At 41.5% G+C, this 144,179-nt stretch overlaps 3 protein-coding genes across 3 annotated transcripts; 2 read left to right on the top strand and 1 right to left on the bottom strand.

The window, feature by feature from the left end:
• The first annotated feature begins 38,335 nt into the window (after window positions 1-38,335).
• On the top strand, window positions 38,336-45,251 carry PSMC1 (proteasome 26S subunit, ATPase 1). Its single transcript, XM_081999825.1, has 8 exons — window positions 38,336-38,410; window positions 38,919-39,104; window positions 39,306-39,434; window positions 40,267-40,363; window positions 40,538-40,727; window positions 42,080-42,231; window positions 44,040-44,194; window positions 45,015-45,251. Exons 1-8 carry the CDS (start codon window positions 38,351-38,353, stop codon window positions 45,147-45,149), a joined length of 1,104 nt encoding a protein of 367 aa, XP_081855951.1. The 5' UTR covers window positions 38,336-38,350; the 3' UTR covers window positions 45,150-45,251.
• Window positions 45,252-48,800: 3,549 nt separating this feature from the next.
• Window positions 48,801-86,297, bottom strand: NRDE2 (NRDE-2, necessary for RNA interference, domain containing; the record flags this gene model as incomplete). The annotated part of the gene is made up of 14 exons (XM_082000996.1): window positions 86,207-86,297; window positions 78,796-78,904; window positions 75,228-75,452; window positions 72,950-73,099; window positions 69,196-69,658; window positions 68,649-69,051; window positions 64,871-65,004; window positions 62,715-62,835; window positions 60,557-60,735; window positions 59,479-59,865; window positions 57,540-58,462; window positions 55,160-55,298; window positions 49,571-49,642; window positions 48,801-48,926 (listed from the first exon to the last, which is right to left on the bottom strand). The coding sequence occupies exons 1-14, from the start codon at window positions 86,283-86,285 to the stop codon at window positions 48,801-48,803; spliced, it is 3,510 nt and encodes a 1,169-aa protein (XP_081857122.1). The 5' UTR covers window positions 86,286-86,297.
• Window positions 86,298-123,266: 36,969 nt separating this feature from the next.
• Window positions 123,267-127,433, top strand: CALM1 (calmodulin 1; the record flags this gene model as incomplete). The annotated part of the gene is made up of 4 exons (XM_081999853.1): window positions 123,267-123,336; window positions 125,420-125,526; window positions 127,041-127,176; window positions 127,405-127,433. The coding sequence occupies 4 exons, from the start codon at window positions 123,267-123,269 to the stop codon at window positions 127,431-127,433; spliced, it is 342 nt and encodes a 113-aa protein (XP_081855979.1).
• Between the last annotated feature and the right edge of the window lie 16,746 nt (window positions 127,434-144,179).

Below are 144,179 nucleotides of genomic sequence, written 5' to 3'. Positions count from 1 at the left end.
GCCAGTGATACTAAATTAGGAGGATCTGTGGACTCCTTCAATGGTGCAGAGGTCTTGCATAGAGATCTGGATAGACTAGAGCACCAGACAATCACAAACTGTATGAAATTTAACAAGAGCAAGTGCACCTGGGATGGGATGAGAGGCTGGAGAGCAGCCCCACAGAAAGAGATCTGAGGGTTTGGGTTGATGGCAAGTTGAATATGAGTCAACAGTGTGTCCTGGCAGCCAAAGGAGCCAACTGTGTCCTGGGGTGCATCAAGCACAGCATAGCTAGCCCATCAAGGGAGGTGATTGTCCCACTCTGCACATCACTGGTGCAGTGCCACCTTGAGTACTGTGTGCAGTTTTGGGTGCCTCAATATAATAAGGATATCAAACTATTAGAGTGTGTCCAGAGGAGGGTGACCAAGATGGTGAAAGGTCTTGAGGGCAAGATTTTTGAGGAGTGGCTGAGGTCACTTGGTTTGTTCAGCTTGGAGAAAAGAAGGCTGAGGGGTGCCCTCATTGCAGACTACCCCTTCCTAAAGGGGGGCAGCGGAAGGAGAGGTGCTGATCTCCTCTCTCTGGTGACCAGTGATAGGACACAAGGAAATGGAATGAAGCTACATCAGGGGAAGTTCAGATTGGACATGAGGAAAAGGTTCTTCACTGAGAGGGTGGTCGGTCACTGGAACATGCTCCCCAGGGAAATGGTGATGACACCAAGCCTGTCAGAGTTCAAGAAGTGTCTGGACAACATTCTTAGTCATATGGTTTAGTTTTAGGTAGTCCTGTGAGGAGCAGGGAGTTGGACTCGATGATCTTTATGGGTCCCTTGCAACTTGAGATATTCTATGATTTTCCTTGTATGTAAAGGGACCTGTCTCCTGCTCCAGAGCAAGGCCTCTACCCTCCTGACTCCTGCCAGGCAGCTGTCCTCCTGCTCCCTTTTACTATATTTTCCTTATGATCTGTACTTTAGGTTTGGAAAGAGAGAAGAATTTTGGAAGAAAACAGTAAAGGTGAACCATGATGTGGAGAACAATGTTACAGTGACTGCTGCCCACCTCTGTCCTATAGGCTGAGAAATTCTGAGTTGTTCAGACGAACATCCCAGCCTTTAGGGGATATTGAAAGCTGTCCCCAGTCTCATTTCATGAGCTAGTGTTTGGTTTGTGAATACCTCCAAGAGGTAGAAAGGCCTCCTCCAGCTCTGACAGAGAAGGCAAACCTGTTCCTCTGCTCCATGGTTTCAGGAGGCATCCTTGCTCACTCTGCTGCATCTAGACCCTGCTGCACAAACACCCTGTCCCAGCAGCAGACAACCCATGGAGGAGGTAGAGCAAGAAGTATTTTGGCCAGGGTCTTGCAACAGGTGAACTGCAGCGAGCGGCACCTGGTTCTGCTGGTTCATGGACCACTGTCCTGTCTGCTCTGCCACTGCCAGAAACCTTCCAGCTGTCTTGGGCACTTTGTGACTCAAAAGACATAAATGGGAAAGATTTTCAGAGAGCCCTGGGGCAATTTGTCCAACTGCAGATGATGCTTACAATGATTTCCTTTTGAGCCTACTAAGTGAACTATTCACCCTGCTAGGTGTGAATAAACAGGATGGGTGGTTTTTACACTAGGAAGTATTTTGATTTGAGTTGAGAAGTTGTTAATTTAAGAAAGGCAAGTGGGCAGGTCCAGAGGCAGAAAATCACTTTAGTTGTTTGTTGGATAGTTATCCAATAAAATTATTTTTCCCTGTGGTAACGTTAATATCCTTGAGCTAGGACTTTAAAAAAACAAATTACACTGCTACCCTTGGGATAACTAGTGAAAGAACCAAATTTAAGAAAGAGCACACCCTTCCCTTGCAGCCCAATTATACCAGCCCATCCTGGGAGGGGGCCAGAAAACAGATTTTCACTTTTTGCTAGCAATAATCAGGCTTCTATGAGAGCTACGTGCCTAGATGTAGCTGTGATTGAATCGGATTTTGAATAAAACACTATAAAACATTGTAGAACAGAAAAAAATATTTTTCCCTCCCAAACTGAAGGTGTTAGGAAATAAATTTCTCAAAATCAGGGTTACTTTCTGCTCTATTTCATCATCCTGCACAAATTTAATATTAATTACGCTTGAAATAGTAAACAGTTTTAAAGCATCTTCTTCCTATGTTTTTTAAATACAATGATGAAATAAAAAAAAAGTGCAAGAAAGAAGTCAGGGTGTGACAAGCAAGTCTTTTGGCACTAAGCAGGCAATTGGGGGCCCAATCCTGTAAAACATTTATGCAGAGATTTATATAACACAGCAGCTATTTACGTCAGTAGTCACTTGTGCCATAAAATTTATGCAACTCTTAGGACCCAGATCCTGCTATTCAGTCATCCTATTGATTTTTTGTCTTCTGTGACATTGGCTCTTGAGGCTGAAATGGTGCGTGTTGCCCTGTGAGCAGGGGACAGCCTCATGCCTGGATTCTCGAAGGTATTTGGGCAGGCACAGATGCGAATAGCAGCTTGCAAATTCCCCTCAGCATCCACAGCCCTAACACCTATTTGTCAGCCTTGTCTCAAAAGTTAGATTCAGTGGGGTCAGGAAGCTGCACAGGAGCAGCCCCAAGTTCAGATCATGGCCCCACATGGCTGGAGTGCCAGCGTAGCCATCACAGCGCTGGTGAGGAGAGCAGGAATCATCAGAAACAGCAAGCAATACCTCAGGAGTGTTTAGCAGTTTTGGTGCTGATGTTCCCACATGCTTTATAGCTTGTGTTAAGTACACTCTCATAGAATGTAGGAAAACTTCATAGAGATTGTCCTAAGCATTGCCCAAAAAGGATAGCACTACCTTTTCCCAAATGTGTGGTGTTTTGACATTTTAATGCTCTTAGCTTGTTGGATGAAGGTTGTGCAAGCAGTGTGGGTCAGAGAGCACTGAGTGTACCACCAGTTTGTAGGCTTGAAGAGGCTGGATGCCACAACTTGGTTGTTGTCCACATGCCCATCGGCTGGGTGTTTACTGGATCTGTTTTATATGTTCTCAAGAGCTGGTTAGTAACAGAACATTCATTTTGAGAATCTAAATTTTTTATATAGTTATCTAAAACGAACATTAACTAGGCTTTGTGAATCTACTCTGAAGTCCCTCATTTGATTTTGCAGTTCTTTTTAATGGTTCTAAGGGTTTCTAAGGATAACTTTAAAAAATACACTAATTTTGGAAATTCTCAGTTACTCATTGTATCTGACATTGTTTGTAACTACTAAAACAACTTCATTGCTCACACACAATGTGTCATAAATCTTGTCTGCTGTTCATGCATTTTGCAGTCTAGTGAAATGATTCTGCCTCTCAATAACACTGTTTGGAGAGCAGACTGCTTAATAATAATCAGGATAATTAGAAATCAATCCCAGGATCTCCCACAACCTACTCGCTGGTTTTGGGTCTCTGAGGCTGTAAGGAAAGCACCATGCATGCTCCTCCTTGTGGCTCCCAGCCATGCTGCTTGATTACAAGATGCCTCACACTCAGTCTTAATTCATAATCTTGAGACCATGGACGAAGAAAATGACACACACACCTCTGCCTCTGCTCCGTTCTCGTTGGCATCAAGTGCTATCAGTGGCACTAGAAAGAGTGCACAGCCTTCGTGATATTACCAATAAACACTGGCAGGCCCTTTCTCATCAGGAATCAGCTAGTTTAGACATTATCTTGTTGTATCGCATAAAATGGCTAAGACTGGCTGAGACACTTGCACTGTCAATATAGAAAACTAAACCTCCCAATATCAGCAGCTACAAGTTGTCAGCTGAAAGATGAATCACCCCCTGTAAAATCTGTCCCAGTCTCTCAGGATTTGGGGCTTGTCAGCCTGCCGATTTTCAAACTGGTGATGAGGTGCTCAGGTGCCTTGGCAGTGGGCAACCTGCCATACAAGCAACTGAAGCAGCTAAATGAATGGTGAGTCAAAGATTCTCAATAAAAATGAAACATAATGGCTTAAATCAAATTTAACATCCAAATGCTTCCTGCAAACTGGAGCAATTGAAGCATGACACAGAAACAGGAATGACTTTGTCGGATATGGGAAATATCAGGTTCTGAAACAACACAGACTGGATTGTAGGAAGCTAATTGGCCGATGCAGGTAAAAGCTTGGCAAGAAGCAAGTCTTCCTCTTCTGAGTAAAGCCTCCAAAACCTCTTGTTTTGGGCAGGCAATTTGTTCTATAGCAACTTAAAAAAGGGGAGGTCTTGTCCTTAGATAAATACACAAAAATGCCCTAGACTGGTGACAGCAGTGACCCCATTCCCTTCAGTGAGGTTCTTTGACCAGTACCTCTAACAGCTGCAGGTCCATTACTTCGCCATATGTGCACCTGCACTTTCCTGCTCAGGCCCTCTCCTGCAGCAGCCCTTCTGCTGCTCTGGTGGCACTCTGCAGGGCACAGCTTCCTCAGTGGCAGACAGCAAAACTTGGGTTTTCTTTGCCTCTTACTCTTTTCCTTTCTGCCCTGAGAGGTGGAAGAGTGACAGCAGCAGCAGCATGGTGGCCTCTTCTGCTGAGACATGAGCAGGGTCACCTGCACTGAAAGGCACAGTGCACAGAAGGAAAAATGCATCACTCTTACAGGTTCTTCCAGTACAGCCAGTTCCTCGGAGCAGCCTATGTGTGCCACAGGCTCTGCGTCATGAGCAAGTGTACAGTGAGAACAAAAGCAAGGATGATGGTCCAAAAAGTACAGGAACTGCTGTGTTGTATGAGATGGGGCACAGAGGTGGTCTGGGACATGGGGGCAGATTTTGTACAGTGAAGAAATGTGCAGGGAGGGAGGCAGCAGGAGCAGGAGCTGAACTGCATGTCAGATGGTGTGGCACTGGTGAAGGGTGTGAGAGCAGCAGCTCCTCATTCAGGCGAGTGGCCACGGTGCAGCAGCTGTGTTCTGTTTGGGCAGAAAACTTACTTGATGCAAAAAGCAAGTGTACTGGGCTTGTGAGAAATGGGACAACAAGGCTTGCTGGCAGCATCTATGGTAGGAGAAGAGAGACTTTGAGAGAGCTCATTATACGCAGGTAGCTTTGATCAGGATGATGTGGTTTGGGGGATGAGACTCTAGCTAGTGTTTAAATATAGAATAATTACAGAACATCCCAGTGATATAATGGCTGTTGCATTGATCCAAACCACTGGGCCTGCTTGAGCCATTATTTCCTACAATACCAATAATACTGCATGTTATTTAAACAGAAATGTTTGATTTTTTCTAAAAAATACACAAATGAGTCACCTGTTGGGTCCCATTTTATAAACCTTAGAATCCTCTTCTCAGGGTCTATATTTGGGCATATTTGTGACTAAGTCAAGGTTTTATTGTGACTGACAGAGTTAATATTCAATTGTAAAAACAAGTGTTGCCCAACAAGATGTCTCTAATCAAGCCGATATCCTTGGAATTGACATCTTTCTTGTGTAGCCAAAACATATTTATCCCATTAACTCTCTTTATATCTCTATCTTCCACATGTAACACGGGGGAACCAGAGAGGTGTGTGGCCAGCAGCAGTGGGTGGCTGTCTTTTCATAAGCACACACTCTGCCTGTGGTTGGTTGGTTGGTTACCTGTGCAGGAAAGGAAAACAACCATATTTGCTTTCCAGTCACTTGTTGCCCTTTGTGATGGTTTGCTGTAACTGAGAGATTCTTGACCCTCCACCATCAAAGCAACATTCAGAAAAAAAATTCCTGCCATCTGTTCAAGAGTGAGCCATATACAGTAAAAGATTTCAAAGAAACTCAGAAATGATAACACTAAATACCAGAATATATCACAGCATTTCAATAACTTAAGATCACAGCTAGTATTTCCCTTCGGCAATTTAAAGCTGCCATGGTTTGTTTGAAAAACAAGAATAATATAATAATTTAATTCCCAATTAGTCACCAGAGAAGATGATCATGATTAATTATAGCTTTGCTGAATGACAATGGCCTTTACACCTCCCTTGAAGTACACTGACTCTTTTTGAGTCTATAGCTTGCTATGAGCTGTGAATAGACTTCTAATGAGGCTTGCTGTGCTTGAGGTATAAAAGCAGATGAGTGTTTTATCTTCCCACTCTACAATGAATAAATCAGTGTACATGTTTTGGCTGTGTGGCTTTTTCAGGGTTGTCTTTTGCAAGTTATTTGAGTTCTTTCCTCAGTGAGGCTGCAACAGTATATTACGTTTTTTGTGGTTATCTGAGTTCATAATAGCTCTCCTATTGTAACATGTTAGCTGTCGAATACCCTTGCAGCTGGAAGAGACTGTAGGAAGTATTCTTGTAATCATACCCACTACCACGGTCTGCAATCATTAACAGCAGATAAATTTATCACACAATAATACTTCAGCCCTGGACTGACCAACATATACATGCAACTGCATTTTTATTAAATTAGCCAAAGCACAGAATAAGGAGTTTACACCAGTTTCATGACTTCATGGAGATGAAAATACAAGGTTGGCAAGCCTGTCAGTGCAAATCTATTTTGTGAATATACTTTGAAGGAACTTCAGCTACTTAAGTAAATTCTTACCAGATCAGTGATTTGCTTCATGCTTGATTCTGTATTATGAGACAATATATCCAGCTCTGAAGATCCTCAAACCATATTCAGTTAAAGTGCAAGTTGGCTCAGGACACAGCTTGACAAGACCACTCAGACCAGAATAGCAGCTTGCTGCCAGAGGAAGGGCGAGGTCTTGTCCACACTCCAAGCACTGGGGAAAAGAAAGGTCTATTCACCAGAGCAGCAGAAATCCGAGCTGGCCCTCACCAGAAGGTCCTGTGGGACCCAGAGCCTTGGTGAGAGAGGTGCAGGGAAGGTATGAAACCACACCCTTAGATCTATCTTCTGATCCCAGCTCAGTTTCAGAGATTCATTCAGAGATGAATCTTAATTCTTTAGATGCTTTAGATGGTCATTTCTAGATGTGCAGATGACAGACTGCCTGTTTCACTCTCATTTTCCCTTGGACCTTGTAAAAATTGGACCTCGGCACTCAAGCTGCTCTGCATTTTGCATTTAGTGGCCTTTAGTTGGGAACTGCCAGCACACCTGCCCACACAAATACACCAGGTGCACCTGAGGCTTGGGAAATGAGAAGGCTGGGTTCCAGACTGAGATGTGAAATCTGTGTTTTGGAGCACAACCCTACTGCTTTTCTGTATGTGGTTAGTACTTCATGCATTATGGTGCATCAGATATGGAATTATAAAGCCTGGACTTTGTCTGGATGATGTTGGTTCAGAGCAGTGGTTTGGAAAGTTAACTTAAGCTCTCTGTAATTCAATTTCCCCACCTGCAGAATGGTTTGCAGTAGCTTACTTCTGTAGGATGCACTGAGACCTACAGAAGAAGAGCACTGGTAATAAACAGCATTTATGCACTGCAGTTGTGCATTAAGCACTTTTGATTTATCTTTATGTACCTGAAAGTAATTATAAATTGTCTTCCAAAATGAGTATAATAATTAAGACAGTATATTAACTTCTACTCCATTCCACTGTGTTATTGTGCTTCTGTCTGATGATTTGAAGACTCCGAGACTCTTAAGACTAGTAAATACAAAAGCTGAAGAGAGTAGGAAATGCAGTCTCATCTGGGAGAAACCCTGGTAATACAGCCTACATGATTCAACAGAAGAGTGCATTTCACTCAGGAATTAATGGGCTTAGTTGTTGAAGCATTGGAGCCACAAACTTTTCTGATAGTAGCTGTTACTTTCACAGAATCACAGAATCACCGAATCACTAGGTTGGAAAGGACCTTCAAGATCAGCAAGTCCAACCATTAATCCAGCGCCATCATGTCCCCTAAACCATGTCCTGAAGCGCCACATCCACACGTTTTTTGAACATTTCCAGAGATGGCGACTCCACCACCTCCCTGGGCAGCATGTTCCAATGCCTGACCACTCTCTCAGTGAAGAAATTTTTCCTAATATCCAATCTAAACCTCCCCTGGCGCAACTTGAGGCTATTTCCTCTTGTCCTATCACTAGTTACTTGGGAGAAGAGGCCAACACCCTCGTCGCCACAACCCCCTTTCAGGTAGTTGTAGAGAGCGATAAGGTCTCCTCTCAGCCTCCTCTTCTCCAGACTAAACAAGCCCAGTTCCCTCAGCCGCTCCTCATAAGACTTGTGCTCCAGACCCCTCACCAGCTTCGTTGCCCTTCTCTGGACATGCTCCAGCACCTCAACATCCTTCTTGTAGTGAGGGGCCCAAAACTGAACACAGTATTCAAGGTGCGGCCTCACCAGTGCCGAGTACAGGGGCACAATCACTTCCCTACTCCTGCTGGACACACTATTCGTGATACAGGCCAGGACGCTGTTGGCCTTCTTGGCCACCTGGGCACACTGCCGGCTCATATTCAGCCGGCTGTCAACCAGCACCCCCAGGTCCCTTTCCGCCGGGCTGCTCTCCAGCCACTCCTCCCCAAGCCTGTAGCGTTGCATGGGGTTGTTGTGGCCAAAGTGCAGGACCCTGCACTTGGCCTTATTAAACCTCATACAGTTGGCCTCTGCCCATTGATCCAGCCTGTCCAGATCCCTCTGCAGAGCCCTCCTACCCTCCAGCAGATCAACACTCCCACCCAACTTGGTGTCATCTGCAAACTTACTGAGGGAGCACTCAATTCCCTCATCCAGATCATCAATAAAGATATTGAACAAGACCGGCCCCAGAACCGAGCCCTGGGGAACACCGCTTGTGACCGGCCACCAGCCGGATTTAATGCCATTCACCACAACTCTCTGGGCTTGGCCATCCAGCCAGTTCCTCACCCAGCGAAGAGTAAACCTGTCTAAGCCACGAGCCGCCGGTTTCTCCACGAGAATGCTGTGGGAGACGCTGTCAAAGGCTTTACTAAAGTCCAGGTAGACAACGTCCACAGTCTTTCCCTCATCCACTAGGCGGGTCACCTGGTCATAGAAGGAGATCAGGTTGGTCAAGCAGGACCTGCCTTTCATGAACCCATGCTGGCTGGGCCTGATCCCTTGGTTGTCCTGCACATGCACTCTCAAGACCAACGGCTCCATAATCTTCCCCGGTACAGAGGTCAGGCTGACAGGCCTGTAGTTCCCAGGATCCTCCTTCCGGCCTTTCTTGTAGACGGGCGTCACACTGGCAAGCCTCCAGTCTTCTGGGACCTCCCCTGTTAACCAGGACTGCTGATAAATGATGGAGAGTGGCTTGGCAAGCTCCTCCGCCAGCTCTCTCAGTACTCTCGGGTGGATCCCATCAGGCCCCATAGACTTGTGGGTGTCCAGGTGGTTTAGCATGTCCTTGACTGCTTCCTCCTGGATTATGAGGAGTACATTGTGCTCTCCACCCCCATCTTCCAGCTCAGGGGGCTGAATACCCTGTGGATACCTGGACTGTTGTTAATTTTGAAAGTACCTGGACAAAACTAAAAGGCCTCCAGAAGGGGCTGTTCAGAACTGCAGGGGCAGCACACTGACCTGTTGAGTATAACCAAACAGAAGCCAGAGCACTTCACTCCCAACCAGCTATTCCCAAATGCATCCCACTGCTTTGGCAGCACTTTGCCAGGGCTTCTCTCTTTATGAAGTGGAGGCACTGATCCATCAAATGAGGGGAGATAAGTCATAGAATCATAGAATCATAGAATAGTTTGGGTTGGAAGGGGCCTTCAAAGGTCATCTAGTCCAACCCCCCTGCAGTGAGCAGGGACATCTTCAACTACAGCAGATTGCTCAGAGCCCCATCCAACCTGACCTTGAATGTTTCCAGGGATGGGGCATCTACCACCTCTCTGGGAAACCTGTGCAGTGTTTCACCACCCTCATTGTCAAAAATCTCTTTCTCATATCTAGTCAAAATCTACCCTCTTCTACTTTAAAACACGGCCCCTTGTCCTATTGCAACAGGCCCTGTTAAAAAGTCTGTCCCCATCTTTCTTTGAAGCCCCTGTTAAATACTGGCAGGCTGCAATAAGGTCTCCCTGGAGCTTTCTCTTCTCCAGGCTGAACAACCCCAATCTCCCAGCCTGTCCTCACAGGAGAGGTGTTCCACCCCTCTGATCATTTTTGTGGCCCTTCTCTGGACCCGCTCCAACAGGTCCATGTCTTTTCTCTGTGAAGGCTCCAGAGGTGGAGGCAGTACTGCAGGTCGGGTCTCACTAGAGCAGGGTAGAGGGGCAGGATCACCTCCCTCAACCTGCTGGCCATGCTGCTTTGGATACAGGCCAGGATACAGTTGGCCTTCTGGGCTATGAACACACATTGCCGGCTCATGACCAACTTTTCATACATGACTAAAGTCAGATCAATGAAGCCAAGACCTGCAAAAGGCTCACAGTGGAGTCCAAATGACAAGACTTTTTTTTTCCTAAATTTGCAGCTGCCATATGATTCTGATGAGAGATTTACAAAATGAGAATCTCAGCAAGCTGTGGGAGCATGTGGTGTCCTTGCAGGATCTGGCTCAGGATAGAGTATGTTAAATGAGTATTTTCTGCATCTGGTTGTGATCTTCAAGGCACAGGAACATTGCATGGGAGCAACAAGCTCCCAGACAAAGCACACTGTGATCCTTGGAGCTGACAGAATTTCACAGGAAAGGTCAAGCTGAGATCCATAGGGATGAAATCACTGACTGGCCCACGTCTTGATACAGATTAAATGTTTGAATAGGTCTTCATGCCATTGGGTCATCTGCTTTTATACCCATGGTAAGTCATACCACTAATAAATGAGATGCAGGAAAACAAAGTACCATTTACTTTTTTGATAGAACATTTACCTGTGGTCTGAAGAACTGGAGACATCAAATACAAGCTGATTTCATAATGCTATACTGATACAGTACTTCCTGGCAAGGTCGAGTAAAGAGTTCCCTGAGAAAAAAAAAAAGTTAAAACTTTCTATTACTGACAGAAAAAAACAACAGCCCACAAATCAAAAAACATTTTTCTTTTTATTTCTGTCCTCTTTGATCCAAAGGAGAGGGTTTCAGGATTGGGTAGGAGGTCTGGTAGTCCATTCCCAGGTTTGCTCCCATGACATGAGCATCACAGTTGCTCCTTCACAGCTCAGCCAGTGCAGAGCAGGCAGATTAGCAGGGAGCATGCTGGGGTACAACCACACAGCCACGTGGCTCTCCACCACAGCTGCCCAGCCTGCAGGAAATGCAAGGTCGTTCAAATCCTGCTGTGGAGGAACGAGCTCCTCAATGCTTCCACGTTGTAAACTCACATGGCATCTTGCTTTGCAGTAACTTGTCCATACTGTAGAAAATGAATTTGTGGATTTTAATTTGATTATAGCATTTTAGTCTACTAGCTGCAAGGTACTGAATAAGTTCCAAGGATTATAATTATTAATAAACCAGTGAGTTAATTTGGTGACAACCTTTTTGAGTCTTCTACAGGTTGCCACAGTCAGATGTAGGTTTTGAATGGCATTTGGTACATTTTGGCACAAATGAGTTTTCACATGCTTTGCCAGTCCTCAGCAGATCTCCTGTATCCTGAGGTCTGCATCAATGGTTCCCATGGTACACCTCACTTGGATAAAATGGTGCTGTGGAAGGTAAAGCATGTTTTAATGTCTCTCCCTTCTTTCTTTGAACAGAAGCTAGCAAAGAAACAAATATTTTTCTGGAAAAAAAGGTGTTAAGATTGTCAGTCTTAGAGTAGAAGTGAGCCACTACAGCACTACTGGGCTCCAGTAGCTCCCACTGAATTGTACAGGAGAGAAAGCATGCAGCCCTGCAAGGCTGCAGTGGGAGGCAGCAATACCAGCTAGCATGTACCTTCAGGTCAGCATGGATTTCAGCCCAATTATCTGCAACAGGATTTAAGCATGCATTCTTGCTATACTGATCTGGGGCCAAGACCCTCAGAAACATGAATCAGGTGAAAATGCTGCTGCTGACTCTACCAGCACCCACTAACTCCTGCAGAGAGTATCAGTGTGATACTTGTAAGATAAGCAGCTTTGCTGGTGGTACATCACATCTCTCCTGTGTGGCGTGTGCTGTAAGGGGCTGATACACAATTTTCATACAGCTGAGTTCTTCCAGGTCCTTCTCTGACACAGCAATGCATCATTCATTTGCTGAAACTCATGCTGAGTCCTGGTGACCTCCTAGCCTGTAAGCATGAGCTTAAATGCTCTGTTGAACTGGGACTAAAATGATGTCGTTTAGATACAAAATGCTTTCTTTTCCTGCTGGTTGTTGCAATGATTGAGCCTCAAGTGATAGATGCAACACAGTGATGTGGAGCCAATCTATAATAATCAGACCTTGTGGGAATTCTGTTCTGTAATACTAATCGACGGTTTGCCACCCTGATAAATGGAGAAATTGAAAATGTGATTTGTAATTCAGAAAATAATGGCATTAATTAAATAATCATGAAAACCCAAAGATTCTTTGAGTAATAAGGAACTGAACAGAGATTCACAGTTATAGCAGGAGAGAGGGGAAAAAGCTGACTGGGAGTCACATTATCATCTATTTTTCCAAAATGTACTTGAACGGTACAGTGAAAAAATACACTGAGGAAAGAGTGATTGCAGTGAGCCATGGTATAAAGCCAAATGGTAGCTATGTTATTTCCTCTGAAAATGGTCTGAATCATGTGGTTTGATTCCAGCTGCCCAACTCTGGAAGATGACCAGAGGCTAATATCTATTTTGCATTTAGCTTGGGATGTTTCCTGCCCTGTACCGACAATCACTACTGATCTGCCCATGTACATGGCATTAAAAGCATGGTCACAGTTGCTAATTGGGCTATGAATGGGACTTTGATCTAGGGGAGTAGCAGCATATCCATAATCTGCAGAGCACAAACACTAGGATCTTGGGTAACTTTTATGAGAGGCTGTTTTTAGCTGTTCTTACCCTGCCTTGTCCTCTATGAGTACAGATTTGTTTATGCTTTTGGGGGTAGGCAGAAAAAGAGCATGTCTGTTTGACACCCAAGGCAAACCAGGGTTAACAGCATGTGTGCAAAGTGCTGCAGCCACTGCCATATTGGAGAAAGGGTAGCTGGGAGGTCCCATTGCTCCCAGGTCCACTCTGTCCCAAGCCCAATCAGGTATGCTCCAAAAACACCTGCAGACAAACCAGCTGGAGCAGCATTTAAATGCCGCATGGCATAAGCCAGGTGCTCAGCCAAAATGCAGCTGCTTATGGAGCCACTCGGAGGACATAATGATGGAAATGACTTCAGGCACCTCCAGGTCTGGGCAGCAACTGTGTTGAGAGTTTAATATCTGAGACTTTCTGTATTGTCATGCTATGGCCATTTGGATGGCTTTGGGCACATGAATCCTTTGTGGCTCTAAGTGTTACTCATGCTAGCAAGTCTTGCCCCGTGGAGAAGGGCTGAGAGAAAAATTGGTACCAGAGGGTCAGTATTAGCTAGATACCCTTCAGTGGGGAAAAGTATGAGTCAAACCTTACTCTACTGTGCAGTCCTGTGTGGGACCAGAGAGTGAGACCCTGACCATGTGTTAAGGGGGAGGAGGAACGTTTCTCCTTGCTTCCAGTTTTCCACTGTGCATTAGTCCAATGTAGACTGTGTATCGGAATGGAAAAGGAAAATTCATACTTAACCCTCTGACCAGAGAATTCAAACAATTTATTAACCTGTTCATTTTAAAAATTCTGAAATTTTAAAAGAGAAGCTGTTTTGCTGGGAAGGTTACTTTTACCATGCCCTCATGATAAAGGTTCTGTAATGGCATCACATTGGAAGCAAAGAGAAATCACAAAGGAGAGAAGAGAGGGCCAGGGACGCGTGTGCCTGTTGGGCCATGCTAGGGGGAAGCCAGTCACTCCACCTTTGCTCAGCTCTCCCTGTGGATTTATGTAAATGTCAATCCCATGCTCACTTCTGCAATGCACAAAATCAACCACAGTTCTGTGATTAGGCTCACAGCATCTATAGCCTTGTTCTCCTTCCCATGAAGCTCCTACCATGTAAAACGTGTCTCTCCTCCCACTGCTGTAAGACTATTTTATTTCAGCAAAAGTCAGACATTCAGCTGCATTAAACATAATGGCATCAGACTGACATGAAAGCTCTTTTTAGTTATCTAAGTGCTTTTGCCTTTCAGCACAGAAATCCTCTCTCTAAAAGCCGCCATTGCCTACATTGTGCCAATGGATGGCACCATTAGCTACCAATTGCAATGTAGCTACACTTTGGGGGGGTGGGGGGGTGCGCCCTGCTGATACTTTGTGGGATTCTTGTCTGCACCCCAGCTCCAGAGCTCTGCACCAGTATCTAAAATTTCCTCCAATGTTTAAGAAGGACATCTACAAACTTGGTAAAATTACACAAAACAGAATGCCTTTCTAGCATCAGTCACCTATTCAAGCTGTTTATTCCTGTAAAAACAAAGCAATAAAAATTGACACCATAGCATGTTGTGAGAATGAACACATGTTGCAGTGCGGCTGGCGACGTGGGTGCAGGATGTTCACAGTGTGGCTGTCCCAGTTTTGTGAGACTGTTCAGCCCTTCCTAGATGTTTCAAATCCAAATGCTCTCTCCAGCTGGCATCACGAGCAGTAATGGCACATACGCCGGCTAGGATGTACTTGTCCTAACTTCTCAGAGTGATTTCTAGAGGTATGAAAAAGACATGAGGTGGTTCACTGCAGTTAACCCCAAAGCGCTCTCACGACAGGCAGATGCACCAAGACCTTGTACTACAAAATCCTGGAAGCTACGCTCCTGTGGCATGCCTCACCCCACACTGAAGGCTTGGAGGTTGCTTCTACATGAATGAGTTATTCCTTCAGCTTGCAGCTCTAGCTCAGAGTTTGCACCCTGGTGCTAGGACAGTAGCAGCAGCTGCTGCAAAGACAGGGGTCAACAAAATATAGAAGCCCTTGTATTACCACAGTTGTGTTTTTCATCCTAATGAGGAGACAACCAGCTGCTGCAGGGAGACGGGTGGCTGCCCTGACCCCAGCTGTGGGAAAAAGCCTGTTATCTGAGAAGCTCAGGCTGATGCCTGTGGGGCTAACGTATAAAGCAGAAATGCAGCCAAAAGGTTGGGAGTGTGAGCACTGCCCTTGTTGTGCTTCACCATTGTCTTATAGTTTCCACTGGGTGGGCATTTGTACAGATACTTCTGCTCGTGACAGGCTCTCTGCCCTCTGCTCATGTGCTTTCTAGCACAGCCCCTGCCAAAAGACCAGCATTAGCTGCCTGTGCGCTGGGTGCCCCTGTGGTTTGCTTACAGTGTTGGGGAACATGGGGGCTGATGCTCCTCTGCCCATCATTTTGTCTTTCCGCAGAGCAGTTCCCTCCTGACAGACTTCAGATTCACTCCGTGCCATGACTTACACATGCTTCATGCACTCTAGATGAATCAATAGGAATAATGTATTGTTAAGTGTGACAAAGGGCCTCGGAGTATCTTTGACATTCGCTTTAATTTGAATTTTCACTGTTTTGAAAAAGAACCAGTGTAGTTCCCATTTGACCTCTTGGGCAAATTTAGAGCAGAGCATAACATGTGGCCACTTGTGCTGGGAGCTTAGGTTTAGTAGAATATCATAAATTGGCAGGGCACTAATTAGCAACATAACCCTGTTCTGTCATTTGTGGACGTGGTTTCTGGCTGTGGCTTTGTGTGAGAAACCAAACTAAATGCAAGTAAACAATCTGGAATTTACAATGAGAAGTGCTTGGGTAAGAAGCTGTTAGACAGCCTCTAGCCAGAGCACAAAGATGACACCAGGCACAGTAACAAAACCACCCATGCAATTTACAGGGAGAAAACGGTCACTGAAATTCCTTGTCTACAAATGACAAAAGGAAGAATCTGTAGATTTTAATCTGTAGATTAAAACCCAAACTAAAGGGTAGATGAGCTGCCATCAGTTTCTAGATCAGACTGGCATGTTCACCCAATAAATCCCCACTGCTGCAGGGACCTCAGGCTGTGGTGACCCTTTCCATATCTCCTGTACTTTTTTGCCATGGCATGTTACAGTCTTGTGGACTTTTGGTAGCGTGTACAAAAGAGGTTACACTTATGACAGGATATAGGGAAATATTTGCAGCCCAGAGCTATGGCACGGAGGGGATGCTCTGGAGAATGCAGTGGATTAAACACCTATTGTGTGGCTGCCTGGGATCGTAGGGACTGGGTTTCATGACCCAAGCAGCTCCTTCCAGATTTTTGAACTTGTTGGAATATGTTATGTGTGTAGTAGCTCTTTGATTCTGATGCACAAGGTAAAGTTTTTCTTGACTCCAGAATTAAATTTCCTGAGGACAAAGGCAGCCGAGCCCTGGCCATGACTCAGGACAGAAGGGCGCTGTGGCTGCCAGCCCAGGCGACAGGAACGCAGCTCTGCTCTGAGCAGACTCTGGTGAGTTAAGGGAGCACACGCCAGCAGGGAAAAGGATTTGATTACTTCAGGCCATTCTCCTCCCCCTCATAAGCCTGCATGGTATGGGCTGGTATTTTTTCCCATCGTTTCTCCTGTGTTAGTACAAGCATTTTGTAGGAAACCAAACCATCGAGCACATTCTGCAGACACACCCCTTTGTCTCCTGTCCCACAAGTTGCCTTCTGCACCTCAGAAACAGCCTGCAAACCAGAGACCTGTTGAGGCAGGGTTTGGTCATTCCTGGGCATCCCTTCACTAAACAGGTGCTACTTGAACATGGATCCCTCACAGTCTTCCTAAAACAAAGTTGCTAATGGAACAAAAAGGCTTCTTCATTGAATAGTGCTATGATTTTTGTGGCTAGGAATTAGCTTTTCTTCCTCATGGAGCACAGAAGAATACATACGAGGGTCTTTGTGGTAGCAGTACATGCTCATTTCGGCATTTTCCTGTATACAAACCAGTCTCTATATTACAATGCACTAAAAGCTAAGAAAAACACACTCATAGAAAATGCCTTAATGAAGCTATGCCAGATCATGTCAGGCCTAAAGTCTAGCCATGCTTCCAACAGCAGTCAGTAGCAGCAGAAGTCCAGGGAACTTCATGCAACAGTACCTCCATACAGCCTTTCAGCCTGTTTGGAGATTTCCCCCACAGATTGTAAGGGAACAGAAACCACAGAGATACCCCACATCCCTATAATTTGGAAAAGGAGCAAAGAAAAGGAGTCCAACAGTGTAACTTAGAGGGACGGCGAGCAGTGGAAAGGAGAGTGTTAAATGATACCTGCTGGCTTGCAGATAGACATCAGTCCTGCAAATCTTCACATAGTTCCCAAACATAGTGTCATCCTCCAGTCAAGAGAAACATCAGTATTGATGCTAAATGAATCCAGTCTCCAAGCTAACTTGGTGTTTTCCTTCTCTGAAGAGGCTGCTAGTGAAGGTACTCACTGTGCTGGTGCTTGCCAAGAAGCACCAGGGTGGTTGCAGTGAAAGCAGGGCTGTGTGCCAGAAAGGAGTATCCAGCACCTCATAAAACGGGGTCACCAGTGTTTGCATGCACCTGCACTCCCAGCTGCAGAGAAGTGTGTAGGCAATCCAGGCAAGTAAATTAATGAGCTTTGCTTAACAAACTGCCCCAAGTGAATTCCTAAGCAATTTACAAGTTAGGTGTATAGCAGTAAGGATGTAAAAAGTCAGGCTAGCTCTTTATAAGCGATAAAATAGCAGGGAGTTTGTAACAAAGAGGAAATATGACTTGGTAATTAGATAGATAGAAAATTAATAACTGAGCTAAAGGCAGAGTTCAAACAATGAACTGAAATATGCTTTCAAGAGGATTTTTCTATTAAGGCTAATTGCAACAATGGCTGTTCAATAACACAATCCTCAAGCAGCATGAAATGCCTCTGGTTCCATGCACCTAAGCCAAACTAAACGAATTTACAGGCCTGTAACAGACTTCCACTTTTTTAGTCAGGAAATTTCCAATATTTATATTAGTGCTGCTTCTGGACTCCCACCTGAGCTCTTGGCCCCAGCCACTGCTTACTGCAGGCAGACTCTTACAATCAGACCTGCTGTAAATTTACTTTCAGCCAGTTGAATTAGCCTAATGACCAAAACCAGTTCTGGTCCTGAATGTTGCATTCATGCTCAGACAGTGGTGGTTTATTTTCAATTACCTGTGTAGACAAAGGACTTGAGAGCTTCTCCACACTGCCAGGGATAACATGGAGGTGTCCAAAAAGGCAAAAAGCTGCTCAAAAGTTTCAAACAGGTATTGTGTTTAAATACAAAAAAGATGTTAATCTGAAGCTTTCCCTGGGCTCACAGTGAATTTTTACAATAATCAGTTGCAACAAACCACATGGAAGGAAAGTCTCATCTCTTCTTTTTCTCAACAGTGCACTCATTGAAAAGTAAATCAATGAGCTGGTGCCTTGGCGTTGCAAATGGCCCAACTCCATATATGTCTATTATTGGAAAGCCATGACATGTGGACAATGGAAAGGAGAAGGAAAAAAGAAGGTCTCCTGCTCCTTCTGACCACTTAGGCCACTTAGGTTTTTGTGTGAGCCAGCAGCAAGTGCAGGAGCTCTCCAGTAGCCCCAAGTCTCTGGGAAACCTGTCTAGGCTGGCTCCAGAGGACGTGTAGTATTTTCAAGATATCTCACCCCAGAACTGAAACTCTTGGGCTTGTTTTACTCCCTTGCATCTCTTTTAGCATGGGAGGAATAGAATTGTTTACAAACTCAAGACATTATAATGCGAGTTAAAGGTTAAGGGTTCCCCCAGCAATTTTTGCCTCCTCCAAGGAGTCTGACGGCACAGCCAGAGATGTCATATTCCTGCTAGTTTTGTTTTAATTAAGCACATGTCAGACCTCTGCTTGCCCAAAACTCCTTTTTTTAATTTGTGGTGTATGCAAACAGCGACTTTCCAATGTTCCTACCACAAGCTAATGATGAAAAAGAAATGATGGTCCCATTTTTTTTCCTGTTCACTGTTACACATCTCCTCCAGACTCTCACATTCCTCTTCTGAAAATACCTTCTCTGGCTATAGGTGACAGGAATCAGCTGAAATCCCTTCATACTTCAGGCAACAGCCAGGCAGCACGCCCCTGTAAAAGCTCTGCTCCCTTGCCTCTCCTTTCATCGCTTCAGCTATTGTTGCCCTCTGTCTAGCCACTCAGTTCTTACTGTTTTATCGTTGCCTTGCAAGGTCTCCACTTTGCTCCTGGAGTGATCAGCCATAATCATGGTTACTGACAGCACTGTTGATTTTATTGGTGTATTGAGGATATTGAATACTTTCCTTGCAACTCCCAGCCCCTGCATTACTGTGATCCAGGAGCATCTCAGCTTTCTTTTTATAAAAGAAAGTGCTCTCTCATGGTCACAAAGAAAAGCTTGAACACAAGGTTCTGGTGCATTCTGTAAAGTCATAAAGCCAAGTGCAGAGGAACCATTACAATGTATTTTTAAAAATCATGGAAAAATTAATGATTCTCATTTCAGTGTTTATAGCATGGCTTTGGGATTTGGGGTTGGCAGTGCTGTGAATGTTACACACAAGCACCGCAGCCAGCAGTTGTTAGCATGGGGTTGGATTGTCCGCAAGCTCCACAGAAAAATTATCAGAAAGAGACATGAGAAACTACTCTTAGAAGAGCCCCTTACAAGGGATTTAGAAACCCTGAGTGGGAGAGTATTTGGGCCCTGCAAACCATCAGGAAGGGAAGACACCCAGTGCTATGAACGTGGAGAGTGTAAAGTGCTGGCTGCCACCCCACGGGCTGCACTGCCTTCAGCCAGAACCTTTGCCTGCTTGGCATGGACATTTGTGACTTCTGGACACTGCAATTCAAACCTGTATGCTGCCCAGAACATCCCATGCATCAGCTGCCCGCTGCTCATCCAGTACCTGCATGAGCTGCCCTGCTCCACACTCAGATGAAAGACCTCACCTAGCAGTGATCCAGCTCTGCTACTTTCCCTGCCATGTCTGGATCACTCATCAAACCTGGTTCCCATTCCACATGGTGTGAGTAGTCTATAGAACAAACTGATGGGAATATCAGACATTGACCTATTCAGAGGAAGAAAAAGAGATTAAATGATAGTTTTCTTGGAACTGCTATTTCAGGATGTCTTGTGGCCTTTTCATTCGACAAGCTTAATAAAGAATGTTTATGTCGTACAGGAAATCTGCTTAGTTTCCATGAGAGGACTTCTCAATTGTTAATCTCATTTCTGCCAGAGACTAAAATCTGGCTACCATGATTATTGTCAGCCTGTTGATCTAATATTCGTAATCATATCCGTAATTACATAGCCAATCACTTTTTAACTGGCAGTAGGATCTCTGAAAAATACATCTGGTTGGGGTAGTAAATTCACCTGCTCTAGAGACTCCTGCTTCTATTTTGTCTTGCTTATGATATTGAACAATTTGAAGACTTTCAATGAAGTACCACACAAGCAATAATTGGCAGTGTTGTCACTCACAGAACAAATGCATCATTTGTGTACCATTTATTTTAATACCATTTATCCTGTTGTGATATAACTAATAACCCAGTCATGAGGTGAAAGACAGATAATCTGCTCCAAATACCTTGGGGAGACACAAATTGAAATTAGTTAATAAAAAGAGAGACAGTCTCCTTACAAGATTCTTTTAAAATTTCCTTATATTTTAAAGACAGTTTATGATCTAGCATAAGTGAAAAAGACCATAGCTATACAGGCTACAGATTTTTATGGCTAAAGAACAGATATTTAATATTAAGAGTTTTACCTGCATACCATAACTACTTACTGTAACATGCCTGCTTCTCCTCTGCTTGGGTATGGTTCATACTAGTACAGGGGAGTTTGTAGTTACTGTAGAGATAAAGGCATTAAATCTAGATCCTCAAATGGGTAAATGCCAAGCTGGGCTTCAGACACCCACCAAAATCCTCCGGAATCACATGACTGTGAATTCTTTCTTGTCACCTCTTGGAAATCATGACCTTGATTTGGGTATGTGGGCTCCCCTGGGAAATGAATAGAAAAAGTCAGGACCTCCAGAACAAGACTGACAGGTGTTGTGCTGTGTTTAAGACATGCTGTGTACTATCTGCTGTAGAAGAAGTGTGGCAGCTTTAAAGAATAGACCAGGATAAAAAATGGAGAAGGTTTCACTCCCTGTGATCACAGCTGACTCCTGAGACTTACTGGCTTTCTGGGAATACACTGTTGCTGTCTAGATCTCTGAGGAGTGCCCTGCTTCTCTGTTGTGAAATCAGTTTGTAGTTAATATGGTTTGCATTTACCCAAGCCCTGGCACAGGGATTTCACCTTTGTTGGGATGCTCACTTTCAAGGACTCAGGTGTTGCTCCAGAGGAATGATACTTATGTCAGGAAAAAAAGGCAAATACTGCCTCATTATCAACAAGATATAATGAAGAGACAAATGAATGTTGTCACCCATATTGTACAGAAGAAAACCATTTCATCTTCCTATGCAGTCCCACGTTCAAAGAAGAGTGGAGATGGAGTAACAGTGGAAATCAAAAACAGTGGGAGAGGGCTCTTGTCTAGCTTCTAGGGAAACAGTGATAGTTCCCACTTAATTGCTATAACACCAACTTAGAAGTGCTTCTAGTTTAAGAAGTACTAACTATGCTCCAATCTGAAAAGTCAAAAGCCTGAATTTATTAGGAAAATGCCCTGAAGTCCTTACTAATACTCTAAAACTTCAAAGCTTAAATTGGACAGAAGACTGAAGTATGAAACAGGTTGACAGTGCTGCTAAGGAACAAATAGAGAATTTGGTAGGTTCCCTTTGACTGTTTCTGTAACTTTTTCTGTAACCCACAGAAGCCAGCAAGGCTCTTTCCCCTCCAGAGCTATTGCACGTCCAGGGCCAACTCCAACCAGCTGGGCAGGGACTCTTCAGTCTGGTCACAACCCCACACTTGTGGGCCCAGCAGACCAGCTGTGAGATAGGAGGATGGAGGGAGAGTGTCTCAAGGAGTACTTATGAGTTTTGTGTAAAGAAAATAACACCATCCCTTGAAAGCTCCATTTTTTGCAGTTCGTGCATTTTTGCATCACATGAGAACCTGAAGTGATGCCTGGACTCAGTCAGAGCTGAGGGGCCACATAGGCAACATGAGGAGAGATTTGCATGTTCAGAGGGCAATTCCTGAGAAAACTCTATAGTCATTATGTAAATAGCTGTACTAAGAATTGTTAATAATTGTTTTCAGGGAGTTTACAGAGCCATAGGTAATACAGTTGCACAGAATGACAATACAGGACCAACAAACAGTTTGCAACAACCACCTTAATGCAGAAAAGGGGGGAGAACTCTGTGACTGTGTAACATAAGCCGTGCAGTGTTCCCTGCTGTTGGAGGCTGAACTGAATTTATTTTATTGCAATAGTGCTATATTCAGCCTCAATGAAATGTGCTCAAAAGATCCATTTTCAAATGTTATTCATACTGTATGACCAATTCTTCATTTACAAAAGGAGCATACTGAGTTAAAAAGACCACAAACTGAGTAATTCCTGTTGACAGGGAAGTCCCAAGAAAGCATGCTTCGGCAGAAGGAATCACGTGCCACATACTGCTGGGAAGCAGAAAGTCCCTGACCCAGAGCCACCCACGGCTAGGGCAGGACATTGCCAGCAGTGTGCGCCTGAACATTTGGCTCATTGTCCATTTAAATGCCTTCATTCCAATACCCTGTTTAGAAGAATACTCCACAGTATTTTCTAGGATGGGCAGCTTTTTCTATGCAGTAACATTATGTTCTGCTTCTTTCTGTCATCCCAGTATTCCTGTTTACATACTACCTCTCACTTCTTAGTGGTTATATTCTTCTATTATTCTGTTCTTCCCAACCCTTGCCATATATATACACTGATATATACCTATATACTGCTTAGATTTTTTTTCTTTTTTATTTGTTATTGGTTTTGCAATGTTAAATATTTCCTCCTTGCTGATTTGTATTATCACATCCCATTCTGCCATTGTTTAGTCTCAGTTTATTATGTATCTATGATTGAGCTAAACTGGCCTATAAGTGTCTCGCTTATTTTTCTCCGCAGCTGTGACCTTTCTGTGTAGGGAGACAGTTTACTTAGGTTATATGACCACTGCATAGATGTGTGCTATCAATAAGAGCAACAGCAAACAATAAATGAGTAACAATGGGAAAAAACATGATAACCTAGAGCAAAAAGTTCATCCCTTCATGAAGACGGAAGCACACATACACATGAAGATCTCTGCTGGCAAGCTCTATTTGAGACTCACTGAAATGAGAAGGATAATTTAAAAATGTTAAACTGTTTAATGAATTTTACTTCTAACCATAAAATATCACTTGTGTATTTGTGGATTAATATTGTCATGTTGTCATGGCAGTCTTTCTTACAATGCATGATTCGTTCTTAATGTGTATTTTCCACCAAATATACTACTAATGTAGTTTGAAAGGCCCAGGCAGTGGTTTTCCACTATTTCCCTTGCAATACAAAGCCTGAGCACTGCTACCTTTCCTCCCTGACTTGTCCTGCCATAAGCTCCTTCTCAAATGCCACCCCTGGACTCAGAGTTGCACAGTTACCTTATCCTTTGCACATGCATGCACACTCCTAGCACACCCCGATGAACTCAGCGATTAACCTTTCTTCTAATCAAGCGTTTTGTTTCTCTGGTCAGAGGTGTCTTTAGTAAGCTAAATATATGTTAAATAATGTTGCTGTCTTTGAACTTTATCTGGTGAAAGTATAAAACTAATTTTACAGGCAGACCCTGTCTTTGATACTTCCAGATCTGTTTTTTTTTTTCCCTACAGCATAAACATAAAATGTATGCTGGGTCAGCCAAGGCTTGTATGACAGTCTGGCTTTGGGAGAGAAGGAGAGAAACATGCTACTTATTTTACTTTTAGTCCTAAACTGAGTTTGGAGCCAGACCTTCAGGAAATTAATTAGAAACAATTTAAATCTGACACTCAACACCAGACAGTTTTTGAAATTGCGAATGCTTTTCTACTCTGAATCCTGGCAATATATGGTAAACACCATGTTATCTCTAAAGCTGATCACAAGGAAGCACAAGTGGATGGAGCACATGCACTCAGAAAGACACGTATTGATAGCAAAAGTACAATCAGTCATGGGAAGACATTAATTTCTCTGAATTAAATTATACTCTTAGATCCAATGATAGATGTATAGTCCTATGTAATTATTGCCAATGGTGCACTGTGTTTAACATACCATTTTAGCTGGAATTCTTTTAGTTTTCCAAAGGACCGTTGTTTCTCTGAGTGGGCACCTCTCAGGCTGGGGAGGTTTGGTTTACCATGAGCTGAAGAGTTCTTTTAAGAGGTGGCAGCAGAATAAGTTGACATTGTTGTAACTACTGTGCCTGTTTCATATTTAATTAACTGGAACACTTCCATGAGGTTCCTGAAGCCACGATTGTGCCATGATGCAATCACATTTCATATATAAATATGTGTGGGCTGCATCATTATTTGGATGTGAGACCTGTCAGCAACATACTGCTGCTGCAGAAAGTTGTCTTTAGGTGTTAAGAGCAACAAAAGAAGGGTGATGGACTACAGAATTTTGCATGTTGCTGTCCATTCACATGTAGCCTGTGTCAGATAGGTCACTTCAGACTCGGCTTGGGGGTACTCCCATGGGTTACATCAGGGTTTTTTTGCAGATTGAGAAACACTCTGCGAGAAGTAATGTCTCTTCTACCTCTGTCTTGTATAATTCTATATATCTTTGGTTGAAGCCTTTCTCTTGTGTTAGAGGGGATACAGACAAATCCTACCAAATAATCACAGCACAGACAGTTGCAGTCCTCACACTGTTGCAGTGTAATACTTTTGACATGAAGGCTGTGCACATCAGCCTGTTGCCAAAGCATCACAACCTCTTCATGTTGCCATTCAAGAAATTACTAATACGATGGGTGATTTTACATGTTTCAAATGCAGTTAAGGGTAAATAGCACAGCTTCTAAAACAGAAGATTATGAAAGAAGAGGTGACACTCAAAATGTCATAGTATGACCCCAGTGCAGTTTGATGTTACTGAAAAACAATATAATCCTACAAACCAAACTCATATCTATGAGTTTGGTCATATATGGTCTCTAAAACACTTCACATTAGAATTTGAAGTATATTATCCTGATAGATGTAACATTTGAGTAATATGCTATAAAGGAAACTGCTGTGAATGAAAAAGAAGGAAGCTGAAGTAAAGAGCTATTTTTACAGCAGGGAATACAGATAATTTCACTAACTATAAACCTGTATCTAAAAACCTTTGCCAAGGCTGACTTTATATGGGATTGGCAAGGAAAGAATCTATATAAGGGAGGGACAAAGTTTTTTCAACACCTTTGTAGAAGATAAAATACAGCTTCAGAGCCACAGCACCTGCATGGCTCCCATGCTTTTCCAGAGGAGACTGGCATCTCCAAATACTCCTGAATTCATCACCCTACCCATTATTAGAAAAGCCCATAAGAAGCAATACCCAAAGCAAACAGGAATTCATGCATTTCTCATTTCTCACTCCTCATGCCAGTACCACACTCATTCCACTGAATTCAGGGCCTTTTCCAGCTGCTTTGCATAGACAAGATTTCTGCACAGCCTCTATAGTAAGTGCTGACACTTCCACAAAGGGGCTTTGGTTCTATTTTCAAAGTTATCTTTCAATAAGAGTATCTTTTGTGTGAGTAAGCAAAGTAGAACTAGAAAAAACAGTCCCTCAACAGTTGAAGAACTCATCTGTAGAAACTGCTGCTTGCAACTGAGGATGACTGATTTGACTAACTCAACAGATTATTAACGGTAATTACATAGGTATACCTACCATACCTCCAGATAGCGCAGCAATTACAGGCTGATTGAACAGGCCATGCATCATGAAACCGAACCACAATTATTCAATAGAGGATGTGAACATGGTGAGACGCTTGTGCAGTATTAGATTACAGTGCTGCAGGAAATGACAGAGAGGAGTGATTACATTATAGCCAACAGATTAATGCAGAACCAGTACTTCAGTGAGGAGCAATTAAAAGCAACGTATCTTTGTCTCAATTCCAGTGGTAAGGTGGTGAAGCTAGTGACTCCTAGGTTACTAGGGACATTAAGATTTTTCCACTTGTTTTTCTGATGTCTCAGGCAATGATTTCCCATTCTCTTACACTGATTATGGTGCTCTCTCTTCTCTCCACTTTCTGCTTCCCTTTAATACTCCAATGCATTCAGTCCAGTTACGTTCTTCATTGATAGATTCAGCCTTTCTTTCCATCCGCTTCAGTGGGCTTTGGGATTGTCCCTAAGTGCTTTCTGACTTCAAGTTGCTCCTGAGAACTACTGTCTTTAACAAACCCTTCGCTGGTGTACCTGCGCTGATGTGCTTTGCCCTCCGGCCTCCCTCCTGCACTGCACTGTGAGGAGAAGCCACGTGGAACAGGCAGAATGCCTTTCTTGGGTTTTGCAAAGCATGAGCACTTGCAGCATTAGATAAGTAATTATAACAACTCTGCCCTTTCAGGAGGAAAAACATACAAATCATTAGCAGTTAATAATTCAATGGAGCACACAAACTTGTCAAACATCTAGTACTGTCTAAGGATTTCAGACTCACAGCCTAAGTAGTAGTCCATATAATATTTAGAAAGCATTCCTATGTGTCTTTAGAAATACTACTTTCTGTAAAATTAGGGGAAAAGCCTATTTCATGTTTTCCTCTTTCCATGAAAATTATTTCCATGTCTCTTCATCAATTGACTGACCCCTGCAGAGTGGCTCTGGAACAAACTCATTTTATGTGAATGTTGATGTAATTAATGATGAAGCATTCAGTCCTAGACTATGTCTAGGTATGTCAATGGGTCGACCCTGAGGACCGCTGGGTGATGGCATCTTTTCAACATCAGCAACTATTAATCATCCAGATGAAGAACTCTCTATTCCATTTGGATGATATCTCCGTATTTCACCACTTTTCTTTTTCTTTTTTCCCCAAATTTAGTAATTTTCTCATCAGGCCATACCATATATTGTATCAGCTTTCATAAAGCTACCAAAAGCCCTACAAAATATAGACTGGCTAATATCTTAGACCTTACGAACAAATCATCTGATTATTATATTTTCCTGCCACACAACAAAAAGTCACCATAGCAACATTGTTCTTCGCTCACTGCTGAAGTACTACAGGATCTTTTCTTACAGAAATAGGAAAACTAATAAGCCACTCTACCTAGTATTTTGGTAACCACTGTTTCAAAAACAGGGAGAAAGACATTTTCTTCTTACACTCATTTTCATTTGGGTTTAGGATGCCACTTTGTTCTCGTGCTGCTTTCACTCATGGGAACCTTTTGGGCCAAGCTTTGCTATCACTTATGGAAATGTATTTGCCACCAGGTGAATGTGGTGAATCTGATACTGCTTACACTAAGGGAGAAGTAATTTCACTCCAGCTGTTGGACAATAAGACTGGGATGGCCTCCTTCACCTACCTGCCTGCCTACAAGACTATGAGGTTTAACAAGGAATTGTGTGTTGCTTTGAGACTTCCAAATGAGACTCTATGAAGACACAGTATTTTACAAGCATAACTTTTAATATAATGAACTTGTTCTGCAGTATTCTGAAAACGTATGAGTCAGTCTTCAACGTGTCAGACTTTGCTACAGCACTGAAAGATCCCCAATAATTTTATTATTGGTATTTTTTAAAGTATCCATTCACTTTGGGTGTTTTGAATTCTGCTTGTCCAGTTCCAAATAATCCCTGCTCCAAGAATTCTGCTTTTCAGGGGTACTCAGACTTCACAACACCAATACATATCAGTGGCAGCTGTTGTGCAGAGGAATAAGTACTTTATCTTCGAAGATAAAGTGATGCAGATGAGTAGCTGAAAACTCAGGTGAGCTATCCAAACGAATAGATACTGCAGAAAAATAGGTTTAAACATATCAGTTGTGGCACTAATCGACCCCCAACACAGCCAGCAGGGAAATGGGATGGGACAGATATTTTACAACATGCCAGCACACTTCAACTCCTAAGTAAAAATTATGGCACCCTGTTTACACAGTAGTTAAGTGCAGTGTAATTAATCCAGCTCCTGAGAGTGAACATTTGCTGTACTGCTCAGCTGTCCCCTTGATAATCATTAAGCTAAAAAAGAAACAAGTATTTCTATTTCCTTATGATTCTTGCTATTCAGCGGTTGATCATTTTTCTTTATTTCCTGATCTCCCCCTCTCAAAAATACACATGCAAGTGGAATACTTTCCTCCAACTGTAATGATATCTTGGAATGAACTGTGCCCTCTACAGAGAGAAATTGTTTCTTCTACTCCCTTCAACTTGGCATCATTTGCCCTTCAGCTAAATCTTTGATGTATTGAATTTGGTCTTTTTGGCTACAGGACCAAAACCAGCTTTGCTCAGCTTTATTTAAGGTTGTTGTTGATCCAGAAAACAAACAAACCAGTCACTTCCTTCCAAAGCTAACTAGGAATATCTGGTTAGACATTTTTTTTTTTAAATGTTTGTTGCTTTTGTTTTTTCCCCAAAAGCAAGACTATAGCAAGGGTTTGTTACAATTAATTTCTTTATTCAAAAAAATCTTGGGGAAAAGCTTCAACATTATCAACCCATCCTATTTGTTTACTTAAATAAAAAGGGTTTTGTTAATGCCTTTCTGTTTATAAATTTTAGCTAACTTATGCTTTAAAAAGTGAAAAATAAACATGTCAAAATGAAAGAAATGCTTAAGAATTTTTCTAAATTTTCATTCTACTTTTCTAATTTATTCTTTATCATCAATTTTATTGGAAGCAAGAAATAATCTGAAATCTCTCATATTTCAAAAACATAAGTAACTTGGAAATTTAAGTTGTTAACTAGTTCCTTAGACTTCATGACAAGAAAAAGATTTCCTCTGACTAATAAAAAGTGGTTTTTTTTAAAAGTGATTTAAAATTTTTTAATGACGAGGAATTTTTGACTAGCTAGTAACCTCTTAATCTAAAAGAATGAGCCAGATTAAAGCCATTATCAAGCAATTTTGATAGCACAAAGAAATTTTTTGAATTATAAATGCAAAGACTGGCAAATGAAATTTTGTGGTGACAGCAGAAATAATTTGCATGGGTTAGAAACCCTCACCTAGGAAGTTTTTGTGTAGGTGTGCCTGTCTTGCCAGCTCAGGTTAGGAGGGAGGAAAGGTCAGTCTGGCAATTACTGTAATACACCATGCTGTGACCGGCAGTGGTTCAGGACCAGAAATCCACCTGCAGGGGCAAGGGGCAACCCCAAGCTCTCAGAGAAAAGCCAGCAGATAACAGGGAATGTGGTCGTAGCTGCTGCAGGTTAATACACTGCAGCCTGTGAGTTACTCCGGCTGCCAACAGCACCTCAGCCCACCCCATGACGAAGCTCCATGTTTAGGGAATAGCCCTTCCTGCTTCCACTCGCCTCCGCAGCCCTGCAGCCTTCCAGCGACCTGCGTACACCCACTCGATGGCAGAGTGTGGTCCAAAGTGTCTGACCAAGAAAATCAGAGAAATGTGTACAGCACTATTTTGTTACTACACAATCTGTTTAGGTGGCTGGTGAAGCTTAACAGACAGTCCATTAAGCAACCCTTCATGTCCCTCCCTCTTGGTGGAGGGTTAAGATTTGTGTCCAGTAAGATAGCGCTGTTCCATGAGGACTAAAAAAACCTTAATTCTCTACTCACAGAAAATCTTATAGTATACTCCAAGCTTAAATAATAAACCTCTAAGCTGGTTATTGCAAAAATTAAGTGCATAAAACCTTATCAGCTGCTTTTGCTCCAAGTAACCTTTATTATCTGACTTTCTTCTAAATAAAACTTTAGTAATCAAAGCTTCAAATCAAGTCTATAAATAATGCTGTCGAGACATTTAAATTTGCTTTTACTCATAACCATGCAGAGAAAATTCAGTTTTCTAATTCTTCAGGAAGTCAGACTGTAAGGATTTCTCCTCTATCCTTTCCAATGAACAGCAGAATCTATCCACTTCAGCAGTTGCTTCAATTTGAGCAGGTAAACAGTCTCACTGGAGTCTTTGGTACCACTGGTGGGAACACGCATTAGTGTTTCAGAGGGATAAGCCTGTAGTTGCAGTCCTAATCCTCCATTCTGCTACAGCTTCTTGGTGCTCATTCACTACCATAAAGCCACACTAAAGCTGGGGATCTGTTTCGAGGCTTTCCACTGAAACGAGGAATTGGCTGAGTTGCCTTCAGTTGCTGTTTACACTTCTCTTTTGAGTAACAGCACGGCGATTACGTGCAGGGAAAGAAAGGCAGAGCAAGAGCTCTTTGTGCCTTGGGGATGCAGGAGCCACTGCAGATCAGAGGAGGCTGAAAGCTGCTCTCATCCACACTGGGAGCAAGGCGGTTACAGAATACCTCAGGGATCAGGAAGGCATAAGGATCACCACTGTTCACAACACTATGTCAAGGAAGGTGACAGAAGTTATGTCTAATGATCCAAGTTGTGAAACATCAGGTGAATCTTTTCTAAGGGATTGCTGTCTTTGTATATAACAAATGATCCAAATCAAATGGGTTTTAGCTAACAGCCATTGATGTAGGGCTGAAGCTAATGGGCTTCTGCTCCTTTTTGAAAATGAACTGATGCAAATGTACAATACAGACTTCAGGAAAAGAATGGAGGTGAAGGTGACATTCCTATATTTAAAATCATCATATTTGAGTCTTGGTGATGGGAGAAGGAGGAAGCAATCATGCTGCCTGACATAAGGCACTTACTTGAGCAGCTTGCTTATTTAAAAAAAGCCATGTCTCTCGTTCCCTGGATGGGCAATGTAAAGTAGAAGACTCTTACAGAAGGTGATGAGCCTTGTTCTGAATTGGGGGAGAAACTTCTCTTACTTGATTCTGTGGTTGGCCTACAAGGAGTAAGTAACCTGCTAGTAACTACCCTTCACATAGTTACATGCCAGTTAGTGGAAATACCTTCCATTGCTAAAATGTTTGAACAACTTGTAAGCAGCACAGAAACTTTATGGTTAATTGGGTACTTAGACACATAGACAGTTTAAAAAAAATCTTTTCCCAATAGTCCTTAATAACCTGCAGTTTTATTCGTTTACTGAAGGAGATGTAAGTTCATAACCCACTTATGAAAAGAGAGTCCAAATTGCAACTTTTGAAAATGTAACCCACTGTATGTAGCTACAATAGCAAGATTAATCTTTTTCTTATCTGTAGGTTTGTTTATTTAAATATATGGAAACATAAAAAGCTCTAGGCACCTAGACATATATTAAGAAAGACAAATTAACAACAACAACATGAGCAATCCTAGTAATTTCCTCTATGTGCAAAGGGAAAATAAACCTCTCTGCTATGTACTAATCCCAACCCCAATATTCCCCCAGCCCCCAGCTGCCCTCTTCCTCCTCAAAAGCCTGGGAACAGAGATGGGGACTTTACAATATGCCTAAAAGATCAGCAGTAAGCTTACTTCAGAATAAAGAAGAGGGAATAGAAAACACTGAGAAAAACAAAGCACAAAAACCTCCACCCTCCCTGAACAACTCTTAATATTTTTTGATATGAAGAGAAGCTTTTTGATGCCCCCAAGGCTATGTTCATCTTCAGCAAACAAGGACTGTGTGTTCTTTTCTGTTAGCCCTGCTCGCCCGCTCTTCTAGTTTTTTCTCATGAGTGTAAAGCAAAAAATCAGAGGCACTTGGATCATTAAACATATTTATTGTTAACATATTCAAAATTCCCAATTTGACATTATCCATACGTGGCAACCAAACCAAAAATCTGGATGTGGAAAGTTAAGACAAGCAGCCAAGTTGCAGAACCACATTTCTATAACACTTAGCTAGCCAGCATTACCAACCCCAATAACTTGAAAGCCATTAACCAGATCACCCCAAATCAGGAATTTGGTTCAAAAACCACAGCGTTTCCCTTCTGTGATTACTGTTTTCTGCCACAGCTGTTCCACAGCATTTCAGCAGATGAGCTGGGAGACTATCTTGACAACATCCTTTTTCTGTTGGTCCCATATATAATTTCCTAATATTTATAGAGGCTACAAAACCAGATATGCAGTCACAGATGTATCTTGTGAGCTCACAAATGCAAAGCTGAGCTTTTAGATTCACCCTACACCCCTACCATTTTGGTTAGCTTATGAAATAATTCTCACGCTTCAAATGACTGCAAAGCTACAAGCCACAAAATCAGGGTTTTATGAGAAAGAAAGTGACAAGAAATCTGAATCATAACCAAAACTACCAATTACAGGTATAATTCTAAATAAATACAGGTATGCCTGAATCTAAAATGAGGTCGAAAAGAGGAAAAATTGCATATATTTGAGGGAGAGGATGTTCTAGCATCTGTACATTGTAAGGTTAAAAGAAATACAGATGCAATCCTGTAAGACAGTAAATTCCATAAACTGAATGTTATTAAAGCAGAGAACATCTGCCTTCATTTCATTTCATTCCAAGTGTCCTTAAAAGTTACAGAACAACTGATATCGTAACAAAAATGCAGCTAATTCATAAAAGAATAAAAGTCATAGAAAAGTCAGATTAAACCCACAGTGCAAAACAGTAACCCTTATGAAAAAATGGAACCAAACCAAAGTAAATGATCAAAATGTCACACCTTTCTACACAGCTCATCCAGTTACATTAATATTTAATAAAGTTCCCTACTCAGACAGGAATTCTAGAGAAAGTGTGGAAGAAAAAAACAACATCAAAGCAAGGAGCAAAACACACTCCACATCCTACTGACTGCTCTAAAGTGAAGGTCCTTTTCATGAACACTCTGATCTTTACACTGAAAACAATGATGGATGTAAATATAATCTATATGCTGCTTAACAGGGTGAAAGCAGAATACAAGTATTTTTAGATCATACCTTCATCTTGATTATAACCTTTCTGGTGATACTGATGCTCACAAAAGACACCGTCCTTCCGTACCAACTCCCCACACAACTCCACAATACCTTGTCACAAGAATTTTCAGCCCAAAGAAGAGAATTTATGTGAAGATCCCCTAAGTTCATTAGTGACACAGCTGGTGCTCCCACAGAGGAGGCAGGCACTTTGGTTCTGCGGCGGGCAGACAGGGCACAGCCACTGCAGGCCCCAAAGGATGGGGCCCGTGGTGCGAGGACACAGTGCGAAACAGGCTTGACACAAAGTTTGGTTCTGGATTGAGCACACGCTTGCGTTCAATCTGTGCTTTACCTTTCGGAATGTCAAAGGCAGACACTGGAAGTTTCTACTGCATTTCCCCAGGAATATTACAGATTGGTAGAGCTCATTGTAGGTTTTTCTGGAGGGAGGGATTCCCTGAAAACTTTACTAGTGTTCTTACAGTGCTACCTGCACGAAAAGCAATTCCTACACACAAAAAATTATGCTTTTATATTGACTAGCTAATGCAAGAGATGAAAGGCAGCACCAGGTCTAGGAAAAAAAACCCTGTAACTTTAAATAGAGGTCACAAAGAACATTTGCCACTCTTCCTCCTCTGCTTCCACACTCCCACACAGGTCAGCTCCCAGCAAGAAGTCCTAACAGAAAGGTCATAGTGCCTCTTCTGCAGTTAAAACTCCTGAAACTTAGATTTCATTCCTAGACATACAAAAAAACCCCCTCACTTTCTTTGATTTGTATTTCTATTCTTTCATTACTGAGACAACTTTTCTCGTTACTCCCTCTGCAAATAATTTTAAAACAAGGTTGGATACCTTCATTTATTTTGAAAACAAAGATGGAAAAATGTTACAGAAAAACAAACTCTTGGAAGAAGAGCTACTGGCATTTTATACACAGAATGAATGCCTGTTCATATTGTTGGATCAGTCAAAACACATGGCAGCTCACGCTACAGGTGGAGAACACCCAGCACCAGTACCACTCTGAAAACATTTGCTGCAAGCAGTACTCAGTATACTAGTTCAGACATGTCTCCAGGGATGGGGCGTCTACCACCTCTCTGGGCAACCTGTGCCAATATTTCACCACCCTCACACCTGACGGGAGCAGCACTGCTCCCAAGCAGGCATACAAAGCAGGCAAGAGCTGCAAACTCTTTGCAGCTGTCACAGTTGTCACAAGACAACCAGAGTGTTTTGGTCTTTCCAGGAAGACCCATCTCTTAGTGGTTAAGTAGTAATGCTTAAGGTAACTTGAACTACCAGGATTAAGGCATACTTTCCCAGCATATTCAGAGGCTTTAATATCATTTTTACAGATATTAACATTGCAGCAGCTGGTTATTCTAAGCTTTGATACGTATCATGAGCTTCATGTTTTGATGTGAACTATTCTGCACCCTCAGCAAGTTTGCAGAGGACACGGAGCTGAGTGGTGCGGTTGACATGCTTGAGGGACGGGATGCCATCCAAAGGGACCTGGACAAGCTTAAGGAATGGGCCCATGTGAACCCCATGAGGAATCCCTGACATGCACAAGGCCAAGTGCAAGGTCCTGCACCTGAGTTGGGGCAAGCCCTGGTATCAGTACAGGCTGAGGGATGAGGGGATTAAGAGCAGCCCTGAGGAGAAGGACTCGGGGGTACTGGTGGATGAAAAGCTGGACATGAGCCGGCAATGTGCGCTCGCAGCCCAGGCGGCCAGCCGTGGCCAGCAGGTCGAGGGAGGTGATCCTGCCCCTCTGCTCTGCTCTGGTGAGACTCCACCTGCAGTACTGCCTCCAGCTCTGGAGCCCTCAGCACAGGAAAGACATGGACGTGTTGGAGCAGGTCAAGAAGAGGGCCACAATAATGATCAGATGGAACACCTCTCCTGTGATGACAGGCTGAGAGAGTTGGGGTTGTTCAGCCTGGAAAAGAGAAGGCTCCAGGGAGACCTTACTGCAGCCTTCCAGTACTTAAAGGGGGCTTGTAAGAAAAATGGGTACAGACTTCTTAGCAGGGCCTGTTGCAATAGGACAAGGGGTAATGGTTTTAAACTAGAAGAGGGCAGATTTAGACTAAATATAAAGAATAAGTTTTTCACCACAAAGGTGTTGAGGCAGTGGAACAAGTTGCACCAAGAGGTCATAGATGCTCCATCCTTGGAAACATTGAAGGTCAGGCTGGATGGAGCTCTGAGCAACCTGCTCTAGTCAACTGTATGTCCCTGCCCATTGCAGAGGAGTTGGACTAAATGGCCTTTCAAGGTCCCTTCCAACCCAAACTACTCTATGATTCTGTGAATACCTGAGAAATAACTCATGGGCAAAGAACTCTGCTTTCTTCTAGGTTTCTATGGTGAAGAAGGCAGTTTCGCACTTCTGAAGCAAAAGCTGCTGTTAGCACTGTTGAAAATGTCTTCTCCACTTACATGTTTACGTGCCGTTACAACATGCTTCCTCTGCTGGAAAAGTGAAAAGCGTTATTAATCTATTGCAACTGAAGGAGCAGTCGTAACCTCACCACAAAGCTCCCGCCAAGGGGACGGAACCGCTTTTTCTCCGGTGCCGGGTTCAGCGCACCAACGAGGAGTAAGGGAGCCTGGCGGCTTCGCGTGTGTCGCCGCGCTGAGAACAGCCGCCCAGCACCCCCCGGCCCGGGGAACGACGGGCGTTTCAAAGCGAACGTCAGACCCCGCGGTCGCCGCGCGTCTGTGAGGAGGGTGCACGCCCCGGCGGCAGCGGCACGGGGCCCTCTGCTGCTCGCTGCCGGCCGCGCACCCGAACGGCCGCCTCTAGCCCGCCTGCGCCGCCCGGGCGGCTACTACGGCAGGGCCCGAGCCGGGGGCGGCGGCGCGGCGCGGCCCCGTAGGGCGAGCAGGAAGGCGGGAGGACGGAGGGAGGGCGGCGGCCGCGCTAGCTGACGGGGACGAGCGGCCGCGGGCGGCGGGATTCACCTGAGGCGCTGCCCCTCGCCGCTCTCCCGGGCGCCGTGCACCTTTGCCCCGCCCACGGCGCCCGTCGCGTTTGGCCCTTGCCGTACGCCGTAGTGACGCCACCGCCGCGCCCCTCGCCGTGCGCCGTCGGGGCGACATTTCCGGTGCAGCGCCGACGCAGGATGGTGAGACAGCGGCCCAATCCCCGGGTCTGACCCGGCCCGGCCCGGTGCGCCGTGCGGGGGAGAGGGCTGTGCCGGCGGCGCAGGGGACCCAGGCCTCCTCAGGCGTCCCGCCGCCGTCCCCCCGGGTTTTGCGGAGTCACCGCCGGCGCTGGGCCTCTAGGCCTCCTCCGGCGGGGCGGCAGCGGGGGGAGCGCGGCCGCTTACGCTGAGGCTGGGCAGGGTTGTGAGCCGGGGCTTGCAGCCGCGGGAGGCTGGCCTCGTTGCTCGCCGCTGTAAGAGCGCAGTGGCTTTGCAGCCGTGGGTCTGCAGGGCCCTCGCCCGGGAGCGCGGGCTTCGCCCCGTTGGGGCTGGGCATCGGCCCCGGAGAGGTCAGGCTTCCTGCGGGGGGCGGGGGCGGCAGGTCTCTGCAGACAGCAGTGCTGGTTTGGCCTGCTTGCGGGAGGAAGGGCAGGTGAATTGGCTGATGAGAGAGCGAAGGAGAACTCTTTGTGATTAATAGTGCTCACTAATTTACACTAGCGAGGAATGAGCTAAAACTACAATGTAGTAGGACAGTGCAATGCCGTATGGGTCAAAACCATACCAACGAATATGTCTTTCCCTGCCTCCTAAGCCCACGATTCTCTTAATTCACTGGTTTTGACAGTTGGAATATATTAATGCTTTGTTTAGACAGGACAAATCTATTTATGGCTTTTCTTTACATGGAGCTGTCCATAGGTTTCAAAATTCATAGTAGAGTACTTAGAATTGGCTGTTGTTATGTTTTTCTTCATTGTTAGGGTCAAAGTCAGAGTGGTGGACATGGTCCTGGTGGTGGCAAGAAGGACGACAAGGTAACTAAAAACAAAACAAATGCTTTTTCTTGTGGGATGAACTACAGGTGGCTGCAGTAGGTCTTATTTTACAATATTTTTTTTTTGTTCTTGTATTCAGAACTGCATAAAACTATGCTTGTCCTAGCTTTGATGAAATGTCTTAACACTTCTGGATGCATATTGGAGAAAACGGGTTGCTGTTCAAAAATAGAAAAGGGGGTTTAACTGTAAAGGAAAACTGAAATTATTTGATGGTAGTAATTTATTTTTAAAAAGAATAAAACCATAAATCTGTCTGGGTTAAGGAAGACTAGTTGCCTTCAAGCTGTCACTTAAATAACTGGTTTTGGTTTGAAAATAACATCATACTGTCATCTGCATGAGGTTTCTACTTCATGTTGTGGACCATTTCCACAACGTTGTGGAGGCCTTTCCAGTTTCCTTTGGAGATGGAAATATAATGTATGTGGCAAGCTATGTCTAAGCTGGCAAACTGAATACGCGTTATTGATTAAATTAGCTATTAATTAAAATGCAACAGAAATGTTCAGGTTCAATATTTTCCTCATCCTTTCATATAAGTTTTGTTTGTGATTTGCTAAATGTGAAGGCTAAAACCTTCAATATTCTATATTCACTGAAATTTGGCAGAAATCTAAATTAAAGAGAGGGATATAAAATTAGCAGGAGAAAAATTTTTTAACTTTCTTAAAAAAATAAGAATAATATTTCTTTTGGGCTTCTCACTATATATCATAAAGGAGACAGTTTTGTTATGTAGCCATTCAGCGTAAGTTGAGCTCTCTCTCAGTCTGTGTGCCAGATATCTGTGTGTACTTTTTCATTGTTAACATCCTGATCATTATTTTTTTTCCCATGGAATTCTTTGTATGGATAAGGATAAGAAGAAGAAATATGAACCTCCAGTTCCAACCAGAGTGGGGAAAAAGAAGAAGAAAACAAAGGGACCAGATGCAGCCAGCAAACTCCCCCTAGGTAAGCATTCTGCCTATCCCAGCAGCCCTGTGAACTCTTTATCTTTGAGAAGTGCAGAGCTGTCATCTCCCGTAGATCTGGCTGTATGTAGGTTTAAACAGAAAGATTAAACAAATGTAATCTAATTTCTAATTAACATAAAAACACAAAATAAGATTATTGTTATGCAAGATGCAGCCCATGAATTCCTGTGAGAAGAGAGAGCAAAATTGAAATGAGGAGAAATGCAGAGGAAACATTATCTTTAAAAACTTTTAACCTAGAATTACAGTGGGACAAATAAAGCAGTGACTGCTGCTTGTATAGAAGTTATTGTCAGAAAATAAAGTAGAATTTCTGGTAATGAGTTAGTGAACATCAAACTTGGTCTAAAATATTGTGATTCCACTTTGAATACAGTGACTCCTCATACACAGTGCAGGCTCAAATTGTTGAAATTGGAGAGGATTAAAGATTACCTCTTAATGGAGGAAGAATTTATCAGAAATCAAGAACAGATGAAACCTCTGGAAGAAAAACAAGAGGTGAGCTTTGAGCGGACTGTTACTTCTAATATTGTAAGTGTTCTACTGTAAACTACTTCATACAGAAGCAATATAAATAGTACCATGAATGTGTAAGTCAATACAAACCTACTGTGTATATTACAATTCTTCAGTAAATCTCAATTACTGTCCAGAAAACAGAGGATTCTTTTTCTAGTGGTTTAAGGTTTTTAGTCCAAGCCTGGGTTACTACAGATGATGGTGGCTTTTTGTTTCTTAGTGGTCTGTCAAGGTGCAGCTCCCAGATATCCATCAATAGAGAAAAAAATTCTAGCTATGCAGATCCATATAACTAGTGTCCATAGGATGGGACTAAAATAGTAGTGGATTTTGTTACTGGCCTATGCTTTTATGCCTTTTGGGGCAGTGAAACAACAATAGCAAAGACTGGTTCTGTTATGTTTGGTGTTAACTGTTGAGCCAGTGTTGTACAAGAATGTTTTTGCTCGTGTTCTTGAGTTGTTTCTTGGATTCTTCTTGACAACAGGAAGAAAGATCAAAGGTGGATGATCTGAGGGGAACACCAATGTCTGTGGGAACCTTGGAGGAGATAATTGACGACAACCATGCTATCGTGTCCACATCAGTAGGGTCGGAACATTATGTCAGTATTCTCTCTTTTGTGGACAAGGATCTGCTAGAGCCAGGCTGCTCTGTTTTACTAAATCATAAGGTGAGTTGTTTTTATAAACTGAAGCACAAGTTCTTGTACTGTTTTTAACTGGCCTTTTTTTCTGAGAATCACAGGATCATAGGGTCTGAGAGCTAATGCTGTTTATTTCACTCATCTAAAGAGATGGGCATTGAGTTTAGGCTTGAGCTTGTATTAATAATGCTGCTTGCTTTCTTTGACAACTCTTAATGCTTGAATTAGGTTCATGCTGTGATAGGAGTCCTGATGGATGACACAGACCCTTTAGTTACTGTGATGAAAGTGGAGAAAGCTCCTCAAGAAACGTATGCTGACATTGGCGGCCTTGACAACCAGATTCAAGAAATCAAGGTATTCAGTTGTACTAATTTACACTGTTCAGCAAGCTTAGCAACGTAGCTGTTGTGCTGGGAGCTCGCAAGTGTAACAGCAGGACCAACCGCGGTTGATCCAAACCTTTCACAGTTGCTGTGGAACCTGTAGAGCCCTGAGCTCATAAAATCTTGGCAGTAACTTATTATTTTGCAACGTGTAAAGTTACTGATTGTTGCAAGATTAGAGTTAAATTGTAAAAATGTGCAGAGGTTGTTTTCAGTGTCTGATGCTGTTCAATTTAAGGATTTAGTGGGTAGGCGTTTTTTGGCTTGTTTTGTGTTTGTATTTGTGGGTTGAGGTGTTTTGTGTTTGGTTGGGTTGTTGGTTTTTTTTCCCTACCAGCAGAACTCTATCTGAACCATGGTAAAACTCAACCCTTTTGTTTGGGTAGGTGTCCAAAATCACAAATGCTGTTAAAATGTTCATTTGCAGTATCTGGGAACTCATAGTGGAAGGCATCCTTTCATAAAGGGTCCCCCCACCCCAAGGTCCTCCATGAGTGTTTGGGAGTCAGGAGATCCAGGGTTCTAAATTCAGCACAATGCATTTTGGTTAGAGGAGGGGGAACACCCACTGCTTCTCTTCCATGTATCAAGTGGTAACAGTAGGAAGACCTGTTCAGACAGAGTAGTTGTCTGCCTTAGACTGGAGGCAACAGAGAGACATACATTTCGAGGTCTGTCTTGAAATCAGTTAAGTTCTTTCTGCCATCATTACTTTTATTAACGCTGTTCTTGAGATCCCCACAGAACTTCAGTGGAGAGTGCTCATTCTGTAAAAACTCAGGTTTGTTTTTCTTGTGCGGCAGGAGTCTGTGGAGCTTCCTCTAACACATCCTGAATATTATGAAGAGATGGGTATAAAGCCACCCAAAGGAGTCATTCTATATGGCCCACCTGGCACAGGTATCTTACCATACAGTAACAGCTGTGCTGAGCGAACACAAGTAAAGTAGACTGTGCTTGCTTAGTATTACAGTGTTGCCAAGTCTGTCACAAATTTCACGTGACTGTTTTCTTAAAGCACTTCCCTCCCCCACCTGCAAACTAAGTATGGTATTTCTTTCCAACTAAAAACAGGTAAAACTTTACTAGCCAAAGCAGTGGCAAACCAAACTTCAGCAACCTTCCTGAGAGTGGTTGGTTCAGAACTTATACAGAAATACTTGGGTGACGGTCCAAAGCTCGTGCGCGAACTGTTCCGTGTGGCTGAAGAACATGCCCCGTCGATTGTCTTCATTGATGAAATTGATGCCATTGGTACAAAGAGGTACGGTGTGCTAGCTCCTGCTTCGCACCTGGGTATTGCCAGGGACAGCAAAAGGGTTACTAGGAACACTTTTTTTGTTTCTTAGCTCTGCTACCATTTTCATAATGCTCTTTCTGATGTAAGCATTTTTAACAAGTAAAACTTCAAATAACTTCTTTTAAACTAAAATATATCACAACCTTTCTATATTAAGTAGATATGACTGGAGATTTAACCTCTGTTCTCTTGCTACCTGGTAGCATCTCTATGATAGAGTTTCTTAAACAGAAAGAAACGCTGTGTGTAAGTCCATATGGTATCCTATAAGTGCAGATCCAAATATACAGTAATTGGCTTTAGTGATTCAAAAGTAAAGCAGTGTACTTAATATAGAATATATCCATTTATCGTTTGCCTCTCCAGATAGGTGGCTAAATACTTACGTTCTTAGGATATTATATGGTAAGTTACAGAGTGTGATGCCATGGCGAAGTGTTGCTTGTGCGACGTTAAACTATTATTCAGCCTGTATCCAGGTTGTACTGGAAAATTCCATAGGCTGGTTGGAACTGTCCAATACAAGTAGTCTTTATAGTAGTCAAATGTTTTTTAAAAAAATAAAAAGGTGCTCATACATGTTACCACATAGCTACAAGCCTGAAGCTCCCGTATGAGGCAGCTTGTGCCCCATAGATATCAGCATATGTAGAAAGGACTGGACTGAGGGTGAAGTGCATAACACGTGCAATTCTTCATAAATGTTATGTTGCTTCAAACTGTTCCTAAACATGGGTGAGCTGTTTTGGATGTAGATTATCTAGTCTGATACTAGCTAAATGAAATAGCTACGCTACAAAGCAGAGAAATACAGCCACTGGTGCTTCAGGAAGAGGAGAGTTAAACCAGGATCCACATTTGTAAGGCTAAAGACTATACAGTTATAACTGCGTGCATAAGGAAAAATTCTGAAATGGAAAAATGAGTGACAAGCTGTATCTTCTATGAAGTGGATGCATGTGATTTTAATAGTTGGGCTTTTTTCCATTTTTATGTTAACTTGTTAATTTTGTTAGGTGGGGAAAAAAGATTTTCAAATAGATAACAAACATGGAAAAAGGACAGATTTCCTTCACATGATTCCTGTTACTTTCCCCAGCTACAAGAATAGTTCAGTAGCTCTTTACTTACCTAGATGTCACAATAGGATTCTGAAAACCTGCTTTTTGTTTTCTATGGGTGAACATTAAATTAAAAAAAATCTGTTATGGGTGTTTAAAAAAATTTAACAAACAACTACCACACACTATTTTGATACATTTGTGGCAGTTTTAAATTTGCATAGTGCTTTTTTTGACTATATTGTTTTCTTAAAGGTATGACTCAAATTCAGGTGGTGAGAGGGAGATCCAGCGTACAATGCTGGAGCTGCTGAACCAACTGGATGGGTTTGACTCTCGAGGGGATGTTAAAGTTATCATGGCTACAAACAGAATAGAAACACTGGACCCAGCTTTAATTAGGCCAGGTAAGAGACTTCCTGCTGACCACGCTTAAGTCAATTTTCTCGTGAAAGGACTTGTCATAACTTGTCAAACATGCATTCTTTTTACCAGTTCAAGTTACCAGTTTGTTCACCATCTTGTGTACGTTGGTGTATCTGTTGAAATCAGAACCTATTCATAAGTTTCCAAATGGAAGAAAAACCTGTGGAAGAGAAAGGTGTTAATTCGTCTTACGTATACATAAACAATTTGAATAGTCTTCCTTTGGATTGAGATGACACAACCATTTTAAGTAATTGTTAAGGCAAGCTGTAGTGGTGCAGCAGCATTTTGTTAACATTCCCAGCAGCTGGGGAAGGTAGGGCGGGACCCCTTGTGCTTCATGGATGAGAACTTAAGCCTTAATAATGAGAGCCTGGATTTTGATGGAAGAAAACCTGTCTGCTTCCTTACTGACCTGGCATACTGCTAGCAGTTGTGGGGTGAGTGAGGGAGAAGTAGTATCTTATTTTGACATATGTATTACCTGTTGAGCCAAGAGCTTGCACAGGCACAAGTGGTATTTTTAAATGGCCACTAAAAATGTACCAAAACACAATATGTCTGTGGGGACTGTTAAATCAGAAGGTAGAAAGCAACACAGAGATCAAAGGATTAAGCGAAGCCTCCTCTTAGTGTCCTCAAGTAACTCCTAAATATTGTAGAGGTGGTAAAGATACTTCTAAAGTAATAGCGGTAAGAGAGAGAGCAAAGATAATTTAAGATGAAATTGTCAAAGAACTACTCTGAACAGTCACTGGAGTGCAGGGACCCAAGCAGTTTAGAAAAAGAAAACACCTCCACAGTATGAAGTTGCTGAGGTGTGCTTGTGTTTTTTTCAAAAAAAGTCTTGGTTTTGTCACAATCTTAGCCTTATCCCCTCCAAATCAAAACTAGTACTGCTAGAGTACAGAGGGGATAATACTATACCAGTAGTAAAAGACAAGTTAAGATGGTCACAAATTTGTTGGAAGGAAACATCCTGCACCCATTGGGTGTTTAAGTTATAACCATTGCTTGAGCAGGGTGCTTCTAGCAGCTCAGTAGACCGATCTGCCATTGGGTATGGCAGTCTGGAATATCTCGTGTGGTACCGTCAAGCCTTTTTAAGAAAAGATACTGTAAAACTAAAGAAAAACAGGAGTGATCTGGAGATGCAAAATATCTTTAACAAGATTGCTCATTCAGGTTGGAACAATGGGTACCAGAACATCCCAGGTCCCTGCTGACATGAAGGAAACATCTGGTAGGGACTTGCCACAGAACTAGTTATGCAAAACCTTCCTTCTTCAGTTAGGTGGGTTTGGTTATTTTTGGGTTTTGGGGTTGGTGCTTTTTTTTAGGAGGTTGGTTACAGAGGGAGGAAGAGTTCCTCAGGTTGCCACAGTGATTTGTGTGTTTGTATGTGTCAGAAAATTATACTTAAGAGCTAAATGTAATCTCAGAGTAGAATAGAATTTGATATCAAATCATAAGTATTTGATTAATACTTTCTGTGCTATGACACTTTGGGGTTTTTTTATATTCATATGTGACTCAAGGAAGGTTTTTCATGATTCCCAGGTGAGGTGTCTCTTGCCTGCAATGACACCGACTTTTTCAGCAGGATGCTATCTTTCAGCTCCAGTAGCTTCCTGTTCATTGCAAATAGTCTGATCTCACTTTCCACTCCAAGACGTGATGGCTTGTGGTGTGAATAAACAGTTACTGTTAGTAACCTTGAGATGTTCTTCCTGCTCGGTTTCCAGTAGCTGCATGTAGAAACCTAAGACTGAACTTTTCTTTTGCACAGGACGTATTGATAGGAAAATAGAGTTCCCTCTGCCTGATGAAAAGACCAAGAAACGAATCTTTCAGATTCACACAAGTAGGATGACGTTGGCAGATGATGTGACTTTGGATGAGCTGATTATGGCAAAAGATGATCTCAGTGGCGCAGATATTAAGGTCAGTGTACTCTGCCGTTGTTTATACTTCAAAGCACAAATCAAATCTCACTTTTGCGGCATCCAGAAACATTGTCTGTTGAAACTGTTCTCTAATTACCTGTGGTTGCATCACTGAGGGACAGTTGCATGGCTTTAAAATATCTTTTATGAGTGCCATGTACTCAGCTTTACAAATGAGAAATACATCAAAATCATCATTATGAGGTAGCTTGTGTTTTAAGAGTGTTATCTGAATATGAAATGTTAAAAGTAGCAAAGTAGAAATTAGAAGGGAATGTGGAATCTTACACAAACATACCAGGTATCTTAAATGTTACTTAAGGTAGTGCAGGATAAGAAGCATTTTGAGAGACTATGTTGCAAGCAGACAAAAATGTAGGTGTTGATTAGAAAGCTTCAGGCATACAGTCTGCTTTTCTAAAGTAGATAGGGCCCTCGCTAGAGCCACCACACTAATGAGCTTAACCAAACATGGCATTAGTCCATCACCTCACTGCAAAGGGTAACATAGTCTGCTGTTAGCAGAGCTGGATGCATCTGTTCCTCACAGGAGGGAAATGCTGTTTGTTACAAAGCTGCCTTTCTGTCATGGAAGTGTCACTCTGGCTACAGGAGGACGTACTGATCTAGCTTTACCCAGATTGTTTTACATGCTTCAGTGCTGAACGGTATCAAAATTAAGAATGTAAATTTTGTTAACACTCTCCACTTCCACGGCAGAGTCAGTCAGAGCAGTATGAAGACACCGCTGTCTTCTGAGGTGTGGCTTGAAAGGGATGCACAGAGAGAGTAACTTATTCCTGCTTCCTCTGTTGCAGGCAATCTGTACAGAAGCCGGATTGATGGCTTTGAGGGAACGGCGAATGAAAGTCACAAATGAAGACTTCAAAAAGTCAAAAGAGAACGTCCTCTATAAGAAGCAGGAGGGAACCCCTGAGGGACTGTATCTTTAAGTCATCTCTCTCTTTGGGGACTATCAGGAACTTTTTCTGTGCTGATGACAGTCTTGGGTAAAACCACATAGTCTAGCTCATCTGCATTGTTGGACCGGTTAAATCTTGGTGTGTTTTGGGGTTTCGGTCAGTGTAACACTTCATTTCCCAATAAAACATTTATCTGAATTGAACTGTTCTGGTGGCAGAGACCTGCTGTTTACATGGAGCCCACTGTTGGTTTACGCAGACGTGCTTTGAGGAAAGAGGGCAAGTGCCGTGGGAGTGCTTGTCTGGGCACCGGGAGCCGCACGCGGCAGGAGGAGTGCCCGAGTGCCCTCCCCACCGCACGGACCTTGGTAAGCCTGGCAGTCTTTTACAGCTACTCTGTAATTGCTGCTGTTCTTTATTACTTTTGCATATCTCTTTTTAGGGGCTAAGTAAGTAGGACAAAAGTCACTTTTGAGTAACCTCAGTGGCTGAAGTCATATGTACATAAAAATTAATGAAAAACATGCAACCTGAAGTAACATCCAGATAGCTACACTTCAAAAATACCCATCTCTATCTAGCACTTTAAAGATCTGAATGCGTTTGGGTAAGGTACTTGTAACATCAAAGAGTTGATAAATTTGTTTTTCCCAAGAGGGTTACAGTTCACTATACAGGGATGCTTTCTTTACTCCGTGTTGGAAAATGTCGGCCTGAGGGCTCAGGCAGCCACAGCCCAGCTTTGTCACGCTGCAGGCACGCAAAGAGGAATTCGAACTATGCATCACACGCTTGGTGTTCTGCAGCCTAACCTTAAACTGGATTCTTCCCCTCTACGCCTGCAGCTCCATCCCCACAGGAATTAGGTTCTGTTACTTTGCCAAGTTGTAGTGATGAACATACTTACTACATACTCTGTGCGGCGCGTGTCTGTGAAGTGCTTATTAACTTCTAAGTAATTATCTTCCAAATGTTGTACGTGTGATTTGTAAGGTGTTTATATAAAGTTCCCTCTACAGACCACAGTTAAGCAACGTGTAGTGTGTTCTGGAAACTTTCTGTGGGAACAGATGCTGGCCAGTAACAGCATTAGAGCTACATACAGTGCAATACCTTTGGTAACTGCCAGTGCTGTAACAACAATAGGAGCAGCAAGGCCAAGAGATTTTGGTTTTCTATGTTAAAATTATGTGGTTCATTGTTAAAAACAAACCCTACTGATGAATGGAGACTTTTTATTTTATCTGGATGACAGGAACCCTGAAATAGAGTTGTTTTTCAGCTGGAGGTAGAAAAAGAACGGAAGTTTTATTACCCATTCTTATAAACCTTATGAGCTCTGTCTCCTTGGTAAGGCCACAAAAAGCCAGTGATTTTTTTAGCACTTTCTAGTCATGGCAGTTGACCTCATCATCGCTTGAGGGGCTGAAGAGCTTTATGACAAATGTGGTGAGCAAAGCTTTTTTTTATTTGGGATGTGGCTGTTAATGTTGGCTAGAAATAACGACCACAAAGAGGTCAGTTCAATCTGACTGGAGGAAAGCTGCAGCATATTCAGCTAAACCAAGAAGTGTGTGCTGGTACACTGTCTGCCACAGCAGTAACTGAAAAAGAAAGCATACTTGAAAGTTAAATTCTTACCTTTTGCAGCAGAATTTAACTTGGGCCCCTTTCTCCACTATTTCTGGACTTGCGTCACAAAGATCAAGACAAAAGTAATAAATATCGGGAGACAAGGAACAGTACCAGGAAGAGAAAAAGCAACCAGGGTCTGAATTAAAAGGCAGGACTTGCTCCAGGAGCTCTGGTACATGAGCAGCCTCCTAGCACCCCCCATGAAGGAAGCAGTGCGAGTGCTGTGCAAGGGGAAGGTCCCAGGGGAGGGGACGCACCAAGGAGAAAAGTGACTGAAGCAAGAGTCCTCCCTGCCCTCACTGGTGGTTTTCAAGATGCAATGGGACAGGGTGCTAGATGATCCCACCTAGGCTCCCTGGCCCACAGCAGACTGGACCAGATAATCTTTTGAGGTCCCTCCCATGCTGGGCTGCTCTGTGGTTCTACGAGACTGGAGAGAAACACAAGCAGGAGCACAATCCAGCTTCCCCTGCTCCATCTCCCCTCCAGGTGTTTAGAGGAAATGGCAAAAAGGAACACACACAATTTGTGATGTTACTGTTCAGTGCACAAAGTAACACCTACCTCCAGTTCAGGAGCTCTGTCACTTCTGGAAGATTTTAAAAATAGAATACTTATTTTTTACAAAGACTAATCAATTACTTGCAACCACAGCAATATTATAAGGCTCCTAAGAAGTGCTGTAGTACCATTTAAAAGTCTTCATATTCCCTGTAATATTTACAATAATTTTAGAAAGGAATAAATTAAGTACACCCTAAACTAAGATGTATTACATCCTGTGTTGTGCTGCTACAGGCAAAACCAAGACATAGGTTGTATGGCTTTATCCAGCTGTAGTGTTCCATGTGATCAGATCACACCAGCTGGATGATCTCCACTGTTTTAGTGCTGTTAGTGACAGGTAGTTTTCTCCCAAAAAACCCTCTGGAACAGTTTTTGGTCTTCAGTGGCTGCAGGTGCCCTCTTTTCAAATGAAGATCCAGCTTCTGAGTGCTTGGATCTCAAGAGTAGGGATGCTAGAGTCTTTTACATATTTCAGCATATCCTGTCATATATTTATTTTATAACATAACATGTCTTTAAATTTTTACCATATTTCATATGACTTCTCTAGTTGCTTGCCTAAAGACTCTTGGAACAGAAGCTACTAATTAAACAATCCTGTTCTGACTACTTTGCCTTCTTTGGTAAGGATTAAATACAGACCAGACCTCTACTTCTTTTATGATGATTGACTGTATTTGGGTCAAAAGCAAGTAATCAATTACAAAAACTTGTACAAAAGTGAGCTGCTTGGAGATGTATTATAGATACTTCTTCATTCTTAATACACTCAGTTCTTTTAAATTAAAATATAAAAAAATAACTCAAGTTCCTTTTGAATTTTCATATATTCAGGTATATTTTTCGTAAATATTTGTATTAAAATGATCATCTGTCAAGACATACAAATACAATTCCAAAATAGGTGCTTGCTCAAGCAAAGACTTAGCTTTTACTAACAGCATATGTACAGGCTGGTTGTAGCTGTTTGCAGCTGTAACAGCTGTTTGACTTGGTAGTTCTGCATACACACACATACATACCAAGCTGAAGGAAACTGCTCAAGTCTGCCAACTGGAGGACAGTGGAGCATCCAGTTGGCAGATGTTTATTTCCTGTGCTGCTCACCAAACCATAGTTGGCATGTACTGAATCTCTACTGAACTCAAGGGAATGTAATTTCAAACAATAGAAGAAGAAATGTGGGCAACATTCAACAGGAGGCTATTCATAAGAGGGTATCCTTCCTTGGGAGCCAGCAATACTTCAGAAAAATAGATGGATCCATTTTTGTGGGCAAAATGCAGTACTTGGTTCCAGAATACTTGCATCCAATAGAACTCCATTTTGATGGCAATTTTTAGAGAAGCTTAAAAACCCCCAACAACTTAAACAAAGAGTACATCATACCCAACTCCCAACAGTTACTGTTTGAAAAGAGACAAGTGTAACTGCTAGTTTTGGAACTAGCTTCTGTACTTTCTCATCTACAGTCGTCGTTTAAACCTCTAACAGTAGATCCAGCTCTTCCATAGGTACCCGCACTCTCAATTCTTTTTCAGTCATTAAATCAAGCGTCTCTTGCAGATGGTCAGGGAAGTACTCCACTGCATCCATGTAGAGTACCTAGAAAGACAAGAATGTTTTCTGTGCCATCTTTCTATCATAGCAAGAAACACAGTATGAAGAAGATACACCAACAACTCTGTACAAGAACATAAGAAATATCATAGACTTCTTTAAAATAGTATGAACAGAATTCGTACTTCTACAGTGGCAGCAATGTAGATGTTTAGTCAAGTCTTTTCCAACTCTTACTAAATAATTTTATTCAAAAAATGTAGGTCAAGAGGTGCTGGAGCATTTGCAGCATATACAGACATGACCCGAGGAGTTGCAGGTACTCCTGAATAATTTTTTATACTATTAATTAAATACATTTTTATTTGCCTATCTATTTCTGCTACTACCACACTCATGATAAAACATGGTCTGAAAGACATGATCCCTTCTAGATCCCACAGACAGGAATTTATTATGCAACGCAACACCTTTCTGTTCTGAAACGCAAACAGCACTGACCACATTTGTTTCCATTTCACATGCAGCTCTTATTTGCAGAAAATCTTATAGTACTTCTCCTTCAGAAATCTCTTTCCATTTGCATATAACTCATTACAACAACTACTGAAGTCCAACTTTGTTTTTTTCAAATACAGAACTTCAAAAATTAGAGTATGATGACAGGTTTATATTTTTTCTATGCTTACCTTTGCCCAAGGACAGTTTTGAAGGGCTTTGTAAAACAATCCTTTAGTCTTTTCTTTTTTTCCTAGTGAAGCCTGTGTGAGGAAAAAAAGATTTATACTTCAGTGCAGTAATAGCTGAAATGAAAAACCAATTACCTCTGAGACAAAGAAATTACTGCTGAAAAGCTCAGTGTTTTTCTGCTGAGGAATCCTTATTACTATATATTGTGGTAGCTACGCAATTTGACAGGTTACACTGGTGACACCGGTTACACTCTTCAATGTAATCAAAGGGATGTCTTTAAGGAGTTTCAGGGCTCTACCTGTAAGACAAGTAATAGAACAAAGAGTGGCAAAAAGAGCTTCTGCTGAGCATTTCAGTTAAAGTCAGTGCCTTTGCCTACATTTGACAATATTACTGCAATGGGCAAGAGTGCAAATTGTTAACCAAAACTTAGACCAGATATGCTACACATATACTACACAAGAGCATCTCTGGTACAGTGAAAGGGATAATACGTTATTTTTGTGCACCAAAGAGACCATGCACATACATTTTCTCACTCAGCTTTTTAAGGCTGAATCCCCTTGCATACAAAAATGGGTATGTCAGATTAGCATCTATCTGGAAGGAGTTAAAACTTCTTCCTCAAAGTACCTGTTCAACTATGTGATACAAGTACGGAGCACACAACTATCACTAAGTTTAAAAGGAGAAGGGTCGCAGAGGTCAGAGTGATGAACAGCCTCCTTAGCTTCGGTCATCCCAGTTACAGGTAGAAATAATTACAATTTCTAAAATAAATGCAATTAATTTTAGAATAAATACAAATAATACAAAAATAAATACAATTATAAATAAATCTTTTTAATTGGGCTACTTTAAAAAACACATAACAAACAGGGGATTTTATGGCAAATCCAAAAATAGCACTAATTCCAAAATACTAAAAAAGACATTAAATGTTTTGAGATCTTCAGAGAAGAAGAGATCTTCAGTCATGAGTTTGTATTTTCGCTTGTTCTGACTACACCAGTACTGCTGCTAAAAAAAAAAAAAAAATCAACAATTCTCTTACCAATTCTTAAAATTTAGAAATCGTTTTTCATATTATTGATACGTTGGTTGTAGAAGCTTGTGTTCTGGTGTCATGGTCTCCCTTTACTGAGCAGCAATGCATCACTTACTGGAAACCCTGCTGTCAGAGCTGTGTGCCAAGATGCATACACATTTTTGCAGCTCTGCAAAGAGCGTTCAGTAGCATTCTGCCTCTCATTTTTTCACAGAATCACAGAGGTTGGAAGGGACCTCTGGAGACCATCTGCTCCAACCCCTCTGCTCAAAGCAGGGTCAGCAAAAGCAGGCTGCTCAGAACCATGTCCAGTTGGGTTTTGAGTATCTCCACAGATGGAGACTCCATAACCTCTGGACAACCTGTTCCAGTGTTTCATCACCCTCACAGTAAAAAAGATTTTTCTTATGTCTAAATGGGATCTTCCATATTTCAATTTGTGGCCATTGCCTCTTGTCCTGTCACTAAGCAGCACAGAGAAGAGTCTGTCTCTCTCTTCACACCCTCACATGAGGTATTTATATACATGGACAGTATCTCCCAGGAGCCTTGGCTTCTCCAGGCTGAACAATCGCATGCCTCCCAGCCTCGCCCTGTACAACACATGCTCCAACTCCTTATTCATCTTCACGGCCCCTGGCTATTCAAAGGGACCTGGACAGGCCAGGAGCAGAATATGGTCCATCAGCTACCCCTCTTGATTTTGTATCATCTGCTTACTTGCTGAGCGTGTACTCTCTCATCATCCAGATCATTAATGAAGATGTTACAGGCACTGGTCCCAGTACCAATCCCTAGGGTACAGCACTGGTGGCTGGCCTGCAGCAGGAGTTCACACTGCTGATTACAACCCTTTGAACATCACACTTCAGCCAGATTTCAGTCCACCTCGCTGTCCACTTACCTTCATCAGCTTGTCTATGAGGATGTTATGGGAGGCAGTGGAAAAGGCGTGCTAAAGTTGAGATAAGCAACATTCACTGCTGTCCCCTCATTCACTGAGCTAGTCATCTCATCGTAGGCGGCTACCAGAATGGTCAAGCATGATTTCATAAAAAATAAACAGGAATGTAATAGAAATAGTTTGTTTCAAAATCTGTATAAAAGCTTTCAACGTTTTCAACAGTGAGAAGCTTTTGCCCAAGATACCAAAGACTGAATATCTGACACACCCAAAGAGAAAACAGAAATCTACAGAATTGAGGGTAATACTGGACCATCACAACTTCTTCTTCTATATTAAAAAATGTTAATGTTTCTAATTGTTTTTGCTTCTCTGAACAATGTTATTTAAAGCTATTACTGTAGAAGTATTATCCTCCATCTTATTAGCATCTAATAAATATTCCTCCTTGTTCTTGTGAAAAAGAGATCTTCCATGGATGAATCATTATTGATAAAATACACACTGGGTGATTTTTACTTCAGCATTTATGCATACTGGAGTCTCAGTAGTTTGTAAAGAATAACAATAATTCAGTTGTACATTCCTACATACGAAGCTGTAGAAAATATTTACAAGCATGTGTTTGCGTAGAAATGGTCACAGTAATAGTCCCACACAAGAGATCTTCTCAAACGCAAACCAACAGTCTCTCCTTCCCCTGCCTCCTCTGTATTTCACAGCCTGCTAACCGCCGTTCCCCTCTGACAACTTACTATACCAGAGGACATGAAATTCCCCTTACTTGAGTTCCAAGCATTTCTTTTGTGGTTTTGTCTTCCATATTGCACTTTGGAGAAGCAAGAAAAGAAGCAAGATAACAAAACTGCCTATGTGAAGTTGATTTTATTTAATTAATTCAGTGGTGAACTACATAAGAAATGACCATTATTGCTTTTTGGTGTTATTTTGCAATGTCAGTTAGCATAACCTTTATATGCAGCTTTTAAGATTCAAAAAGATTGTGAAAATTGAGGGCAAGTTATAAAACCTATAGCTATGTTTTCCCTACTGTGCATTTATTTTGCATGTGGACTGCACTTTGCTTGCTCTAATGTCAATCAATCAAAAAATCTTGGTTTGGGAAAGTTTTTATCATATGTAGAAAATAGAGAGAAGGAAATATTTGTGCGGCCCACATAAAATAGTCTTTTTAGCATATTCTTTATTCCACCATAAACCCAAACCTTTCAGATGTTTATGCGTTATTATTATTTTCTAATTCAGATCTGGAAGTTGTTCCAGGGATGAAGTCAGGAGAGCTTAAAGACCGACTGGAATTCAACCTGTCAAGGTTCAAAACAACAAAAACAAAAAGGGCTTCTGTAAGTACATAGGTAACAAAACAAAGGGTATGGAAAATGTGGGCGCACTGCTGAATGAGACAGGGGACCTGATTACAAAGGACACAGAAAAGGCTGATGTATGGAAGGCCGCCTTTGCCTCAGTCTTCAGGAAACCTAGGTCCCAGAGATCAGGTAGAAAATGTGGAGCAAGTAAGGTGTACTCTTAGTGGAAGAGGATCAGGTCAGGAGTACTGAAGCAAACTGGACATGCATAAATCCATAGGCCCTGATAGGATGCACGCACAGGTGCTGAGGGAGCTGGCACATGTCATTGCAAGGTCACTCTCGGCAATCTTTGATCAATCAAAGCAATTGGGAGATGTGCCCAAAGACTGAAGAAAGTCAAATATCACTCCTATCTTCAAGAAAGGCAAGAAGGAAAACCCAGAGAACTACATGCCAGTCAGCCTCACCTTGATCCCGGGGAAGGTGATGGAGCAGCTAATCCTGACAACTGTTTCCAGGCATAGGAACGAAAAGAAAATCATCCGAAGTAGTCCTTGTTAATTCAGTAGAAGTCATGTTTGACCAACTTGATAAACTGCTATGATGAAGTGACTGGCCTCATAGATGAGGGGAGAGCAGTGGACGTTGTCTACCTGGACTTCAGTAAGGCCTTTAACACCATCTCCCGTAAGATCCTCCTAGACAAGCGGTTATGTAAGAACTGGATGAGCAGGCAGTGAGGTGGACTGAAAACTGGCTCAACATCTGGGCCCAGAGGGCAGTTATCAGTGGAACATAGTCTAGTTGTAGGCCAGTAACTAGCAGTGTACCCCTGGGGTCAATATTGGGTCCAATCCCATTTAACATCTTCATTAATGATCTGGCTGATGAGCCAGAGTATAACCCTCAGCAAGCTTGCAGATGACACAAAACTGGAGAGGATTGGCTGATACACCTGAGGGTCGTGCTGCCATCCAGAGGAACCACAAAAGGCTGGAGAAATGAGCTGACAGGAACCTCATCAAGTTCAACACTGACAAGTGCAAAGTCCTGCACCTGGGGAAGAAAAACCCCAGGCACCAGTATATGCTAGGGGCCACCCAGCTGGAAAGCAGCTTGGCAGAAAAGGACCCGGGGTCATGGTGGACACCAAGTTGAGCAGGAGCCACCAATGTGCCCTTGCTGCAAAGAAGGGCTAAAGGTATTCCGAGCTGCATTAGGCAAAGCACTGCCAGCAGGTTGAGGGAGGTGATCCTTCCCTCTACTCAGCACTGGTGCAGGCACATCTGGCGTCCTGTGCCCAGTTGTTGGCTTCCCAGTAAAAGACAGACATGCACATGCTGGAGAAAGTCCAATGAAGGGCCAATAAGATGACTAAGGGATTAGGGAATCTTTCCTATGAGGAGAGGCTGAAGAGAGCAGGGACTATTGAGCCTAGAGAAGAGAAGGCTCAGAGAGCAAATCTTATCAATATATAAAAATACCTGAAGCAAGGATGAAAAGCAGAGGGAGCCAGGCTCTTTTCAGTGGTGCCCAGTGACAGGACCAGAGGCAATGGACACAGACTGAAACACAGGAGGCTCTGTCTGAACATCAGGAAACACTTTTTTCCTGTGAGGGTTACTAAGCACTAGCATGGGTTGCCTGGAAAGTTATGGAGTCTCCATCTTTGAAGATATTCAAAAGCTATCTAGACATTATCATGGATAACTGGCTCTAGGAGGCTCTGCTTGAACAGTGGAGTTGCACAACATGATCTCCAGAGGTCCCTTCCAACCTCAACTATTCTGTGATTCTGTGAAGTTATACAAAATCAGGACCCAGATTTGTCTGAAATATCAAAGTCTTTATCATTTCCTTACAGAATCCTAAAGTAGGTCTAAAACATAAATACAAGTCATATTTGCTGATGTTACTTACATAAAAATAATAAAATCTTAAGTCCCTACAATTTGCTTCCTCTTCTCTTAAATTTTGCTCCCCTGCCCACTTACCTTTATGGGTGGAATCCATCTATTGACATCTTATGGCATATTTTTATCTACGTAAGCTGGCAGCCACAATAACTTGCCAGCATTAAAGCTACACTGTCAGAAGCTATTACTCCTCCTAATCCATGTGAACTACATTGTCCTTAATATTCCCAGCAATAAGGAGCATTACAATTCAAATATATCACCTTGCAAATCATATAGGTATAGCAGCATTTAGTATTCCTTTTTTTATACAGTATTGTAGCTGTTTCATGAGAAATTCCAAATAGTAAAAAAACAAAACGAAACAAAACTGATACTCTTCTTACCAGAAAGTTCAAATACATTCTCCACAGCAGTGGACAATGGGTACCATTTTCACTCTGAACTGCGTGTTCAAATAGAGCTACAATCCGATTTGTTAACCCAGTTTCAGGAATAGTAGAATGTATTTCACCAACATCTGCCCTGAAACAGAGAAGAAAAAAGAAACCACAATCCCTTAAATCCAAGCTAAAGGACTACATCCAGGTAAGAGGGTAAATATCAATGTACTCTGTTCACATAGCACTGTATATAGCCAGGGTTTTGCATTTCATGCTACAAACTCTGAATGTCATAAACCAGATTTTTAGTACTTGCTAATCTAATCAATACATTTCTAAATAGGAAAACCAGTTAAGAAAAGATAAATGAGGTATTTTTGTGAAAATTCTTTTATCATCTTTAAAAATTAATCCTGTCCAACTGGAGGAGATAATTTCTCTTTGAATACAATAACCCACCATCATATGATCTTAGAACACTCCTCTTGGTGTTCATTCGAGGTCATTTATCATTCCAAGCTTGGCATAGCAGCTCAAACCAAATTCAAGCCGCCTTCTGGTGCCCAGGCAAGCCTGTTCAAATCTACCTGTCACCTTTGTAAGACTGTATGTTGATCTTGGATCAAGGCCTAGATTACAGCTCTAGATCTCAACCATGATTACAATAATAATTTTCTTTTTCACCCAGAAATTCAAATCCCCTAAGTTCCAGGTATAACACAAAAGCAGGTATGCATTTTTCACTAAAGCACTGATTTCTATCTGCAGCGGATACAAACTGCCTTATTTTTGATGCTTAAGCTTGAAGAAACAGCCTCGAGCACTCATAGCAACATCACTTCTGTCTGTATGCACTCTGTTAGCCTGCCAGCTTGTTCCACTTACCCTTAACACTTCCTCTTAACTGGCCTCTTTTTTTCAAAGGTCTTTCAGGTCGTGTTTTCTCTCATCTTAACCTTTGCCATGAAGGAAAATGATATAATCTATTCTGCATGGAGTCAGCCATTTGATGCATTGTACCTTACACTGGTTTATATATGCTACTGTTTTACCCTTCACGTTTGTTTCTTTAAATGAATTCCATGCACTTAAACAAGCAGAAATATAAAACAGAATAGGAAATAGTCACACATAGTACAGACATTTTCTTAGTTTGTCACAACATCATAAAACATTAGTTTTATGCATGACTGACAGGCCATTTATCTCTCTGTTGCAGAAGTTCAGCTCTGCTCTTGCAGCATCCAACTTGTCCCTACAACCTATAGGAAAGTCTATGCTAGTAGAGAACAATCTGGAAGGGAACTAAATGTCACAGAAAAAAATCATCACTCTGTGGAGTTTTAACATCAGTTTCTGGTAACAACAATGAAAACCTATCATAGTGTCAGTCTGTAATTAACAGTAAATCAAATTACAATCCTCCTTTACATTTGGTGGCTGTAGAATTCTTACTACAATTTAGGATGACATACACTGACAGCTCAGGAATATCACTATCATGTATGCATGCCTGTTGCCAGACAGTGGCAATCAAAGCAGTGGGCGCACCATCATTTTAAGTATACTGATAATTCTGTAATCCATCAAGTGTGAATACTGTAAGCTTACAGCTATGTAAAGCTTCCAGATAGCAACAGAGATTTCCAGGAAAATGCTATGTGCAGACACAAAGAACCAAGCTGCCAATGTTACTAGAGATATGTAGGTAGCAATGGATAGGTAGCTCCAAGCAACGGGTAGACAACAAAGAGACTTAAGTTTTAAGAGTGAACACTTACCTCTGCTCCCCACATCTCCTATCCTTTCCTCCTTTCCCAGGAGCAAAAAATCTAAGCTCAGGCCACACTGCGAATTCAGGAAATTTCCAGCCTCTTCTACCTAGCAACAGCCCCATATGAAAATGAAACTCAAGTACTCACTATGGAAACAGATCTGCCACAACTGTATTCTGTGATCCAGGAGTAAAGTAGGGCAGCGAGCTCAGTCAGAAACTGCAGTGTAGCTCTGTATTACACTCCTTACTGCTATAGTATTAAAATGCAGCACTTTCTAAGCTCACAGTGTCTACCTTGGCCATCTAAGCAAGCTCTTAATTATTTAAAAATTACTTAAAGAAACGCGTAACATCTTGATGTCAGTAGCAAGTAATGAAACACAAAGCAACACACAATCTGATCCAGTAGAAAGGACATGAGACTATCACCTAGGTCTTTAATTCTATTCAGGATCCTGCCACTGACTCACCGCTCAGTCTTGAATGAATAACCTCCCCCAGCTACAGCTTCTTCATCTGCAAAATGAGAACTACGATAGCATCTTCTCTGTTAAGTGATTAGATAGATCAAAAAAAGCATAATCATAAGAGGCTGCAAGATATTACCTCTGGACATTCTCAGTGAGTTTTTTTCTCATCTGCTCTGCTTGGATTGCAAACAGCCATGGCTCTAAAGAGTTAGTAGACCTTGTGACACCATCAAAAAACCTTCGTGCTTTGCTAGCACTGTGAGACTTCCTTTGGATGTGGATATATGACCTCCAAAGAGACAGGTTGCTAGGATACCGTTTCAGAGCCTCCGTTAGTGCCTCTCGCAGAGGATTCAAAGGATAAACGCTAATTTTCATGTGGAATCTGAGTAAATTTGTATGCAGCAGTGTGACAGCTTCAAGAGCAGTGGGCAAATTTTGCATGCCAAAATTCTCTCCAGTATTTTCACATTTCTGTGGACCAGGAGCTTCAAGTTTTTCCAAAGTCTGTGCATATATTAATACTGCAGCATCAATCCCAACAGTCACATACTGGAACAGGGCATAGCAACCAACCAAGTTAACCAGATGATTAGTATCACTGACCTGATCAGAAACTGGTATTTTACTTAAATAATCTTGCAGTGCATGCTCGTATGTTTTACGAGCTTTTAAGACATTCACAGATAACACTTGTCCACTATAGGGCACATAAGGTCCGCTTTCAGCCAATTTGGTCAATATATGAACAGCACGTGATCTAACAGCTCCTTCTATACTTTCTAGTAATTCCACTTCCAGCTGAGCATAAAGCAGACTGAGGCTGCAGAGCTGGAGACTCTTCAATCCTCCTGCTCCTGCTGTGCAAAGAGCTGTGTCAAATACCTTCCTGGCATCATCAATGTTACCAAGCAGCCATTCCAGGTAGGCATATAGTTTCCAGAGAGAAAGGTGGTTTCGGTTGTCAGGTGCTTTAAGGAGATTCTTGGCCAACTTTTTACTCTTCCTCCCTTGTGCTTTCAGCTTCTTCTTGTTTTTTGCTTGGAGACACTGAACTACCTGCAGGGGAGAATAAACAGAACAAATTTTAAGAGGGGTGGAAAAAGAAAGGAAAAAAAACCTCACAGCATCTTTTAATGTCATTACTGTGTTTGTTTTCATATTGTTCCATATTTCACCACCAGCCAGATCTGTTGCTACTCAGTACTGTAAGTTGTCACAACCGCCTGTTGTCAGCTTGCTCCAATATAGCCGAATTACACAGGCTTATCATTCTTACTCCTGCCACTGCCATTAAGTAGTATCAAATTTCACTCTTTTAAAAAGCTGCTAACCTGTAACGGTTGAGAAAAGGAAAATAAATCATCCTGTCTGGCCAGATGCAGCTTATGACTAGGACAATTAAACCTCCTAGTAGCTCCTCACAGCAGGGAATACGCTGACAGACAAATCTGGAGACTGGATGGGAAGATTACAGATCTTCTGGTCAGGTAGTGTTTGGGTAAGAGACAGGGAACTTCTCCATAAGGAAACACAATACTAAACTTTCTGAAGTGTTAGGAAGACAACGCAGACTTTCATCCTTCTGGGGGCACCTATTGGAGCAGTTTTACTTAAATAAATCCATACTCAAGCGATAAGGTGTTATTTCCTTCAATAATACTACAAATGTAACTTGTATAGGAAGTATTAAGTTTCTTGATAATTCCCATGGTATTGGGGATTATGCACTTACTAGACTAGTCTGGTAGCAGTACTTGGCTGACTCACTTTGCCTTGTAAAAATCACTTGCATCCATTCCTGTCTAGCACACAATATATCATATAATAACATTTATCCAAAATTGCAAAAAATATTTTGTTACACAGCGGCATACAGGTAACATGAACTGAAGAAAAGGGTTTGTTTTTTTTTTTTTTTTACCCCAGTGCAATCTTAGATGGCATTTCCTGATCTGAATACTTAGTCCTACAAGACTTAATTTTCATCAATATTTATTTTAATTCAACATAAACATTTAATACAGAAGAAAGCCACACATCACAAAAGTGATTATATGCAGATTCCTCATTACCTTAGATATTTCATACTGTAACCAACAAATGGACAGGTTAGATTTTTCCTTTCCTGAAAATAGCAGGAATAGAACATGAAAAACATTCTGTATAAACTCCTCTCCTTCTTTATAGTGGCCTATGTGATGTCTCCCTCGTAGCATCGTGTCCATATGACCAATACTGTTGAATCCAGAAAGCGGAAAATCAACAGAAGTCAGTGGCTTTTCATCAGAAAGCACACTGTCAAAGATGTTATCTTCATCCATGGCAATATAGAGGTTGGAAGGAAAGAGTTTACTTGTACATGGAACTCCCAGGAATTGCAAAAATGAGTACAGTAGTTGACGTTGAAGATCTGGATTAGAAAGCTGGATTAAAGATGGTCCAAGATCATCAAATAACACCTACAAAAACCCAAATTAAAACAAATTCCATTAATTTATGCAATCAAATAAAATTAGCAAACCTGTAATTTATGTAATTAAACAACTTTTTCAAGTCAACAAAGATTTATAATTATTATTAAATGGTAACAGAATATCATTCAAATCAAAACCAGACCAGTTAAACAAGGAATGTGTTCTTCCAGTCAGACTGTGAATTTGCTATCAAGAGATTTCTTTGCCCTTGAGTATCGAAGACCTCCACGGAAATATTATACAATGAAGGTCTGAAACATATTATTCCGTAGGCCATTTAACACAGGTTTTTATTTGAAAATCAGTTTCTGACTTGACCTATGTCCCAGTAAGAAAAAAAATCCAACTATCTGGCTTGAAGGCAACAAAACCCTTGTTTATTTAATGCATGTATCTTCTCAAACACAGATTTCTGTGACTTTTCCACATACAGACGAGAGCAATCACAGAACAGCAAAGACAGACTATCTGCCTACAGCCCTTTCCAAAGTTTACCATGAGCTTCCCATGGATTTCAGAAGTCTCAGCACAAAACCTCAGCTAAATTTTGAATTACAAACAAAGAAAAGAATTTTTTCCAAACAAAAAAAAGGATTACTCCTCTAAAATATCTATTGGCAATGAATTCAAATGAAAGGATAATTCGTCTCCTCATGTTTTATTATATCACAGTGACCTGTCTTTCTGGATCTTCACAGTCTTCTTCAGTTTCCTTTTTGGTTTTGTCTGGCCTCCAAGGTAACCAATGCCTTGCTTCACGAGAATATTCAATATCCAACCAAATATGCCACTTGGGGAGAGTTTTATCCTTTATTTCTTGATCCTCATCTATCTCATCATCATCATCATCATCATCTAAAACCAAATCAGGACACACACACAATTATTAAAGAAAAACTAATCCACCAAATCCAAAGGCCAGACTTGACACAAAATTTAACTACTTTAAAAATGTAAGCACATACAGTGTTAATAAAACAGACAGAAGACAGAGATGAAAATTTCCACATCACAGTTTTGACACCAATTCTGTAAGAGTAGGAGGTTTCCAAACTTTTTGAACCAGTGAATCAATGTCAGCACTCAAACTTTCTCATAGAGGAGAAAAGACGACACTGACGGGCTGTAGACCAGGTATCAACAGCAGTTTGCAAGCAACAGCCAAGTGTCAGTCATCTTTTTGTGCAACTTAGGTTCTTCACTTCATACCTGGGCATACGATCTCAGACATGGTCTATGAATACTCACGTGCATAAAACATTTTGAGAAAACCACTGTAAGTAAAAAGTAGTACTACAATGTTAGACATCAAAAACTAAACTTGGCAATGTCTTAAAATACATGGTATTTTCAACATTTTAATTCATGTGCAATTGAAACAACCAATGTAGTTAAACACACACAAAAGGAAGTGCCACATCACATTTTTATGATGATCCTTCTGGACTACTAGATACAATTTGCATATTTTTCCTGTGACAGCAATACATTAATTCTGTGCTAACACCAATGAGCACCTGTAGGCAAAGGGAAAGCTTGCAGAGATTTTTCAAATCTTTTTTTTCTTTCTTGCTGTTGAGGAAAAAAAGTCCTCAAAATGTATGATTACCTGCAGTATTTTTTTGGTACAAAAATAAGGCCATTTCTATGCCACCTCCAAATTCTTGATCCTTCCATTTGCCATTATCTAGGTGAAACACTCCCACTCCCAGTTCTTAAATTTCAGGTAAAAAAACAAACAGGTAGCGGCAAGGCTTTTACTCTCTCTGTTTTTTGTGATCTATAGCCTCTCCTTTAGTCAGCAACTCTATGAAAAATGACAGCATTTGCATGTCCTAACCAAAGTTTGAAAAAAAAGTTTGACAGTTTTCGAGGTTACACTTGATTATAGATGGCACCTGAACTTTTGGGCTTGACACACATGATACATGCTGGACGTGCCCAAGACTGGCAGTGGTCCTCTTCTCTATACTAAGCCTTCTCAATTTGTGGGCAAAATGTCTATAGCCATCAGTAGTGGAACTGCTGACCTCAGTTAAAGAGAAAGAAAATTCCACCTTAACCCAGGGACCAGGGAAGCACAAGAACATTTCTTAGTTTCTTTGTTTACTAAAAGCAGAGCCAAGCTTGCTTCATTAGAGTTGCTACAGCAGCAGGAATAGCAGAGACAGCTCATCTCATCTTTGGTCAGACACATTTCAGCCCCCTGCTTCCCTCCAAGATGTATCTGAGAAACAGTCCTTGACATTAAGGGAAGAACTGTAGAACAGAAGACAAGGTGGGACTAAGAAGCATGGAGGAGTTTTCTGCATCCCTGTTCACCCAGAAGTACTCTAGCCATGTGAAGATGCAATTCCTTCATTTTCTGCATCACAAAGAGAAACGAAAGGTTTTCCTCCTATTTCTACTATATATTTGCTACAAGAAACTGAAATCAGATTCTAGAGAGAGAATCATTAAGCTAGGAATCCTTGAGGCAACTATCACCTAATACTATAATCCCATCTGGTCCACCAATATAGAATGACAGAATCTTGATGAAAAGGTCTTAAGGGAAATAGCTTCCTTCCACCAAGTACTCGCACCTTTAGCCTTTTCAGTGCAGAGTGGAGGATATGCCATCCTCTCCCCTAATTCTCATCTATAGGAAGGACAACAATATTCCATAAACAATATTGTACATGGAACACTCAGCACATACTTTTTCCCTGTGAAGTGTGATATACTTTATCTTAATCTTGGTAAATATTTTTTAAAACTTGTATGCAAAAACATGAGAAGACAGCTTAGAACACCACATGGACGTACAACTACACATATGGACATAAGCATACCAGGCTTAAGAGCAATCCAGCCACCCTTTTCTTGTTGGTGCATCCATGCTTTCCAGCCTCTTGCTCCTTTTTCTCCAATTCGTGGTTCTCCACTATCCCAAAAGGGTTCAAAGAATTCCACCTGTTGTTTTTGGCAGGGGGAACCAAAATAAAACATATAGAAAAATCATTTTTGCAGTTGTACAGATGCTACCTGGGTCAACTTACATTTTCCAAACCTACAATCACTGATCTGGGTGCAACTTCTGTAATCTGAAGACTTTGTTAGTTAACTGAAGAATTAGCAGGAACAACTGAGTACTTCAATTATGCCTGTGGCACAGCAGGACTGTCATCAGCTCTTCTCGTCAAAGTAAAGTGTTTTTAAAAGGTATTAGGCTTTAAAGAAAGCAAAAGACTTTTGTGCCAAATGTCCCATACAGATCCTTCAAAAAGAAGGATCCAAAGTCCCCAAGATGTGGCTTTCAGAAACCAAATCTCCCCTCCTTCCTGTCTTCCATGGGATCATAAAGAATTTGGCTAATGGGATGTTAATTCAGACAATCATACACCTATGGTCAAATCAAAATGTTACTGTTTGACATAAATATGACTGGACTGAGGACAAGAGAAAAAGATCAGCAAGGCCTTTCATCTCTGAGGTTTCAGGGTGGTCAACAACTTCAGGGCACTCTGCAGTGAATCGGAAGTCCAGAGTTCCAGTCCTGATTTTGTCATTCCCTGTATGCAATCTATCACCTTTAGACTCATCAGTTAGCCCCCCTGCTTTGTGTATACTTAGCCCTAATGACTGTCTCTCTCCTATTATATGCTTCTGCTGTGTACCAAAACTTGGCTTGGACAAGGAGATGTGACTGTTAATACAAATATTAACAATAAAATTTACTCTAGCAAAAATCAAGCATCAACATATCAGAAAATGCAGGGCTTACAATAATTTCAAAATCTAATTCTGCTCCTCATGGATTTATTCTTTGCTCTGAGTGAGAAACTGAACTGTGAAAACAGTATGAAAACAAGCCATTCAAGATTGAGTCATAATGCTTTGGTAGGAGGGCAGAATGGGCAATCAGCTGTAAATCTGGCATTTTCCTATTTTCAAGAACTGCACCTTCCAACCTAAACACTGTCCTTTTAAATTGAGATGCCTTTCTATCCTGCTTTCTTATGCGTTTCTTAAACACTACAGATAATCTTGCAGTTTTTCAAATGATTGGAAGTATAAATCGAGTTTTACCTGTATAAATATACCAAATCTCCCATCCTGCATGATAATTATGATTGAACTCTAAACTTTTGTCTCTTTAAGAGGACTCCACTACTATTTAAACTACAAGATTGATCCACTGATGGGTAACATCATTAATCTAGAGAGCAAAAATGGAGCCTTAGTAGTGGTTGCTGGGGAATAGAACGAAATTCAATTTCTTTCTTCTACAGTAGCCCAGTTGCCTAACTGGTAGCCCTCTCTACCACTCATTAAAAAGGAAGCATCTCCCAACAACTCAGTGGGATGATGCCACACTGGCAACAGCCCCCTCTAAATATTAACTTCTTGATTATTATTGGGGTGCATGCCCAACACTGTCCTGAGCAAATCAAGTGGAAAAAGTGATTTAGTACTTTAACAGAACAAGCTGAATGGAGTCTCATGGGTCAAATAAAAGATACTTCAAAGCATGAAATTGCTCCTAAAGCAGCTGTCAAAGAATTACCGAAAACAACAGATAACAGAGAACCTAAGAAATATTTGCAAGAACTGTCTAGAACAGAAAGAGATTTTAGGTCCTATCAGCTTTCTCCATCAACAGTAACAAAACAACAGCAGTTTTGGGGAAAACAAGCAAGGGGAAGTGCCAACTAGACAGAGACACTGGTCAGCCAGCTCATTTTTTTCCATCTTTAATTAGTAAAAAAGAAGACATGAAATGACTGGTTATCACACTTCTATTATAAACAGTAGAAGCAGCCATTTGGCATGTAGTTCCAGAGGACCCACAACCATTTTTCCAATGCAAGCATCACCTTGAAGAACTGCAAAGTAAGTTGTGATTCAAAATATTTCCCTATATCTTTAAAAATTCACCAACATTTTTCTGCTACAGCATTCTCGGTAATGCACAAGGATATTCACCCATTTAAATGGTAATTGCTACCTGTCCCCTTGTTGGCAGATCTTTCACACTGTCAGGTTTAAAGAAGGTGAAGTCAATCAGCGCCTGAAACAAAGACACTGCCTTCTCAGAATGGCCAGCCTGTCTCAGAAAGTGGCACTGCAGAATAAATATAGCTGTAAAGTAAAGAAGATAAAACTTTAATATTTCAAATAAGTTTTGTTGCAAAGTATTTTATTACAGCCAACAAATACACAAAAGACATACATGAAGTGCTGTAGAGCATAATTGTTCTGTAACAGTATCAAAATCCAAAACACTGGGAGTAACTAGCAAAAACACATGTGAAAACTGTTGTAGTTTAATTAAGACCTCTCACTTTAAATGCACCAAAGACATGACTTTTTATTCATGCCATACATGCACTGTCCTTGTTGATGAATAAAAGTTATATGCAATGGTCCCAGCTTCAGTTCATCCAGCATATGTCAGAGTGGGTCACAGCCCTCTTTGAAGATGATGGGATTACTGTGTGAATTGTAAGTGATTACAACAAAAATCCTTTTTGCCCCATTTTTGCATGAGACTGTTACATTGGTAATATGTTGGTAATACACTGTTTTCATTCTAACTATCATTCCTATTTTCTTTTCCTCTACATAAGAACTCAGTTAAGAGAAGTCCAGTCTTTTGGACAAAAGTGTTACTGCTTGGAAGTAGAGGAGTCCTATCCCTTGCTCTTCAACAAATTATTTCTGTAATCACTGACATATCCCTACAACACACTGAGCCTCAAGTCTCAGCTTAAGAAGGGAAGCAAAGCCCCAGTTTTTCTATTCATGTATTTGCAATGAGAGTCTTAAATGAAAGGGCTGGAGAAGTAACAGGTATTATAAACACCTCTACTACTAGGCAGTTCAAGGACATTTCAGAGTTATTCTATCACTCCAAATTACACTCAAGTCTTAACAAAACAGTGGCTGTTCAAAAATCAAATTGCTTTAAGTTACAGTCTTAACTGTCTTGCAAAACACACCCAAAATCCATAAGTCAAGATTAAAATAAATCATTGACAGTTTTGAAAATGGTTCTTCAAAAACTATTATTTCTTCACTAAATACATTGACTTTGGAGGGTTTTAAACAATCAAAATATTTGTCTAGATATACACATGTAACAACACAGGTTGGCTTCAATTGTTTCCAATGATCATCCTCTGTTTTAGTACTAAGAAGTGGCAAATTGTTTACTCCTTTTAGCTGTACTCAGATTTACATCACATGTGTGCACATAAAAACTTGAATTCAGCTAGAATATACAAACTACGCATTTCACACAATTTTCCTGCAAAGTCAATGACTGTTTCTGATAATAAAGACTCTGAGATTTCTGTAAATATTTATACAATAAAAAGTATTCTTAAGTATATAATAGAATCTTCCAAAGTATTTTAAACAATTTAGGCACTGTGTCCAACTGACACTGAAAAAGTTGTCCTTTCCTAGTTTCTCAGCTTCAAACAGATGAACTTGGATTAAAACAGGCTGAATGCATAGAATATCTCATCAGGACTTGCTGCCAAACCGGAGCCAAAAATAAATTATAGCATAACATTTTCTGCATGATAAAAAAGAAAACGGTATTTGAAGAAATGCAAATATCAGCATTTTCTTTGTGGTAAAAGCTGAAAACAGCAGGAATACGTACTTAATTCAGTCCATGATGCTAAGATACTTCTGCAGCTGAACTGACCTAAAAGATAAGGATGTTTCTCTCCAGCCAATAAGTATAATTTGAAAAACAGAACTCCCTTTCCACAGCAAAATTTGAAAATGCTCACCTTTATCTACCTTATATTAACAGTTCCTAGTAAATTTAAAATAGTACTAATTGTTATTTCAACATTTAAGTAAAAACTGATCTATAATTTTAAATTTTTAATGGCTTGCTTAAATTTCATATTTTAAAAACACACCCACCTATTTCCAAGCTGATAGTACTGCATACTGAATTGAACACTAGATGGCATGGTGCACTGCTATTCAAAATTAGCTTACACTTTGTCATTAGCAAAGGTTAAAGGTTGAAGATACAAGCCTAGCATACATCTACACTGCTGCTCACCTCATAATTATTTGTGAAACTCTTTGTATATTTCTCTTAATGAACAATTTGGTAATGTTCCCAATAAATACACTTGACAGTTCAAATCCAAACTCAAGAATTTGATAGTTGAGTCACTAAAAAAATCCAAACCCTTAGATCAATAAGTCTCCCCTCTGGAAATTTCTCCACTCCTATCATTTGAATTCCAAAGGGGAAAAAAAAAAACAGGGGAAAAAAAACCCAAACTCAAAACCCTCAACAGTGTTCATAAACAAATCACTTGAGTCTAATACAGAACAACAAGACATTAAAAATGGAATGGAAACACAAAGTAAGTTGAGTTCATTTTCATTTTAACCTATCTATAGACATTGCCAGGAAACCAGTATTTTGAAAAATGTCAATCTAATATAGTCAACAAGTTAAAGGAACTCCATTAAAAAAAGTAAAATGTCTCACAGCACTTGACAAATAGTATTTAATGAGCCAAGTACGTTCTGTGCAGGGGGAAAAAAAAAGAAAAACTTCCTGTTTTAAAAAAATAGATAGTGAATAAAACATTTGTCCTGAAAATCATTCATTGCGGTTAGTATACAAAGCGACTGGAGTGTTGGAAATCAGAGACAGTAGAAGCAATTAGAAGCTATTAGGCAGTACAGTATCCACCTGCCAGCACAGGATTTTTCCTTTACAGCATCTTTTCCAGTGCTTGATCCAAGATGAATCAACAGAGGACCATAAGAGATCTGAACACCTGAAACTAATTTGTAACCCAGCATCTCAATCTATAAATCCAGACTGGATATTGCATAACAGATAGCGTCATTGCTCAAACAGCAGTTACAGGACTTGGATAAAAATAAGAGGTTCCTTAGACTGTGCCACACATGAAATGTGGACTGCTTCATAACACCCTCCTCTAGATTGAAAACAAATTTTAAAAGGAAAAAAAAAGGAAACAAAAACATATTCATGGCGACACTAATTTCCCCCTCCTCAGGGTATTTATAGATTAATAATCACAATGACCTCTGAAAGTAGAGAAGCAAAATTAAAATGGGATAGGTTAAGTCATTTAGCTCCAAATAAATTTAAAGCCCATGCCAGAACTGAGCATGAACTCGTTTCTTCCCTGGATCCAGTCCAGCATCCTAACCATCCGACTAGTTTTCCTTCCAGGGTTAATAAGTGGTAGATATATGCATACAATAAATACAGAAGGCATGGTCACATGGTATTACAGTTTAGAATTCTCCATATATGAACTGTGATGCTCGAGAAAACTCACTTCAGATTTCCCATATCCCTTCTCTTTTCTGGATTAAAGTAATTAACTATAAAACTGCTGAAAAGGAGAAAATTGTTTCTTTCACAAGCAAACCTTTTTTTTTTAATAAATATTTTGCAAAGATAAAGCACATCTCTTGTCACGATTGGAGAATTGCAGCCAACGGCCATTTGTACTGCAAACTGCTCAGCACATTAGACTTTACTGGATGTTATACCACAAATTCTCCTGGGGAAGAAAAGCATCTGCTATATCTGTATTTGGTTGGAATATCTGCTTTAATTCTCAGCTAAGAATCATGATGCCCAGCATTTTGAAGAAAATAAAAACTTCCTGTAATACATAGGAAAGTCTATTCTTATAGAGAATGTAGTCAACTCCTACAAAGACCATTCTGACCATAACATGAAATAGAAAGAACCTTACCTAGCATAGCTTCTTCTGTGCCAGGCAGTAGAGGATGTGATACCATGCTGCCATCCTTTACAGCTGCCAATGTAGTCAAACATTTTCCATAAAGACTATTGATTTTTGAAACAGAAAAGGTAGTGAACTGACTTTGACAGAACAGGAGATATTTCTTCCACAGCTCCGCATTATTGGGATGTAAGAAAATTAGCTTCTGCCATTCTTTGATCAAAGCTGGTGGTTCCCAGAATTCTGTGCAAAGCTTCAGCCTGGCAAGTTTCAGATCAACGTTACCTGGATTGCTCTCAATTGCCCTCTCTAGAATAGCCAGCTTCTTTTCTAAAATAAACTTCAGTGATTTTCTTTTTACTTCCTGCTCTCCCTTACTGTCATATGGGCTAGGTCCTCTCATTAATTCATCCTTAAAACAAAAAGAAAAATTATTACAACATTAGTAAGAATCATCACTAGAATCACAAGAATGCCGATGTTTGTGAAGATGAATTAACAGCTCATTCTTTATTTATTACTTATAGTAAGCAACCAGGTCTGTCAGAACACATACCTGAAAAGAAACAAATTCCATCCAAGCATTAATATCTCTTGGGTTTTCTCTGACTTTCTTGTTATGTTCTTCCACTTTTGTCATTAGAATGGAGTTAATGTTTATCCCAGGCTCTTGAACTGTTTGCTGCATATTTACATGCTCGTGGTCTGCACTCTTGCACCCTTTTCCTTGTAGCCACACTGTAGTTGATGGATCATAAACCCCAAGAGGATTTACCTCCGTTGTGTTGGAAGGATCATCAGTTTCCATTTGGAAAACTGGTATAAAAGCAGTTGGGTCAGATGTAGAACTCTTATTGCAAACAGGAATCCCATCTGTGTTCAGCATCTTCACATTGTTCTTTGTGAAGTAGCGCTCAGGTCGACTCTGTAATTGCTTCCTTTTTGATGCAGACCTGTCCCAAGTTATACATTGTTTCTTTGCATCTATGCCAAGACAGGACTCTCCTCTTCTTTTGTATCTTAGAAGGAAAAATATAATTAAGCATCTTCTAAAATACAGGTTAAAAAAAGATACCTCCTTTTTGAAAGAAAGCATGGAAGTACTTTAATCCAAATTAACCCAAATACTGTATGCATAGAGTTTCAGAAGTGTAAGAACTTGGTAACTTGCTCCTTATTTAAGACTTAAATTTACATGTTTTTTCAGTGCCATCACCACTTTTATTATACCAAGCTTCCTCTGAGTTCAACAATATCTGTCATACTCAGCAGAAGAAAATTCTTTTATTTCATCCTATCATTTTAAGCCACGCAGACAAATGTGGAGAAAGAACAACAGACAGCATTATTTAAGACTATTTAGATTAGATAATTTTAAACTGAAAAATCAGACACCAGTAGTTCAGTCCAGTAATATCTTTCTATATCCCTAAGCCTCTACCCATTTTATATGCCAAGAAGTGGGCAGTGGGGAGGAAGAAGAAACACAGACCAAGTTCATAAAGGCCACAATAATCCTATGGATTAAGAAAGGTGTATCGGGTCTGCGTAGCAAGGTTTTCATAGCAGGGGGGGCTATGGGGGGGGCTTCTGTGAGAAGCTGCTAGAAGCTTCCCCTATGTCCAACCGGCTACAAGATGGACCTGCTGCTGGCCAAGGCTGAGCACATCAGGGACAGTGGTAGCACCTCTGTCAGGGGAAAAAAGACCCGCGCAACTGCAGCTGGAGGGAGGAGTGAGAACGTGAGAGAAACAGCTCTGCAGACACCAAGGTCAGCAAAGGAGGGGAGGAGGTGCTCCAGAGCAGAGATTCCCCTGCAGCCCCTGGGGAAGCCCATGGCCGGCTGTGCCCCTGCAGCCCATGGAGCTCCATAGTGGAGCAGATCTCCACCTGCAGTCCACAGAGGACGCCACACCTGGGGGATGCCCAAAGCAGGCTGTGACCCCATGGGAAGCCTGAGCTGGAGCAGGCTGCTGGCAGGACCTGTGGACCCGCGGAGAGAGGAGCCCAGGCTGAAGCAGGTTTGCTGGCAGGACCTGTGACCCTGTGGGGGACCCATGCTAGAGCAGTTCGTAAGGAATCACAGAATCACAGAATCACTAGGTTGGAAAGGACCTTTAAGATCATCAAGTCCAACCATTAATCCAGAACCACCACGTCCCCTAAACCATGTCCTGAAGCGCCACATCCACACGTTTTTTGAACACTTCCAGGGATGGCGACTCCACCACCTCCCTGGGCAGCCTGTTCCAATGCCTGACCACCCTCTCAGTGAAGAAATTTTTCCTAATATTCAATCTAAACCTCCCCTGGCGCAACTTGAGGCCATTTCCTCTTGTCCTATCACTAGTTACTTGGGAGAAGAGACCAACACCCTCATCGCCACAACCCCCTTTCAGGTAGTTGTAGAGAGCGATAAGGTCTCCCCTCAGCCTCCTCTTCTCCAGACTAAACAACCCCAGTTCCCTCAGCCGCTCCTCATAAGACATGTGCTCCAGACCCCTCACCAGCTTCGTTGCCCTTCTCTGGACACGCTCCAGCACCTCAACATCCTTCTTGTAGTGAGGGGCCCAAAACTGAACACAGGATTCAAGATGCGGCCTCACCAGTGCCGAGTACAGGGGCACAATCACTTCCCTACTCCTGCTGGCCACACTATTCCTGATACAGGCCAGGACGCTGTTGGCCTTCTTGGCCACCTGGGCACACTGCCGGCTCATATTCAGCCGGCTGTCAACCAGCAACCCCAGGTCCCTTTCCGCCGGGCTGCTCTCCAGCCACTCCTCCCCAAGCCTGTAGCATTGCATGGGGTTGTTGTGGCCAAAGTGCAGGACCCTGCACTTGGCCTTATTAAACCTCATACAGTTGGAACTGCAGCCTGTGGGAAGGACTCATGTTGGAGAAGTTTGTGGAGAACAGACTCCTGTGGGAGGGACCCCAGGCTGGAGCAGAGGAAGAGTGTGAGGATTCCTCCCCCTGAGGAGGAAGGAACAGCAGTGACAACGTGATGAACTGACCACAACCCCCATCCCCATCCCACTGCACCACTGGAGGGGGACGAGGCAGAAAAAATTGGGAGTAAAGCTGAGCCCAGGAAGAAGGGAGGGGTGGGGGGAAGGTGTTTTAAGATTTGGTTTTCTCATTACCCTACTCTGATTTGATTGGTAATAAATTAAAATTCATTTTCCCCAAGTCGAGTCTAGTTTGCCTGTGACAGTGATTGGTGAGTAATCTCTCCCTGTCCTTATCTCAACCCACAAGCTTTTCAATATATTTTCTCTCCCCTGTCCAGCTGAGGAGGGGAGTGATTGAGCGGCTTTGGGAACACCTGGCATCCACCCAAGGTCAACCCACCACAAAAAGAAAATACCATCTTAAAATATTACCAAGAAATGTCATTTCAGTGGCAGATGTATTGACATGCATTGCTAAAATAACACTTCTCATCTCAAACAATAGCTGACAATCCAAAGGTGGCAGAAAATTGGAATGGATTGTAACCAGGCTATTTTACTGCAAAGGTATACACACTACAAAAATAAAACCCAGAAATCCTCCCTCCTCCACAAATAATTACTTTTCATATATAGTAAATAATATTCCTTGAGAACATCAAGAAGTGTACATACATAATGCCCAAACACAGCGTAGGCTGCTTTAGACAGGCTTCTCTATTAATGCTGGTCATCATAGTGCCAGTAACCCACTAAGAATGTTGAAAATGCAATTTCATCTATACACATTTGAAATGTAGCAATGCATAAGATACCCTTTGGTACAATGTCTGTGTGATCTAACACAGAATCTGTTTGCTAAGAAAGTACCTGCATGGGTTTTTTTGCAATGATGTAAAACTACTCCAGTAAGTAAACCTCTTGACAAATCTAGTATGAAATAGTCAGTACCTCCATTTCCCTTTCAGATGCAGAAATGAAACAACAGAGATCAAAAGGGGCACTTGCCCAAAGATATCTAACACAGAACCTGGGATTTCTGACCTCAAAAATCATGCTTTTGAATCTGTCCCATGCTGCCACCTCCAGATGGCAGTTCTACAAGTTCACATGCCTGCAGTTTACTGCACAGAGAATGTTTTTAAAAAAATTAGTCATGTACTTTATATTATTTCATGGCATCTTTTGCCTTTTAAAATATTTATGCCCAGTGTAAAGTCAAATTTTGAAATAAACTATTCAGTTATCTTACTTTCATCTTCTACATAAAAATTTCACAGCCAGACTCAAGTTAGTGAATTTTGAGATAGTGACTCTGTGGTAATTTGAGTACTAATAGAAACCAACATATTGTACCTTGCTATATCCCCTCGATATAGGGATTTGTAGGCCCAGTTTGCAGGGTCTGGTTTCTTGTCTATTCTGAAGGTTTCTGCTGTGAAAGCCTGGATATCATCAAGCCAAACAGAGTGATTGCTGGTAAGATTTGACGTTTTCTTATCTAGACTGCAGAAAAGGAAGAGAAGTATATTCTAATCATTTGTGCACATATTCAGCATTTACAAAACCTGGGAAACATTACATTTCTGTAGTTCATAATAATTTAATTTACTCAAAGTCATGGTACATGATCTATTATTGCAAAGTCAGTCACACACTCAGAAAAAAAGAACTAGAAACACTAATAGGACCATTGAAACAAAACACAAGCACTCCTTGCATTTCCATAAATTGGATTTACAATTATCAAAGGTAATAACCAGATTTAACCAATCAATTACTTGGCAAGCTGTAATCTAAAAGCCATATATTGCTACTTCTAAAGTTTACTTTTGTCTTAGTAGGATGCTACAATTAAGAAAAAGAGGATGATCTGTAAGGGGATTATGTTGATTAGCTGTAATTATACCCATGCAATTGATAAAACAGTGTGCATTGGAGTGGTTTATGGATTAGTCATACAAATGAACTTAAGTGGAAATGCCACCTGCCTCCAAATGTAGATAACTATGAGCTTCCAATCTGAATTCATGTAAGTATGTATGTAAATATGTAACTTAGTAAATGAATTTTATAGCCTTGAGAAGCTTTCTACAATTTCACAAGACCTATTGCATTTAGAGCAATTCCGTGGTTCAGGTTTCAAAAACAGTCTACTGACAACTCAATATTCCTTCAGTATCAACAATTTATGGAAAGAAGTAAAAATAAACACTCTGAAAGAACTTCAACCCTTTCATTTGGGCAAAGCACTGGCTAGCTGGCCCAGTCTGACAAACAGCTGATGAACCAGGTTCAGCATGTAAGTCCATTCCATCCAGCCCAGACACCCCCAGCAAAGACATGAGTGACTGGGCAGAGCAGAATGGTCTTCACATCCCAGTGATTTTCACTGTGCTTCCTCACAGCCAAATAAGCCTTAGGCACCACTAGCCAACAGCAGTGTCTTCATAAGGGAGGAGTTGAGTGTGGCTAGAGGCATCAGACAATACCTCCAGTACCGCTGCCATTCTTCCACAGGGAGACAGTGTCAAGATCCCTTGGCATAGACACATGCTCACAAGCCTGTGCTCTCAGCGCCTGGTTAATCTGCCTTGAGAAAAGTAGTAAATCGGGGGAGAGTCAAGGACTTCCTGGACTACATCCAGCTGTAACAATTCCTCAATGTCACCAAATCCTCACTCTGTCCCCAGGAGCAGCTGCAATGCTGTGAATTAGAGCCAGAGCTGCTGATGCTAAAGAAAAAAACAGGAACTAGGGAATCAGAGAGAGGCAAAATGGCTGTTCAAACTAGCAAACATGATAAGAAACAGGGAAAGGTGACTTACACAGCCAGTTAGATTGAGCCCCTTTAAATTAAATGATCAAAACCCAACAGACTGAGAAAAGCAGAGCTCAGTATGCCAAACTCAGTGCATTCACAGAACCTCTTTTACTGCTCTAAGATGATGCTAGTCACTCCATATCTATTTTCTTGTTCCATAAAAAAAAAAATGACACCTCCACTAATTACACAGTACTTTAGAGCTCCTGGAATTAAAAAAAAACACCTAGCAAAACAATTTCAGTTGTTCCGATACCCATCTAGATGTACCATGAGCAAGAAGTATGAAGCACACACCATAGAGCAATAAATGGCTGGACATAAAAGAAATGTTAAATCATGCAACAAACTTTGTCATAATATGAAAAAGAGGAAATGTTAAGTCTGTGAGGAGGAAGTTATATTACACACAAACCCAGCTGTATATTAAGACTTCTGCACTAATTGAGACTAATGTTTAATGTAATTCCTCTCCAAACTCTCCCAAAAGAAGATCCACAAAGGGAAACAACATGCTTGCAAAAACTCAACATAAGCCTCTACATGTCTTTAAAAATACATTTTGTTACCACCATACCATGCTTTGCTCTGCAGAACAGTACTTCACAGAGTATTTTAGTTACCCTTTTTCAAATATGATTAAACAAGTGGTTCTAATTTTATTTTCATTGCTTTGAATGCAGGTTTAGTCATATACAGCTTAGAAAAAAAAACCCACCAGTGGTCAGAATTTCATTCATAAAGTTGAAGACAAGTACAAAACCACAATGAATTTAGATTTTGCATTAATTTGTATTAATAAACACATACTTTGCTGCTGCGTCCTTTTCGTGATTTCTGCCACTTCCGGCGGCTTTGTCCTTGATGTGCTTAGTGTCCAGGTCTGATTCGCTGCTACCGGAGTCCCCTTTAGTTTTCTTTTTTGTCTTCTTATAGTGGTGATGTTTTTTCTTTTTCTTTTTCCTTTTCTTACTTGACTGTTCCAGACTCTCATCTGTATCACCTTCCGTTGACAACTCTGATCTTGAAGTAGTCCTGCTTGGAAACAAGTATATATATATATACACATCTAAGTAGTAAAACTGTAAAGAAATACTACCATAAGAAAGTTCAGAATCATTTTACTCTTTACCTTTATTTTTGGAGAAGAGAGTTAGCAGCAACACATATAGCGAAAGTGATATAAATCTGTATTAAGTAACAACTATATTTTTTCAGCTGCTGCAATTACTGACAACCATTATTAAAGTTTTAATTGTCAAAGGCATTTTGATGTGTGATCTGTATAAATATCCATCTGTTATCATCGACAAATTAAAGAAGATGAATGAGCTGGTAATATTTCCTAACTTTGCTAAGACAACTTAGGTCAAGCTAAAGGGATGAGAAATCTTTCAGGGTGGCCTCCAAAAGAAAAAAGTCTGCACTTTTTTTCCTTCTTTATGACTTACATATGAAATATCAAAAACACACTTTTAAAATCAATTCCAGATTAGAAATTCAAAACTCACCAATCAATGAAGAATTTTTGATGATTACTGAATTAATGTTATCAGATAATACAATGTAGTAACAAACACTACATGCAACAAACAACTGACTGACTGAGAGACCACACAAAGGACAGATAGTCTTGACAAAACACGTGTATTATTGTACATACACTCCCATACTTAATAATCAACTGAAATAATGGAAGTCTTCTCTAACCCTTAATTAAAGCACAAGCTCTTTTTAAACAGTTTTTCTAGAATCTTTCAATAAAAGGAGTGACAAGTCTCAGTATTCCTAATATGTCAATAAAAGAAAATGCAGCATTTCAGAAGCAAGGCACCTCAAAAAAAACCCCCAAACCTTACAAAATTTATTTAAAGGCAACAAGAAAAAAGAAGCCATGGGAGAACCATTAAAAGCAGGCCTTTAAAACAAACACATGCTCCCCCCCCAAAAAATAAACCCCCCCCAAAAAAACCCCAAACCCCACCAACTATGTTAGAGTAATTAGTTTTTATTGAACTGAGAATGTACCCTAGTAATAGGCAAAAAGATCAAACATTTCTCTGTACACTATTTTTTTTAGTCTTTCTGTTTCAAAGATTGATTAAATATGGTGGGTTTGCTATGTCATTCTACCTGAATGGTAATTTGTAAATTCCTTAATTTTATTACATCAAAGTCCTGAAAAGATCTGAAAAAATATAAGCAGAATATATGACTGATAAACACATCAGTGACTGCATTTCAATCACACAAAACATGTAAATGTAAGAATAAATACACAAAAAGATGTATTCAGCTGTAATTGTTACTATATTCTATATAGTAGCACTTTTATCACATTCTGTACAGTATCACTATTCCATATAGTATCACTCTATATATTCAGATACACATTCTCTATCATGACTACCCACAGTCATCGTAAACATATCAGTTTGTATCAAATAAAAAGTGACTAAGTTTTTTAACTTGGCAACTGCAAGTTGATCCCATTAATTATTAAATGCTAATAATAGTGTAGATATGCCAAGTATAGCAACTATTCTAGTGAAGGTATTAAAACTAGTTCTTCAGCAAATATAGCTGCTTAAAGTTCATTTTTCTAAAAGAATGTATCATCTTTTTCAGTGACCAGCATGTTCTACACAGCCGCACGACTTGAAACATGTAGTATTTCATTAATTCACATCTTCAACTTGTTTTTAAAAAGTAAAACACTTGACTATGAAATAGCTGATTGAATGGGTTTTCACAGAGAAAGCACAATGATGATGCTTAATCTTCACATTATTTCAAGGGTCACTTAGGACATTCAAAAGCTAATGAAAAATCATGATCACTCATTTCCCTTTCCATTCTGAAATAACAATGATTTAAATGCAGCTGTGCGAAAAAGAAAATGGGAATGTAATTGCATAAGTATAATTTCTCATTATTTTAAGTTAAAGGACGTGCAAGCATTATTCATACTCTTACACACAGCTCGGTTCAAGCCTTTTTAAATCATACAATCATAGAATCATTTAGGTTGGAAAAGACCTTTAAGACAGTGGGATCGAGGACACCACTGCTGAGTGGTGCAGCTGACACACCTGAGGGACAGGATGCCATCCAGAGGGACCTGGACAAGCTTAAGGAGTGGGCCCATGTGAACCTCATGAGGTACAACAAGGCAAAGGGCAGGTCGGGGCAAATCCCGATAGCAATACAGGCTGAGGAATGAAGGGATTGAGAGCAGCCCTGCTAAGAAGGACTTGGGGGTACTGGTGGATGAAAAGCTGGACATGAGCTGGCAATGTGCGCTCACAACCCAGAAGGCCAACCATATCCTGGGCTGCATCGAAAGCAGTGTGGCCAGCAGGTTGAGGGAGGTGATTCTGCCCCTCTACTCCACTCTGGGGAGACCCCACCTGCAGTACTGCGTCCAGCTCTGGAGCTCTCAGCCCAGGAAAGACATGGATCTGTTGGAGAGGGTTCCGAGGAGAGCCACAAAAATGATCAGAGGGGTGGAACACCTCTCCTATGAGGACAGACTAAGAGAGCTGGGGCTATTCAGCATGGAGAAGAGAAGGCTCTGGAGAGACCTTACTGCAGCCTTCCAGTACTTAAGGGGGGATTATAAGAAAAATGGGGACAGACTTTTTAGTACGGCCTGTTGCGATAGGACAAGGGGCAACCGTTTTAAACTAAAAGAGGGCAGATTTAGACTAGATATAAGGAAGAAATTTTTCACAGTAAGGGTGGTGAGACAGTGGGACAGGTTTCCCAGAGAGGTGGTAGATGCCCCACCCCTGGAAACATTCAAGGTCAGGTCGGACAGGGCTCTGAGCAACCTGATCTAGTTGAAGATGTCCCTGCTGATTGCAGGGGGGTTGGACTAGGTGACCTTTAAAGGTCCCTTCCAATCCAAACTATTCTATGATTCTGTGATCACCAAGTCCAACTGTTAACCTAGCACTGCCAAGTCCAGCAGTAATTCATGTCCCTAAGCACCACATCTACAGGTCTCTCAAATCCCACCAGGGATGGTGACTCAATCACTTCCCTGTGCAGACTGTTCCAATGTCTGACAACCCTTTTGGTGAAGACATTTTTCTTGATATTTAATCTAAAACTCCCCTGGCGGAACTTGAGGCCATTTCCTCTTGTCTTATTGCTTATTAGTTGGTAAAAGAGACCGACACCCACCTCGCTATAAACTCCTTCCAGGTAATTGTAGAGAGAGATAAGGTCTTCCCTCAGCCTCTTTTCTCCAGGCTAAATACTGAACAGTGGTATGAAAAGCAGCCCTAAAAGCTCTGATTTTGGTCTCACATAACAAAAGATAAGCAGGACAAAAGAAAGAGGCTATTTTAAAAGATATTGAAGTATATTCTACCTTATTAGTGGCGATTTTTCAGGGATGAGATTTGCAACTTCTGTAGTGCGCTGATGCAGTAATAGTGCATCTTCCGTAGAGAAGCTTGGGTTACTAAGCCAGTCCAATTCTGCAGGTAAAGAAAAGTATGCGATCAGTAAAAATTAGCTTGCTATGCTATTTAAAGTTGGGGGTTAATCTAGTCAGCAGACAGTTATATTCACAGCAAATGTCACTAAATCATGTGCAATAATTGAGCATATCGGAAAGCAGTCCATGAAATTTTCATTTAGCAGAACACTAGGTTGTAATGAGGTAAAATATTTAGGAGCTGGATGTCCCCTGACATCAGTCTAAGCTTTAAAACCCCCACTCTATAATACTACTTAAAAGTTCATACTGTAAGCAGATAAAAGTATATAGCAGTGTATGAAACATTAAAAAAACAAATCTGTCCAATATTTATTTTTGCCATGTAAAAAGTCTAATTTTATATACTTATATATTGTATAAATGTTACATATGCATAATTACATAAGAACTTGTAATGTATATCTTCATATATATAATATTATATATTAATTACAATTATTATATGCAATATAATACAGATATTTACATATTCAAAGAGTAAAACTGAAAAATTACAGAAGGACATAAATGAAAGGTATACTTAATGAATGTAATACAACTTATGCAAACCTACAAAAAATGTACTTTATTCACTGTACAGAAAATATTTTTAACACAATTTTATTGACAGGGACACCCATTACTGATAAGAATACTCAAGTGTTTTATACAAGGTCAAAACATGTCACTGGATTCTGAGTTCTCTAACCACCGGAATAGCATTAGGCTTTTAAATAGTGTGAAAAAAGGGTAATTTGGGCTAATTTGGATATATTAACCAGCATTAAGCATTCTGCATCTAGACCTCAGCCATTTCAGTCATTGATACTGACAGGATGTGGAGGGGGAATTTTTTGCCATCATTTTACTGATATTAAAAGTTCTATAATAATTTTCATAGAGATTTAATTTCTAGAATTCTTTTAAATATGTGAAATTTTCTAATGTATTAATCAAGAAATGTTATTTCACATAAACATTGAATTTAACAGCAGCCTCTCTGGTGCCAGATCACAGGAGGTAAAAAGAAGAACAAATTTGGTCTCCCTACCACTCCTCCATGCTCTTTACAACTATTTTTGCCACGGTGTTCTTCCTGTCACACTCTTGCCTTTGTGCTTTTGACTACTCTGACCTCTAATCCTCAAATAGCATGAACTCATCGTCTAACAAGCCACACATCTCCCCTCCTTCTAAAGTATTTCTTTCAGAAATAGATCTTCATACCAAAATTCTTTCTTCTGTCTCATGTCCCTGACTTGTTGTCCACAAAAGGATTTAAAATGGAGCAGGCTGCAAAACAGTTTGTTAAGCTACGTTAAAACTCATCAAGAAGTACATAAAATCGAGCAAAGCTCCAGTTGCATTTCCCAAGAGACTGCCCCTGCCACCAAAGACCAAAGGCCCCCTGAGGAGGGCCACCTTTCCTGGTTCGTCTCAAACCTCCAGCTCTGTGCAGAGGAGAACCCACAATTCATGGCACTGTCAGGACCACAACGCACCTCCCATGAGCGCCCCAACCAATACACTGCAGAACACTGCCATGCATCATCTCCCAGCTTACCAAAATGTGGGATGGAAACTGAAAAATAAAAATTCATCTGTGTAATATATACACACATTTCTGTAACCTTCTGCCTGGCAATCAGAATCACCAAACCTCAGGCAAACACACTACCCTACTTTGTTGCAAGTGAGCATGAGGTATTTTTTCTTCCTTCCAGGAAAATACTTAAAGTATATTAATGTAAAATTACAGTAAAAACTGAAACCTTAAAACCACAATCCTTATTTGCCTATTTAAAATATGATAAAAATCTAATATTTAATTTAAATTAATCCACCCTGGCACAAACACTTTCATTTTAAGTATGTGTCTATGATTCTAAAACTGTAAATTTACCACAAAGCGCTCTTCCAAAACCTGTGGTGAGCTTAAAGGAGAAAGATTTATGTTGGATAATATCCAAGCAACATTTCACTCACCTATTGAAACAATTATTCCCCCAATGGAGAATAAAGTGTTATGCAACAATAAGTTAATTTCGTATTTCGATCCTGTAAGGGATGTATTAAGAAACAATCTAAAATCAGAATTACTTCTTAGAAGAACTGTATTTCATATTTTCCATGAAATACCAAAATGTTTCTCATGGATAATTCTGTAACCATTACATATTTAAAACACACAGGAGTTAAATAAATTCACATACCTGGTAACTCCATAATCAAACTGGGAGTTAATAATTCAATATGCACCATGCAGTATACCGAGTGCTGCTTTATACCTGAGATTTCTGAGGTCTATTTCTGAAATGTGATATCGATTTTTTAAAATATTATCTTCCTTATATTCAATTATTCCTGCTTATTTTGGTCATGAAGGCAGGGTATAAAAGAATGCAGGAGCAAACTGCAACCCCACAATGTTTTTCCACTGGTCACACTCTGGTCTTCCTTAAACATAGACAAATTCAGAGAAAGCACAATAGACCAGAGCACTCCAGATTTCAGTAAATGCAACTAATCTGTGCATAAAGCCTTTTATTTATTTACAGAAATAAAGGAGACATTTAATTCCCTTAAAAAAATAAAAATCAATCTTTGTTTTGATTTGGGTTGTATTACCCAAATCACCTAACAAAACAGAAAAATTTACTGGTTGCAGAGTCTCTGGTGTAAAGGTGTATCACATAACAGAACAAAACTGTAACTTATTAGCCAAACAGATCTCCTTAAACTTGTTATGGTATGTGTTCCAAAGGTATACAAAACTTACCTAATTTGACTTTGGCACAAAGTAACATACTTAAGGCACAAAGATATTCTCTGTAGCCTTTGACCTTCTCTTCTTTTTAATAAAGCATTGTTTCTCTTTGTAATGTGTAATAAATCATTTATTAGCATTATTTTTTTGAAGAAATAAATTCATCATAAGGTAGTTCTGTATTGATTTGAATGAAGACTTATGGTTCAAAAATCACTTGAAATATATTAATACTAAAACTCATGACACAATAAAACACTGGGTAACTTTTTTTTAAAAGTAAGCTTGAAGGCAGAACGAAGTTAAATAATTTGCCTTCAGTCATACAGTCTCGCTGATAACAAATTTCAGAATTCAAGACTTAATATTCAGACCATTAAGAAAAAAAGTCTAAGATGTTTAACTTTTAAGATCTTGATTAAAGGTCTTTTAAAATGCTGTACGCATCAAAACAGGCTTTTCATTGATTTCAAAAGCATAATATCAGGTCCTCCAAAGATTAACGCAGATAGTGCATTTTGTAATATTATTCATGAGTGTAAACACTTGACATACAGACCAGCCCAAACTAGGAAAAAAAATGTTTGTGTACAGCAACAAGTATGCTAAATTTTATAACCTTGAGCCTTATGGCACTACAGTGCCAAGTAACTTCCAAATGTAGATACAGATCCTTAGCAGGACTAAGAGCTTCAATCTTAAAAACTGAAAAACAGAAAGGAACTGATACATTTCTTTTTAAAATGGCATTACTGATCACATTGACAAAATGAACAGAGAAGAAAATAAACAAAGCAAGCAGTAAAGCTCCAGCTGTTTTGGAAGAGACAATAAAACATGGGGCTGACCAACCATATAAATTTCCCTGAGGCACAAAACACATTTGAAATAAAAGAGGCTACACCTGAACTTGCCGAACAGTGGAAAGCACTTATCTTTATATTTCTCTGTTTAAAAGGCTGTTCTAAGACCAGAACCACATTCTTAAATAAAAACAGTGAGTTGGCAACATTTTCATTCCCCTCCTCCTCCCACCGAATTAATCCTGCAGCTGAAGGATGAAGCCTGGATTTCTGAGTTGTGTCCTCCATCCTTTACGCTCCCTGCTGCTGCCACAGCTTCAGGAATTATCTGGGTTCTCTAGTCCCTTCTATAGTACTTTGCCACATTCCTTAATTATGGGCTGGGCAAGAGGCAGCCTGTGCTTGTCAGATTGTGATCTCCAAAGATGTTTCTTAGTTGGCTAATATACAGATGCGCATTGCCAAGCCCATCTATCCTGGTAACAGTTCAATTCACGTTACAGCCTCTCTTGTAGCAGTGGCACTTTATCTAGATTTATCTTTCCTAAGCAAATGTATATTTTTCACAGACCTCCTATAGTTTTGCCATTTCTCTCTCTCACCACAACAAATTCAACGGAAAGGGTTAAAACTCCTGGGGAGGAAGAGAGAGATATTGATGAAGTAGGCTGGCAGACAGACACACAGCAAACATGCATGAGATCCATTTCCATAGGAAATTTGCCTTAAATATATCAAAATAATGTCTATTATCACTATTAGAAACAAACTTCACAGATGTCATTTTGACTTAACTTTACTTGAAAGTATCTGTTATTCCCCTACAGATGTGAAGTCACTCACTAACTTGGTGCAATACAATTACAACAGCGAGCACAAGCAAAATAAGGTTTAATTTTTTATATTTTAAATTATTGTTTTAGGGCCTCCAAGGAAAACTCACCTTGAGAAACTGAGTCATAAACATTAATCCCCTGACAGTGCCTGTAGCTTGGCTCTACTGAGCAGATGAGATCAAATTCCATTTTTAAAACATTGAAGAATCACACTGCAAGAACCAACCCCTGTAGCACAGTCAATATGCCTCTGTGGCCACACCAGGGCCATGTTGAGAATTCTTCAACTACAGTATTTTCTGAGCAATTTAATCAAACTGACCCAATACTCTGGAAAGAATTGAACAGCTTTTTCCATTACGCAATGTTCAAGTCCAAACCTCCTTGTAAATAACATCCAGTTAATTAGTTAGCTGGATACAAGCATTTCAAACATCAAAATGCATTCCAAACTAAAATGCTACCTTTTCAATTTTTTGTTGTATTTTCTTGTCAGATGCCTATAAAGTTTAAGAATGTAAATCTGGCCTGTGACAATTATAAAGAAGATATAAAAGAATTCTTTTGTAATATGCATGTATTGGTTATTGTTCTACTCTACCAGCCACATTTATGAGGACAACAGTAGAAGCAATCCAATGGCATTCTTTTTATACTTTCCCAAGGAAAAAAAAAAAAAATAAATTTACAGTGCATGTCTACAGAGACAATTTTTAAGAGTTATACAAAGCCTTCTGTTGCCTCTCAGAATCCTGAAAAATCTGCTTTCAGCAAAAATCACTGCATTGTCTTACCTATAGAATAGTTCAGACTGTAAATAATGCTGTGCATAATGCTTACTACTGTCAGTAGTGTTATTACCACTGCTCTGTTCACAGCTACTGATGAATTTGTAATTTATCTTCTACCAAAAACTAATTAAGCTTGACAACGTAATTGTAAGAAACCATATACAAAATTACTTTGCACTCTAGAGGTTGCTGCAACTCAGCAATCTAGCAGGATAGGAAGAGTGTACAGCAATACTTCTGTTTCAGGCAGCACTTACAATTGTAAGACTATAAGACAGAGCTGGCCAGAGGAATGAAACATGGCCAGCATATTTACATTATTACCTCAACTTTTACAAGTATGAGGCAGTGTAAATGACTGCAAAAGACACGTCAGTTTTGCACATCATGTTAAATACAATGTACTCTGTGATGTCTGTATTATGATGGACTTTGGCTTCATATCAGCTCTGAGGAAAGTCATCTATCAGAGAGATACCAAAGTTGCTCATCAAGTTCTCAACTTCTCACAAGTTGAGTGTGTGAAATTTGATATATGCCACCATAAATGTGGTTCTGAGTTAATACTTAATTTTTGTAACTTATACTGAAATGTGGTCATTAAAAATGGAGTACAACATTGGCTAAAGCATAAACCAAACTAATTATGTTCCTTAAAGTTTTGTCAATAATTCTCATACAAAAAACTTCCAGTAGACCAAAACATAACTCATAAATAGTGCTAATAACTGAAATCTAGATCTGAAGGTCAGTCTTAACATCTTTTTCTGTGTAATCTGACCTTCCAGACAGGCGGTCTGCAGTGACACAGACTACAAATAAGAAACCTAGAGGCTAAATTCCCAAAGTTTTAAAATATAAGCAATGTCTTACTACTAGAGAGTTTTACTGTACCTCTGCCTGGCAGAGCAGCTCCTCTCTTCCTAGAAGCTGTAATCTGGGATCTTCTTATGTCCACTACTCCCTGCACCGAGTGTCATTACCAGAAAGGCTCATAAATGTGACTAGGACATATCTGTACTGGCAGACTGAGTATCAACAGCTGCAGTGCCATCAGGGAGTAATGCAGAACTGGTTAGAACTGTACTGCTAAAAGTTTCAAAAACTCACCATACTGACTGGGCCAAATATACAAGAAATCTAGCCTAAGTAAACAATTCTCTTAGTGTTTCCCCTTGCTGTGGTGTCTAGAGGATGGGCAGACTCAAAGGTGGCAGATGCTGGCAAGCAACAAGCATAGTTCAAAACATCGCCCAGTAGAATTAATAAACGTTGTGCATACTTCAGAGTTTGTCATTACACCAGATAGGGTTCTTTCCTCATTTAATTAAAGTACAACTTGCTAGACAGCAACCATGACAGTAAAAATGATAAACCGATTGATATTCTCACTCATGACCTTCCAAAAAATATCCTTTAGAAATAAAATTTGATTTAATAAGCAAAAAATGAGAAAACACTTTTTAAGTTATCCAAGGCTAGCATTAAAAAAAAAACCACCTCGTTTCCTACATAAAGTAAACGTTCTCCACCACACAGAAAGCTAACACACACGTATATTTCAAAGATGAGTATTTCTACAGCCATGCCTGCAGCACCTACCAGCAGATAGCTGGAAACAAATCCGAACACACCTGAGAACCCGCCAATGAGCAGCCAGCACCATTTTTATGGGAATGCCCCTATTTTGGGTTCTCCCCAAAGTGACCTCACGGAGAGTAACTTTATTTCTAAATATAACAGCTTTATTCACGGCGGCTGCGAGATGCCTTGCGCAGAGGACGCCTGCCCGGACAGACGAGCCCCTCTGCCGCACTCCCAAGCCTCCAGAGCTGTTGGACACACACCGCTGCTGCCGGGGCCCTGGGCCCCAGCGGCAGCACCGCCCACGCCGCAACGCCGAGGCGGAGGCAGAGCGCACCCGGTCGGCAACGCGGGGATGCACGGGCAGGGCTGGCGGCCGGAGCAGGCCCAACGAGGCGGGCGGGAGGGCCAGAACGGTGCCGAATGCTCCGTGTGGAGGCGAGTGGAAGCGGAAGGGCTTCCCGAGGGCAGGGCCACGGAGGGCTGTTGAGAGGAAGGAGGATTCGCCCAAGACGTTACCTTTCCTGGAGCCCTCAGTGCTGCCGGTTGGGGGCTCCCCGGGCTCGGCGGCACCGGCAAAAGCCGGGAACAGAGCCATGTCTCAGCTTACCGCCACTGCTGTCTGCCCGAACTGACCCGCTGAGCGGCGGGACAAGATGGCGCCGCGGCGCCGAGCATACTGGGAGATGTAGTTCGTCCGGTCGATGGCCCAAAATGGCGGTGGGGGCCGGCAGTGCCTGAACCGCGAAAAGTTCGGTGCTGGGGCTGCTGCGGCTGTCCTGCCTTCTTCAGGCCTCCGCGTATCTTGCGCTTTCCACCGCCGTCACTAAGGGGACTGGAGGAGGTAGCTGCTGAGGGAAGAGGAGGGTATGGGGTTTCCGGCCTTTCTTCCTCACCACCCTCACGTTCCTCATGGGGTTCACTGGGAGGGAGCACCAGCTCTCCTGAAGACTGGAATGCTCAGCTGTATAAAGAAGAATGTTGTAAGAAGCCATGCTACCTTTCTGTTATGTTTGAAGTCCTGTCTGGCCAGACGGCCTGTCTCAAACACCAGTAGCAAGGGCTTAGGGAAGAAATAACCTCCTGCAGTGAGTCAGTCCTTTATAAGCTTCCTGACCAGGGAGTCACCCATCATGTTTAATAGCATCCATGAGCCTGCCCTCCATAAAGGAACTGGGAAAAATAATATTTTATGCTTTTACACTTTGCACCTTCTTGGGCAGGTTGTTCCACTTTTTAATTATGTATTGTCTGAAGCAGTATTTCCTTTTTGTCTCAAGCCCAGTGCCTGATTCTTGCATTGTGAGGAAAAATAAGCATTCCTATTCACTTTCTCTGCAAAATTTTATACATTGTTAAGATACTTCAATATTCTCCTTTCTGGACTGAAAAGTCTTTTTTCTTCATATATTAAAGCCATTCCATAATGTTCCCCTTGCTGAATTCCTTTACTTTTTCTAACTCCTGCACTAATACTACTGCACGACCAGAATTTCATGTAGTGATTAAGCTATAGGTGTACTGTGGGTTTAGGGATTATACGGAATTACAATGACTAGTTTGTTTTCTGCTCCTTTCCCAATACATTCTGATTATTCTGTTTGGCTTTTGGCTTCTCTTGAGCTACAATGTCTCATTAAGAGCCCATGCCTCAGTGAGAAAAGATAATAGCTAACTATTGTGTATAGATGCTAGGATTAGCTTCCCCATATACACTGCTTCATGCTTACCGAGCTGCCTTTTGGTGATTTTATAATTCATTTCTGAAATACTTCAGCGACCTTTCTCAGTTATCTTTCCAGCTGATTATCCTGAATGCTTTCGCACCACCTGCAGACTTTGTCAACTCTACATTCACTGCTGTTTGCTGCCTTTTTGTAGATGTTGAACAGTCAGATAGCGAGGAATCCCACTGGTGACTTCTTCCTTTAGAAACCTATGAAACTATTTCTTAATCCTTGTTTTCTACCTTTAATATATTATTAATCTATTAATTTTTATCAACAGGAGAGAAGAACATAAGTACAGAGAGAAGAGGACAAAATAGTGGTTATGGACATTGATAGTCTATAAGTCATCAAATGAGTGTGGCCTGATTGCCAACTTGGGAAGAATGGGCTTTAAAACATACACTCACATACTGATGTGCAGCAATGTTTTTGTTCAAGTCTGTTAACATCTATCAAATTTTGTAATAAAACATTAGGATGTGGAAAATGCGTAATATGTAGAAATATGTATCTGCCTTGAACTGATACAGAAGATAGGGGTAAAAAAATCTAAAAAAAGCACATTACTAATTTGTGACCAAATTCTGAAGAGAAAAAAAAAAAAAAAAATTATCTTGTCACATGCACTTTTTACCATTTTTTCCTGAGAAGAGAAAACCTAGGTAATTATGCTGCCTGAACAAGCATTTGTCTTTCTGTATGCCTAGCATAATTTCTCCAGGTAGTTTCAGAACTTGTGACTAATTTCAACCAAATTTAACAGGAGGTTACAGGTTATTGCATTACTGCAAATTACATGAAAACAGGTGGCAACGCAGCGTGGGAAAAAAACTCCTGTGTGCGTGCAGTTCATATTGGGAGTCTAACCAACTAGGAAAGTTGAGTCAGAACTCTCCTGCTCATGGAAGTATTTGTTATAATCTTATTTGGATAGTTATTGAAATTTCTAAATGTGTTTATTCTGCATATTTCAGCACTGGTAAAACTACCACCTATCTACAGAAAATTATTTCCCTATTGTCTTAGGAACCAGACTCAAAGCAATACTTTCAAGATACTGGTGCTCTAGACGCAGGATAAACGAGATGGATTTCATAACAAAAGCATTCAGTTTATTTGCTGAATGTCATTATTCACATTGTCTCTCAGCTGCTTGTAGTGATGGTAGCTAACAATTTCTCAACAAAGAGAACAGAAAATGTGTTTTTTGAGAGTAAAGCAAATGACCAAAGAGACTTTATAAGAATCCTAAATACAGACTTATGCCCTACGTCCCTGGAAATTAGCCCAAATTATGGATAAAGAGTGGGATAAATTAACAAAGGGTATTATTATTGTTGCCATACATATATTTCTGTGACATAAAAAAACCCAAACAGCATATTTAACACTACCACATAAATGCAGGCAATATTTCCCGTTATCACAAGTGGAAGTTAAACTTGTGTGAATGCTGCTTTTAGATTATTGCATTTATTTGTACAAGTAGTTCCTGTTTATCCTTAGTAGAAATTGGCTATGTAGTAAAATTTTCTGTTGACATTCCCTTGACTTACAGAGGGAGCAATGCCCATTCTGATGAAATGTAGTTTCCTGCAATGTATTTAGCTCCGCGTCTAACAAGTTTTATTTTGCAGCTTTTGTCTTAAAACTCTGCAAAATGTATTTTAATAATGTTACATGAATACTTTCCTAACCCTTTACAGGAAAAAAGTACTATTATAAATAAATTGTTTGCCTCAACTCAGTTGAGCCAAGACTTTTCTTAGGATATAGTGAAAAACCTGACCAAAACACCTCTTGATGTCTAAGATAAAGTTACCTGAAACACTCAGCATTGTTTCTTCAGTTCTATCCTAATAACAGCAAACCATCAAGCCTTTTACAATACGGACAAAAACATGGCAGCTGTACACAACAACAGTTCCTTATGAGTAAGAACGAACAAACCAACTAGAGGAACTGACAACTTTACTTAACACTCTGGTCCACTTTTGACATTGTATCTACCTATTTAACATATTAAAGTCTGGTATAGTTAATATTTTTTATTAATAATCCATTTTTAAGGATTTTTCTTCTTTGATAAGGGTTTTTCTTCTTTGGAAAGCCTTACAGTGAGTAACGTACTAAACTGCCTAAGCAGATGTGATAGTTTGCAGTAGATTTGGAACTTGAGTCCTTTTGTGTATTTTGACGAAAATCATAATATTATATTTAGGGATAAAAACACCCCTCTCATCAGGTCCATAACATTTTCCTTATTACAATAAAACTGTAGTACATATTTGTGAATCTGACTTTTATGAAATGGGTGCTATATGAGGCCGTAATTTGAGGCCCCTCACCAGGGCCTGAAAGGTCACAGCAGGCCAGTTTGGTTCTTGGCCTCACACATTCACATTTTGCTCTGTCATGCTCTCCACGCCCTGACCTTACAGCCTGTGATATCATGCCTCTCATATCTTTCATATTTTCTACCTCCTCTATAGTAAATCCTGTAGTTAGTTTTTCCTTCCACTTGACTGAGGAGGTCCTGCTAGGAGTAGGTTCCTCCCTCTAAGATATCAAGAGACCATCCTCTTTACAAAGGAGGGTTTGTTCTCATATGCAAACACTTACAGAACAAGCCTTATAGTACACCACTATAAATGGTGTCATTTAAAGCATACACAGTGGGTACCTTGACGAAAAGCATCAGAAATAAAGGCAACCATTTTGAGTAAGGGCTACATTGCACTCATTTCAAGAAATAAGCACCCCTAAAATATTGTTAAATTTTGTAAGACTGTAAGATCAGAGGTCACATTAGGGAGGACACGAAATTAATTCTGACCACAGAGGTAGAGGGACAATTGGGTGTATTTACCTGCACCTTGTTTGGCTCCCCTGAATGACCCTTACGGGATGGATGACCAGGCTTCCACTTCTGTGCTCCACCAGCCCTTTCAAACCTTGTTGACCTACCAAGTGCTGCCAGCATCATGTGCTGATGCACTTGTATCATGGTAAGAACACTTACGCAGCTTACTCTAATAAGAAAATCGGTGGTTTTAATATGACGCATTTAGTGTGTTCTAACAGTGAGCGGAACTGGCCAAATGTAAAAGGAGGGTGCTATAGCTGTATCTCCCTGCAGTGAGACCTACGGAGCACAACGGGGTTTCCAATAACACAGGCTCCTGTTCTGATGGTGTGCCAAGTCTCCAGCCTTCCTTTACATTCTCCCAGCCCCTTCTCAGGTTTCTTTCACTAAGAAATTTTTTTGTCTATGCCAACACTACTCAGATGTATTGTGATCTACTAAGTAATTTTACCAAGGGCTAATTTTTTATTGAGACCCGCTCGGCAGGCAGAAATGCGAGAGCTCTGGTGTCAGCTCTGCCAGGTGCAGCACACTGCTGCTGGGCTGGAACCTCAGCACCATCCCATGGCCGGCCTCGCCAGGACAACAGAGCAGAAGAGATGATCTCCTGCAGGAGCATCGTGTGTTTGGGACTTTAATGATGCCTGACAAGATCCCCGTAGCTATTTTGTTTCCTCTTTCTAACCTGCTGCCAGGGTGCTGTGTGGGCTGGCAGCTCCTTGGGGGGCCGGGAGCTGTGGGGGCCAGGACAGGAGCTCCCCATCCAGGAGCAGGGCACCAGGGGCAGCCCCAGCCCTGGAATTGGGTACCCCCCTGGGGACAGGCCGGGCTGGGACATGGGCCCACAGGTATGCCCGACTTGGTGGGGCCCATGGCAGGGCTGTGGGGAGCTGGAGCCCGGCCCTGCTGTGGCATCCCTGGGACGGGGGCTGACGTCCCCAGGGGGCTGACATGGGGTCCTGGGGAAAGCCAGGCAGGGGCAGTCAGGCCTGTCAGCAGCCTCAGGGACATGAGACCTTCACCCCACCCTGTCTCCCTTTGAAGCTGCTGTTACACTTCCCACCCCTTCATGCTTCCCATCTCTGCCGTCCACTCCTCTTCAGGGAGAGGACTGGCCTCACCTGCGTCTGGACGTGGCCTGGCAGTCACCGCTGCCATGCTGCCGGCTCTCCTCCCTGCCTGCTTTCTTTCCCAGGTAACCAGATCCATGCCGTGAGCATCAGGTGTGACGTGGCTGGGACATTTCACAGAGGAAATGACGTAGAGCTCTCCACCATCTCACACTTAGCCGTTTTTTGGGAGAGGCAGCTAAAGGAGACGTCTAAGAAAAAGTTCTTCTTAAATGTCTAGATGTTATTCTTCCAATCCACCAAACTGACAGATCAAAACTGAACATAGTTTGATACAAAGGTATAATGATTTTACATCTGTCTCTCAAAAGCCTTCCTATTGTATTTTTAAAGGGAAATGAGGTGACTCATATTTAGCAACAAATTCCAATTATTAACTTTCTCTTCAGTTTTTAATTATATGTTGTATTACACATACACTAAGTATTCTAGGTGAAGATATTGTATAATACTGCTATTAAACAAACAACTGAGCTGTGATGCTTGCAGGAGATTTTCCTTTCTCCAGTCTCCATTTGTGCTGCAAAATTCCATTAATTCAGTTGCCATCAAGATTGCAAACTTGCCTCCAGTTTTCTAGAAAATTTCAATTTGTAAATAATATCACACAGGTATCCATTATTGCTGTTGAAAAGTTTTATTACCAGACGATTTGTATAATGCTTGAGTTGTATGCAGTGTCACCTCTCTGACAGAATGCTGATTACTGTCACTAGAAAGCCGATATGACAGGCATTGAAACTAGTTGATACATACACAGTAAAAAAAAAAATAAAAAAAAAAATCTACAACATAATGAACTGGAATCCTGTTGTCCTGAACTATTACACTGTTCTTTCAGCACACTGAATTAAACACACAAGAGAATTATTATCCCTATAAAAACACCAACCTAACATACCTAACTTATGGATGGCATCACTAAGTCACAGTAATATATTAACCAGGACTAATCAACTATATATTTATTAAAATGAAATCCTCTGTCTTATTAGCAGTGGAAGTCCTTTTATACAAAGTGCAGTTATTCTACTGAAGTGCTGTTACTTTCAACCTGAAGAGCAGCAATATGCTGCACAACCTTGAAAAGAGGAGAATGCATTGGCAAGTACACTTGGTAAGCGCTATAATAGCATTAGAAAATTTCATTCTCATGTAGAGAAGAATGGACATTAATTATATTTTGATGGTCCTTCCTCAAAGGTATGACCATGCTTCTTCCATGCACTTCTTTTTCACCTTATCTGTCCCTCAGTGTTTTCCTACACCCACTAAATTGCATAAAAGCAGTTCTTTTTGTTCAGAAGACTGGAAAAAACCCAGCTGTACATACATTACATGTATTAGGAGGAAAAGTAAAGGTGCTGGTAATTCAGACCTAGTTCTTATTGCAATAAAATAGCCTAAGCCAGAATAATTTGAATATCCATGTGCCTTCATCAGGGTATGAGTCAAACTATATATATATGTCTATCCAATTTTATATTCCATAGCTTATTTTATACACATATACAGGAGTGCAGCAGTTTCAAATTTACAAATTTCCAAGGAAATTTAGTATGTAAAAAATCTGCTACTCAGTCTGTACCACAAACATGAATATGCACAACTTCATCAAAATGTTTGCAACAATCTTCTTTCCCATGTAAGCAGGAGGCTGGACTAGAAGCCTTCTGAAGGCCCTTCTTCCAAACTGACCCATGCTATGATCCTGTATGAATTCTCCCTACCTCTAGAATTCTCTCCCTCACGACCACTATTCCACATCCAGACATGCACAAACCAGATGACAACCCTTTGTCAAACAGTTCACAGCCTAAATCTGTCTCCCATATACACATATTTCCTTTTTGGTACCCACGCTCAGGTTGATCATCACCACATATGACCATTTGCTCACAAATGGCCACTCACATATTGTTCCTTCTTTTCTTCCACTGACTCAGCATTGTACAACAATCATTTATCTCACTGTCCATCCCAAATACTTTCCTCCCTTAATAATTGTTACTTTATTTTTTAATTCCCCTCAGATTCTTCACCAGTTTCTCTCAGATCATCAATTTTGTTCAAAGCTGTTGGGCTTTCATGAACCCCAAGCTCATTTTCACAACTGCAGCCATTATCTAAAATACTTTTTACCCATCTGGCTATAAGCCAGTCCTTTCTGATCAGAAGACGACTTACCTATTTTCATGATTTCACTTTTGGCAGCACATGAAATTCACCCTTGAAAATACAAGCTTGTATATATCACTAGGATGGAACCAAGGCATTACAAAGACAAAGGAAGAACCATCACCACATCAGTCCAGGCTAGATCTCAATACCTTGCAAAAGATGGGCGAGGGACTGTGATAAATACATGGGACTGTGAAAGATTATCTTCTCCTTTTTCACTCATATCTATCAGTGTGTCTGTGATGATACTCTGCTTCCCAAATACTGTGCACATCTCTGCAAAACAGCAAGGTGGGAGGCAGCTGTAGTCACCTTGAGAGATTAAGATCTCTCTAATTATCTAATCATTCTTGAGAGGCCAAGCAATGGAAACCAAAGCCCATAGCCAACAAAAAAATGTGTTCCAGAGCTTGTAACAAGTGACCCCATGAATGAAGATGCCAGAAGATTGATTTCTATAACCAGTGTTGCTTGCTTAAAAAATGTTTTACATTATGATTGAAATCATGTGGAATACTCTTCCTGAAATTTTTCAAATGCGCCAATACATCAAGCATTCTGCTGACCCCTCTCTAATAACACAGTCTCAGTTACCTTTGTGAGGTAAATGAAGTGGTTCTAGCATTTCTTTTCTCGCTATAGATTAAAACACTGTAGATCTTTCCTCCTCAATTTATTGTGCTGGTCTCATTTGTTAACAAATTTGGGATACAAAGAGGCATGGTCAACCTAAAGCATTTCTTATCCACTTAGGTCGAAAAGGAGTGCAAACAAAAAGCCCCATTTCTCATTCACAGATCATATTAACAAGCAAAATATAGAAACAATATTTCTTCTATAAGATGTAATCCCATGTATAGTGTGATCTGCTGTAGTTTTTCCTCAGCGCATAGCTCACAGGCAGCACATTCCCTGCAACACTCTCTGACACTGCTCAAGGCCTTAGCAAACTACTGCTGTAACTATGGTCCAGGTTGACACAGAACATAACAAGTGTTCTCCATGGAATTTTAATTGCTCATGGAAAACAACACTTGGATAACAAAGCTTAGGCACACAGTCCATATTATGTTGTCCATCAATTTTGCATTGTTGGTTTTCCCATTTTCCAAAGAAGCATTTCCAACTTTCAACCATTGCCAGGCTGGGGATTGGATTCTTTTCCACTGTCCAATTGTTAGAGGAATTAGGAATTTGCAGAGGAAAAAAATAAGAAAAAAATTTCCCAGGAATTGTAACCATCGATTCCTGATATTTAGGACTGTTCAAAGTCCTAAAATCCAAATAACACTGAAATGGTATTCTACCACCTTTGGTACCAAAATGGTGCCAGTGAGTTTTAGAATGAAGTACTTCATTTGAGCTAAGCATATTGCCATTTTAATGAAGAAAGCACGCCATATGCTTAAATCAAAAACTTCTGGCACCTACACACTGAAACGGGAAGCTGCACTCCACCCCAAACTATGTTACAGCCTTTGGCAGAAGCACACAGTAGCCTTGTATGAACTGTGGAATCTCTAAACACTGTCAAAGCAGCCTTCATTTAGGAAGAGCTGCATAAAGCAGGCTCTGCTAGGTTCATCCAAGTTCATTTGTAGAACACTGTACCTTGGGTTTGTGAGTCGGTACTCCAAATTTGTTAGCAAACAAATGAGTAACAATATACTGGAAAGGAAAAAACCTCAAATGTTGACACTATAGAAGTGCTTGAACAACCATAATCATTAATGGAGGCCCTGTACTAGAGTACCACTACTGAAATATGAACCCTAAAGAATTTAAAACCTACTCTAGAAAGCATCCTATTTTAAAATGCTGAGATCAGGGTTTTTCTTTGGCTGCTAGATGCAATTACTTTTTATTGCTATTCAGTAAATAACTATTTGAGAAAGGTAAATTAACAGGACTAGCCATGGCAGACGAGCAAGATATGCACATTCAGATAATAGCCAAATATGTTCAGTGAGTGGTCAGGAACGTAGATAAATTGGGGAGGGGTGCGAGAAGAGACTAAAGAGGAAAGGGAGGGAGGAAAGCAGTAAGAAAGGCTAGAGGTAGAAGATGAGAGCTGCTGAATGCCATTTGTAAATTAATAGCTGTAGCCAGAGAGTTTCCTGGTAATAGAATTTATTCTTCTCAAGTCAAGGAAATACAGTATTTTCTCTGTTGTTCCAGGAATCCCTTTCCCTGGGGTTGCCAGCTGTGTTTTGGTAAGCATACTGGGTGGGAGATTTCTCCAGCGGCAGATTCTGACATCTTCCTTCCCTGTCAAGGAAACAGCTCGACAGCCATCAGTTCCTTTGCTTGTCAAGGGAATTTTTTTCTCCTTGGCAAAGTGCCTGCTCTGTATTTATTCCCTTTGTTTGGATTTCTTTTCCTTTTCAGTGACATTTTCTGCACACAAGGATTCCCACCCTCTCAAGGAAAAGCATGGTTAGATCTATCATACGCCACTCCTAGAAGTGACTTCTGAAGCCCAATGATCATCTGTCTCCCTCCACCCTGTACCATCTTCCTTCCCCACAAGTCAGGTGGAGCAAGAGGAGGCAGCAGCAAGGACAAGCAGGGATTTATTCCTCTGCAATTTCTGGCCCTGTGACACCATGCCTGTGGGGCAGAGTCCCCCACGGCCACTTTATTTGTAGCCTTTTGCTCACTGAAGTTGCTGACAAAGATGACTGTGAGGCTCGAGGCTCTTTGTTTTTCATTCCCAACAAACCACTGGCTGACAGTGGTACGCGACTCGGTGGAGCGTCTAGTTTTTCAGAGAGTACTGTGCGTGGTTTGTAATTTTGCAGCCCTGCAGTTTTCTAAGTGGTGGCTCAGTACTAAAACAAAAAGAATACTGTTTTCATGTGCTAAAATGAAATAATTCTATTTATTAATGCCATTCCTACATTATTTTACATGCAAGTAAGAAAAAGCCTTCCCTCAAATCTCCAGCTACTTACAGACATTTTTCATTTTTTAATATTTAACCTTCTCAGAGCAAACATGTTTGGTGGTCTTTGAAGTGTTTTTTCTTTGAGATTACTCCTAATTTACAATGGTACAGCTATTAAAATTAGTGGAATTACAGGAATATAGCTTCCCTGTGGCTACTGTTTCACAATAAAAAATGGCAATAGTATCTTAAAGCCTCCTAACACCTTCTCTGCCCCTCAGCTGTGCCAACACAGTCACTTGTAGGGCTTCTTAAATAAGGCTCATTGAAAGGTTGTCAGTACTAAGTCAAAGAACTGACTGGATTTTAAAAAAAGTAATTACAGATCTTGAAAAGCTGTGGTAGCACAACTGAATGAGTGGCATGCCACAGACAGAAGAGGGCAGAAAAAAGGGAAGCAGGAATACCTCAAGCTGATACTGCTGCTTGAACAGCAGCAAAAATAACAGCCTTTGCAAGATCAAAACTGAGAGCAGGCTTGTAACACCCATTGAGGCAATTCTCAATTATCTATGATTAGGTTATCTACGTTGCAGATAATCCGTGCCACAAATGTAAAATCACCTTGCATCCGCATAGTTATTAGCTGAGGCCCACCGCTGTACAAACATGTCTCTTGCAAGATTGTGCCTGACCTAGAAATAATACATGTACCTTCCCGCAGAGCCAGAGATGGTAACTTCTGTCAAACCAAAGCTGCGTCTGAAGAAACAGCTGACACTTCTCCTCACTGTGTTCCCAGAACCAGGAGCGACAGACAGCGTGCTGCAGTCACACCTCACTGCTTCCCCTCAGAAACAGCTCAAACCCAGCTGCACTTCTGGCCAACGGCAGCCAAATTCGTGTGGAGACAGCTGAAATGATCCCCAGCACGTGGGTTTATAGGAGGCCCTTTAGGTCAGGTGAATCCGATACACGGATTGCACGGACCCAGTTTGGATATCTGACCCAACAAACTCTCCTACAGAGAACTAAGGAGATAGCATTGAAACTTCAGCAGCAAGAAGTCTGGCCAGTTTCTGGAGGAAAGTGGGAGCAGAATGAAAAGACCAAAATGTCATAGGTGACACCACCAGTGAGGCATTTACACCATAAAGTATTACTTGCAAAAGAAAACAGGAAACATTACAATTAGGAGTAGGATGCTGAGAAGCATTCCATCTTTGGCTCAGCTCCAGCCTGACTGAGCTGGATGACACAGAGGATCCAGCTGAAGTTATAAGGCAACTATTTCTTGGTTGTCTGTCACAGTGCTAACACAAAGCTTACAAGCACAGTAGTTTCACACAAACTACAATAAAACAATCACCTCTCAGTGTGGAAGCACATTTTAGCCCTAGATTGTAGCTTTGCAGCTGATTATTCTGTATTATTTATATTGCACCATAAATGTGTTTACCATTTTGGATTATTTTAAAAGAATATAGTTTTCCATAGAAAAGCAAGCCAACTTCCAAGTGAAAACAAGTATTTTTGCTCTAATGCAATAGCTATCGCTTTGCCTTCAGCAGATCATAAAAATTTCAAAACTAATCATTTTATTTCTTTGCAAATATTCAGATAAGATGCACAGTTTCACTGAATCAATTAGCTTTGGGACTTTTATTTTTGTGTGTTTTGTCTGCCCCACATAAGCAACACCAAGGAAGCCAAACAGGCTGTTGGCCTGTTCCTGTGTTGCAATCTTGTGTGATATTATATTCTCTAGTAATGCCAATTCTTTTTGGCCCAAAGAGTCGGCTAGCTTTCCACATCTTTAAGGTTGTTTCCATTACGAAAAGAAATTGATGAAAATTGAGATGACACCCTTTATTTATGAAGAATGGGCATAACACCCTGATTTATGGAGCACAAAGAAATTCAGATGAGTAGGAGCAATTTATTTACCTGTAGTTTCCAGACTCTCTGTAGGCAGCTGTATTCTAAATATCTTCCTTTCAGCATTTCTGGTGCCACACAGACAGAATTACAGCAGCTTCCAGGGCACTTCCTCAGTTCTGAAATTACTTCTAAATCCTGAGAAAACCAGCTAAACTGTTTGACCCTACTATTGTCAGCACCTGCGTGTGACCAAGTGCGAGTACAACGTTTTCTACTGCCCATTATCTAAATCAAAGTAAATTTTAATTCTTTCTTGTGGTTCCTGAATGGAAAGTGGCTCTCATGGCCACTACTTTGAACAAAATGGTTGAACTGTCCAACACGCAACACAGTAGCATGCTCTTCAGACTTCATTTTTTCATATTGTCAAACAAATCCCTTTGGAATTGCATGGAATTGCTTCCCTTAGCCAGATATCACAGGCAATCCCATGTGGCCATCCACTGAAGCCAAGAGAATTACTGCAGGGATGGATTTGGCAGTACAGCATTTTGAACTGAGTTCCCTTAAGCAAGAAATCAGCACAAATGTACAAATCTGGCTGTGTTAGAAGGTTCTGTTTTGCAGCCATCTGTGCAGTCTTTTATTGTTAAACTGGAGTAAAACAAATTCTGGACTAAATGATACTCGTTTATATAAGTGTTTAGGTAAAAAAATACACAGAATTAGGAAAGCTGAAAATAACTAGAAAAAGCTGGTCTGAATTATTAGAAACCCATAAAACATTATGTTTGAGTAAAACACTAAGCATCCAGCTTACAACATATTGACACTGCAAATTAACATCAGAATCCCAGTATGATTTCTTAAGCTAAAACATACAGTCAACTGAGGGCAGTTTACTGTGTGTTGATTTCTCAGACAAAACATGAGAGATGAAATGTTGCCTCCTTTGTAATGGTACATAAAATCTTGTATCATTTTTGTAGAAGTAATGTACTTGATTACTGTTTGCCAAATCAATGAGTAATTACATGGTGAAACATATTGCTACAGAAACCCACTGAGGTCAAGAACTGAGTAAATTCTAAAAATGTACATGAATAACAAACTACCCAGAACTGCAACTGTTCACAATAATTCTGGAAGCCTTATTACATGTCATGCTTCAAATTTAAGAAAATACCTTACTGTTACAGTTTAGAACACAATCTTTTATGGGGACAGACTGTCTCCTGTTACCAGCAGTGAGTACTTCGTTCAAGGACCTGATCTTGCCATAGCTGTAGAGAGATACTGACGCAGTGAATCTCAAGTCTGATCCAGAATGGTATTTTCTGTGTATCAACCTCTGAGCCTCCTGTGATATCCTGCTGTTTGGGAGATGAAGAAAGCAGGGTGGATGCCAATTTCAGTTACTTTTTTACTTAATGAGTAACAACCATTTTAAGGATGAGGCACATAAGTAATGACACTACTTTATAGGTTTATTTCTCAACATACCAACTCAACTATGATTTAATCTCTGCAGTCAGATTTTTTTTTTAAGTGCAGCTTTGCACAAAAACCTGATCCACATTCTGCTTTCACTCCTATTTGGGACCAACTTCTGATCAATTTAAGCAGGGGAACACAGTGAGGGTCTAAGCACTGAAGTGATCTCAGATTCAGACAAGATCAATAATCCTGTTAATTAGAAACATTATTTTTGCTTTTTTAACACTCTTCAAATTGCAAGGAATGACACAAGCAGCAGATACATATTCACCTGAGCTGTGGAGCAATCACCTCCACCAAAGTTATTCCAAGCAGCCACTAACCATTCACACTGTGAAGTCCCCCTGTGTTTCCAGTATGCTCTGGCATAGAGCAGTTACTCTGAAACAGCATGTGTAACCCAGGAGTAAGCTCCTCTACACCTGGAGTTCTGTATGATCAGCAGCTAATACCAACCAGCTGAGGGCAGTGACTTGAAGCTGTCCAGGCCAGCAGCTCTTGCCTTTCCACTGGCATTGTCCCTGCTGTAGAAGCCTAGCCAGAGCCACCTTTTCCAAAACTCTGGGAGCAAGACAAGGTTATGACATGGATGGAGGGGAGGTGGATGAGGGAATGGAACTGGATTCTTTTTGTGGAGATGAGGGAGGCAAATTAAAATTTGGGGCTTCAATATGTGCTGCATTGACACGGGTACAGAAGTGACATAAGAGGGCAGGTGTGGAAGCACGTATCTTCCTGCACATCCATGCAGACCAGTCTGGGGACAGAGGTTTGATGCTACCAGTTGCACTAAAGGCCTGCCCCCATCCGATGGATTAAACCTGGGAGCCCCTGCTCTCTATCAATCTGTTTTGCTGTCACGGAGTCTATGCTAGGATAGATAACCAGCAAGTTAAAATTTACACCCAGGAAGTTAATCACGTGTTGTGCAGATCAACACACCCCAACAATGGAAGAAGGCTCAGAGCCATAAGCTTCTGCCCTAAAACCTGTAACAGTCAAACAATTAGAGCAATGGGGTACTATAGAAAAAACTCACACACCATATAATAGCCCAGTATGGCCTTTTAAGAAACCAAACAGGATATGGCACATGACTGTTGACTGTAGGGCTTTAAATAAAGCAACTGGCCCTTTAACAGCCCCTCTTCCCAGCACAGTAGATATGAACGTGCTTTTCTGTGGGTGGAAGTCTTAGATACAAAAGATATGGTCTTTATGATCCCGACACAAAAGCAAGACAAACCACAGTCTGCATTTACTTGGGGTGGAAGACAATATAGTTTTATCATCTACCGCAAGGTTTTAAACATGGCCCCACCATTGCCCATGCCATGTTAGCTAAAGAGCTAGAATCAGTCATCCTCCCACCTGAAGTAACAATATTGCAATATACAGATGATACTCTAATTGGAGGACATGATGAGGAAATGGTTCACCAAAGTAAGAATGATATCGTCCAGCACTTAGAAGAATTAAATATTGGTGTTCCTGACTTGAAATGGCAAGGACCAAGTCAAGAAGCTATATTTTTAGGTACATGATAGACAGGAGGACAGAAAACTGTTTCAGAACCTGTATTAGCAGAGATACAAAGCATTCAAGCACTTTCTGATAAAAAGGAGTTACAGTTATTAGGAACTTTTGGGCTTTGGAGGTCATGCATTCCTGGATTCAGTATTTTAGGGGGATCTCTCCAATTTGCTGAAGAAAAACACAATATGGAATTGGGAACAAAATCATCATGAAACATTAAATATTTTAAATGATGAAATTTTACTAACCACTCTATGGGACCCATTAACCCTGCACACCCAAATACACTTCATATAGGCATAAATTATGAGGGATATCAATGGGGATTATGGCAACAAGATATGCACGGTAAAAAAGTTTACCTGTTGCATTTTGCTCTAAATTGTGGCAAGGCTCCCAACTACACTCCATTTGAGAAAGTGCTGTTACCAGCATATGAAGAGCTGCTAACTACCGAGCCATTAATTCAAGAAAAGGAAAGTTTGTTATTGTGTGCTCATTCCTATTTTAAAACCAATTTTAACTGGTAAGCTGTTACCCTTAATGGTAGCCCAGGAAACTGCTGTGCAGTGAAGGGCTTTGTATATATTTCGCCAGGTGACAAGTGATAGGATGAATAAAAAAAACAAATGATCAGAGAGTGTAGAGTGAACTGGGATGCCTACTGGACACTCCCAACTGCCCTCCTCTCCAATAACTGATCTGCCGCCATGGGAAGGCAAGACAAAAGAAGTTTGGTTCACAGTGGCTAGAGAACTAGGTGAAAAACAATCAGCAAGTAAATGGTAGAGACATATGGGGAAAAACACACTGGAAAAATATTTATGATAGACCAATCTAGGTGCGTGTCCATAGGACATGTATCTGCCCACCAAAAACTAAAAACCCTGAGGGCAAAGTGGAATCAGATGGCTGATCATTTAGCTAAAATAAATGTATTGCAAAACTCAAGGCAGAAAGGCTAGTAAGTGGTTACAGGAATGGCCAGGACACACTGGGAATTACGATTTATTTCAACGAGCTGCAAGGAGAGGATGGCCTGTGACAAAAGCCCTGGCAATGTATATTGTAGACATGTGCCATTTTTTTCAAACAATGGTACAGTACCTGTCAAAATGACAACAGTTTGCCAATCTCAGGGAAGATAAATTACTCTGAGAAACTTGTCAGGTAGATTATACTGGTTCTTTAAAGTGAACACCTGAAGGCTGGAAATATATCCTCACAGGAGTAGAAACAGTGGTGTAGGGAATGTGCACCCCACGCAAGCTGCAGCTGGTCCAGCAATTATTGTGGTTTCAACCAGTGGTTTGCTACTTTTCCCTTGCCCGGAGAAATACAATCTGATCACATTTTAAAAATAAAGTTTTACAAAGGAAAAGGAGTATGGGATTGTGTAGATACTACAAAGGGTAAGTTACCAATAACTGCGGCTTGGATTACGTCCGAGACCTAGATGTCTTCTTTTGCAGGAAAATAAGGGTGTTACCTTATCACCATGGGAACACTGACAATAAGAACATACACCTGCGACCTGTCCCTAACAGGTTCTGCCTTTTCACATTGCCTTTGCAACAGCTCAAGTGTTGAACATCAGCTGCAATCCAACTTTGAAACTAGTTACAGGAACAATACTGTCTGCACTAGCACAAGGTCAAGGATTGATAGTAGGTGATACTGTTGCAGTAATCCTAAAATCTAAAATTAACCTGACTTTAACTATATGTAATACTGGATGGGAAATTGCAAATTATTTTAACAATAAAATGAAGTGGGTACTAGAGGCATATTATGCAACTAATGGTACTTTAATGGCTCATAAGAGTTACACTTGAATTGTAAACAATGAGAACAATGTAATAATATACAGCAATTTTTCCATAAACGCTGCTAATAACCAATAGGAAGTTGATGTGAATGGACAAAATTAAGATACCACTTGTTCCTGAGTGTGTATGTTATAAGCAACCAAAACAACCTCTTAACAAAGGCACTCCTTCACAGAATGCAGTTGCATGATGGATGACAGTCCATGATTATGGCTCCAAAATTAATGACAATGAAGATACATTTGAACTTAACCAACGTAAGCACTAGTACATCGAACAAGACTTGTATTGAATACAGTGTCCCTCTCTATGATTCGTGGATACAAAATCATACACCAATAGGACAGAGAACTAAAAGAGGTATCATGCAAACTTTGCTGGGTGGAATTGGTACAGGATCAAGAATATTGAATTAATTTGCTACTGAAACTCTAGCAAATAAATTATCGGTATTGGAAGAAATCAAAGCTGGTGTAACAAGAATGACTGCAAGCTGGCACCAGCAGCTTTACAAACTTCCATATGGGACTGGCAAGATACTTCGCACCTTTAGCAACAAACTTACCTATCGCTGTCGTCCCCATTACTAACCACCAAAACCACACCACAAGAAGCCAGCCCTGCTTTCTCTTGTATTCTGTTTCATTTAACTAGTATAGAGCAGGTTAATCAGACTTGGGTAGCTGTTGAAAGTAGTCAAAGACAAACCTTAGAACCAATGTTCCCTGACTTGGTGAAAGACAAATTCAGAGGAGGATGGCTTAAAACTATTGAGGGCCCTTATGATAATGCAGATACAGATGAGTTAATATTCCAGTTGCTAGGAACTGGACAGATGAGTGCTACTCATACAAAAATCATACCCTTATGCCAATTGTTGTATTCCTTAAGTCTTTAATAAAAAGATATGGATACCTATAGTAGCAGGAGATTGTTTGCATTGTAATACATGTGACATTTATGAAATTAGTAAATACTACACCTCCTGGATATCAAGCTGAGGATGTACCTGCCCTACCATGCCTAGAGCTTCAGAATTGTGCAGTATGAAACACTCCTCTGGCGGCTGCATCTGGCAGCATGGCTATAGTAATGAGACAGGAGTATACGGCAATGGGTTTGGACGTGTGTGTATCCACCTTCAACACTATCCACTTGGAAGATGATGTAAATTTTGGACCTGGCAACATTTGCTGATGTAATACGACATATATTTTTGACCAAACAACCAATCAGATTTCCAGGTTACCTTCTTGTTGACTGAACAAAAGATGTCTCTATTTCACACAGTTTAAGATATCAGTAACATGTGGAGTGACCTTTGATCCACAGGATGACCTTCTCAAACAAAATGCCAAGGTTACCCAACATCTGCCTGAAATTGGAAAATGGTTAGATGAAAGACAAGTAAAAATGGTGTATGATAATAATGAACTGATTCAGTTAGTGAAAGTGGAAACTAGCCTTACTGAATATCATTGGCATGATATATTTAAAGGTTTGTCGCTACTAATGTACTGGAACTGATGTTACATCCTATGCTTGTATTGTTAATAATCATTGTATTGTTATTTGTTGTAACCTTAATATTGATCTGTTACCTGAAAAATCAAATAGTACATGATACTAACTCAAGTTAAATCACATATTAAACCTGTAAATAATCACTTTCCCATATGTTCTCACCCTCAGCATGCACAGGAAAGAGGGCTGGTAATTCATATGACACGTGTATTAAGCTCACTATGCAGCACCAAGAGTTGCTGAATGCTGGGCTGAGCCAAGGGGTGGAATAGGACCAACCTACACCTGCCTACAATGGATCAAGGCTCAGAGGAGATGAGCAAAAAAATAATTATCTCCAGGAAGACTGTAAAGAATGACCACCAATTATCCTGAAGCTGAACTGATCTCAACACAAAGGGGACTGGAGGGTAACCTTTGTTTTAGATATACAGCTGTACCAGTGGGTCATCACACTGTATAAACAGCTTTCCCTGAGATAACTAGTAGAGAATAAGGTCTTCCTGAGCTAGCCAGACCAACACGCCAGGGGAGAAGTGTGTACATGGCTCAGCCAAAAACAGAGTGTGGAAACTGAGGAACCAACAACATGCACTTTGGAGAAAGCAACAGGCTTGAGCTGGCTTCAACCCACATACTCCTTCCTGGTGACTGGGGATGCCCAGCATCGTGATGGTGAGCATAGAGACCCATAACAAGAATTATGTTTTTAATTGTGATTCACCTGTATATTGCAATTGCTATTTTATTCTTGTATGTTGTGATTTCAGTACATTGCTGTATCACTCTTCTAAATCAAAATCCCATCTAACATTGAATAGATCAAATAATTAAATTTGATATTAAACATCAAACCCTCATGTGGAGTACCTAAAAGAACCTGGTCAGAGAGTACTGGACTGTGATACATATCGAAATACGATATTACAATCAAGCAAGATCAAATGGGAGAGAACACCCTTCTTATAAGTGGGAAATAACTGAAAAGGTGAAGACTCTGTTCTTACACAGAACCAATTCTGCTAAGACTTTTATTGTGGGGCTCAGTAGTATTTCACATCATCAAATTCAGTTGACTAATCTAAATGGCAGTTTGTGCTCAGTGTCTTTTCCCAGCAAGAATATCAGGGTAGATGTGAATATTTGCAAATGACACTAAATGGAGAAAATATAATGTAGAATATTTTCTAGTACAGGTACCACAGTGAAATCAGACATTCTCCTAAGTGTTTAGATTCCAGGCACTACCAAATTTTCTGGCAACTGGTAAAACTGCAAAACTTCATTGAATGCTGCACAATTTGCTGAAGTCCGTGCTCCACTACAGTATCTGACGGTATCAAAACCACTTCGATCAACCACCTTCCTAACTCACCTCAAACTTTTCAAAAGCAAAGTAATAAGGTCTTCCTGAGGAATCCTTTTCACTTAAAAATAAATTTGTACCAGTTAAAGAGAAAATAATGTATAATAATATTTGATGACCTAATATAACACTCTTGTGTTCTTGTGCATCTGTTCTTGGCTGACCCAAAAGTCACTTATCAGGTTACCTGGCATCAGCTTTTATTAAAATAGAAAATAAAAACAAACAAAAGAGCATCATTTTAGTGACTTTAATAGCTTTGCCAAACTTTAATCACTTGGGCTGAAAATTTCCATGATGATTGTCTGTTTTGGCCTGCACAAACGTCATTCGAAATTCATAATAATGTACAAACGTCATTCAAAGTTCATAATAATCTAACAGCTACAGAAAAGCCCATATAGAAATTTATAATTTTGTCTTTAGAATAGGGCTTGACTAGCTTGCAGCAAATACAGCATAGTAACGCTCCAAACAAAGAGGCTAAAGCAAAATTATGAACAGCTATTCACTAAGTAGCACCATCTAACGTGAACACTGAATCAGTGATCACAAAGAAGAAAATAGCACATGATGTTGTTCAAGGCTGTCATATAATGTAAACAACCAACTTCAACTTTAATGCTTCCCAGCTTTTCCATGCTTGAACTTGCAACTGTAATGCCTTTATTTGACTGTGTGTTTACATGTGTACACTTGCATGCATACATCAATGCAATAAATATACGTATCAAATAGAAACAATGAGTCACATTGGTGCAAGGTTTAGAAGGAAGAACACATTACCTGAAAAGGAAAAATTAAAACTGTTCTCCTAATATGAACATGTAGTTCCATATTCTGTTATTTGGTAGTACCATTCAGGCTCCATAAGATGGCAGACCTGCATATATTTAACAGATGTTAGTGTAATGACATTGCTGTAAATACCTTGCTTTTAACATGGTTGCTTTAAATGGATGGTGCATGTTTTTAGTCAAAATGGTTTGAATGCGATATATTTAGAACTTTAGCAAACAAACTCTGCTTACTACTCTGTATTACCTTTCCCATACTCACTGATGGCTTTGGACATGGCCTAGATAAGAGTACTTGTAAAAAATTAAAATGTAGCATTATCACTCAGACTTGATTGATTTGGAATTACCTGAACTTGATCAATGTAACTCTTTCTAATAAACATGTAATTGGTATTTATTCCCATTGATTCATTCCAGCAACGTCTGCTCAAAGTAAGCTAATTCTTAGAATGTGATTGCTGCCCTGAACACACTAAAGCTCTTCAGTTTACCTTTTAAACAGTCTGCTTTACAGGAAACTATTTGGTGAAACACTGATTTACTTATTAACCCTGAAATTGGTATATATTTCCTATTGAATGATTGTATCACTCCTAAGAGCTTTGTTCAGGTTCTCTGAAATTAATGTAGTCCTATTGTTTCTGCAATCATCATAGTAAATTAATACAACAAATTGCCTTTATTACTAATATACAATGTTTAAGGTTATTTTGGACAATACCGTGTGATGCCTTTACCACTGCTTTACACTCATTTCCTTTCTATTTGTTAAGACCTCCATCTGTTTTAGACCTATGTCAAATGTGAATTTTTCGAAAACGCTGTCATACTTTAAATGACCAAGTAAGAAACGGAATGAGCTTGCAATCTCACTTTCATGTTTCACTTTAGCAAACCTTCACTCATAAACGTTATAATTACACAGGCATATAATTTTCCCATAAAGGTTTCACTGCACTTGTTCCACTTCACTAGGACTACAACGAAAAGCAGCTAGATTGGTTTTTTTAACATTTTGAAAGAATTCTCTAGAAAAAAGACAGTAGGAAGTGTTCATGCCAGCAGGAAAGCAGTTTGTACTCAGTAAGGCTGCAAAAAGGAAATCACGGTAATTTTAAATTAAAAGTGTTCCACTTCCTAGAGAGCAAACGGAAAAAAAGAAAACAAATTACCATGGAATTTAACTCAAAATCCATCCAGCAGTACATCAGGAATGTTATCCTGAAAACTGTGGTTAGGAAGAAAACTTTCACTAGAAGCAAGAAATTGGGCCGTTATGTTCATATGTAAATTTGCAATTTTTTCATATGTAAACATGTTCTTTAATAATTGCTTAGCAGTGAAACCTTATTTAAAATACTGCTCCCTGACACATTTACAGACTTCTTGCTGACTCACTCTTCAAGAACGGGTTTTTGAAAAAGAGCAACGAAAACACTCCAATAACAGAAATACTGAAGAATTTAGGTATTATGAGTGTCTGTAACCTACTTCGATGTTTAGGTAGTTATTGTAGCTAGCTTCGTAGATATGCCAGGAAGTTTTTGCTGGTTTGAAACTCCCATCGTTTTTAAAGCGGTCCTGTAAGCCTCTTACTGGTGCAGAAAAGCCTTTGTTACTTGTTTGCTTCTGGTTTATCTATGCTTATTTCAATTAGAGACATAAAAACCCCAAACGAGTGGTTACAGCATGTCTGCAGCTCCTTATGCAAGAGGGCCACGGTGGGTTTTGGCCAGGCCCAAGAGGGACCCAAGACACTCAACGGTGTCCAGAAGTCCCAGATGGAGACAGGCCAATCCTGTGTGCCTCTGCACAGCTTCGCAGTTCGGGTTTGATTTTGCAGAAGCATCTCTGTGTGTTGAAAGATTTTGCAGCATTTCAGCAAGATATTTAAAGAGATCGCTCATCACTTTATCGTGCATATCCTCCTCTGTCACTCAAACTGTCACTTCCAAGCAACAGTCCAAGAAATGCTTCTCACACGGACAGCGGAAGGGCAAAATAAGCAAATTTATACTGCTACATTTTGCACCTCGGACACCCTGCATTTTAGAGAAGGAATGAGAAAAGAGGCTTTGTCTTTCTGTTGCTTTCTGACACAGAAACGCAGCTCTAAAGAGATAACTGACTGAGGAAAAGCTTCTTCCTGCCAGTCCTGGCTCATGAGCTAAGCAATTGCTATTGCTGCAAGTTGCAGCAGCATGAAGAGGCGGGAAATCTAGCGCTAGGGCTGCTGATACTGCCAGGAAGGGCCGAGAGCGCCACGGGCCTCGCAAGCCCCTGCTGACGCTGCCAGATCCAGGCCCCGGGCGGCCGCCGCCATTGCCGCCGCCGGCCGCGGCGGTCCCCACAGAAACCCTCCAGTGCACGCACTCCAGCATCTTCCCTTGACGCATTGCAGGTACAACGCAACCAATCAGAGGGCTTGACTCTTACCAGCTAAACATTGCAGAGTCCCTTTAGCCAATCAGGCGTCCCTTGACAAAGCGCTGCCTCTGCTACCTCAGTGCCGCTTCCGTCGGCACCGGCCGTACAGGGGCAGGTAACCTTCCGCGAAAGGATATAGGCCCTGCCGCCCGCGAAAGCGCAGGCGGGCAGCTCGTTGTTGCTGTCTGCCCGCCCGCCGCGAGAGGCGGGCTTAGCTGAGCCGACGCGGCTGCCGAGGCCTCAGCCGCTGCCTCTGCCCCGCTGGCGCTGTAGGGCCCGGCAGGGCGCGGAGCGCTGCCGCCGGGCCAGCTGCGCGGCCGCCGCCCCGGCCCAGCGCCGCGCCGAGCTTTGCGGCTCCGCAGGCTGCGGGAAAGGCCGGGATGGAGGATAAAGTTTCACTCGGGAGGCTGCTGGAGGCTCTGGGAAAGCAAACCGTTTTGTGCAATGCAGCCCGGACCGCTGCCGGTCGTTATAATGTTAATCGCCATCAGCAGTCCCTGCGTGGAGACTGGCAGCCTGGAGAGTCACCAGAGCTGGGCTGAGCCAAAGCCTCAATTCACGCAAATTTTAAAGTGACTCCCGAGGAGCTGCAGAGGTGTCTGTGCCAAGCCGGCAACTGGCATTTGCTAGAGACACAGCTGAGAGTCCTGCAACAGCTTTCAGTGAATTGTGAATGTCAGCCATAGCACCTCTGGGAGTGACGAGCGGCACCCATAGTGCTGCCTGCCGAGTGCACAGCACTGGGGAGAAATGCAAGCCCCCTAAGAAGGGCCAGGTGGTAAGGGGCGCCTGGTGTCTTACCAAATTACTTAGATCTCCTGTAGCAAACTGAAGTCCCCAGCACATCGACAATTACTCCTCTATATCCTTCCTTTGGGGTGCCTGGTTAAAAATGCACCCCCTTCCCCATACCCAACAGACCAAGTAATAAATACACTTTATTTTGAAGTGCGGGCTCAGATGTAGCTGTGTCTTCACGCCAACACAACATTGTGGTTGCTAGCCTGGGACAGCGGTGCGGCATCCTTTACTAAACACCCAGCTGGAACAACCTGAACGAGGGCCTGGCAAGGGTATCTGAAAAGGTTCGCCCTCTAAAGGATGCCTCCTGTTCCCACTGGAGGCTGAGGATCTCGGGACAGCCAAAATTCTAACGGTAACATTTTTTGCAAGCATTAAGCTACATGACTACTTGGCACCCATGGACCCATCATGGAACAGAGTTCATTTTTTTTGCAGAAGCTTGTGGGCCAGCAGTACATCCCTGAGGAGAGAACAAGATGAGACAAACTAAAGAAAGTGGGAGGAGGAGGAGTAGGAAGATATCTATGTTTAAGTGATTTAACCCCATAATAATAACAAAATAGTCTATTTTCCATCTTTTGCTATTTGCTTATTTGATGCTGAATATCTTGTTTCAGTTATATTTTAGATAAGAAGATTGGTGCTCTGTAAGCACCTAAAATAGAATATGGAGATAGAGACAGCAGAAGCAGAATGGATGCCAAAGTGAAATGATCTGGAGTGCTGAGCACTGCATCAGCCCACACACAGGCCCACCCCAAGGAGAGTGATGCAGAGAAGTCTTAGATGGTGCTCCCTGCTTGGAAAAATGATGTCAGTATTGGCAGACCTGAAACTAAACTGAAGGCTAACCAAAATAAACTAATTAAATGTACTTCCCTGCTATATAGCATAAAAATCCCATTCTCGGCGCAGTGCACCTTTGTGTTAGGCTTGTGCTCTTTAACAACGCTGCTGACAGCTTCACAGCCAGCACATAACACTGCACTTACTAAATATAAGTACTTCATTAGCATCCAGCATACTTCTGCTACCACAAAAATAATAACAAATAGCCATACTGTGGAGAAGGTCAATGCTGCTTGCCAGGAAAGGTGTGCACAAAGTTCTAGATGCCTGGGACAGACCAGATTTTAGACGTATTTGTATTTCACAGAAGCTGACAGCCTCAAAATAAGGCAGGCAGAACAGAGATTTAATTAGGTAGCTGATGTGAACTGTACCCTCACAAAAGTGTTGGGAAGAATAGCAAGCCCCATGGGACAGCTCCATTCTTGGTACCATTTCTGGAATTTCAACAATGATGTGAGGTGCTTGAGGATGGAAGCACATGCATACTGTTAGGGTCAGACATTTTAAGAGGCTGGACTTCAGATGTGCTAGTGCCCCCAAAGGTAAGAACCTAAAGTTCTAGGCAACTGGATCAAAAACAAACCTTCAGGGAGATATCAGAACCTATATTCTGGAGGCATCAGATCTTCCTCTGGTTTTAATAATTGTTTTCACTAAAAGACTTTAAAAAAGATGAGCCCTCAGTAGAGGATTTCCTAGGTACTGCCATGCCAGGTTCCCAGGGGAGAGGCAGTCTGTTGGCTCTTCAGCAATAGGCTGCAGAGACTGGAATTTATTTTTAGTTTCTCGGAACTGATACTAAAAGTGCATCTTCTGTTCAAGGTTGTTGAAGAACTTAGGGGTTCCCCCCCCCCAAAATGGTGATCAGGCCGTTGGAGAAGTTATTTCATTATCAGGTGGGTTTATTATTGATGCAGGCACAAACAGCCTAAAATAGCGGTCTGAAGAAGTGTAATAATTCCATAGCTTTCTTCATGTACTTAAGACAAATTAAGAAGAGTATCACCTGGCAATAATTCTGGCTTCTAGCATCTGTAATTTGGGATATATGTGTAATACTTCTTACCTCAGGCCAACGCCACAGTATGGGAGATTAGAATACTGGATGTCTCTCAGACGGCAGTATTTGATGTCCATTAACTCAGGTGGTTTTGATCTTGTAGCTTCTTATCCCAAGGAATACCTTACTTGGGGGTGCTGGTTGACAGCCGGCTGAATATGAGCCGGCAGTGTGCCCAGGTGGCCAAGAAGGCCAACAGCGTCCTGGCCTGTATCACGAATAGTGTGGCCAGCAGGAGTAGGGATGTGATCATGCCCCTGTACTCGGCACTGGGTGAGGCCGCACCTTGAATACTGTGTTCAGTTTTGGACCTCTCACTACAAGAAGGACATTGAGGTGCTTGAGTGTGTCCAGAGAAGGACAACGAAGCTGGTGAGGGGTCTGGAGAACAAGTCTTATGAGGAGCGGCTGAGGGAACTGGTGTTGTTCAGTCTGGAGAAGAGGAGGCTGAGGGGAGACATCATCGTGCTCTACAACTACCTGAAAGGACGTTGTGGCAACGTGGGTGTTGGTCTCTTCTCCCAAGTAACTAGCGATAGGACGACAGGAAATAGCCTCAAGTTGCGCCAGGGGAGGTTTAGATTGGATATTAGGAAAAATTTCTTTACTGAGAGAGTGGTCAAGCATTGGAACAGGCTGCCCAGGGAGGTGGTGGAGTCACCATCACTGGAAGTGTTCAAAAAATGTGTAGACATGGTACTTCAGAACATGGTTTAGTGGGCATGGTGGTGGTGGGTTGGTGGTTGGACTTGATGATCTTAAAGGTCTTTTCCAACTTTAATGATTCTGTGAATCTGACAAACTGATAGAAACTCCTCGTTTCAGGTATGTGAGAGAAAGGAAGAATGAATCACAGAATCACAGAATCCCTAACTGATGCAAATTAGCATGGATTTATTGACTTCAGGGCATGTTTACAGTTGCTGAAAATCTGTACCAGAAACTATGATTCTGATTTAAAATTATGATCACCCTTGAAATGCGCATATGAAGTTGTTGAATTTTTTACCTCTAGTTGTAGCATGAAGACTTATGACAGTCCTACCTGACCCAAAAGAATTTTTTTTTAACAGATCTACTACAAAATTACAATTTGGGGTTAAGTAAGGGAAACTTGGCCATTTGAGGATGTATCTGTGGATTTTACATACCTGTCTGCCTATGTCATACATATTCTCATATATATATATATTCATTACATTTAGCTGGGACTTTTATTGCAAAATTAATGTCCCAGTTTGCTTCACAGGAATATTCAGATGAAAAGAAATTACTCATGGACAAACAAGAGGTGTAAAAAACAATGCAAACAGCTCATTTATAATTTCCATTATGTAAAAAAGCAATCGCGAGTATCTTTGAAGATTTTTTTTTTCTATGTTAAATAGGACAAACTGAAATGAGAAACAACGGTACCAGAATTGAACAAACTGATTTCCAACCTTTCTTTGTGACTTAAATTCTGCAGTATATTTGTTTACCACTATTTATTATACCATTATAAGATATATATTGGTTCAAAATCTTTAGCTAACAGCAACAGCTGTTCAGCTTTTATCTATTAGTTCTAAGACAGAAATCTGAACCTGTAAATTAAACTATTTTTTGGCCCACTCAGTTTTCAAGTATATTCTTAAGAAACGAAATGCAAACTCAAGCCATTCCTAATACGGTGAATCTGACTAAGAATTGTCTTATTGTTTGTTACATTGTATACTTTAAAATTGTGAGGAATCCATCTACTGAAATTAGAGCCAGAATTTTTCCTATCATTAGAATGACTGTTCCCTACATATCTTTCTCTACAGAATATTTTTAAATGTATTTGTGGTAAAAATAAATTACTTTTCTTTGACAGATGTATTAACTGGAATCATTGGCAGGGAATATAGTTCATATACATGTATCCAACAGTGAAAAAGCATGACCTAGGTATGCTTGACAATGTTATGTAAGAATATGAAATACTTCACAAACACATACATTAATATTCTGTCCTCTTCTGCATTTGATTGCTGAAAAATAGTGGATTTGGCTTTTATCCGTAAAAACACTAACGATAACAAAACATAAACAATAGAAAAATGGAAAGAGTAACTTCTGTTTATATCATGAATCAGTCAATGTTTACCTTCCTATGAAACTGGCAATTACAAAAACAGAAGGAGAATTCTGGTTTCACATACTCCAGTGTTTCTAGAGAACTCTTCATAGGACTATGAAGAAAGGTTGGCTTTTTAAGACTGTGAGAAAAAGTTTTGTTATTTTTTCATTTATTTTACATTTCAAGTGTAAAAAAGCAGGGAAAAGCACTTTGGTTTATAAGAATTAATTTATAATGTTTAATCTGCAAGATGTAGGACTGCATTTATGTATGAGAGCAGGTCTGTAATTCCCATCTGTGCAAGTCTTTTTAAGATAGGATCTTTAAGGTTCCCAACTCAAACTGCCCTAAGTTTAAAACAAAAAACTTTTCAAATTATTTGGCCTCAAGGATGCCAATTTACATAGCTACACAGAAAAGGATTCACTAATTTAATTGCAATGTGTAAATAATTTAGTTCTAACCAACGGCTAAATCAGTTTTATATCACCATCTAAAACTTTACAAGACAACGGACACTCAACATTACATAGCAACTACTACTATTCAATTACATAGATGGCCTTCTAACACTTAATGATCAGTGAAAATCCACAATTGTGTGTGATTTTGATACACACCAGTGGGAATGAAGCAAATATAAAGAAATCATGAGCCTATAAAAGACTGGGGAGTTTTGTTTTTTTCCTCTCTCTCCCAAAAAAGAAACAGTAATCTACAGGAACATACATGTTCCCATTTAAAAGAGCTACCAGATCTGGAAATTTAAATGTTAAGATTAAAGAAATTTTTATTTTTGTATCTTGCATAAATGTGGTCAAATTCAATTCTGTTCTAGCTTTTTATTTCAATGGAGTTCCACCCACTTATTTGCAATCTCAGTGAAGCTCACAGAGTATTTTTATAAGGATACTGGCTTAGATTTTCACAGCTGGCAATGGCATTTAGAAACATTAATTTTGTGAAAAATGGTCTCCCCAAAAATCATTGCTTATATGAACAGAATTTTGTAGAGAGGGTAAAAAACTATTTTCTGATATACCAACAGGATTCCAATTGACTTTAAAAGCAGTACGACAAACTCAAACCCAGTTTGGGTGTCTTACACATATAACGGGCAGTATTATAGCTATGAAAACTAATTATGAATGTGTTCCAGTTGCACAGATGTTGCACACACTTATATACTTGACTTTGGCTTCTCATACTTCTAACATCATATACTGGTTATCTATGCTTATTGCCATAATATCAGCCTCCCAGCTGTGCATTAAATGATACGACAAACTTCTGTCCATCTGTTCTCAAATCCATTCTCCCAGGGTAGATGTCTGTGAAATGTTTTAATTTGTGTTTGGTTTTTTTTTTAACTTCTGTATCTATAATATGGGAAAACAATTGATAGGTGTGAGGCCATGTTCTTCAGTGCTTATGTTAATAAAACCAAGGTTGAAAAGCACACCTTGCATCTAAGTAGTAAGGTTTATTATTTTTCCAAGTTCTTAACAGAATTCCTCCTTACACATTAGGCTGCTCCCAAAGAATGGACATGTTAAGTCTCTGCAGAAACAGAGGCCAACACTGTAACCGTACTTAAGGCAAAATTTAGAAATGCAGTACTAGGTGGAATGGTTGCAAGTCTTTCACTGCAACTAATAAATTTATAAAATAATCTTTTGTTAATATTACAGCTTATACTCAGCGAAAGCATGCTTAGTGATAGAGAGTAAAATAATTTAGAACAGTAAATCTATCCAGTCAGAAATTCATCTTAATAGCTATTGCACAGCCCTCTGTACATAAAAAAAGCTCTGTAGCAATGGGACGGCCAAGTTCTATGGTTTTAGACACAAACACTGAGTAATTCCATGGCCCAGTCCAGCTCCCACTGAGATCCAGGAGGTTTTGAATGAGACTGTAGAAGATCCTGGCAAATCATTTGACATTGTATGTCATTGGAATGACAGGGGCATTTCTTGCCTGCCCACAACTGAATGTAAATTTTAAGAGAACAAAGAATACTGACCAAAACCTAGCTGTACAATTGAGTGAAAGCAAATTTACAAGAAGCAGGCAGATACCAGTTTAGATGAGGTTTTCTTCTACATTAAATAAGCAGCAAAACATTAGTATTCTGTTTTGTTTACATTTATCACTGCCATATGTCAAATTAGGAAAAAAAATTCCCCTTAGTCAGAATGTTATTTTGGAGCATTAGCTGTGAAATATTTTCAAATACAGAATGATGCAATTTAACAGAAACTACTGCAGAACCTAACTGTGGCACCTTAATTGATCATCCTGAAATTTTTCTTAAAGAAAGATAACTATATTCCAAACTACTTTAAAGTAATATACATTTATATTTATTATAAATGAATTATTAGCGTGAACCATCAAGACCTAGCAAAAGTAGACATAAAAAGTTAAAGAAACAGGAATAGAGGCACAGCAATCCTTCTACTCAAAGGTCCTGTTAATCTTTGGCATCATTCATTGAATATGACTGAGTGGCTTTTTACTTCACATTTCCAAGTTCCTTCACGTATGTCCAAACGCTGCAATGCTGACAGTGTGTAAGAGAATCTACGTAAATGTTAATTACTTGTCTCAGTCTCTCCTCAACAGATAAATCTAATCCATTCTCTTTTTAACAAGCGAAGGTTTGGATCAATGGAAGAACATATTACATGCACTTAAACTTAACGTTAAAGAGACTGAAATAAGGCACCCACATTCTAAACCATCACATTTAAATGGTAAGATTATTCTGCTGATAATACCTTCAGCCTTCCATGTTAGAAACATTTCGGCCAAAGACCCTAAGACTGCATTAGCTACCTTTGTGAGATAACTGTATAGATTTTTTAGACCATTATTTATATAGAAGTCAGAGTTTCAATAATGAGATCTTCACCTGTGTAAGACCAGCACAATGAGGTGAAATGATTTGTACATGAACACTGTTCTTCACACATCCCTGTGAGACTCGGGGAGTTCCAAGATTCACTTATCCAAGGAAAAGCTCTTGTAGCCCACATCAATCAAACATTGTGCCATGTTTTCCAGAAAGAAATTAAGCTGGGAAAAGAAAAGCTTAAAACTGTTGGTCTGGTTTGAAAACAAAAGATCAATTTGTGTGTTCTTCCATAGCAAAAAAAGAAAAAAAAAAAAAATTCCAATGTCACTGCTTAGTAGTTTTTAAAAAAAAAGTGTATTAAAAATAGGAGGCTGGGCTTTCTGCATCTAAAATGGAAGCTGTCTATAAGCCTATCATTTGCAGACTGGCCAGCTGCAAATCATTTTTCTGACACCATTTCATATACCCGTTCATACACAAATGTTAGGATGGTTTAGGGACCAAACCATAATACATAAAATATGCTGTTTTGTTTGCTATGAGAAAGTCTTCTAGACTGTAAACAGGTAACTGTTGTGTTTGCCAACCTATCACTGTGTTCCAGAAAGGCAAGCAAATAAATTCTAACTTCAGTGGTAGAGCTATTGAAATTGTTAAACAAAACAGAACCAACTGATTTTGTCTATTTAAAATGCTGGAATTATGCACGATTTTCCAAAAACCGAAAAACAGAAAAACATATTTTAACAGATTGAGTGCTATACTGCAAGTAGATCATCAGAATTATGAACACACTGGAAATACTGCTAGCCTCCCAATCCAGAGAGAGGCCCAAACTAAAACCTTAATTAAAAAGATCTTGAACTACAAGGAAACTCAAAATCTAAGGGTACCTGTCATGAATGGAACCAGAATCATTGATTCCAATGTGGGTCCGTGTTTGTGCTTCCATACCTATTAAAGGAGGTACAATGTGAATGCTACAATATTTACCTGGGTTATTACCAGTTGGTGGACAAAATCCTCAAACCCAGAGCAGGCAGAGGAGAAGCAAAGAAAACATTTGACATCAGGACATGCTTTTGCTGCCTCACTTGTAGGCTACAGCCGTTCTGCTGAGAACGGGCTGAAGTGACACGTCAGTTGTAGACCATCTGATTCTGGGTTTAATTTTACCATCATCTAGATTTTGGTGCTTGACAAAAGCTCTAGAATTAAAAAAAAAAAAGGCAGCTGTGCTCCCTTCAACAGACCAGCTTTACAGTCTCTGTCGTACCGCTCGTGTCGTTCAGGTTTCCCCGAAGAATGTGCTTTATTAACGCAACACCCCCCGCCTGGTGCCATCAAGCTCTCCCAGGTGCCGCGCCCCGGGGCAGCGCACCCCGCACCGCCGGCGGGCATGCTGTCTAGAGCAACAACAACAACGACAAGCACCAAGGCGGCCCAGATTCCCCTCGCTCCGGGGGTCCCAGCCTGGAGAGCCACGGGGAGACGGGGAGAGGCCTCGACGACGGACCCCGGCGGGTCCCCGCCGTGACGCGGCCCCGCGGCAGGCAGCTCTCTCCCCGCCGGCCCGGCCGCCCCGCGCGGCCTCCGCCGGCACCAGCGCTCGGCGGAAAAAGGCCACTGCCGGGGCCAGGCTGCCCTCGCCGCTCACCGCCCGGCTTGGGGCGGGAGGAGCAGCCGGCGGCGGGCTGCAGCCGCGTCACCCAAGGAGGGAGGCCTCTCCCTCGGGCGGGGGGCTGCTCACTCGCCTGCCCCTGCGTGGCTCTTACCTCAGGGGGCGAGGAGACAGGGGAAGGGGAGAGGAGCCCGGCGGGGGCCGCCGCTGGGCTGCCTCCCGCCGCGAGCAGACAGCCGCCAGCCGCGCCTCTGGGGGCGAGCGGCCGTGGGGCGGCGGAGACCAAACCCGCCGGGGGAGGGGCCGGCCGCGGAGGGGGCAGGGCTGCTCGCCGCAGTCACCCTCACACATACCGCGCCGGGGAGGAGAGAAAAAGGCCCCACTCCGGCGGAGGGATACAGCCCTACATATATAGCGGAGCGGCGCAGGCTCACAGCCCTAGCACTTCTCCGAGCCGCGCTGGGGTGGAGGCAGCAGCCGACGCCGCTCGTGGTCGCGCAGTTCCTGCAGCCGCCGCCGCCTCGCCATGGTAGGTAGCTCGGACGGCCGCGGCTCGGGGTGACCGGGCTGCCGCGGGGAGCTGGCGCGCGGGGGCTCGTTGCCAGGCCGGGGACGGTCACGGTCGAGTCAGCGGAGCCGGGCTTTCCCCAGGGGGTAATAAGGTGTGGGGGTGAGCCCGGCGGGGAGGGGGCGGCGGCAGGCCGCAGGCCTTTCCCGCCTGGATCCCTGCCGGGTTGAGCGGGCTGGTGGCTGCGGACGCCCCCCCCCCCGCCGCGCTGCGCGGGATCGCCGCTGAGCTGCGGCCCTTCCTCTTCCGCTGCTTCCTTCCCCTTTCCTCGGGGCCTGCCGTGTGGGCGCCCCGGCCCCGCGCCCTCCCGCCGCGGCCCCGCCTCGCTTTTCCCCGCATGCGGCGCTCGCTCCCCTCCGGAAAGGGCCGGGCGCGTCTCCCTGGGGCCGCGGCCCCTCCGCCGGGCAGGGCGCGCTGCGGGGCGGGGGCCGTGCCGGGCGGGGCGCGGGGCTGCGGACGAGGATCCCGCTCGGCTCCGGCACCAGCTGCACTGCGCAGGGAGCGGGAGGGGCGGCCCGGGGGAGGGCACCGCGCTGCAGCTACTGCGCCCTCGCCCCCCCGCCCCCCCCCCCGCCTTCATCCCCCGAAAAACGCAGCAGCCGCGGCGAAGCCCATCGCTGTCTGCATTACATCATGTCTCCTCCTCTTCCTCCCCGGCCCCCGCGCACCCCCCGGCTGGGGGGGACCGGGGCGCAGTGCTCGTTGCTCGGTTGGAAACAGCCCAACGCCCGCATGGGGGGCTAGCGGGGGGTGGGGGCAGCACAGCCTTCCCTCTCCCTCAGGGGCTGCGGGGGAAGAGCCGCCCGGGGAAGGGAAGGAGACCGGGAAGGCTGGCTGCGGTGACGAGGCGCCCTCCCGGCTGAAGGATGAGGACGTGGTGCGGCCGGGGAGGCACCGCCGCGGCGGGTGACTGCCGGCCGGGCTGCGACCCTGCCCCGGGAGGGTTGCGAGCCTCCGCCTTGCCCTCCCAAATCCACCGCGGGTGGGCTCCGGGAGCAGCCACGTCGTCCCCCGGGCGCTGCGGCGCCAGCCCGGGCTCCTCGCAAAAGAGGGCAAGAGGAAGGGCTGTGATTTTCCCGGTGGTTTTTGGCTTCCTACGAGAGCGGCGAAACAGTTGCAGGCTGACCTCTAACCAGGCATTTTGGCAATCTGGGTGTTCCTCGGCTCTGCCTCTCCATCTCCCCTTCCCGTCGGGGAAGGCTGACATCACCGGGACAGGATTTGATGACATGGCTGGGTGGGGTGATGGCTCCAGCCCTGGGTACCTTTGTCCCGCAGCCAGGGCAAGCGGGCAGTGCTTGTGCCTGTTGCTCGGGAAGGTGAACCCCATGGCGGTTTAGGGCTGCGTTGCGCGCTTCTGGTATCGCGGTGTGTGCGAAGTTGTTGGGTTTGTTTGCTGCTTTTTTTTAAATTCGAAATCCGATTTTTACAAACATCCGGTCAGCCCCAACTAATGGGGCAGCGAGCCGGTGCTGTGGGCTGAAGGATTTTGCCGAGGTGTGGCTCTGTTTCCTGTTCTGCAGGGCATTGAGTCTGTTATGTAAATTCCTTAGATAATCTTTAAGTAAAACCTCGCATTTTCTGGAAAAGCACAAAAGACAGTGTGGGAAGTTGAACTGGATTTTGAACGCAAGTTTTCTGCTATTAAAAAAACTTTATTAAATTTGAACTCTGTCTTTAGCCGTTAGCACTTCTACCCTTTTCACCCCCTCCTACCCACTGTGCATATGGGGAATTGTTTAATCATTACACACAGACATTAAAACATTAAAAAAAGTGCCCAACACCTACTTACAGGTGAAATCTCTTTATGTCACTTAATATATACAGCAGGCTTTCAACCCTACCCTATTCCCCTGTGCAAGAGCTAACAGATTGTATAGCCTGTAATTCTCCATTGTATTTGTTGCTTTTTACTGCAGTTAAGTGGTTTTTATGCTTGAATAATGGTATTTTAGGACAAAAGGGTTACAAGATGCCTGCTTTCTCTGACCTACAAAAATTCTCTCTTGTACTAGTAAAAGCTGTCCAATAAAATGAGATTAAAAGGCACTAGTACCTTGTATTCTCCAGTATCTGTGACTAGGTGTGTAAAATCCAGGTGGCTTTATTTTTTTAATAGCTAGGAAAATGTGTATTTTTCCACAAAGAACTGGTTAGCTCCTTTGAGTCTAAACAGCGGAGCTCTTTGGGATGCTCTATCCATACAGATGGGAGAGGCTTCTGGAAGGATGTGGCTAGCACAGTTAAAGCTCTGGGAAAGCCCATTTAATTGTCAGCTGAGCTGTATACTTTTGGATGCAGCATTGGCCTCTTGATGTACAGAACGTCATAAGCAGGCATTTTAAATCTTGACACTTAAAAGGATGCGTAAAAGAGTCCACATAAGTGTGAGGCACCTTAAACTGCTTGGACGAATGCAAAAATAACATGATGCTTGAAAACTGGCATTTTCTTTGTCAGAGATGGCAAAAATTCTCCATAATACTGAGTAGGAATGCCCCTTAATATCACAGCACAGTCCTTTCTGTTAAGCTTACAGTAGGCTAATACTTGATGCAGTGTGGTGGGGGAGGGCAGGCTTCAGTAGTGTTAGATCACTAGGTGGCACGCTTGTCGTTAGCCCACTAATATGCAAGTACCCCCACGCAGTATTAGGGTCACTATACTGCTGGAAATTACATCTGATGTGATGTGAAACTCCAAACATATGTCATTAAGGATTTCATGCCTCCCTGACCAATTGCAAGGAGCCTGCCCAGTGTCCTTCACTTGACCAGATTGGATTCTCCAAGTCGAAGGATGGCATGCCTGGTTCTTCATGCACAGTTTCAAAACAAGTTAGCTTATCTGCTTTTGGAAACGGCTGCATGGTGTAGGTGAGTGGAATCTCCTTGCAGAGGCAGAATTCCAAGGGGTTGAAAGTGGCTTTGTAGAAGTAATGATAAATCACTACCGACATCTAAAGGAAGTGTCTTGTGGCTTGACATAGCTAGAGGTAAACAATATTCTAAAATGTTCTATTCTTCATGTAGGCTGATCAGCTGACTGAAGAACAGATTGCTGGTAAGTGTCTTGAGAAATGATTACTTTTTTCCTAACTCCTTGTGACTAAAAGAAAATGTATTATCTCAAACATAATGGAAAAAAACTTTATGACCATTTGAAATCTGTACTAATGCTTTTTTAAAAAACACTCACTTAAAAAATAATTCTGGAAGATTACTGGTTCATTGCCTCAATTCAGACCGCTTGTTCCTTGGACTACAGATAATGATTCTTTTTAGACTTTCAGACTTGAGCCAAGTCCTTCTAGATTTCTTGCAAACAGAAATAATTGCTAGACTCAAGCGAACTTCTTGAAGTCAAAGCAGACCTAGGTACTCTTTGCTTTTTCATAAAGTGAAGATAAACTTGAAATGGCAACACATAAACCTAAAATGGATTTATTACAAATTAATATAAGCCAATGTCTTTTAAATAACTTTTAACAGACTGTCTGTAATTCAGACTAGTTAGGAGAGAGAGTATTATTTGGCCTTCTGGAGACCAGTCACCCACTTGTGGCTGACGTCAATTCTTATTGTCTGCTGCCTTAAAAATGAGTTGTAAATGACAACACTTATTGTTCCTCTAAATCTGTTAATGGTGAAGGGAACTGAGTGGGTCCCTGCATTTATCCCAAGCAGCTGTTGTTTATGGTGCAACTGTGCCTCAAGCAAGATGATGTTGAAATGCATTATACAGTGGTAATGCAGATAAATAGCCACATGAAATAAATTTGAATATGCTATGCAAATTTTGTATTGGTACTGCAAGTATTTTTTAATTAATATTTGAGTGTTAATTCTCTTAATATGTGGCTAGTTGGATAAAATGTTTCTTAAAACTGTACCAGGCATTGCCAGTGGAGTACATTTTTAGTATGCAGTTTTATCATGCTAGTGATGTTACTAAACACTGGGACTGTTTCTGCCTCTAGAATTCAAGGAAGCCTTTTCCCTGTTTGACAAAGATGGTGATGGTACTATCACAACAAAAGAACTGGGAACTGTCATGAGGTCATTGGGTCAAAATCCAACAGAAGCAGAATTGCAGGATATGATCAACGAGGTAGATGCTGATGGTAAGTGTTGGAAAGGTAGTTACTAGTGCTGTGATCATATGTATGATCTCCACATCTGGGCTTGGACTGCATAGGGAAGATGGTCACATTGATCTCTTGAAGCAGTTTCAAAATACTCGATAGAATCTAAACTCAGAGGGGTGTCAATTTTTTGATTGCTCTCTGCACAGCAGTCAAAGATGCTAGCAGTATTAGTGAGAATCTAAAGGGGATGGGCTGAAACAAAGATACACTGTTTGTCTTTAATAATTTATGGGTCACAGGCTTCCTATTGCTATCTGACTTGCCCTGACTGGCTGTTAACCTGTGTTTCCACCCAGCTTTTCTATACATGTTTCATCAGCCCATGTTGGTCTTAATAGTTGTACTAATGTCTGTGGTTTTGTCTAAGGCCAAAAATGTGGTAGGAGTGGAACAGTGCTGAACTTCCAAGAATTGAAAATGCAACAGGGAGAGACTGTATAGTCTAATGTAATGTATTAGATCACTAATAGATAGAGGGGAGGGATTGGAGGCAAGAGCAGGTAAACCTTCCTGTATCAAATCTATCGGAATTGTTTTAAATAGATTCCAGAAAGGATAACTGCACATTTTGTTTCTGAGACTCCAGACAGGCTAGCAGTTATAAAAAGGAAGAATGCTTTCCCCTGCTCAGTGCTGCCAAGGCTTTGTATGTTGGTTGTTGTAGTGATTTTTCTCTAATACCTCTGTAAAAGGAGAGTGAAAGTATACTGGCAAGAGTATAGATTATCTGATTATCAGACTACATTAATTACAACTTCTTTCCTAAAAGTGTAAGTTGACCTTAATTGTTAACTCTTGGATGCAGATACTTTGCATCTTTATGGTGAAAAATTTCAGGGTTTGCAGTGCTACATCAAGTTTGTGTATAGTGGCTTCTCTAGGCAGCAGTCCACAATGCTGCACTGGTAGATGAAAATGAAACTGAGGACTTCAATCTGAAGACTTCAGTATGCCTGCCCATCTATTTAAACTTGTTGTATGGCAGAATGTTTTGCTATTATTCTGCATGTTCATTGAGGATTTTTTCAAAGCTGAGTACAAGACCTGTGTTTGCATTTAGCTGGTAGATAAAGCTGTCTGTGATGATAAATAGCTGTGTATGTCTGTCTGGAATCCCTAAGATGCAAAGGCTTTCTTAAACTGCATTTATTTAGCTGCTTTGCAGTATTTACCCAATGAATTTGTATGTTTCCCTCAAGCAATGGGTAGATCTTAGTTGCGCAGTGAACTACTTAATGTGGTTTTTGGCACGTAGGGCTGAATCCTGACTGTACAAATCTAGTTTCTGCTTTTTTAAAGAACTTGTTTTTTCACCGTACCATTTTTCTCATAGTTTTGAGCAGCCTGAAGTTTGAATCCTTACTTTGAATGAAGAACTCAAAAATCTTAGGAATGAGGCCTGAATGTTACCAGGGATCTTAAGTTTAGCAGTATGTGTTCTTACAGGTATTTCATGGCAAAACTGATCAGAAATACCAAATAATGGTAGCTTTTCTCACATTACTGGAATTTGCAGATCCTTGTTGCCCCTTAAAATGGTGCATTACATTTGTGGTGTATAGTATATGTTGATAAGGAAGTTGATTTTTAACAAGGAACAAGTATTTATGAGTAGCTTAAGGAAATAAAAGTTTCTCAAACTTTAGATATCTTGGATTTGTATTGCCAGCTTTATAATACATTCACTTCTGGAATTTCCCACAGCAATTGGGAGATTCTAAAGAAACTAAACAATTAATTTTGTGGGAGTGATTTGAAGTAGTATTGGTTAACCTTGGAGCATCAGACCAACATTCTGCTTGCCACTTGTGTGGCAAATGGTATGGCTTGACCTGGAGAGAAGGCAACAGTTGAGTTCATTGTGCTGAAACACTGTGGTGACAGTGGCTACTGCAGACTGTAATACCAAAAAGGCAGTGGTAGCAAAGAGGGAGAAGTTCTGGTTCTATAAGAATGGCTTACAGAGGATCTGTCAATCTTATCCCTGGCAAAATTAAATGCTTTTTTTGTGTAAAGAAAAGCATGGAAGTTTAATTTTTGGAAGTTTCTTTTCATTAAGGCAATGGCACTATTGACTTCCCTGAATTTTTAACCATGATGGCCAGAAAAATGAAGGACACAGACAGCGAGGAAGAAATCCGTGAGGCATTCCGGGTCTTTGACAAGGTATTATTAAAAGTACAAATATTCTTTAGGAGCAGTAATGATGTCCATTTTTTTCTCAGTGTTTTCTCTCTTCTTGTCTAGAAGGAAAAAACTTCTTTAATAGATGCAGAGGGATTTGAAACAGAGCAGGGACTGTTCTGGAAACAGAACTAGGACTTTTGTAGGCTGGTTCTACCTGATTTACACAGTAGGTCTAAGCTTTGGGCTTATTCATGAGGAAAACTTTCTGGCCTTTCCTTAGGAGCAGAGATGAGCAGAACTCAATGTTTGTGGGGTGGGTTTTTTTGGGGGGGGAGGGGTGGTTGGTGGAGGGGTGGAGGCTTTTCTGTATCTTCTGACTTTGGGGGAATGGGGAAGCGTGTACATATGCACAAGTTTTATACTTTATGGAAGCTTTTGAAACCAACATGATGTCATCAGTATTTAGAGGGACATGAAGTATTGCATGTTCTGTTTTCAAAATGTGGACTTTGAGGTTGCTTTGAGGAAAACTTAAGAGCTCAACCCCTCTCTTCTCTGAGGGTGCCTGGGCATATATGACAAAGGTCAATTATTTCTAGAACAGGGGTTCCCCTCTTTGGATTGCTTGGTTATGAGAGATGTTATGCAAATTGTGCTGAGCAATGACTGGTGTAGCTGCAAAGCTGATGCACACGCATGTGTGGAAGAAGGACTTGCTACTTCTTTTTACAGAAAAAAGTGGCAGTCTCTAGTATTTAGCTGGAAGAGGTGCTAGAGGAAATGTTTGATTCTTTGGTTAGTACATCATCTATCCTATGGCATTATTTCTGCAGACTAGACTTGTGTTTAAAGCCACTGAGGTAGCTTACCTACTGGTGATGGCCATATGAACTCCTGATATAAGCTAGTATATTCTTCTGTAGATGGAAGGGGACAGACTTCTGAAATGGCTAGGGATGAGCTCTAGGTTTGGATATTACGTGTGGGAACACTGACTTAGAAGTGTTATTCTCTGTTTTGTTTTGCTACAAAGCTTTTCACAATGCCTTCGGAGTAGAATTTAAATGCTTTCTTTGAAGATTTGTTCTGTATCATCTTAGCCAAAAAGCCTAACCTAGCCACCTGCAGTCTGGTTATAGAGGTAGTATTACACAGAAGAGAAAGCTGACTTTACCCTTGCTGGTGGGGAAATGGTTTTGCCTCTTTTTTGGCCTTGCTTAGGCAGCAGAGACTAAACAAAAAACATTTTGTTTCTGGGTTTGTTTTTGAAAGCTGCTCGTCAAGAGCATTAAAAATACTTTATTGCAACTACAAATCAGGCATGTAGTTATTATTACAGTACAGGAATTGTATAGAAGGATATGGTGGCATGCATGCTTCATAAGGCAATGAGAGTAGTACATACTGTAGGGTTATAAGTGTACCAGGCCTGTATACCTGTCCCCAAAGTACTGTAAGGCTAGTTCAGAAGCAGTTACTGGGAAAACTAGATGTAGTTTCAGAGTTAATGTCAGGATTGTTGATCATGACCTTGTGCAACTCTTTCCTCACAGGATGGCAATGGCTATATCAGTGCAGCAGAACTACGTCACGTTATGACAAACTTAGGAGAAAAGCTAACAGATGAAGAAGTAGATGAAATGATCAGAGAAGCAGACATTGACGGGGATGGGCAAGTCAACTATGAAGGTAAAAAGATGGTTGTCTTGACTCAAAACCGTTACTCAGATTGAGTGAAAGCCTGTTGCATAGGGCATTAATTTCTAGTACTTGAGACACCAGTTTATTTGGTTGTCTACTTTTGTGGACAATAGCTTAGATGCAGCGAGAAGGGCTTTTTTATGCCAGGTGCGTTTAAGACTTATCAGTTGAAGTACTCTGGAGACAATAAATCACAGTGACTTTTTATCTTTTCAGAATTCGTACAGATGATGACTGCAAAGTGAAGAGACCTCCTTTACACCTTTTTTCCTCTAGAAGAATCAAATTGAATCTTTTACTTACCTCTTGCAAAAAAAAATGTTCATTTATTCATTCTGTTTCTGTATAGCAAAACTGAATGTCAAAATACCTTCTGTCCACAAACTGCATGTAATGGTTGGTGGTCCTGTCCCCAAAAGATAAACTTCAGTTTTACAATATAAATAATTGTACTACCTTGAAAATAAAAAAGGAAGCACTTAGTGAACTCAAAAGTTCCATTTGCTAATGACTATTACACTGTTTGGGCTGGCCAGTTTTTCATGCATGCAGCTTGACAATTGAGCACAGTCAGACATTTGTATTAAAAGAAAAAAAACAACCTAAAGGATCCACTCTTTTGTTCAACAGTGGATTCTAGTTCAATTTGTAGTATAAATTGTCATAGCTGGTTTACTTTAAAATTGGTTTATACCTCAGGATGGTATGCAGCAAAATGGTTGAAGGATGCAAAACTTAGAAAATGCCCTAAAGGTTGAATGGTTCTCCTGTACGTAGCAGTGTACTCCAAAAATACGATAATCTTAACTATGGATGGCATGTCTGTGTTAAAATACTGGTTTAACATTGTCTGCATTGCACTATAGTGAAACGGGTGTCGGGCTGTTACCGTTCACAAAATTTTTAAGAAACCTTCACCAAGGGAGCATCTTTGGACTCTCATATTTTTAAAACCTTCTGTACCATGACTTGGAGCTGGCGGAGTAGCCTGTGGACTTCAGCACAACTACCAACATCGCTGTTCAAGATATTACAATTTATGTCCATTCCAAGTTGTAAATGCTAGTCTTTTTTTTCCAATAAAAGACCATTAACTTAAAGGTGGTGTTAAATGCTTTGTAAAGCTAAAATATATATATAATTGAGATAAACCAAAAAAGCAGTAGGAGGGAAGTGTTTCTATGAATGACTTGCTGCTAAATTATAATGCACATGTATGCAATAAGTTATCCCCTATCTCTTCAAGATGGCAAGAACTGACCTCCTGTAACCCAAGACCTTTGCTATAAATAAATGAACTTGTGCTTGCCTTTCATATTACGACAATGTTAATTTAGTTGGTCTCAAAGTCGTGTAATGCTGACTCGTCAACTATCAGCACAGAAGTAACACCTCATTTCACTAAAGTGGAGAGCTCTGAGCATGCATGTCAATACTGGGGAAACATGTATAGGTGACTTATGTTTTTTTTGACAGGTTATAGAAACCAGTTGGAGAATTTAAACAGCATGGACTTCATAGATATCTATGATTCTCAAACATGCCAAAAATGCATTTCTCTACCCACAGAAAGAAAATACAAGGACATTTCTTTTACAATATGTAAAAAAAAAAAAAAGCCTTTTTGGAAACTGGGGCTGTTACGTCTTGACTATCTTCTCAAACACTTGCATGAATTTTGTGGGGTGGAGAAGAGGACTAGGGTTAATTTAAAAACCATCTTGTTACTTCTGCTTTGCATGCACTAGCAGTGCTTAGTCATTCCAGGTCTCTGAGTAAGTGTTCTCTGATCCTTCAGCTTCTTCATGAATGGGTGGTAAAGCAGCCATGTCCACTCTTCTTTGTTTGAGAGATGACTGCTGCTTCTCTTTTTTTTTTAAATAGCAGAGCCTCCATGTGGAAGGCTTTTATGCTTGGGAGGGACTGTGGCTTAATTACTTGACTAAGTTTGTTTCCAAATGTAACTGGAGTTGCAAACCGTAATTGCCTAATTGCCTTTGGTTTTGGAGAGCACTGATACTATCTCTTGAAAGAGGTTCAAGTCTCCATTCATCCTGTCTAACTGAGGTGCCTGTGTTAAGAACTTGGTTGCTTGAAATGCAGCTTTGCTTAGTGAGGGTCAAGAGACACCTCCAGAAGGCAATTGAGACTATCTGCCTTCAGTGATTATTTTTTTATTTTGTTTTATTTTTCCTCGGGGGTTGGGGGGGGAGTCCTGGGTAACTAGGGACCTAGACACCTTAACCAAGTGCCTAAAGTTAGATGGGCTGAATGTAGGCAATTGTTGCAATCTCTAGTTGTTGCAAAGGCTTTTTGCTGTGGCTGTGTATGCTGTCTTAGCAAACTGGCCATGGTGATGGGAATGTCTGACTACCATTTGAAAGTAGAGTCTTGCATGGCAGCTGCAAACTTCTACTTCAGTAGTGCTTGAGAGAGGCTGCACTGATTCTGTAGATCAGCTTTTAAAGAGAACGTACTCAAGAGACAGGCAAGGTAGGAGCAATGGTTGCTGCTCTGAACTAATTACTTCTGCCTGAGCGTGCAGAGAGATCTTGTCCAGTAGGTAAATGCTTCTTACCATCTAGCTGTCATTCACTCACGGTTGGTAGGGTAGTTCATTTAAGAACAGCTGCTTTTAGCTTATTTGGTGTGCTCTGTGCTTGCTAGCAAAGAGACCTCGTTCCTGCAGGAGGTTCTTGGCTTGACCAGAAATTATCTGGCAGTGTGCAGTGTTGGTATGCCCTGTAACTGAATCTGCCTGGAGGTATCTAATTATTAACTGACTTCAGTACCACATCAACCTCGAGTAAATGTATCCTCTGTACAGGACTTTAGCTCTGTTCCCTTCTGCATAGTGAGTATCTAGAGAAATGAAATGGTGTCATCAAGGATTTTTTTTTTTCCCCCCTATGAGTGTGTGTGTGTGGCTTTAGCTTTTTCCAAATGTGAAAGTGTGGGCTGGATACACTTGGTGCATGGCTTAGAAACATGGGACTGGAAAGAACTTCCTGGGTCATCAGATCCAGTCCCCTGCTATTGCAGGCAACCGTGTCATATAATCCTTTTAATAAACTGATCAAGCTTAACCACCTGCTTGTAAGTGGCTTGTTTTCATGGAAGTTCTGTAACTCATGTTGCTCTCAACTGATGCAAGTAATATATGAAATATGAAGTTAATCAAAAGGTCCTCCAGCTTAGCTTTAGATTTATCATTACACTTATTTAACTGACTTTTTCAAACCTGTTATTCTTTGCACAACACTCAGGAAAGTGTTGAATCTTTACACCCCCTTGCTATGAAAAAGAGTTGGTGTGCTTGCTTATTTTTTTTAATGGAAAAGATGGATGTCTGGCTTGTTGAAATTTGTTAGATATGTTAATTGTCAAGGCAAGAAACAATTGAGTTACTTGTATTTGATACATAACTTTAAGGCTAGAGTATACATAACCATTTTTAAAATACATCAACTTGCAGTGTAGTTTTATATTTAATACTGAAATTGTACTGCTAAAGTTAAACTGCTGTTAATCATATTCCTCTTCTGATCATAATGAAAAAATAAAGGGTAAGAAAATGCTTAACATAGATTATTCATTATCATGCTTATTTTATTGATAATTCAGGCACTGAAATGTCTCCAGGTATGGGGCATTTGTTGTGTTTGTGGGGGTGGGGTGGGGCGGGGGGGGTGGTTTGCTGATGTGGTAGAAGACTCTTATCCCCCAACCATTTATTGCACTTGTGCAGCTTCGGAAACACAGATGCTATCAAAAACTGATCAAGGAATTACCCTACATGTTACCGAGGCACTAAATGTGTGTGTGGGTGTGGGTCTGATCTGTCAGTACCTGTGCCCTGCCCAGGTGAGCGGGGAGGGGGATGCACCTGTATCTTGTCCCTGTATTGCAGTACGTGTGTGATGTGAATGCAGATCCTTGTTCCCGGGTGACACCATCACTAGAAGCACAGTCTTGGGGTTTAGAAATAACAGTTAATACGGCTTGCCTTCCCCTACCGTGAAACTCGCTAGAACACTTGTCTTGCTGCAATGCAATTAGGTTTTGGGTGTGTTTTTGTTTGGTGGGGTTTTTCATTTGTTTTTAAGGTTTAATGACTAAGTGAAATCCGACAGAAGGGACTGTGGCAGGTCCATGGCATGTCTTCTGGCCACAGACATCTAGCCGTCAAGTGAAGAGAAGTGATGAAGGCTGATGCCATGTTTCTTCTGACTGACATTTAGGAAAGCAAATGGTATACTTGCAAATAGAGCAGTTGGGCCTTGAAAATCGGTAAGACAAATGCATATAAAGTTGTGTGGGGATTTTTAGATAACAGCATTACAATTGCAAAATATTAACGGGTGGGGTTTTTTAAAATCTAAATACAGGATTTTTCAAGTAGACAATGAATTGTGCATGGATTTGAAGTTCCAAAGGTTCCTGATGTTGTTTGCCATAGAAAATTTATGTGAAGGCCCAAGTATTTAAAGGGTTGATGTTTTGTATTTTCTAAGAACCCCTATTAGTATCCTAGGGAGGTATTCAGAGAATATTTGTAATATTTGATAATTTGTTTTGATATTAATCAGGTTTTGAACTGAAGTGGCCAAATATCCCAATAAATGGGAGAGCTGCTGATTAAGTAGATGTGAATTGAATCTCAGAGTCCCATGGATGATTAAGCACAGCTGATATCTAGCAATAAATGAGTGCTTGTGTTGCGCTCTGTCCTTCTGGTAATGGTAGCCAGGAGCAGCCCAGCCCAGCCTGTTGTGCTCTCCTCCCCATGGCGCTGACAAGGAGCTGCTTCTTACTTCCCTGTGCAGTGCTTTGCTCTGCAGAGGCAAGAGCATGCTTCAGAGCGCGGGACAGCCCTTTTGGCCATCAAACTGCTAAACTCCAGGAGAAAAAAACCCCATCTGATATAAAAAAAAAAAAGTGTATTGCATCAGGAGGTTAAATTTCTCCCAGATCCTGGTGGAGTCTGAGATGCTGAGTGGCACCAGGACCATACAGAGATGTTAGAGAAACAAAATTGAGAAGCAGGTCTCCCAGCATTGCTCCCAGAGATCCTCATAAAAAGGTTGCAAGCTGCACTCTCCAGCATTCCCATACGTGTTGGACAAAGCTGGCTCTAGCTGGCAATGGGTGCTGACTTCTTGTTCTGATCTTTCATAGAAGCTTCACTGACTGGGAAATCTTGTACAGACCTCCTCCAAAGAGCCACTTTCAGTTGCCTCAGAAGTCAGCATCTGCAGAAATACTGAAAGAATTATTCATAGTGCAGCCTTTTCCTGGCAAAAAAGGTCTCCTGAGATAATTAGTGGTTGAAGGAGTACAATATGAAAACTGGGCTAATCACCTAAAATGAATCAAAATGTTTTCTGAATATTTTTTCTTATTTCTAGATCTCCAAATATGATGTATTTGAAAAACAGATTCTTGAACAAAAGTCCTATTTGCCCTATCAGTTGCAGCATTTAAAATGAACACAATATTTGAACAGGAACCAACTGGATCAACTGAGAAATCCATGAAAAGGCATTAAATAGCATTCCCCATTTCAGTAGTTTACAGTGGGGTTGGCACTAACAATGCTGACAGCCTAGTAAGTAGTCTGAAAAAGGATATGGTGAAAGAAATGGATAGGGTGAGAGCAAAAAGAATTACCTGAGCATGGGACTGGTTTGTAGTCTTGTCTCTTGGAGTATTGTTGCCCATAAAGCTATAAATCTTTGATTGTGAGCTCCCTGGACATTACGTTTTTCTAGCAGCGGTGCTGTTGCTTTGTCCGCTTTTTCTAACCTGCCCCCCAAAGCCTCCCCCCCTGCCCCGAACTCTACGTATACCTTGCACGACCTGGAAAAGTTGTTGTAAGCCTGCTGCAGTTCAGAACTTGCCAAATGTACTCTGCTTATTCTGAGCTTTCTTTACAAATTTGTATTCTTTACAAATGTATTCTTTACAAATACATTAGAAAGAAACACTTTCCTCCAGACATTCTGGTAGGAGACAAAAATATAACCACAATTTCAGATAGGTTTTTACTGAATCTCTTTTGTTAAGTAAAATAGTTCAACCCAGAGTAATTGGCTCCCTAGGAATCTGGGTGCAACATCATCAAAACTACTTTCTCAAGGATTTTGACATAAAATTTGATGGATATTTTCTACTAGCTTACTTGTGTCTTTAGATATTTATAAAGTAAAAATTCCTACACCAGATGCCCTGACAGTGTGCATGATGCTGTCTGCCCTACGTAGACAAGTAGATTGAATCAGCAAGTCAAGGCAATAAGTAAAACATCTTTTCACTACCAAAGAAGATACCTTGCTCTACAGCACAGTTACAAAACCATAGTTAAAGTGTGAAAATTGCTGATTTATGTTCTGTCAAATTAATTTGGAGAAGAAGGTAAGTAATTTCTTCACTAGCTTGGGTTATTATTCTTTTCTTCTATATTAAACACTTGCACACATGGAAAATATTATGGCAAAAGAACAGTCTTAGCGCTACAAAACTAAGCACTCAAAATTTAAAAAATACCCAATGAAGGTTATCCATGAAGCTCCAGCATGGCCTACTGCAAATGTGATTGCAAAACATTATGACACACTGTTGTCTCATACTATGCTGCCCACAGCATCTTTGCATCAACGTGTTAAATATTTCATTGCAACTTTCTTTTTGATTGCATTATTCCATACCCTTGTCACTACTCACTACCCAGCTCTTGTTCCAAAGACAGAATTACTAGTTTATTCAATTTTTCCTATGGCAGTTAAGTATCCGAGTGCTTCACAAATACTGCTTGCTTTTTAGGACACACAGTGAAGTAAGGATATGCTTTATCCTCATCGCACAGAAGGAGCTGAGGTGCAGTCTCCGAAGTCCCAAGCAGTATTTCTGAGAGCTCAATATGAGACGTTTTCATTTGTTAGGATCATAACCATGCCTTATGGGTGATATAGAGACCTCATTGGTAACAGTGTCCTTCGTGTCTGAAAATCAATCTAAGCCTCTGGGTCAAGCAGTTGACCACCAATGTGCTTAGAGGAAGCGACCACCTGTAGGCAGCTGAGGCTGAGTGGTCAACCCACCCCAACGCAAGGACTCCACGCAGAGACCACGAGCACTTGTTTTCCAATGGCCTGCTTCATCCAGCAGGTCAGCTTTTGTCTTCTTCCAGCCCCGATCACCCACTATGCATTGCCTAATTTCTGCGACACATGAGAAGAGATCAACTATGCAGCATTTCTTTCATTGCAGCATGCTGATTCATGCCCAGAGCAGCTCCCCTTGTGCCAGGGAAGAGAAGGAGCTGAAATAAACCGGGTGATTTAATGCTAGGACCACAAAATAGGCGGGGGGAAGGGAAGTAGGGGAATAAAAGCGGCAAAGAAACTCAATTCTGGCACTTCCTAACTTTGATGCGTAACTTTGTGCTTTCGCTGCTGTTTCAATCCTGTCATTTCCCACTGCGAGAGTGAAAGCAGAACTACACTCCCAGCACAGGAAACTCCGTTGTGTGGCATCGTGGTGACGCCCCCATGAGTCATCGTCTGAGCCGCTGCCTTCAGGTTCGGCACAGACTGGGACCTCTTGAGGTAACAGAGGGACGGCAAGCAAAGCTCTTCCGCTCCCTCAGCCAACCCGAAATGGGGAGGAAGCGCTTTGCCCGTGGATTTGCAGAGGTAAGGTGGATTCAGTGGCTGTAAGAGCCAGGGCTCTGCAGGAGGCTATGCTTTAATGGTCCTAGGCTCTTCCTCCGTCCGCTGTACAGATGACCTCATACCTCCTGTTCCTCTGCCTGTCCTGCCCCTTCCTTTCATCTCCGTTTTATTCACTACCCTTATCACGCTGAACTCGTGCCTCTCAGACTTTTCTAGGTTTCCTTATCCCATGGTCATCTTTTTCATCTTCTCTGCTGTTGTGGGTTAATCCCAGTGGGCAGCCCAGCCCCACCAGCCGCTCGCTCACTCCCCTTCCCAGTGGGATAGGGAGAGAATCAGAAAGGTGAAAATGCAAAAACTCGTGGATTGAGATAAAGACAGTTTAATCAGGAAAGTAAAAGTCACATGCACAGGCAAAACAAAACAAGGAATTCATTCACCACTCGCCATGGGCAGGCAGGTGTTCAGCCATCTCCAGCAAAACAGGGCTCCATCACACCTAACGGTTACTTGGGAAGACAGATGCTGTAACTCAGAACATCCCCCTTTCCTTCTTCTTCCCTCAGCTTCTATTTGCTTAGTATGACATCATATGGTATGGAATATCCCTTTGGCCAGTTTGGGTAGCTGTCCCAGCTTCACATGCACCCCCAGCCTTCTCACTGGTGGTGTGAGGAGCAGAAAAGGCCTTGATGCTGTGTAAGCACTGCTCAGCAATAACTAAAACATCCCTGTGTTATCAACACTGTTTGGGTCACAAATCCAAAACTCAGCACCATACAAGCTACTAAGAAGAAAATAAACTCTGTCCCAGCCCAAACCAGTATAACAGCCCATCTATTTCTCCCTCTGATCAGGTCTGCCAATTACACATCTTCCAGATCTCCATTGCCAGAAGCACCCACCCCCTTTTTGTCCTAAACTGCTGATTTCTCACCAAGCCAATTTCTCCTCCGTGTTGCCTAAGACAGGACGATCGATCACTCACGTCAGTGTGCAGAAAAAAGTCTTCCTGTGCTCTGCTCAGGCCCCAGGTTGTAGACACGGGTCTGAGCCTCTCTTGGCTTGCAGCAGCAGAGAGCTGTGTTTGCAAAACAAGATACGGAGCAGGTTGCCCCTTGCTTCAAGCTGGGGGTACCTGGTCTAGGGAGAGGTAAGCTGTTGGAAGTCCACCCTGGCCCTGCAGTGCACTGCACTGCCTCACCGCTTTCCTGAAATGCTGCTTTCATCTCAGAAGAGTTACTGCTTTTGAAAGCATGAAGTGCACCACTCTCTCCCATATATATACACACATGTCTTTTTGCATTCAAGAGGAGCTTTGCTGTATGCTTCTCCTGAGCAGAATCGTATTAGATGTAAGCTTAAGCAGTCACCTCACCTGCCACTGACATCCAGCCATCTTGAGCCTAAAATGTGGTAGATTTTTAAGGGATCATCTTTGCACATGGGCTGTTCCCAGCAGAGATCAATACATCAAATTTTGAACTTGGGGCCATAATGTGGTGCAGGATGTGTGAAGTCTGAGACAGTGAGGAAAGTGGGACCAGGGACAGACTCTCTCGCGACACTGGGACCCCTCCCAGCCCTCTTCTCCCACCAACTCTCCTCTCCCTTTCTCTTCCCTTCTAACCTAATCTTCGCCTCTTCTTAGGCTTCTTGAGCCACAATTTAGCTATTCTACAAAGAGCACCTCACTGAACTTAATTCTGTTAATAGGCAGCTTTAGATTAAGAGATCAGTTATCATTTGCTAAACTACTGCAGCAGTACCCCCACACAAAAAGTAGATGTAGGATGCTCTCAATTGCAGAAGTATGCCTGCAGAAAAAGTCACATAGAGTTTGATTGCACCAATATTAAATTATTACAGCAGTTTGAAGTTTTATGAAGCAATAGTTATAATAATGCCATTTTAGTACTCTGTACTTAGACACATTAGAGCTGCTTCCATACAGCAAGTAGTTACTATCTGGGGAAAAATAACCTTCCTTCTCTGATGTGGCAAAACGCTTCTTCATATCAAAGCTATTGCCATTAGTGAATATGTATAAATGAAAAAGTAAAATCTAATAAAATATATATAGCTAAGTACCTTTTTCAGACTTTTGCAGTACATTGCTTACTATGAAACAGTAGTTTAGTGCTTCTCATTTTAACAGGATAGGGAAGAATTCAGATTCTTATATATGATTAATGTCCACCACATGCAAGTGACTTCACACTGCCAGTCAAATGATGATATTACTTCAAGGATGAAGTATGAAACTAGTATGTTTGTGGATTGTTAATTACTAAGGCAATGCTGAATCTCACATGCAGCTTTAGTGTCTAAGCTATTACCCAGAGGTTAGAGAATCTACTTGTATGGCAACATAAGTATTTTTAGTGATTTACAAGTTGTAAAATTGTAATCTTGACCAAATTCCAGATTAAATTAATGTGAGCAGTTAATACAGTAACAACTGGAGTAAGCATTAAGGTCACGTGGCTGAATTGTTAAGAAAATGAAACTGTTTTTTTAGGGCTATTGCTGGTTGCACACTGTTGACTGCTAGTTTTGGAATTTATTTCATGTTTTCAGGCTTACTGTATTGAATTGGCAAAATCTTTTTACATGTAGGTTTTCTAATGAATGGAATATACTTCCTTCTGAGTGTATAGGTTGCTGTTAAATATTTCAGTCTGGGATTTGACCTGTTTTGCAAATCTATCACCTTACAGCAAATCTTGTCCCCATTTTGTATTTCCAAATACGAAAACTCCATCACTCTTTTCAATGAAAACCAGCAAAAGCATCGCTCTACGATCATCATGTTCTGTTCCTGTGCTGCCAGCTCAGTGCCCATGAACTCTGGCAATTAGGCAGGATTAGCTGAACAAGGCAGATTCATCATTAGCTCAGAATTTCTTTGGTTCTGGATATGTAGGTCAGACCAAGTTTTACAAAATGAGGTTTTGTGGTTTCATTTAGTTTTTTATTATACCCTCTATAAAAAAGAAAAAAGGTTTAAAAGGAAAAAGGTGTTACTGTTATAAACAAAGGCAGGAAAACTGAACTGATGGACTTAGGGATGAATAAAAGATGAATGTGTTTGGCAAAGCACTCGCACAGAAGAGCTCTGCTAGGGATGATGAGAGATTTCTGTAGAGCCAGCTCCGGGAGAATCCCTGCAGAGAAGAGAGGCGAGTGGGGGCAGAAGTGTTTGAGGGAAGATCTAAAATAGATGAAAAAAGGTGAAACATGCAAATGGCCTTGGGAGTGCAGCCTGCTACAAATCATAGCAGCGCTGCTGCAGAAGCAAAGCCGCCACAGCCTTCATTAAACTCCCAGGCTCCCTGCACGGGTTAGAGGGGAAGAACCAACGCACAGGAGAAGATTCAGGGAGTGCTCAGCAGGGACCTGTTTAATGTGGACATTGGGGAAAAATGAAGGAGTGACAACCAGACTTGCTGCTGGGAAAGCTGCTCCCCTGTACAAGCTTTGTCCGGTGCCATGCTGGGTCCCGCTCTTCTGGAAGGCAAGCAGCTGAGGACCATGTGGTTGCTGTCACCAAACATAGCTGTGGTCAGTCCTGGGATCATGCCTTACGCTCTGCCAGTCTCCAGGCTTTAATTGCTTCATTCTGGGATGTTGAAAGGCATCTCCATTGCGAGGGAAGTCAGTGCTCCGAGCCTGCCTGCAGCAAGAGCTGCGCTGGCAGGGCCATCCATGATGGTCAGGCTGCCCTTTGTGATACAAGGAACAGGGGAGAGCTGATCTCCATCCCTGCACAGAACGAGTGACCACCACTTGGCACAGAGGAAAACAACATGCTCAAGAAAGCGCATCTCTCATCTCTTACGCTCCTGGAAAGCTCCATCCTAAATCTTCGTGCCAGTGCTGCTGGGTTCAGGATAGTGACGTTGTCAGGGGACCCAAGGCTGGTGCCCAGGCCTGCAGAGGAAACAGACTTGGGACCTGGCTGCACAGATCCCAAGGTGGCAGGGGCTATATTGGACATAAGCGCCGAAGCCAGGGAGCTTACAGGCATGTCCAAGAACTCAGGAAACAATTTTCAGCACCATAGCCTTTAGGTAACAGCTGAGCAGGGGTTTAGGTGACTGTGACTTGGGAGGAGTGGGACACAATCCTTTTGTGTTTCCAGTTCCAGCAATGACTCTACTGGTGGCTTGGCTTTCCTCCTAGTCTTTAAAACTGACCTTGTCTCCTGTGCTGCAATCCATGTTACTAAGCTGGGTACTGTTTTTTTAAGGTGTTTTCTCTATCCAGTTAGTGCCCACATGCAGTTCTCCACAACTTACAAAATATTAGCAGACCACAGTTTAGGATTGAAGCCTTACATGGAAATGAGCTTGAATATGGACTATTTGATTGAAAACCGTCAGATGAGAGCTTTAAAGCATACCTGGAACATCTGTGAATGGTTTAAAGTACAGCACAATATTTTCTAGCTCCTTTCTTTACCCTCTAGCCCTAATTTTTTAATTCATCACACCAGTGTTAAAACTAGTGAAATAGAGACTACAGAGAAGGTATAATAGGTCCCAGACCAACACTTAGTGGCAAAATCAAATGTGAACGCTTAGCAAATCATCTAGAAAAAGGAATATGACGCAGAGCCATCCAGCCCGAGTTCATCAGTTCAGATGCGACCTGCAAGAAGTTAACAGAAGTTATTGCCAGCAAATGCCTGCCTGGCAGCTGGCAGAGGAGTGCTGCTTATAGCTTTACCCTGTGTAGGTACTTGCGGTTGCTGATTTCCTCTTCACAGGTCCCGCTATGGCAGGGGACAACACTCAGTCTCCCAGTCTGGTGGTACTCCAGCTGCTAAATGGACGTCCCCGTTTTCAGCGGGCTGAGCACACGTAGCCCCGAAGTGTAGATGCCTGCCGCTGCGGACCACCCTGCAAGCGGAGCCCGAGGCTCAGTGTGTCGCAGCGGTGGCCGGGCTTGCCAGGCGTCCTCGTTGCCTCCCTTTGTGGGGGGCCGGGGCTTGCTGCGGTGGTGGCCACGCGTGCCGGCCCGGCTGAGACTCGGGCTCGGTCCCCGCCGGCTGTCCACCACTTCCCAGGCAGGTTTTGCAGCCCGTGCCGAGCGCTCTGCTGCTCCCGCCTGCGCTGGCGGTTGACAAACCCCCATCACACCAGCCAGGAGAGCCCCACACAGTGCTTCGGCTGCTGGGGGTGACATCCTCGAAGTCTGCTCCGGCTGCTCCACAGGGCCGGGCTGGAAGAAGGGTTTTGTTGTTATTACTGATATCGTTACTGGAGCCAACAGGCTGGCGTGAGCTCCCCGCTCGCCGCTTTTTATTGCCTTCACAAGGAAGTCAGCCATGGAGCAGGTTCCTTCCCGCCCAGCCGAAACCTCCTTGTGCCCACGGGAGCAAGAGCAGCCGCCAGGCCGGATCCTGTGCGGCCAGCTGGGAGCCGACCCAGGCCCGGCACTTGCGGCTCGCCGGCCCAGGCCGCCCTGACCTGCCGGCCCGGGGAGACGTGACGGGACATTTGCATGTCGGCAGGTGGGAGGGACTGGAGGAAACTGGTCTCAGCTCAGCAGCTCCCATCGCTGCCACCCGGGCTATAAGCACGGGGAAGGAAACCTCTTACGGATGGATGCGGGCTGTACACAGCAACCTGCATTAAACATTGGCAGCTGAACCCCCCAAAACTTTTGGAAAATTCAGATTTAAGCTTTGTCAGTGGCCTCTTTCTTGCTAATCAAACGAAACACCCCCATTCCCCTCTCAACCCCAAATGCGGTATGTTTGAAATTCGGATGCAAAGAGAAATTTCACACCTTTAAACCTCCCCACCCCACCAGCTGATTATAACATGCCAGGCATGCTGTTCCTTTTTTTTTTTTTCCCCCTTTCTGGATCAATATGAACATCTTTAATACTTTTATGATTGGTCTCTATAAATATTATCAGGAAAACAAACACCAGAAAAGAAGGGTCATTTAAGTCAAGGGACAATTTCTTTACCCTCTAGCCCTAATTTTTTAATTCATCACACCAGTGTTAAAACTAGTGAAATAGAGACTACAGAGAAGGTATAATAGGTCCCAGACCAACACTTAGTGGCAAAATCAAATGCGAACGCTTAGCAAATCATCTAGTAAAAGGAATATGACGCAGAGCCATCCAGCCCGAGTTCATCAGTTCAGATGCGACCTGCAAGAAGTTAACAGAAGGAAGGACAAATGGGTAGGAAGGGGCCCAGGGTAAACCTACACTGGAAATGAAAGGTTTCCTGGCATCAGAAGAGCATAGCTCTGGAGCCACCGTTTTGTAACCAGCCATGGGAGAAATAGAGTTGGCTAATTTTTGCTCAAGCCTTACCAGATAGACTAGACAATGGGATTGCCTGAATCTCCCAAAAGCCAACCCCAAGCCTACCTCCTGTCTTCATAGTGGCACTTGCAGTGGGGGTAAATAGCCAGGCCTTTTTATCATAGTATATTTCAGGAAGAGTTTTATGGCAAAACTGGTATTTTCCCACTGTCTAGTCGGTTTCCCTGTTCCTAACTGAAAAGTTCCCTCATTTTTTGTTTTGCATTTTGCTATAGTTTTTAAATATTTTTTAGCAATTACAGATCCTGCTCATTATGCCCACAGCAATCTAAGCAGAAGGGGAGCTTTCAATCAAATTCATTGAATCCTGGGTATCTTGTGCAGCTCCCTTGGTTTTTTTTCCAGTTTAAAACCTCTGAGTGTCTTGCAGCGATGCTATTAGAGAACTGCCTGTCTGCATATAAACAACGTTACCACATTATTTCCATATGTCCAAATGATTAACTCAGCTTCTGCCTGTCTTCATTTTATCTTTTTTTAGATAACTCACAAAGTTTCTTAAGTATATACTCAGGTCAATGAGCTCAAGAGCTGATGCTCAAAGAGGAGGACTTGCTGGGAAATAGGAAGAAGAGCTCCATGAGGATTTATGAGACTCTTTCTGGTGAGGCTGAAGCCTGATCTGAGACAGGTATGTTATTACCATATGCCAAATATTTAATTTTTCCCGGAACAAGTTTGATAGTGACAGTTGACTTCCCCCAGGGCAAATGACCTCTTATGAACATTATCTTCACTGTCAGCCTTGTTGGATGTCTTGAAGGACAAGCTGAGAATTGATTGAGAGCTGGATAGTGAAGGGCTCATGCATAGGGATGAGCCCTGGGCTCATATAGGTGGGGGTTCGGGAAGCCTGGTGTCACCGCTTCCAAGCTGCGTCTGCTACTGTGTAATTAGAAGATTTTAATCTTCAGGGGTGCACAAACTCTGTTATCCACCCAGTCATTCTCTGAATTATTCACAACTCATTTAAAAAGATAAGGATATGAAATACAACATGTATGCACATAAATCACAGTGAGATCTTGCCAGTACCTGCTATGGTCAAGAATGAAACCCAGCTTCCATTACAATCTCTTTTTCTGATATGTTCCTAACCTAGAAAATAAAATAAAAATAGAAACAGCAACTTTGAAGCAAATATATTTAGTTTGGTTGCTCTCCAAGATCACTATTTAGGGGAAGTTTGACTATCACCTTTTTGCCTTCACTCAAAACGTTTTTTTCCTTTAAAAATAAAACAAATAAAGAAATTAAAGGCCAAGTGTTCAAGTCGACAAATGCCAGGATATGCAAAAGGGAAATATCTAATTGCCTCATTGTCTGACACTGCATTTTGTATTTGTCTTTTTTAGGTTTAATATAAAGTTAAATAAAATAATGTCTGTAGTTTAACTCATACCTTGCAGGGTACTCAGGAGGCCAGGTTTTCAAAGTCAGCAATAGCTTGGTTGAAAAGAGGACAGGAACTGCAGAATGGCAAATACTTTTGAAAAAAATCTGGCCTCTTTCTTAGGTAGTCAAGGCTTCCCCTGATGAATAGAGGAAGTACCAGTTTGCCCCTCTGAGTAAAGTTGCTGAGATGGCATTGGTTATGCATCTTGAGTTTTAAAAATTTTCTACAGTGCACAATTTGGAAGTTGTGTATGTTTTCTCAATGTGATTAGGTAATACACAGCGCTATGCTGAAAAAAAGGGAATTGTGCACTCACAGAGAATAAAATGATTCATTAGAACAATACATGCATTAATGCAGAATTTCAATGAATATTTAATATTACAAGAATGTCACTTTGAATTACAGTTGACTTACACATGCAATCCCATTGACTTTATTTGAGGGAAAAAATTGCTACTTCTCTTTTCTTTAACAAATTGTTCATTAAATGATTGAGTTCTCTACTGAACAATGTGGCACGTGAAAAGACCAATATCTTCATTGTTCATTTATGATTTCTGCTGAAAGTCTCCATTAGAGCTGCAATTTTGCCTTATGTCAACAAACGTACTAATGGAATTACCCTCTTTTGGGCCACTTTTTACTTTGCAACAACAGTTTCCATGTTTTGTTTTAATTTTATTCCTGCTCCTTCAGGCCACTTTTCTAATGAATTTCTCTGTATGAGGTGCAAGGGCTTAGGTGTCTGGATGCTGCAGGCAATACAGTGCTATTCTGTAAATCCAGTGCCTGCTTAGATGGTGTTAGAGGATGCAAGGTCAGAGACCAAATGAATTTAACAAACTTACTGTGTAACAATCTCCTCACAGTGAAATGCATACAGCATCTTGTAGCTATTAAGAAAACGGTTAACTACAATAAGAAAAACAATTGGAACTGGGTGCTATAAAAGTGGTCATAACATCAAAGAAGGATCAGGGTCTGGGATTTGGTTCAGGTCCTGAAGATAGTTCACAAAGCTCTGTGGATAGTTTAGTAAATTCCTGGGCATCAGCAGTATTTGTAGGCAAGAAGACTGGAGGCTTTAATGTCTGTACATATTGTATGATATGTAAATTATTGCAAAATCATTTTACATGGTTTGATCCTCACGGCACTGATGATGATACTTTCACTGATGGCTTGATCCTTTTTAACCTGGTAAAATAGTGAAGGTGTTCACCACCATTTGGACCAGCTCTTACAAATACTGTATCCCCTTGACTATAACTTATGTTAGCAGGTGATGTGGACACTAAGTACTTGGAACTGTGCTGATGGGGTTGATATTACCAGATGCTCAGTGATCCTATGAGATGCTGAGAGGTTTCTAGTGAAGTCAGTGAAAGGCAGAGTGTCAGCTTCTGTCTGGCTTGAGCCTTTGCAGAACACAAATTAGGTCCTGTCTGCTTCACTTTTGCTGAAAATGCTCACTCTTTCATGGTAGTTATTGCTCTGCTTTATTATTGCTTATGACAAAGTAACAGAGTAATCAAAGTCAGTCTTTTTATAATCATATCGGAGTAGT

The sequence above is a fragment of the Phaethon aethereus genome, assembly GCF_964289735.1.
Source record: "Phaethon aethereus genome assembly, chromosome: 5".
Classification (NCBI taxonomy): domain Eukaryota; kingdom Metazoa; phylum Chordata; class Aves; order Phaethontiformes; family Phaethontidae; genus Phaethon; species Phaethon aethereus.
Note: the sequence above shows the minus strand (reverse complement) of the source record. Positions and strands in the feature narration are given on the sequence as shown.

Excerpts from the sequence above, each read along its gene's own strand:
- PSMC1 (XM_081999825.1), top strand. The coding sequence starts at position 38,351 with ATGGAGGAAGAATTTATCAGAAATCAAGAACAGATGAAACCTCTGGAA. Across the intron at positions 39,435-40,266 it reads ACCAGATTCAAGAAATCAAG|GAGTCTGTGGAGCTTCCTCT; the intron begins GTATTCAGTTGT and ends CTTGTGCGGCAG. Across the intron at positions 44,195-45,014 it reads TCAGTGGCGCAGATATTAAG|GCAATCTGTACAGAAGCCGG; the intron begins GTCAGTGTACTC and ends CCTCTGTTGCAG.